The 144,179-nt window shown below is 41.1% G+C and overlaps 1 protein-coding gene and 1 non-coding gene across 2 annotated transcripts; one reads left to right on the top strand and one right to left on the bottom strand.

Annotated features, from left to right (window-relative positions):
* Positions 1 to 37,975: 37,975 nt before the first annotated feature.
* On the top strand, positions 37,976 to 114,950 carry GIMAP5 (GTPase, IMAP family member 5). The gene is given in 8 exon segments (XM_053609231.1): positions 37,976 to 38,191; positions 40,688 to 40,736; positions 42,535 to 42,893; positions 74,061 to 74,065; positions 101,600 to 101,755; positions 101,757 to 101,781; positions 112,428 to 112,476; positions 113,776 to 114,950. Coding segments are annotated over 7 exon segments (1,518 nt in total). The 5' UTR covers positions 37,976 to 38,191; positions 40,688 to 40,693; the 3' UTR covers positions 114,657 to 114,950.
* On the bottom strand, positions 101,075 to 101,181 carry LOC128560477 (U6 spliceosomal RNA). Its single transcript, XR_008372975.1, has one exon. It is a non-coding gene; the product is annotated as a U6 spliceosomal RNA (small nuclear RNA).
* Positions 114,951 to 144,179: the final 29,229 nt, after the last annotated feature.

Here is a 144,179-nt window from a genome sequence, read left to right as displayed (position 1 = left end):
CAACATAGTGTTTATCACTCGCTTCCTGCAATCCAAATAAAATAGTCTGTTGTTTTGTGGAGGGAGGGTCTCTCTGTGCTAATGTCTTAAACATAGTGTATCTACCACAACTGTAATTTACAGTCCCTGTTATTGCCTTGTGTCTTAAACCTCATCTCTTGACCAGAACCCAGAACCTGGTCCCAAAGTAGCTTCAAGAGAGTCTAGGATATGGGAGTCTAGCACATGGAATAATGGTCTTAGACACGTTACTCAATTCTGAGGTTTGGGAAGAAAAATTAGTCATAGTTAAAATTAAATGCCCTCAAAAACGCCAACAGGATCAATAAAAAAACATGATGATTATAAAAATAATAAGTAAAATTTTAAGTAGCACATACTGTATACTGGGCACTGTTTTAAGAGCTTTACATATTTTAAGTCATTCAGTCCTCACAGTAGTCCTATGAGGAGGAAACTAAAGTAGTAGCATAAGTTTTATGATCCCACTGGAGGTAGCATAGACAGATAGGGTAAAATAGGAAGAAATAGCACTTTCCCCATAAAGAATATTGCCATACTCCAAAGTATCTGAAACCACTCATGCAGTCCCTCCTTCAACCCCACATACTTTTAATCCAAAACAATAGTAAAGGATGAATAAGGTAAGGTTTTGATTTTGAGATGCTGTAAAAATTCTCAACTCCTAAATATTCAATCACACATGGACTAGCACTTATTGTATAAAGTTCATTATTTCCTTTTCACATATTTATTACTCAGATGGGAACATGCCCTGACTAGTCTGCTGATGCCTGAAGGAGAATGGTTGATATGGAATAGAACTACCATAGCTGATTCACAGTGTGTGATGTGTTGGTCAATTTTACATGTCAACTTAGCTAGGCTATGGTACCCAGTTCTTTAATCAAATGTCTAGATGTTTCTGTGAAGGTATTTTTTTTTTTATCTTCAACTAATCTTTAAATTAGTAGACTTTGAGTAAAGTAGCAGGTGGGCTTCATTCAATCAGTTGAAGGAGTTAAAAGTAAAGACCAAAGTTTCCCAAAGAAGGAATTCTTCCTCAAGACTTAAACATAGATAACCTGTCTACCTTTCCAGCCTGCCTGGCTTGACCAGTGAATTTGAATTGAATACTGCAATATCATCTCTCACCTGAATTTCCAGACTGCCAACTGGTCCTGTGGAGTTTGGACTTGTCACATTTCTCAGTCGTTTAAGCCAATTCCTGAAAATAAATCTCTCTCTTCTCTCCTTCCCTCACCCCTCCCCACCCTTCTACTCTCTCTTCCCCTTTCCTTGTCTCTCTCTTTCTCTCTCTCCCTTCTCTCCCCCATCTTCTTCTCTCTCTTCCGTTTCCATTTTTCCTTTCCCTGTCTCCTCTGTCTTTCTCTCTGTGCCTCTGTTTCTCTCTCTTGATGGATACAAATACAGATGTGAATACAGACACAAATATAATTATAGATACAGTTTAGATAAATACATGCCACTGGATCTTTTTCTCTGGAGAACTCTGATCAATACACCACAGAACAGCAGAAAGGACTGTAGCTGCTAATCTGAACACAGCCTAGGTCTGCTGAAACCCAACCAGGCCACAAATATAAGAGATAAATGTACGAGTGAGCCACTGGATTTGAAGTAGCATTATTGTGCTAAACGGTAAAGAATATACTTTCAATCCCTTTTTAAAATTTTCGGATTAATATGAGGGCACAAATGATTAGGTTATATTCTTTGCATTGCTAAGGTAAAGTTCAAGTTGTAGTTGTGCTGTACACTCTTACGCTGTCCACAGTAGATGACAGCTTACCAATCCCCCTCCTTCCTCTCCTTTCTCCTTTCTCTCCTCCTCTCCTCCCACTTGAATATACTTGTTTTTTTTTCTCATGTGGTTGTGTAGTTGCTCTTCTATTGGTTTCATATTAGTATTGAGTACTTTGGATACTTGCTTTTCCATTCTTGTTATACTTTACTAAAGAATGTGCTTCAGCTCCATCCAGGTTAATACCAAAGATGTAAAATCTCCATCTTTTCTTACAGCTGAATAATGTTCCATGGTGTACATATAACATGGTTTATTAAGCCTTTCTTTAGTTTGTGGGTACATGGGTTGTTTCCACATCTTAGCAATTATGAATTTAGCTACAGTAAACATTCTAGTGCAAATGTCCTAGTGATAAAATGATTTTTTATTCTTCTTGGTAGTTCTCTAGTAATGTGATTGTGGGATCACATGGAAAGTGTACTTTTAGCTCTTTGAGGATTCTCCATACTTCTTTCCATAGAGGCTGCTTTAGTTTGCACCAGTGGTGTAAAAATGTTCCCTTCTCTCCACATCCACACTAGCATTTGCAGGTTTGGCATTTTGTGATGTGGGTTATCCTCCTCCCTGGGGTTAGTGAGTGGTTTTGATTTGCATTTCTCTGATGACTAGGGACAATGAACATTTTTTTCATGTGTTTGTTGGCCATTTGTCTGTCTTCTCCACAGAAGTTTCTGTTCAAGTCTCTTGTCCACTTGGAAATAGGATTGTTTCCTTTTTTCTTGTTGATTCATTTGAGTTCTCTATAGATTCTAGTTGTCAGCCCTTTGTCAGATTAGTAGCATGCAAATTCTTTCTCCCATTCTGAAAGTTGTCTGTTTGCTTTAGTTCGTTGTACCCTTTGTTGTGCAACCTTTTAGTTTGATCATGTCCCATTCATTTATTTTTGATGTTCCTGTAATTGCCAAGCAGGTCTTCTTTATGAATTCTCAAACCCACAGCCAATATCATATTGAATGGAGTAAAACTAAAAGCATTTCCACCTAGAATTGGAACCATACAAGGATGTCCACTGCTACCCCTGCTATTTAACATAGTGCTAGCAGTTCTAGCAAATGCAATCAGGCAAGAGAAAGCTGTCAAGGGTATTCAAGTGGGAACAAAGGAGATCAAACTCTTGTTCTGTGCTGATGATATTTTTATATTTGGAAAATCCCAGTGGCTCAACCACAAGGCTCCTGTGTGTGATCAAGGAATACAGTAATGTCTTGGGCTACAAAACCAATGTCCACAAACCAGCAGCTTCCATATATGCCAATAACAGTCAAGCTGAGAAGCAAATCAAAGACACAATACCCTTCAAAAATGAAACACCTGAGAATATACCTTTAAAAGGACATGAAGGATCTCAAAGAAGAGAACTATGAAACCCTGAGAAAAGAAATAGCAGAAAATGTTAACAAATCAAACAACGTAACCATGCACATGGCTGGAAAGAATCAACATTGTTAAAATGTCCATGCTACCCAAAGCCATCTACAGATTTAATGCAATCCACATCAAAGCAACAATGTCATACTTTGAGGAACTTGAAAAAAAATTGTACTTCATTTCCTATGGAACCAGAAAAAAACCCAAATAGCCAATGCAATTTTAAGAAATAAAAACAAATCTGGAGGTATCATGTTACCAGACTTCAGGCTATACGATGTCTATAGTGACCAAAACAGCATGCTACTAGCACAAAAATAGAGATATAGATCTACAGAATAGAACAGCTAAGAGATTAATCCAGCCACATATTGTGATCTGATCTTTGATAAAGAAAACAAAAGCATGCATTGGAGAAAAGAATCCCTATTTAATAAATGGTACTGGGAGAACTGATCAGACACATGTAGAAATCTGAAACAGGACCTGCACATCTCAGCAATGACAAAAATTGACTCTTGCTGAATAAAAGATTTAAATTTAAGACATGAAACAATAAAAATCCTAGAAGAAAGTGTTGGAAGTCCTCTTGACACTATAAGCCTGGAAAAAGGATTTATGAAGACGACCATCAATTCCCTTTTAATTGAGTAATTTTATGTGTATGATACCTTATCAGCATCTGTGAAGTTGATCAAATGATTTTGCTCCTTACTTTGTTATATGATTATATATATAATCATATAACATTATCTCCATTACCAGAATGAACTTTTTGGTCATGATATGTTTTTTCTTAATGTCTTGTTGAATGTTATTTCTGATATGATAATTTTTTCATTGATACTTGTAAGTATGATTGGCTGCATTTTCTCATTTTCTGCAGTATTCATCTGGATGACATATCAAAGCTATGGTCAGCTGTATCTGAAAATGAGAAGTAGCATGCACACAGATGAGTAGATAGCTATACATTCAATTACATAGCTTTCTTCTACCAATCACATTCCAAATAGACTCAAACACGTGAGTCAAAAAATGTAGGTTTTAATCTCTCACATGCTTCTCCTGCCTATAAGGCCTTGCCAGTATTACTATTTTGGGACCTTACAGGGTCTTTGATCCACTGGCAAGAGATCCTATGTAAGATTGCATCAGTCCAAGGGACTGTCAGGAACTGTGAAAGGTTTGTGATTTTATACTACATGCCACATGTAACCTAACAAGTTAGCCTACTGACAGTTTCAAGGGTACTTGGAAGAAGATATGAGACTTCTGGGTCAGAGAAAAAAGATAGTTTACTACTTTTATGAATGCCAAAGTGGATTTAAACAGAAGTATGTTTCCTCAACAGCTTCAGAATTCATCAGAAATTCTGAGTTATTCATGTCCACCTAAGCACATTTGTGTAAGTTAATAAATATCCAGGTTGTAGTAGACCCTATTTAAACATGGAGCCTTTGTAAACTACACAAACTAACATCATTTTATTTTGGCCCTACTAAAGTGTATTCAAGGTGAAGTCTTTATCCCTAATTCTTCCCCTGACAGCTCATGATCCAGCAGTGTTCTGCTTCACTGTCCAGATTTGTACTCTGGGCTCATTCAGTTCCTTCTGGCGAGGTTTGTCCCTGAAGGATTTATTGCACAGTTCCTTGAGCAGCTTCTGAATCTAACCACATCTGTAAGGTATGCTGAAAGCCGGTGCAGAGCCCTGGACCTTCCTCCAGGGACACTTTCATGCTCCCATCATCTCTCTCTGCTCCCAAAAATGGTTCACATTGCTGTGAAGCAGTTTTGTTACACACAGTTTTCTGAGTCTAGTGAGATAGAGTACCCACATACAAGTTATACAGTATAGATTTATTAGTAACAGAAACCTAGGAAGTGGCTGTGAGCTGGTCTCACAAGGCTCAGGGAAGCAGTTTGTGGTAGATGGAGTCTTGACTGCATGTGCCCCATTTACACTGCAGCTGAAGGATCCCCCAAAGCAGCTCACCCTGGATTTATACTCTGAGGTAACCAGAATTGCTGCAGTAAAGCATTGGAGGACATCTTGACTTGAGCGGGGTCAGGAGCAGTTGTCCTAGCTGGATCCACCTTATCTTAAAATGTTGCATTCCCTGCCCATCCATCAGTTATTCTTGAGAACCACAAGTGAGAAAGCATGGAATCTGGGTTGATCCAAGGACACCCAGAGAACTGTCCCATACACGACTCTATGTGTGTATCTTCTCTGCACCTCAGGGATGTGACAGACACCTGCCTATGGACCCTGCCACTGTACCCTTTTCTAGAGGCAGCAGAGGACCTGTGGTCACACATTAGGAAGGAGCCTAGAAAGGTCATGTGAGGAACCTCATAGTGCAGGCAATGGCTGTTTGGATTGACGGAAGTGAAGATGGAGGTTTCAAATGAGAACTTCTTTGTAGAAGAGGAAGGAGGGCATATAGGCCATTCCATGGTGCCGAAGGCTTTCAATTTCCACCTTTTTTATTTCCAGCCTGCTGTGCCAATAGGAGCTTATCAAGTATATATTATAAGCTCCTGATATTGAACCTGACCCACAGGACCTTCCTCTTGGAATATGCATTGGGAGCAGACAGTGGTAGCAGCAGGATGAGGGTTGGAAAGTGAAAGCCATGCTGGTTGGCTTTGTACATGTAAGAGGGCCAGACATTGTACCCTGCATTGGCTAGTCATTGGGCATGAGCCGCTCTGGGAATGGGGGATGACATTGGCTGGAGTGACACTGTTTAGCTGAGAACAGTCATGAGGCTTCACAGTGGGTGCAGTGCTCACTCCCATCAGTGTGGTGCCTGAGGGCTTCGGTTCTGGAATGTCAGGGGAAGAGGTTGGATCTCCGTGGCAGACCATAGAGCATACTACACTAAGAAAAATTTTGGCCATTTCACTGGGTCACTGGAGCCACACTATCATCCAAAGTAATGGCTGTGACTTAGGGTATCTCAGGCATACAACAAGTGCATGAAGAAAGGATTTCCCTCAGGCAAAACTGAAGCATCAACTAAATTGCAAAAATTTTTCTTTAAAATGTAAAACATTGTTTACTGTGGTTAGAAGCTGGGAACTCAGGTTGCCAGGGAAGCTTTTCTTCAAACAAAGCAAAAGTATCAAGTCAGATGGCCTCCTTGGAGAGAACTTGAGAGTTCATTAATTCTGCAAGGTCAAGTGGAAAGGTCATGTGAGGAACCCCATAGTACAGGCAATGACTGGACTGGTGGAAGTGAAGATGGAGGTTGCAAGTGGGGATGTCTTTGCAGAAGAGGAAGGAGGGCATACAGGCCATCCCAGGGTGCCAAAGGTTTCAATTTCCTCCTTTTCATGGCCTTTTCTATTTCCAGCCTGCTGTGCCAATAGGGGCTTGTCAAATATATAGTGTAAGCTCCTGAAATTGACATGAACTGATTTATTTTCTCCCCCAAGGCTGGCTGAAAAGGAGGGCAGGGAACTGAGGGTAAGTGGGGACCATGGAGCAGCAATCTCAGAGAGCCTGCCTAGGGCGGGGAGACTCTGGGAGGAGAAGCTGGGAGACTCTTAGTAGAGTGTCCCTCCAGCTCATATTGAACAGGACAGTTTAAGCCGTTCACCTTAATGGAGAATATTGATAAGGGTGGTAAAATTTTGGGTATCAAGTTTTTCGAAAGTCCAGTTGACATTTTTAATTCTTTCACCACTGTGGAAGTTGGAGTTTGAACAAAAGTTTCTGAGTGTGTTTACTTTTGTGGTAGAGGATTGGGCTGGTCATTATGGAGGATAGATCTGAGAATATCCTGAGGAGCTGGTTTGGTTATGGCAAATTTCTTCAACATATGAATGTCATTAAAGTATTTAATTTCTCCATCATAAATGAAATTCAGTTTAGCTGGATACAGGATCTGGGGTTGAAAGTTATTTTGCTTTAGGAGATTAAAAGTCGATGACCACCCTCTTCTGGCTTGAAAACTTTCAGCAGAGAGATCTGCAGTCATTCTAATATTCTTCCCTTTGTAGGTAATGGATTTCTTATGTCTGGCTGCTTTCAGAATCTTCTCCTTCATATTAACTTTAGTGAAGTTAATTATGATATGCCTGGGGGATGTCTTATTGGGATTGAGTCGTGCTGGGGTTCGGAAACTGTCTGCTATGTGAATTTCAGAATCTCTTGGCATGTATGGAAAATTCTCTTTCATAATTTCATGGAGAAGGGCCTCTGTGCCTTGAGAGGCCACTTCATCACTTTCAGGGATTCCAATGAGGTGGATATTAGCCTTCTTTGAATTATCTCAGAGCTCTCTGAGAGAATGATCTGTTTTTGCTCTCCATTTTTCTTCCTCTTTGAGAGTTTGGGAGCTTTCAAAAGCTTTGTCTTCAATGTCAGAAATCCTTTCTTCTGCTTGCTCTACTCTGTTACTGAGGGATTCTACTGTATTTTTCAGATCTTTGAGGGCTGCAAATTCTTGCTTCAGTGCGTCAAAATCTTTAGTGGTTTTGTCTTTAAATTCATTAAATTCTTGAGACAAATTTTGACTTTCTCCTCGAATTTCTAATTCCAACTTTTGAATTGCTCCTCAAATTTTTAATTCCAAATTTTCCTCCATTCTATTAATCTTGTTTGCAATCCAAATTCTGAATTCAATTTCAGACATCTCGGCATTCTGAATCCAATTTCTGACATCTCGGCCAGCTGTTTATGAATGGAATCTTCAGTTACATCTGCCATATCTTTCCTTGGGGGAGGTTGACCTATTCTGGTTATTCATGTTACCAGAGTTTTTCTACTGATTCTGCCCCATGATTATTTTACACCATTTGACTTTTCCCCTGGAGCTTTGTTGAGGACCCATACAGTGCTACGGCCTGAGAAACTGGGGACCTGCTTGATGTGGTGGGGCTAAGTGGCTCTGTCTTGTTTTCAGCTGGTCTCTGACTGACCGTAGTGAAACAGTTACTCTGGGTTGAAGTCTCAGCTGTGGAAAAATACCAGCAATTAAGTCATCCCGCCCCCCACAGGCAGCAATTGGAAAAGGAAAATCAAACCTTCCTACAACCACACACCCAGGGCACCACTTGGATAGTCCTCAGGCAATTGGCTCAGGTCAAAAGGTCCAATTCAATTCTCTCAGTCAGCACCTGTCTCAGGTGGGAGAGTTTAAACTGTCTCTGGCAACTGGATTGCAGGGGTCTACTGACAACTCAGATATGACTTGCTCAGGTGCTCCATGAAGTCAGGAGGACCCACTCAGCAAATAGATTAGTCTGGGAAGGTTGATGCCTCCTTCCCCACCCTGCATCTCAGTCACACCCAGTCACTGATAGCCCTGCAGGGCTGTGACCCAGTTGCCGCCAATGAGCAGATACTCCAGGGGTTTGCACCTGCCTGAATCACAAGGAAATCTATATCTGTTCAGCCATGCTGCTGCTCTCTGCCTCTATCCAGCAGGGGGAGGTGAGGCGTGACCACCTTGGGTGCTTGAAGGAGGCTGGGGGTGTTCACTCAGTTCCAGCCTCACCCCTGATTGATGTTTCTGACAGAACAACTTTGCGAAAATTTGTTTCTGTTCCTGCTAAATTCCCCTGCAGAAGAGAAGCTGTTTTGAGTTCCAAAAACCTGCACCTCAGGCCCTGTCTTTGCTCCTGCAGGTTTGTATTCACAGCACAGTTAGCTGTCAGTTCTAGCCTCCTGCCTTCCTTTGTCTATAGGCTGACAATCCCCTGAGGCCGGGTGCGTCGTATGCTCAGTAATGCGGTCCTCTGGGTCAGCCCCGCCCTGGGAATTTCCCGGCTCTGCATGTGTGTTTTCTAGTCCCCGAACTCCACCCAGGCCGGTACTGACTCAGGCAAACTGTTTACTCATGGGGCCTGCGTTTCAGTCCCAGATCTGTTCCACGGTGGTTGCCACCTGAGAAGATGCCCGGCCTCCTCTGGTTGCCCAGGGAGACAGGGGACATGGCTTCAGAATATCCAGGGGTGAGCACTATTGTTGCCAAAAACGGCTGCTGCTCTGCGCTCGGGGCACCGCTGCTCTGGCATGGTTCCTTCTCAGTCAACCATCCTCTCCTCACTCCCGTGCCACAGAATTAGCACTGTCCAGCTGCAGTCCAGGCCCTGTCCTCACCCCTCGAGAAATCACCCAAGAATCTGGACTCCTGGGGGACAGGCCTCCAGACCTCAGAGTGAGAGTGGAGGAGAGTGCTGGGAGCTCAGAGTTGCAGGTAGAGAATATATACAGTTTTATACCTGGCAGGAGAACAGCATGGCACCCTAGTAGGAGAGGTAGGTCCAATTTTTGGAGGGTCTCTCCCGTGAAGTGTAGTGGGAGGACCTTTGAACTCTGCTCATTTGTTTGTGGGGCACTCCGAGCCATTCTCAGTGGGGAGGGGACTCCCATCTGCTTGGTGATGGATTCTGTACCTTTTGTTTGTATCCTTGGGGTCGCAGCTTCCCTCAGTGGAGTTGATGCGCGTTCTTCAACCTTCTCTCTTGGTGCAGCTCTAATCCACCAGGTTACTTGCTGAATTTCTGTCCTTTAACTCTACTTCTGGGTGGGAGCCTCTGTGGAAAGCTGGCTTCAGTCAGCCATCTTGTCCCAGTCCTCAACATAAAGGACTTAGATGTAATTCCAACAACTGAATCGTGACAATTCCTATGTCAATTTAAAATAATCAATGACATAGCAGCTGCCGGGCGTGCACACACTGCAGCCCAGGCCTACCACCAGAGCTCCTTGCCACCCAGAGCTGCCTCCTTCAGCCCCATAATTGCCACATTCTTTGAAACATATTTTTCTTTCACTATTTTAATTTCCTTTTCTAATTGGTCAGTATAAATTTTCTTCAAGACCTCTGCCCCTTGTCTCAACCTTTTCTCTGTGTTCCTGTATATGGTGTCAGAAAGGTAAGTCCCCCCATTATCCTACACCCTTCTCTCCATCAGCTCCACCAGCTCCTGTACTTGATGCTCCCTGTCTGCCCTGTTGTTAAAGGCACAACAGCACTTCCTGCACTCTTTGATGATGCTTTGTAGGTTCACATTTGCTTCTGCTATAAATTCATCCAGGGTCTGATTCTCCAAGTTGTCTCTGTGAGTGAACATGATGATGGTATGTAGTTCATGGCTGGCTTCCCAAAGACAGCCTTGATCAATTCAACAGTTTTCTACTCTTCATCCATGTAGTGGCCCAGCTACAAACTATGATTATGGCATGAGACCCTGGACAGGAGGAAAGGGCACACCACCTGATACCCCTAGAGGTGGTGTCCAGTCTTTGATTGGTGACAAAGAGCCCTGGAGTGTCAATGACAAGAAGATTTCTCCCGGTGCATCTTACAAGGGTGTTGAAACTTACTAAATAGAATATAAATGTCTTAACACAATAACTAAGAAAATGCCAAGAAGGCTATGTTAACCAGTGTGATGGAAATATGTCAAATGGTATATAAAACCAGGGTATGGTGCCCCATGATTGCATTAATGTACACAGCTATGATTTAATAATAAATTTTTTTAAAAAAGTTGGTTTCTCCCCTTCCATTCCTGGGATGCTGTCAGACACTTCTTGGTAACAGCTTGAGCAGCAACTCTAGAATCAAAGATTTCTTTCCCAAGGATGGTACTGCTGTGGCACTCTTCCCACTTCCAGTCTTCTCTACCACAAAAATCCTCAGTGAGTGGTCCTCACTCTCAGCCATGCTGACACCAAGAAGCTCTAGAATTTAAGCACCTAAACTGTGGTTCAAAGAAGGAAGACAGAAATCAATTTAGATAAACTGGATCCCACTCTTCTGTTCTTTATTTCTTAACCTACTGAAGATACAAATCATCTCAAATCTTTTGAGACAGCTGAAGTTTTTCCTAGTAAGGATATTCTGCCTGATAGCAATGAAAGCAGTTAGCACTCTACCCTATGAAACAGCATTCATCAAAAGGTGCTATCATTAGCTCCGTTTGGCTCAGCGGCTCAGTCTGGGGCCCTAGACAATGCCCAAAGTTCTCTGCACTCCTGCTCAAGCTATCCCCAAAGCAGTTCAACTGAATACCAAGTCCAAAAACACCGAAACAGTTCACAGAAGCTCCTGGTGCTCCTCGCCCCAGTCTGTTTTCTCTGCTTGTAGCACCATTTCCTCTCCAACCACTCCCTGTGAAAGATCTTTTTATTTTTTTCATTTTGTGTCTTTCCTGAGGTTTATCTCTCTGGGTCTTGAAAGGAAATTAGTTGCTGGGTGTTTTTGCGAAGTGTGAAAAATAACTGCTCCTGGTTGAGTATGAGAAAGGAAACCATAAGACCAGAGGCAGCTGCAGGGGCAAGTTCTGTCCTCAGTGAGGGCAGAGAATTGATGCAAAGGGATAGACTTCTCCTCTGTCAAAACAAACACCTGCAGCTTACTCTTCTGTTATTGTTTTTTGGTTTTTTGTTTTTGTTTGTTTTTGAGACAGAGTCACAAGCTGTTGCCCCCAGTAGAGGGCCGTAGCATCACAGCTCACAGCAACCTCAAACTCTTGGGCTTAAGCGATTCTCTTGCCTCAGCTTCCCAAGTAGCTGGGCTACAGGTGCCTGCCACAATGCCCACCTATTTTTTGTTGTTGTTGCAGTTGTCATTGTTGTTTAGCTGGCCCAGGCCAGGTTCATAACCGCCAGCCTTCCTGTATGCGTTTGGCACCCCACCCACTGAGCTGTAGGCACCACCATACTCTTCTCTTATGAGTAAAGGTTTTCTACCAGGACAGTGGTTAGACCAGGAGAAAATAACACATAGACTAAGGATGTCAAATGAGGTCAAGCAAAGAGTTAAAGATTCAAGGCCTTAAATGTGGGTGTCCACTGGGAGGTCCATGGCCCATTACTTTCAGGTAGACCGCATCTTGTAAAAGTGATGACCTCTTTGTCTAACTGGCTGAGATCATGGGCACAAATATCATCCATTAAAATATTTGCCTAAATCTAACTTTCCCCCTTCCTTCTTCCTTAAAGTTCTCCCACAAACATTTCTACCCACTCAGTCCTTTAGTGACCACATATGGCCAAAATGCATCCTCTATATTTTCAGTGGGGATTTGGAACCAGACAGAACTGAGTTCCACTCCTTCAAGGGCCACTGATCAGCTAAGTGACCTTATGCATATGTAAGCAGGACTTCCCACATCTTAAAATGTGAACAAACTACTCAGTAGATTTGTCAAAATTGAGTGGAACAAGAATTAAACTGAAAAGGCATTCATTCCCCTGGCTAAGCACAGGGGTTTTCAAGCCTAGCTTGATCAGAATCACCTTGAGAGCTGGTTAAAACACAAGTGGCTGGACAATGTCACTGAAGCTGCAGAACCAGTAGGGTTTAGATGGAGCCTGAAAAATGGCTAACAGTTCTCATGAAGCTTTTGGTCCAGAGACCCCACTTTGAGAACTACTGTCCCCAGGCATTGTCATCTCTTACATTATTGAAGTCAGGTCACTTCTGTGACTAGTGCAATTGGGCTTCTGCCCAACTAGAGTTGGAAGTTGGGAGTTAATTTCTGAGGCACCTGAACTTTCAGAGACGTTTAAACTGCTTCCTGATTTCCCAGAGCACCTCTACATTTTGTTTTTTCCAAATCGTTCTTGGATGAGAGTGTCCTGTGTTAATTTTTCTCCTCTAAAACTTTTAAATTTGAGATGTGCTTTTTCTATTCCTCTTAGAATCCCTATTTTAGCTGATTTAATCATAGGTGAAAGGCCTTTTGCAGACAGCCTTCACCCAGTGGTTCTCTAACTTCAGAGTGCATCAGATGAACTTGGAGGGTTTATTGAAACATAGATTGCTAGACTCCACTGCCAGAGTTTCTGATTCTATCTGTGAAGGATGGAGCCCAGTTTTTTAACAAGTTCCCAGTTCATGCTGATCCTGCTGAGCTCAAACCACTATAAACCTGCAAAGTAGCTAATATTTCTAGTTTCCATGCCTCTAGGGAACTTCAGAGTGAATGGGGCATTTATGTGAGCTCCAAGTAGAGTCCAAAGTGTCTGTTGTGCCTGCCATGTAGCAAAGGACACTGTAAGAAGGAAAAAGAAGAAATCAATCTGGCTTCCTCTCTACAGATGTCTTCCCACATTGCTGAGAAGACAAAACCAACACACGTGGAGAAAGGGAGTCAAACAGGCACCGTCTGACTGACAGGCAGAGATGGGTCAATCAACGATCTCACGTTATGGAGATTTTCATGGGGGAGTTTTCCACTAAAGGAAGGAAGGGAGGACAATGATCTCTGGAGAACTTGGGGACAGACAAATAGACAGGCAGAGGGAAATGATATGGATGACTTGACATTAAAAATAAGCATTGCACAGGCAGGAAAAGTAGACCAGTTCCCTTCATGGAGCAGACACATCTGCCACTTATTTATTTCCAGTTAAACCCTGTGCCCTGTATCTTCCTTTTATTTAATACAGCAACAGAAGAAAGCAGAGATTATTATCTCTGTTTCTAAATAAGTAAAAACAAGGATCAAGATAGATGAGTAACCTGACCAATGTTACTCAGAGATTTGAGCATGGGGTCAAAGAGGGGAATCTCACAGTCAGGGCCCCAAGCCCGTTGCTGTGTCTCTCATGAAGTAGCAGAATAGAGGAAGATGGGGCTGGTAAGGAGGCTGGCAGCCTGCTGAGCCGTCAATTCCAGGTGGACCGCAGCCTACAGCAATGAAGGCTCCCTAGTCGTAGATGAAGAATAACTCTGAGCTACATAATCTTGGTCTGCATGCCATAAACAAAGAATAAAATACGGCAGTGATGCATTTCAGGGCCCACAATGAATGAGACAGAACTCAGGGAACTTAGTGGAAGGAAACCAGGTAGCTGGTCCCATATTAGGAGGCCAGGAGGTGAATAAGTAGTTGGCAGCCATTCAGAGGTGGGGCCTTTTGGTGGCCAAGGAAATCTCAGATTGCAGCACCTCTCCCTTTTCTGCATACCATCCTGCCCTGGCCCTTACCAAGAAAGCCTGAAGGTAAAATGCTGCAGGTCAAAGATACCAGTTAATGGATCAGCTACACATTAGCCCAACTAGATACAGCTTATCAATATGACCTCAGTAAAGACATAAAACTGAAATAGACCATTGCAACTTCCATGAGGTGAGTCAGTGACATTTATTCACAGCCCAATCCTGCCTTCATTCTGCACTTCACCAACCCCTTCACAACCTTCATCTTCCTGAGATAGTTATGGTCATAAATTACCTCTATTTCTTCTGCTACTTTCTAAACTTTCCACTGAGTTTTGAAATGAAGTAAATGCTGACATCTGGGGGCAGTGTCTGTGCCTCAAAGGAGTAGGGCGCCAGCCCCATATGCTGGAGGTGGTGGGTTCAAGCCCAGCCCTGGCCAAAAACTGCAAAAAAAAAAATCTGACATTTGGAGATTGTTTATTCACTTCCAAGGCCTGCTGTCATAGATAAGTTGGAGAACTGGACTCCCTGATACTGCTCAAGGACCCAGAGCACTCTTTGTAGCCAGCAAAATGTTGATTAACTATAAATATAGTTTGAAGATATAACCACTTTAAGATAGGAAGATATGGTGTAACCTTGTAACCATGAGGAGGAATCTGTTTAATATATACTGTGATGACTAATAACATTGCTGATGCTTAGCATGAGAGTATAAAGGTAACACTAAGAAACAGGAGAACAGAACATCCTTGCTGGCTTTCTCCAGAAATTCTGGCTTTTCTACAAATAAAAGTGAAACTGTTGATCTCTCATCTGCTTCTCCATTAACTGGCTTGGATGACAGGTGGACAGACTCCTTGGTCCAGCAACACAGGGGCCGGGTTGGCTCTATATGGTGGTGTGTGGGCACAGGTGGGGGCAGGAAAGAGAGGAGGGGATCTGCACAACTTTAGGAGACAGTGTTTTGTGTATAGAACTATGGAAAAAAAATACTGTACACCCATATTGTGCTCTATGTAGCAAATTTGTTTCTCACAGGTATACGGGTCAGAAATACGTATAACAGCATTGAACAAAGTAGTATACAGATTGCAAATAATGTTGGAAAAACAAGTTGAAAATAATAAAGGGAGGAGGAAGGCTGCAATAAATCCTGAGTGCTGGATCAGTAGAGATATCAGTGGGATTTATTGGGTTTTATAAAAGAATGTAGATAGAGAGATACAGAAATCAATATAGGGGCACCTGTTCCCATGTGTAAATTAGCACACATATGTCTCCTAGCTCTATCTGCTTAGGGGAACTTTTAAAAATGTGATAGTCTTAGCAATGACCACATCCAGTGCCTGAATCTTGGTTTCTAAATGCCACTACCCAATAAAATGAACCAGAGTCCTTGGGTAAGCAGTAGAGAACATTTCCCATATATATATGGTTAAAATTCAAATGTTCAGCAGCATAGTCTGTTGGCAAAGCTATGGAGAAAACAGAAACTCTCAGACAGCACTGATGGGAAAGCAAAATGCTCCTCCCTATGGAGGTAAATATATAAGATTTACCCTCTTACACTATAATATTAAATCTAAAAATGTGCCCCAAAATACACTGACAAAAATATTTAAAAAGGAAGCAAAGACTCTTTGGAAGAGTACTATTAAAAAAACAAAGGACAGAAAAGTACTGAAGTTCCCACATGTAGGAGAGTGGTAGAATAAACTCAGATACGTCCACACAACAAAGCCCCACTCAGCTGTGAAAAGTTATGAGGAATATCTCTAGGTAGTTGTGAAATTATCTCCAGGATACACTATTAAGTAAAAACTGTGAAGTGAATAACACAATGTGTAGGATGCTACCACTTATCTAATAAGGGACACAAGACACACTTTTGCATGTACATTTATTATAATTATGTGTAATATATTTTTATATAGACATATAAATGTCAGATGAAAGCAGAAAGATAAATAATTTGAAACCAAGCAAACAAGGGGAGAAAGGAGGGAGGAAAATAAAGGAGAAAAGGAAGGAGAAAAAAGAAATGAAGACATTATCTTCGTTCGTTCTTTACGAGGTTTCTGTTTCTAGTCCATATTTTAAACATTGTTATTGTTATTAAATTTTAAGCCTTTTTAATTTTGTGAAGGCAAAAAGTGGAAACCAAATAAACACATGTATATGTATAGAGAAAATTAAAAAAAAAAAGAAATGAAGACAAACGAAAGAAGAAAGAGTAGAAAGAAAGAAGGAAGGAAAATGGTTGCTTATGTATGGAGGAAAGGAATAACGTGGCAGGTGCAAGGATAAAAGCTAGAATTTTGGGCAGTGCCTGTGGCTCAGTGGGTAGGGCATTGGCCCCATATACCAAGGGTGGCAGGTTCAAACCCAGCCCCAGCTAAACTGCAACAAAAAAAATAGCCAGCAGGTGCCTGTAGTCCCAGCTACTTGGGAGGCTGAGGCAAGAGACTCACCTTAGTCCAGGAGTTGGAGGTTGCTGTGAGCTGTGACACCATAGCACACTACCAAGGGTGATAAACACTCACTCTTAACCCTGTACACCATGGCCTCTTGTTGGTTTTTCTCAGGCCATGAATATAAATGTCAGCTTACATCTCATCAGAGATAGACGGTGAGAAGGGGAGGTGGTCCACACGCTGCAGAAAGGTGAGCAGGGAGTGAACCCAGAAAGTTTCACATTTCTCTGTGGACTTTTCTCTCTCTCCCATACTGACAAGCCAAAGGTGAGGGAGGCAGGAGAAGAAATCATTTTAAAACATTCTCAAGTGGTTCTTGGAAGTCCCAGAGGACTTTTGGCTAAGAGACAGGCTAAGAAGTGAAAAAAAAAAACAAATGCTTCAAACGTGGGCAGATGTAAACTGTGGTTAGGCTCCTCACATAAGCTCCTTGAGAGTCATTTCCCTCTGCTATGAAAAGGAACAATAAAAACAACCTTGTAAAAGTTCATAGGGTAAATATTTTTATAAACAATAAAAACAACCTTTTAAAGGTTCGTAGGGTAAAGGTTTTTATAAACAATAAAAACAATCTTGTAAAGGTTCGTAGGGTAAAGGTTTTTATAAAGGCCTCATGCATCGGCTAGTACCGAACAGCCACTCAATATAAAGGTAGTTGCTACAAAATGCTGATGAGACATAAGAGAACTATGAACTGAAAAACGACTTACTTAGAGCCACACTGCAATTCAAAGGTTCAGCTGGACTGCAGATTAATTGGTTCTGCTCTGGTTCTTCAGAGCAGCTAATCCTTCTGAGAAGCGGCTCTACCCTGCAAAATCTCTTACACTGTTAGGGATGCTGCCTCCTTCCGGGAAGTGTTCAGATGGAATCAGTAGATCAGGTTCTAGTCTTTTCTTTTTTTATTTTTATTTTTTATTAGTATTAGATCATAGCTGTGTACAGTAGTACGATCTTGGGGCACCATACACTGGTTTTATAAACAGTTCGACACATTTTCATCACACTGGTTAACATAGCATTCCTGGCATTTTCTTAGTTATTGTGTTAAGACAATCATATTCTGCATTCACTAAGTTTCACATGTACCCTTGTAAGATGCACCGCAGGTGTAATCCCACTTATCACCATCCCTCTGACCAACCTCCCCCCTCCCTCACCTCCCTCTCCTCCTTCTCCATATTCTTAGGTTATAATTGGGTTTTAGCTTTCTAGTCTTTTCTTGTCAACAGGGATGACACTTAGAATGTCACCACTTCACTGGGTCTTCATTATTTTTCAATGCCTGAAAGGAGTTAGAGTACAGTTAGAACTGGGGATTTCTAAATTGCCTCTGAAGTCTAAAGACCTGCCTTAAGGAACACTAATTTCCTGTTAAAGGAAAACAACGGGTTTTGGGCAACAGCATTATCAACAGATACCAGTTAGAAGGTGCCTGTTAAGCACAAGATCATCCCGTTCAATATAAGCTTGAGGGACATTCTGCTAGGAGTCTCCCAGCTTCTCCTCCCATAGTCTCCCTCCCTCCAGGCAGGCTCACTGGGATTGCTCCTCCATGGCCTCCACTTACTCCCAGTTCCCTGCCCTCCTTCTCAGCCAGCTTTACTTGCTCTTGCAAAATTGATGAACTCTCAAGTTCTCTCCAAGGAAGCTGCTGACCGGGTACTTTTGCATTTGTTTGAAGAAAAGCTTTCTCTGTAACCTCTGGACTTTGCCCAGTTTCTACCCATAGTAAACAATGTTTTATATTTTAAAGAGAAAAAGAAAATATTTTGCAATTTGGTTGATGCTTCAGTTTTAGCTGAGGCAAATCTTTCCTCACGCATCTGCTGTACTCCTAAGTCATAGAGATATGCTAAGTCATAGCTATTACTTTGGATAATAGTGTGACTTCAATGACCCAGTGAAATGGCCGAAATTTTTCTTAGTGTAGTATGCTCTGTGGTCTGCCACTGAGATCCAACCTCTTCCCCTGACATTCTAGAATTGAAGCCCCCATGCACCACACTGATGGGAGTGAGCACTGCACCCACTGTGAAGTCTCATGACTGCTCTCAGCTGAACAGAGTCACTCCAGCCAGTGTCATCCCCCATTCCCAGGGCAGCTCATGCCCAATGACTGGCCAACGTAGAGGTACAATGCCTGGCCCAATGGCATGGCTTTCATTTACCAACCTTCATCCAGCTGCTACCACTGTATTCCCCCAATGCAAATCATAAGAGAAGAGTCCTGTGGATCAGGGTCAATTTCAGGAGCTTACAATAAATACTTAATAAGCCCCTACTGACACAACAGGCTGAAAGGAGAGAAGGCCACGAAAAGGAGGAAATTGAAAGCCCATGGCACCCTAAGATGGCCTGCAGGTCCTCCTTCCTCTTCTGCAAAGACAACCTCACTTGCAACTTCTGTCTTCACTTACGCTAATCCAAACAGTCATCACCTGCACTATGAGGTTCCTCTCATGACTTTTCTAGGTTCATTCCTGATGTGTGAACACAGTAGTTCCTCTGCTGCCTCTAAAATGGGTCCAGTGAGTCTCTGTCACATCTCTGAGATGCAGAGAAGATACTCACATAGAGTCGTGCATGGGACAGTTCTCTGGGTGTCCTTGGATCAACCCAGATTCCATGCTTTCTCACTTGTGGTTCTCAAGAAAAACTGATGTTTGAGCAGGGACTGCAACATTTCAAGATAACGGGGAGCCACCTAGGACAACTATTCCGACGTCCCTCAAGTCAAAATGTCCTCCAATGCTTTATTGTAGCAATTCTGATTACCTCATGTATTAATCCAGGGTGGACTGCTTTTGGGGGATCCTTCAGCTGCAGTGTAAGTGGGGCACATGCAGTCAAGACTTGATCCACCACAGACAGCTTCCCTGAGCTTTGGGAGACCAGCTCACAGCCACTCCTAGGCTTCTACCTGTTACTAATAAATCTATACTGTATAACTTGTATGTGGGTACTCTACCTCACTAGACTCAGAAGAATTGGCAGTCTGTGCATCAGAAAACTGCTTCAGAGCAACATGAGCCATTGTGAGGAGCAGAGAGAGATGATGGGAGCATGAAAGTGTCCCTGGAGGAAGGTCCAGTGCTCTGCAAGGCTTTCAGCATAACTTACAGATGTGGTTAGATCCAGAAGCTGCTCAAGGCACTGTGCACTAAATCCTTCAGTGACAAACCTTGCCAGAAGCAACTGAACAAGCCCAGAGTACATTATCTGGAGAGTGAAGCAGAACACTGCTGGATTGTGAGCAGTGTTCACAAGGGAAGATTCGGGATAAAGACTTCAGCTTGAATACATTTAAGTAGGGCCAACATAAAATGATGTTAGTTTGCATAGTTTACAAAGACTCCATGTTTAAATAGAGTCTATCTACATCATGGATATTTATTAACTTACATGAGTGTGCTTGGGTGGACATGAATAACATAATAATTTCTGATGAATTCTGAAACTATTGGGGAGATATACTCCTGTTTAAATCTATTTTGGCATATGTAAAAGTAGTAAACGATCCTTTTTCTCTGATTCAGAAGTCTCATATCTTCTTCCACGTACCCATGAAACTGTCAGTAGGCTTGCTAACTTGTTAGGTTTCATGTAGCATGTAGTGTAAAATTGCAGACCCTTCACAGTTCCTGACAGTTCCTTGGTCTGATGTAATCTTACATAGGACCTATTGCTAATGGATCAAAGGCCCTATAAGCTCCCAAGATGGTAGTACTGGCTGCCTTACAGGCAGGAGAAGCATGTGAGAGATTTAAACCTGTATTTTTTTGACTCATTATGTTTGTGTCTATTTGGGACATGATTGGAAGAAAAAAGCTGAATACTTGAATGTATAGATATCTACTCTATGTACATGCTACTTCTCATTTTCAGATACAGATGACTATCTTTGATATATCATTCAGAAGAATACTGAACAAAATAAGAAATACAGCCAATATCACTTATAAGTATCAATAAAAAAGGCCAAGCACAGTGGCTCACATCTGGTAATCCTAGTGCTCTGGGAGTACAAGGCAGGCAAATTGCCTGAGCTCACAGGTTCAAGACCAGCCTAAGCTGGAGTGAAGCCTCATCGCTAAAAATAGCTGGGCATTGTGGAAGGTGCCTGTAGTCCCAACTACTTGGGAGGCTGAGGAAAAAGAATCGCTTGAGCCCAAGAGTTTGAGGTTGCTGTGAGCTATGACACCATGGCACTCTACTGAGGGCAACAAAGTGAGACTCTGTCTAAAAAAAAAAAAATACAAAATATTGAGAAATAATACATTATGTGGGAGGAGCAAGATGGTGGCCGAATAACAGCTTCCTTGCAACTGGGCATGGTGAGTCTAGGGAGACAAGACTCCAGGCATCTCTGGATGGTGGGACCTGCCCATAAACATCCCTTTGAGAATACAGGGAGTCAGCGAGAGACCCAGGAGAAGGACAAAAGCAAGGAATAACTGGCAAGCAGTTGCATGTGTTCATTCAGTCTAATCCCAGCAGCAGCTATAAGTACAGTAGAAGTGAGATCGCAAACTAGAAAGGCCTTACCTGTGAGCTGCTTTGGCTTTTTTGGACTTGTCACTCATTTGAACCACGTTGGGAGAACTTGGACAAGAGTGCAGAAGACTTTAAGCATTGTCTAGGGCCCCAGATTCAGCCTCTGAGGCAGACGGAGCTAATAGTGTTCAGCTATGGGCCGCATGGAGCCATTGTGGGACAAGTGCCCTGGACTCATCGAAACCCTGGTCCAGAAGCACAGCAACGTAAAGAGCAAGAGAAAATGAAAGAAAAATTAGGGCAAGAAAACAGATAAAAGGAATCACTCATGAGAAAGAATCAGCAGAAAAATCCTGACACCATGAATAACCAGTCCAGAGTAAACACACACAAACACACCCAAGGGACTGTCAGGTAGCTATTGGAGACAATTACACCTATAAAGAAATGACAGAAATGGAATTTAGAAGATAGATGATGAAAACAATGAAGGAAATGGTGGAAACAATGAAGGGAACTGCTGATAAAGTGTAAAATAACCAAAAGGAAATCCAAAATCAGAATCAAATAAGAGATGAATGATATGAAGAATATAGAAAGGATATAGGAGACCTGAAGGAACTGAATCAATTAGGGAACTTAAAGATGCAATAGAAAGTATCAACAACAGATTAGACCATGCAGAAGAAAGAATCTCAGAGGTAGAGGACAAAGCTCTTCAGATAAGTCAAATAGTTAATCAGGCAGAAAAGAAGAGACAGAAAGCAAAACGTTCACTGACAGAATTATGGAACTTTAAGAAGCGTTCAAACATACAAGTGATAGGTATCCCAGAAGGGGAAGAAGAATGCCCCAGGGAAATGGAAGCCATATTAGAGAATATTATAAATGAAAATTTCCGAAATATCACCAAAGATTCTGACACACTCCATTCAGAGGGATATAAGACCCCAGGTTGCCTCAGCTCTAACTGAGCTTCTCCAAGACACATTGTGATGAACCTGTCCAAAGTCAAGACAAAAGAAAAGGTTCTTCAAGCTTCCAGGAGTAAGCACCACTTGACCTATAGGGGCAAATCCATCAGGGTGACTGCAGATTTCTCTAATGAAACTTTCCAAGCAAGAAGACAATTGTCATCTACCTTTAATTTACTTAAACAGAACAATTTCCAGCCTAGAATTCTATATCCTGCTAAGTTAAGCTTTAAAATTGACAGAGAAATCAAATCATTTACTGATATACAAACATTGAGGAAATTCACCACAACAAGACCAGCTCTACAGGAAATACTTCAACCTATTCTACACACTGACCATCACAATGGATCAACAGCAAAGTAAGAATTCAGCAATTAAAGGACAGAACCTAGCTTCCACTCTGATGCAAAAGATAAAACTAAGCAATGGACTCTCACAAAATAAGATGACTAGAACACTACCATAGTTATCAATTATCTTGATAAATGTTAATGGCTTGAATTCCCCATGTAAGAGGCATAGATTGGCTGACTGGATTAAAAAACACAAGCTGGAGCAAGATGGCGGCCGAGTAACAGCTTCCTTGCATCTGGGCACCATGAGTCTGGGGAGATAGGACTCCAGGCATCTCTGGCTGGTGGGATCTGCCTATCATCACCCCTGAGAGGATACAGGGAGTCAGCGAGAGACTTCTGGACCCCAAGAGGAGGACTAAAACAGTGGAAAACTGGCAAGTGGTCGCGTGTGTTCAATCCGTCTAAACCCGCCTGCAAATGTAAGTTCAGTAGCAGCGAGACTGCAAACCAGAAAGGCCTTACCTGTGAACTGTTTTGGTGTCTTTGGACTTGGCACTCAGTTGAACTGCCTTGGGGAGAGCCTGAGTGGGAGTGTGGAGAATTTTGGCCATTGTCTAGGGCCCCAGTCTGAGCCGCTGAGCCAGACGGAGCTAATAGTGTGTGGCTGCGGGTCACAGGGAGCCATTGTGAGTGATCTGCCCCATCAAGCTCCGCCCTCAGGGTCGCAGAGCTAGAATTGAGTGGGAGCTGGTAACCCAGCAACCAAGTAGCCTAAGGGTGGGGTCTGAGCCGCCTTGCAGCCCTAACCCTCAGGGGCAGAGTGAGACCAGTTTTGGCACACAGGGTAAGTGGATAGCCACTTCAGCAGTGATTCCAGCAACAAGCACTTTTCTGGGAAAGCTGTTCAGCAAGTGAACAAGTTCAAAGTGCCTTTAAAGTGGGCTGAAGAGAGATTTAGGGTGTCTACCTGCTGGGGTTTGAGAAATCAGCAGCCTCCAGTCATAGCAGAACTGTGATTAACATCTCATCCCCCAGAAGACCACGTGTTGCCCAGGCAATATTCAATAACATATACATTCTGCTTTCTTTTTGGTTGTGTTTTTTTCCCCCTTTGGTTTGGTTGGTTTTTTTTGTTGTTGTTGTTTATTTTGATGTTGTTGATGTTATTTTTTTTTTAAGTTCAACCTTTTCCATACAGATCTTTTTTTTCTCAATTTTTCTAGTTTAATTATAATTGCCCATTGCTGTCTTTTTCAATAATTAGAACTTCATTTTTGCTAGTGTTTCTACCACTATTATTTGATTTTTCACCCAATTTTATCCAGTAAAGTTTTCTGTTTGCTTGTTTTGGTTTGATTTATAGCATTTTTGTCTTTCCTCTCTGCTTGGTGGAGGTGGGGTACTGTGTCTGATCAGGTTAGCAAAGAGCTGCTGACCTCAAGGGAACCACCCAACTGGGCACCCCCAGAAGGTGGGTTTTTTAAAGATTGTGTCAAAGTACCCTACTGTACACCTATATTGCTCTGTCTCCCTCTTTCTGTGCCTCTCTTCTTTTTGTCAATATTCCTTTTACCCACCCCCTCTCCTTTCTCTATTTTTCTTTTTTTTAATTATCACTTGGTCCTCCTTTCTTTCATCTCTTTTTTGCTCTTCAACCTTCTTACCCTTCTGTTCCTGTAACCCTTAGTCCACAGGCACGAGAACTTAAAGAGCAAGAGGAAGTGAAAGAAAAATTAGGGCAAGGAAACAGATTAAAGAAATCACTCATGAGGAAGAATCAGCAGAAAACTCCAGGCAACATGAAGAACCAGTCCAGAGCAAACCCGCCAAGGGACCATGTGGTAGCTACTGCAAATGATTCCACCTATAAAGAAATGTTAGGAATGACAGAAAGGGAATTTAGAATACACATGTTGAAAACAATGAAAGAAATGATGGAAACAATGAAGGAAACTGCTAATAAAGTGGAAAATAACCAAAAGGAAATCCAAAAACAGCATCAAATAAGAGATGAACAATATGAAGAATATAAAAAGGATATAGCAGAGCTGAAGGAACTGAAACAGTCAATTAGGGAACTTAAAGATGCAATGGGAAGTATCAGCAACAGGTTAGACCATGCAGAAGAAAGAATTTCAGAGGTAGAAGACAAAGTTGTTGAGATAACTCAGATAGTAAAAGAGGCAGAAAAGAAGAGAGAGAAAGCAGAACATACACTGTCAGAATTATGGGACTTTATGAAGCATTCCAACATACGAGTTATAGGAATCTCAGAAGGGGAAGAAGAATGCCCCAGAGGAATGGAAGCCATACTAGAGAATATTATAAAAGAAAATTTCCCAAATATCACCAAAGATTCTGACACACTGCTTTCAGAGGGCTATCGGACCCCAGGTCACCTCAACTCTAACCGAGCTTCTCCAAGACACATTGTGATGAACCTGTCCAAAGTCCAAGACAAAAGAAAAGATTCTGCAAGCTGCCGGGAGTAAGCACCAGTTGACCTACAGGGGCAAATCCATTAGAGTGATCACAGACTTCTCTAATGAAACTTTCCAAGCAAGAAGACAATGGTCAGCTACCTTTAATCTACTTAAACAGAACAATTTCCAGCCCCGAATTCTGTACCCTGCTAAGCTAAGCTTAAAAATTGATGGAGAAATCAAATCATTTACGGATATACAAACATTGAGGAAATTCGCCACAACAAGACCAGCTCTACAGGAAATACTTCAACCTGTTCTGCACACTGACACCACAATGGATCAGCAGCAAAGTAAGAACTCAGAAATTAAAGGACAGAACCTAACCTCCACACTGATGCAAAAGATAAAACTAAGCAATGGACTCTCACCAAATAAGATGAATAGAATACTACCACACTTATCAATTATCTCAATAAATGTTAATGGCTTGAATTCCCCACTGAAGAGACATAGATTGGTTGACTGGATTAAAAAACACAAGCCATCCATTTGCTGTCTGCAAGAAACACACCTGGCTTCAAAAGACAAATTAAAGCTCCGAGTGAAGGGTTGGAAGACAATTTTTCAGGCAAATGGAATTCAGAAGAAAAGAGGAGTTACAATATAATTTTCAGATACATGTGGATTTAAAGCAACTAAAGTCAAAAAAGACAAAGATGGTCACTTTATATTGGTCAAAGGAAAAATACAACAAGAAGACATTTCAATTCTAAATATTTATGTACCCAATTTAAATGCTCCCAGATTCTTGAAACAGACCTTACTCAGTCTGAGCAATATGATATCTGATAATACCATAATAACAGGGGACTTTAACACTCCTCTCTCAGAGCTGGACAGATCCTCTAAACAGAAATGAAACAAAGATATAAGAGATTTAAACGAGACCCTAGAAAAACTGTGCTTGATAGACGCATATAGAACACTCCATCCCAAAGATAAAGAATATACATTCTTCTCATCACCCCATGGAACATTCTCCAAAATTGATCATATCCTGGGACACAAAACAAATATCAATAGAATCAAAAGAATTGAAATTTTACCTTGTATCTTCTCAGACCATAAGGCACTAAAGCTGGAACTCAACTCTAACAAAAATGCTCGACCCCACCCAAAGGCATGGAAATTAAACAACCTTCTGTTGAATAACAGATGGGTGCAGGAAGAAATAAAACAGGAAATCATTAACTTCCTTGAGCATAACAACAATGAAGACACAAGCTACCAAAACTTGTGGGATACTGCAAAAGCAGTTTTGAGAGGAAAATTCATTGCTTTAGATGCCTACATTTGAAAAACAGAAAGAGAGCACATCAACAATCTCACAAGAGATCTTATGGAATTGGAAAAAAAAGAACAATCTAAGCCTAAACTCAGTAGAAGAAAAGAAATCTCCAAAATCAAATCAGAGATCAATGAAATTGAAAACAAAAGAATCATTCAGAAAATGAATGAAACAAGGAGTTGGTTTTTTGAAAAAATAAATAAAATAGATAAACCATTGGCCAGACTAACGAGGAATAGAAAAGTAAAATCTCTAGTAACCTCAATCAGAAATGGTAAAGGGGAAATAACAACTGATCCCACGAAGATACAAGATTCATCTCTGAATACTACCAGAAACTCTATGCCCAGAAATTTGACAATGTGAAAGAAATGGATCAATACTTGGAATGACACCCTCTCCCTAGAGTCAGCCAGGAAGAAATAGAGCTCCTGAACAGACCAATTTCAAGCACTGAGATCAAAGAACAATAAAAAATCTTCCAACCAAAAAATGCCCTGGTCCAGATGGCTTCACTCCAGAATTCTATCAAACCTTCAAGGAAAAGCTTATTCCTGTACTGCAGAAATTATTCCAAAAAATTGAGGAAGAAGGAATCTTCCCCAACACATTCTATGAAGCAAACATCACCCTGATACCAAAACCAGGAAAAGACCCAAACAAAAAGGAGAATTTCAGACCAATCTCACTCATGAATATAGATGCAAAAATTCTCAACAAAATCCTAGCCAATAGATTACAGCTTATCATCAAAAAATCAGTCATCATGATCAAGTAGGCTTCATCCCAGGGATGCAAGGCTGGTTTAACATACGCAAGTACATAAACATTAGCCACCATTTTAACAGAGGCAAAAATAAAGATCACATGATCCTCTCAATAGATGCAGAAAAAGCACTTGATAAAATCCAGCATCCTTTTCTAATTAGAACACTGAAGAGTATAGGCATAGGGGACACATTTCTAAAACTGATTGAAGCTATCTATGACAAACCCACAGCCAATATTTTACTGAATGGAGTAAAACTGAAAGCTTTTCCTCTTAGAACTGGAACCAGACAAGGTTGTCCTCTGTCACCTTTACTATTCAACGTAGTGCTGGAAGTTCTAGCCAATACAATTAGGCAAGAGAAGGAAATAAAGGGAATCCAAATGGGAGCAGAGGAGGTCAAACTCTCCCTCTTTGCTGACGACATGATCTTATACTTAGAGAACCCCAAAGACTCAACCACAAGACTCCTAGAAGTCATCAAAAAATACAGTAATGTTTCAGGATATAAAATCAATGTCCACAAGTCAGTAGCCTTTGTATACACCAATAACAGTCAAGATGAGAAGCTAATGAAGGACACAACTGCCTTCACCATAGTCTAAAAGAAAATGAAATACCTAGGAATATACCTAACGAAGGAGGTGAAGGACCTCTATAAAGAAAACTATGAAATCCTCAGAAAGGAACTAGCAGAGGATATTAACAAATGGAAGAACATACCATGCTCATGGACGGGAAGAATCAACATTGTTAAAATGTCTATACTTCGCAAAGCAATCTACCTATTCAATGCCATTCCTATGAAAATACCAACATCGTACTTTGAAGATTTGGAAAAAATGATTCTGTGTTTTGTATGGAACCGGAAAAAACCCTGTATAGCTAAGGCACTTCTTAGTAACAAAAATAAAGCTGGGGGCATCAGCATACCAGATCTTAGTCTGTAATACAAAGCCATAGTGCCCAAGACCGCATGGTACTGGCACAAAAACAGAGACATAGACATTTGGAATCGAATTGAAAACCAAGAAATGAAACTAACATCTTACAACCACCTAATCTTCGATAAACCAAACAAGAACATGCCTGGGGGGAAAGACTCCCTATTCAATAAATGGTGTTGGGAGAACTGGATGTCTACATGTAAAAGACTGAAACTGGACCCACACCTTTCCCCACTCGCAAAAATTGATTCAAGATGGATAAAGGACTTAAATTTAAGGCATGAAACAATAAAAATCCTCAAAGAAAGCATAGGAAAAACACTGGAAGATATTGGCCTAGGGAAAGACTTCATGAAGAAGACTGCCATGGCAATTGCAGCAACAACAAAAATAAACAAATGGGACTTCATTAAACTGAAAAGCTTCTGTACAGCTAAGGAGACAATACCAAAGCAAAGAGACAACCTACACAATGGGAAAGGATATTTGCATATTTTCAATCAGACAAAAGCTTGATAGCTAGTATCTATAGAGAACTCAAATTAATCCACATGAAAAAAGCCAACAATCCCATATATCAATGGGCAAGAGACATGAATAGAACTTTCTCTAAAGATGACAGACGAATGGCTAACAAACACATGAAAAAATATTCATCATCTCTATATATTAGAGAAATGCAAATCAAAATAACCCTGAGATATCATCTAACCCCAGTGAGAATGGCCCGCATCAGAAAATCTCAAAACTGCAGATGCTGGCGTGGATGTGGAGAGAAGGGAACACTTTTACACTGCTGGTGGGACTGCAAACTAGTACAACCTTTCTGGAAGGAAGTATGGAAAAACCTCAAAGCACTCAAGCTAGACCTCCCATTTGATCCTGCAATCCCATTATTGGGCTTCTACCCAGAAGGAAAAAGATCCTTTTATCATAAGGACACTTCACTAGACTGTTTATTGCAGGTCAATTTACAATCGCCAAAATGTGGAAACAGCCTAAATGCCCACCAACCCAGGAATAGATTAACAAGCTGTGGTATATGTATACCATGGAATACTATTCAGCCATTAAAAAAATGGAGACTTTACATCCTTCGTATTAACCTGGATGGAAGTGGAAGACATTATTCCTAGTAAAGCATCACAAGAATGGAGAAGCATGAATCCTATGTACTCAATTTTGATATGAGGACAATTAATGACAATTAAAGTTATGGGGGGAAGCAGAAAGAGGGACAGAGGGAGGGCGGTGGGGCCTTGGTGTGTGTCACACTTTATGGGGGCAAGACATGATTGCAAGAGGGATTTTACCTAACAATTGCAATCAGTGTAACCTGGCTTATTGTACCCTCAATGAATCCTCAACAATTAAAAAAAAGAAAAAGAGAGATTTCGAAATGGGAGGAAAAAAAAAGAAAACACAAGCCATCCACTTGCTGTCTACAGGAAACACACCTAGCTTCAGAAGACAAATTAAAACTCCGAGTTAAGGGTTGGAAGACAGTTTTTTAGGCAAATGGAATTCAGAATAAAAGAGGAGTTGCAATCTTATTTACAGATACATGTGGATTTAAAGCAACTAAAGTCAAAAAGTACATAGATGGTCACTTTATATTGGTCAAGGGAAAAATACAACAAGAAGACATTTCAATTCTAAAGATTTATTCACCCAATTTAAATGCTTCCAGATTTTTGAAACAGACCTTACTCAATCTGAGCAATATGATATCCTACAGTGCCGTAATAACAGGGGACTTTAACACTCCTTTTAGAGCTGGACAGATCCTCTAAACAGAAATTAAACAAAGATAGAAGGGACTTAAATGAGACCCTAGAACAACTGTGCTTGATAGATGTGTAAAGAACACTCCATCCCAGAGATAAAAAATACACATTCTTCTCATCGCCCAGTGGAACATTCTCCAAAATTGCTCCCATCCTAGGACACAAAACAAACCTCAACAGAATCAAAAGAATTGAAATGTTACCTTGTATCTTCTCACACCAGAAGGCACTAAAGGTGGAACTCATCTAAAACAAAAACATTCAACCCCACACAAAGGCATGGAAATTAAACAACCTTCTGTTGAATGACAGATGGGCACAGGAAGAACTAAAACAGGACATTACTAACTTCCTTGAGCATAAGAACAATGACAACAGAAGCTACCAAAACCAATGGGATACTGCAAAAGCAGTTTTGAGAGGAAAATTTATCACTTCAGATGTCTACATTCAAAAAACAGAAAGAGAACACATAAATAATCTCACAAGCCATGTAATGGAAGCGGAAAAAGAAGAACAATCTAAGCCCATACCAAGTAGAAGAAAAGAAATATCCAAAATTAAACCAGAGGTCTTAATCAAGGGGCAGGGATAAGATGGCTGACTGAAGCCAGCTTTCCACAGAGGCTCCCATCCAGAAGGAGAGTTAAAGGACAGAAATTTAGCAAGTAACCTGGTGGATTAGAGCAGCACCAAGAGAGAAGTTTGACACATCAAACCCGCTGAGGTGAGCTGCGACCACAAGGATACAAACAAAATGTACAAAATCCATCACCAAGCGGACAGAAGTCCCCTCCCCCATGAGAACGGCTCAGAGTGCCCTACAAACAAATGAGCAGAGTTCAAAGGTCCTCCCTCTACACTCCACAGGAGAGACCCTCTAAAAACTGGACCTACCTCCCCTACTAGGTTGCCATGGCATTCTCCTGTCAGGCATAAAACTGTATAAAACTGTATATATTCTCTACCTGCCAGTCTGAGCTCCCAGCACTCCCCTGCACTCTCACTCTGAGGTCTGGAGGCCTTTCTCCCAGGAGTCCAGATTCTTGGGTGATTTCTCGAGGGGTGTGGAGAGGGCCTAAACTGCAGCTGGTCAGTGCTGACTCTACGGCACGGGAGTGAAGACAGGATGGTCGGCTGAGAGAGAACCACACCAGATTGGTGGTGCCCCAAGGCACAGAGCAGCAGCCATCTTTTGGCAACAATAGGGCTCACTCCCAGATATTCCAAAGCCACACCCCCTGTCTCCCTGGGCAACCAGAGGAGGACAGGCATCTACTCAGGTGGCAACCACCATGAAACAGATCTGGGACAGAAATGCAGGTCCCGTGAGTAAAGGATTTGCCTGCAGTGGAACCAGACTGGGTGGAGCACGGGGACTAGAAATGCACGCACAGAGCCGGCAAGTTCCCAGGGTGGGGCTGACCCAGAGGACCACTTTACTGAGCCTAAAACACACCCAGCTCTCAGGGTATTGTCAGCCTATACACAAAGGAAGACAGGTGGCTAGAACCGACAGGTAACTGAATACAGTCCTGCAAGAGCAAAGACTGGGCCTGAAGCGCAAGCTCTGGGAACTCAAAACAGCTTCTCTTCTGCAGGGGAATTTAGCAGTGACAGAAACAAATTCCCACAAAGTTGTTCTCTTCTGTTCTGTCAGTAACATCAATCAGGGGCGGGGCTGGAACTGAGTGAACACCCCCCAGCCTCCATCAAGAGCCCAAGGTTGCCAGGCCTCACCTCACCCTGCTAGATAGAGGCAGAGGGCAGAGGCCTGGCTGAGCAGAAATAAATTTCCTTGTGATTTAGGCAGGTGCAAACCCCTAGAGTATCTGTTCACTAAAGACAACTGAGTCACAGATCTGTGGGGCTATCAGTGACTGGGTGTGACAGAGGTGCAAGGTGGGGAAGGAGGCATCAACCTTCCCATACTGATCTATTTTCTGGGTGGGTCCTTCTGACTACACGGAGCACCAGAGCAAGCCACATCTGAGTTGTCACCAGACCCCTGTGATCCAGTTGCCAGAGACCTTTTAAACTCTCCCACCTGAGACAGGTGCTGACTGAGACAATTGATTTGGATTTTTTGAACTGAGCCAATCTCCCGAGGACTATTCAGGTGGTGCCCTGGGTGTGTAGCTGTAGGAAGGTTTGATTTTCCTTTTCCAATTGTTGCCTGTGGGGGGTGGGGAGGTTTGATTTTCCTTTTCCAATTGTTGCCTGTGGGGGGTGGGGTGTCTTAATTGCTAGTATTTCTCCACAGCTGAGACTTCAACCAAGAGTAACTGTTTCACTAGGGTCGAACAGAGACCAGCTCAAAACAAGACAGAACCACTTAGCCCCACCACACCAAATGGGTCTCCAGTTTGTCAGGCCATAGCACTGTACAGGTCCTCGACAAAGGTCCAGGGGAAAAATCAAATGGTGCAAAACAATCATGAGGCGGAATCAGTGGAAAAACTCTGGTAACATGAATGACCAGAATAGATCAACCCCCCCAAGGAGAGATATGGCAGATGTAACTGAAGATCTCATTCATAAACACCTGGCTGAGATGTCAGAAATAATAATAGGCTTTAAACCAATCAAAGTAAGAAAAGAAAATGATGGTCACTTCTTATTTGTTAAGGGCAACACTCAACATGATGAGATTTCAATTATCATGATGAGATTTCAATTATCAACCCAACCAGAATGCACCTGAATTTATAAGAGAAACTCTAACTGACACGAGCAACTTGATTTCCCCCAGCACCATAATTTTTGGAGACTTTAACACTCCTCTGGAAGTGCTGGATAGATTCTCAAAAAAGAAGCTAAGCAAAGAAATTTTAGAATTAAACATAACCTCTCAACATTTGCATCTAATAGACATCTATAGAACATTTCATCATAACAAAATCAAATACACAATCTTCTCATCAGCCCATGGATCGTCCTCCAAAATTGATCACATCTTAGGTCACAAGTCTAACCTCAGCAAATTTAAAAGAATAGAAATCATTCCTTGTACTTTCTCAGACCACCACGGAATAAAAGTTGAACTCAGTAACAACAGGAATTTCCACACGCATACAAAAACATGGAAAATAAATAACCTCATGCTGAATAATAGCTGGGTTATAGACGAGATTAAGAAGGAAATTACCAAATTTTTGGAACAAAACAATAATGAAGAAATAAACTATCAGAACCTCTGGGATACAGCAAAGGCAGTCCTAAGAGAAAATTTTACAGCATTGCAAGCCTTCCTCAAGAGAATGGAAAGAGAGGAAGTCAATAACTTAATGGGACATCTGAAGCAACTGGAAAAGGAAGAACCTTCCAAACCTGAACCCAGCAGAAGAAAAGAAATAACTAAAATTAGAGCAGAATTAAATGAAATTAAAAACAAAAGAATCATACAGCAGATCAACCAATCAAAGAGTTGGTTTTTTTGAAAAGGTCAATAAAATAGATAAATCTTTGGCTAACCTAACCAGAAGTAGAAGAGTAAAATCCCTAATTTCATCAATCAGAAATGATAAAGACCAAATAACAACAGACTTCTCAGAAATTCAAAAAATCCTTAATGAATACTACATAAAACTCTACTCTCAGAAGTATGAAAATCTGAAGGAAATAGATCATTACTTGGAAATATGCCACCCTCCTAGACTTAGCCAGAAAGAAGTGGAAATGTTGAACAAGCCTATAACAAGCTCTGAAATAGCATCAACTATAAGAAATCGCCCCCAAAGGAAAAGCCCGGGACCAGATGGCTTCACATCAGAATTATACCAAACCTTTAAAAAGGAACTAGTAGCTATATTACTTAATCTTTTCTAAAACATAGAAAAAGAAGGAATACTTCCCAACACATTCTATGAAGCAAATATTACCCTGATACCCAAACCAGGAAAAGACCCAACAGGAAAAGAAAATTATAGACCAATATCTCTATGAATATTGCAAAAATATTCAATAAGATCCTAGCAAACAGAATCCAACAACACATCAAACAAATTATACACCACGACCAGGTGGGTTTCATCCCAGGGTCCCAAGGATGGTTCACTATATGTGAATCCATAAATATAATACATCACATAAACAAATTAAAAAGCAAAGACCATATGATTCTCTCAATTGATGCAGAAAAAGCTTTTGACAATATCCAGCATCCTTTCTTGATCAGAACGCTTACAAAAATAGGTGTAGAAGGAACATTTCTTAAACTGATAGAGGCCATCTACAGCAAACCTACAGCCAATATCATAGTGAATGGAGTAAAATTGAAATCATTTCCACTCAGATCAGGAACCACACAAGGATGCCAACTGTCTCCACTGCTTTTTAACATGGTAATGGAAGTCTTAGCCACTGCAATCAGGCAAGAGAAGGCAATCAAGGGGATCCAAATAGGACCAGAGGAGATCAAACTAGCACTCTTTGCAGACGATATGATTATATATCTGGAAAACCCCAGGGAATCAACTACCAAACTCCTTGAAGTGATCAAGGAATATAGTAACGTCTTAGGATACAAAATTAACACTCATAAATCTGTAGCCTTTATATACACCAACAACAGTCAAGGGGAAAAAGCAATCAAGGATTCTATTCCCTTTACAATAGTGCTGAAGAAGATGAAATATCTGTGAGTGTATGTAACTAAGGACGTGAAAGATCTCTATAAAGAGAACTATAAAACTCTAAGAAAAGAAATAGCTGAAGATGTTAACAAATGGAAAAATATACCATGCTCATGGCTGGGAAGAATCAACATTGTTAAAATGTCTATACTACCTAAAGCAATTTACACATTTAACATGATCCCTACTAAAGCACCTCTCTCATATTTTAAAGACCTGGAAAAATTAGTACTTCATTTTATATGGAATCAGAAAAAACCTCAAATAGCCAAGACATTATTCAGAAATAAAAACAAATCAGGAGGAATTACGCTTCCAGACTTCAGACTATATTATAAATCAATAGTGATCAAAACAGCATGGTACTGGCACAAAAATAGAGAGGTAGATGTATGGAACAGAATTGAAGACCAAGAGGTAAACCCAGACACTTATCGTCATTTGATTTTTGATAAGCCTATTAAAAATATAAATTGGGGGAAAGATTCCCTATTCAATAAATGGCGTTGGACGAATTGGCTGGCAACTTGTAGAAGACTGAAACTGGACCCACACCTTTCTCCTCTAACAAAAATTGACTTTCACCGGTTAAAGGAATTAAACTTAAGACATGAAACTATAAATATTCTTAGAGAGAGTGCAAGGGAAACGCTTGAAAAAAATGGGCTGGGAGAATACTTCTTGAGGAAGACACCCTGGGCAATTGAAGCAACATCAAAAATACATTACTGGGATCTGATCAAATAAAAAAGCTTCTGCACTGCCAAGAACATACTAAGTAAAGCAAATAGACAGAATGGGAGAGGATTTTTGCAAGTTATACTACCCACAAAGATCCACAGAGAACTCAAACTTATTACTAAGCAAAAAACAAGCAATCCCATTTCATTGTGGGCAAGAGACATGAACAGAAGCTTCTCTGAAGAAGACAGGCCCATGGCCTACAGACACATGAAAAAATGCTCATCTATAATGATCAAAGAAATGCAAACCAAAATGTCTCTGAGATACCATCTAACTTCAGTAAGAGTAGCCCACATCACAAAATCCCAAAACTACAGATGTTGGCATGGATGTGGAGAAAAGGAACACTTCTGCACTGCTGGTGGGAATGCAAGCTGGTACGTTCCTTTTGGAAGGAATTTTGGAGAACTCTCAGGGATCTAAATGTAGACCTGCTGTTTGATCCTGGAATTCCTCTTCTAGGTGTATATCCAAAGGACCAAAAATCATTTGGCAATAAAGATATTTGCACCAGATTATTAATTGCAGCTCAATTCATAATAGCCAACCCATGGAAGAAGCCCAAGTGCCCATCGACCCATGAATAGATTAATAAATAGACCCATGGAATACTATGCAGCAGTAAAAAAAATGGAGACTTTACCTCTTTTATGTTTACATGGATGGAACTGGAAAATATTCTTCTTAGTAAAGTATCTCAGGAATGGAAAAAATATATCCAATGTACTCAGTACTACTGTGAAACCAATTTATAATCACTCACTTGCATATGAAAAATGAAACACAATTTTAGCCTAAGATGAAGGAGGGAAGGGGAGGGACAGGGATGGGGAGTGGGTGGGAGGGATAGTAGGGGATAGTAGGGGGACCACAACTATGGAGCACATTGCAAGTACAAGTTGGATCTATCATGTGTAGAGCACAAATGTCCTTATGTTATAATTGGGTAAAAGAGGGGAAAGCTATATTGATTAGTATGATGTAAACACTCCATTTTGTACAAATAATCAACACACTGAAATTAGCATAAATGTATTTATGATCTATGTGAAAAATACTTAATAAAAAAGAGAAAGAAAATAATTACAAATTTGTTTAAATGCTCCCAGTGAAAGGACAGAGATTTCAGAGTGGATTTTAAAAACAAAGTTTATCTATATTTTGCCCACATGCAACTCACCCTCAATGTAAAGACACAGGCTAAGCAGAAAAGAATGGGAAAAAATTTCTATCATGATATTAATTAAAAGATGATCTGAGTGAAAATATTAATATTAGACAAACATTTCCAATCCTTCTGTATAGGAAACCTTCACACGACATCTTCTTTCTGCATTGGTTGACACATTAGTCCTTACCCTGCTAGTCAATTCCTCTGCTGTCTTCCTTCAGAGGAAATGGGAAATACAATGAACACAGGAAAAAATCCACTTCATTCCATAACACAAGACCTTTGGGGCCAGAATACAACTTGTATGTAATTTTCCCATTTTGTAATAACCTCATCAGATTTTTACTGTCAGAAATAGTAGAATGTTATTAAGCTTTGCCTTAAGCCCATCAGAGTTCTGTTGCCTCTAATAAGATGGAAAGTTCCTCCTCTCTGTTTTATGAAAGAGTTGTATAAACTGATGTCATTTCTCCCTCAAATGTTTGACGGAATTTACCAATAAAGCTATCTGTTGGAATTTACTTTGTGGAAAGATCTTTAATTACTTTGCTCTGACAACTTCAGCCTAATCCATGCACTACCCAAACATTCTCTTGTAGCCAGATAAACCCTCAGGACATAGAGTTTTAAGTAGCTGAACTAAGACACCATATGCATGTGTGGAAACAGCAAATGGCAACAAGTTATTGAAGAGGCACTGAAAGCATCTTTGTGAAAGGTACATGTCATGTTTCATAGACTTCCTCAAAGCTGATCTACATGGCTTGGAGTAGGGTGAGGCCAGCCAGGAGGTCTAGGTGTCTCACTCTTGAAAGCACTTTCTGTCAGGGCCATGCTCCTGCAGGATCCCCATTTGAGTGGCACTGAGAATGAGGTTCTCCTTAAGCCACAACCAACCACCCACCAACCCACCCTGAAAACCAACCCACCTTCCCTAGAAACCCACCCTGCCTTTGGACAGCCCAGCTCTGCTGATCTTCTGGGAGAATGAGAGCTTCTACTTCAGCAATGCTGAGTAGAGATGTTCGTCATCCAAGAGACTGTCCCCCCAAAAGATGGGAAACAGTGAAAGTTGAGTCTCTCCATTACCAGAAAAGAAGATGAGATAGCATGAAAGAGGTAACAAAGCAGATCCCAGCCAGCAGAAGACTCAAGTTATCTCCCTTCCTGTACAGAAAGACAGTCAACTCAAGAAAGTCTGAGTTAGGAGAGGTCCCATAGGTAGTTAGTGGCCTAACCATGTATGTAGCCAATACCTCTGCAGTCTCCTCATTGCCCAATGATTGCCTGTTTTGCTGATCTCATGATGCTCTTGAGGGAAGACAGAACAACTAGAATTGGTGACATCAAGGTAGATGACTAGACGAAGCCTCCTAATAAGGCTAATTGAAAGTCAGAGCAAAGATGTTCATCTTCCACGCACCAGCTAGCCTCAAGTCCTTCAATAGCCAAGAAAGCCTCCTTTCTCAGAGAATCATGGACTTTACTTCCATGCTTTTATGGCAAACTAGATTGATGGCACTGGCCTCATGGAAATCAATCAATGGACTGACAATGAGAATAGCTATAGTGTTCTTTATTCTATGGCAAGAGACTCTCTGGGCCTATTTAATAAAGGGTAAAAGTCCCTAAAGAGCAAAAGGCAACTAAAGATTAGCTCAATAACCAAATCTAAAGTCAGACCTCAGGGCTCACTTGCTCGTCCTTTCTTAGGGTGTGGCAAGATTCTTGATATCACTGGGCCCTGCTGGCAGGCACACAGCTTAGTCATAGCTGGAGGTAGATTCTGTAGGAGAAAGGTTACCAACTCTCATAATGTAATGGGAAATGTTTCTGTCTCTTTAAAGTTTTCACCAATGGACCGGCCCTGGGCTTCCTGAGTTGTGAATTCTGAGTGACTTCCTCTGAGTGCTGACAGGAAAGAACCTACTTCACTCACAGCAAAGGGAAAACAATAGGTCCAGGTTTCTTGCAGCCAGCTTCAGAGCCGGACACCAGGAAAGGTGAGCCTGAGTCTGGGAGCTGGCAGGGGTGGGGGCTGCTCTGAGAAGGAGAAGGAAGGTGGTTCCTAGACAGTGTTTACTCCCTGAACTCCTGCTATCTGCAAGGCACCATGCAGGTGAGCCAGGTCTGGATCAGTCAAGATTGTGCTGCTTCCAGATTTTTAAGGATGGTCTGAATTTCAAATAGATTAGGTTCAAAGGAAGCAGCATCTTCTCCAGCTCTGGAGTGTGTCCATTCTTGTAGGGGAATAAAACCTATCTCATTCTACACTCCCTTAACATGGCAAGAGAAGAGTATGCTGGAGCCATTTCCAGAAACAAATACAGTTCCCCAAGCTGCATATTCACCCCATGTAAAATATATCTCTGTGGCTCTATAAGCAATCTAACCTTGGGGTCAATTACAGTCTGACAGGCTGGATACATCTGAACTCTCCCTTCTCCTCTCTGTCTGCAGCAGGGGGCCCTCAGGAGACATCTGATGTTAGAAACTTCATCTTCAACTCCTTTTCTTCCATGGTCCTTTGAGCATCCCTGATTCAAGCTTCTCCCGCCACAGGTGCAGGGACCTCCTCTTCTGTACAATTTACAAACTCTGGGTTGTGGGCTGATGACATCAGAAACATCTGATTCATTAATCAGAATCACTGAGGATGGATATGAGAAATGTAAATTTTTTTTTTTTTTTTTTTTTTTTGTGGTTTTTGGCCGGGACTAGGTTTGAACCCACCACCTCCGGCATATGGTACCGGCGCGCTAGTCCTTGAGCCACAGGCGCCGCCCAAGAAATGTAAACTTTTAAAGACCACTTAAGGAATTCCAGAAAACAGAAAGTTAGGGAGGCAAAGACCTAAATAAATTTTGAGGTCTCTAAGTATTAAGAATATAGGATTCTACATGTTTACCTTCCTCAATAATTAAGAGTCATTCTTTACCTCTGGAGCTTATTTCCCTCTAAAAAATTTTTTTAAATCACTTCAACCCCCATTCCAACTTTCCACAGGAAAGTTCCAGTGGCCTGCCCAGAGTTCTATGGATTCCCCAGCACATTCTCACTTTCATCTTTGACAAGGACTTCTTAATTTGGTTAAATTCTTGTTCTTTGCTCTGAATCTTACAGCTCTCTGTTCATTTCTGCTCTGGCATGTGTTATGGAATCTGCTGATTTCTACATCCAAAATAATTAATCTCGTAAGTCCTGTGGGGTAAACTTTACTGAAGGTTTTGGGGAAGGGCAGGCGTAATTTCTACAGAATCAGAAGCAGACTTGGATTGAGTACAAGGCAAGCCTGTCTCAGGGTCCCTCACCAGAGATAGTTACTTAGCCAGCCTCCCTCTCTGCTCTTCCCCTGGGTATGGTGTCGCAGGGAGAGAACAGAGGTATCTGGAGTGGCCAGAGTGGGAGACACTTACATGCACAGGGTGGGTTGAAAGGCCCTGAAAACTGCTCTTTGTGGAGTAGCTGACTAGGTAGAGAATTAGCTCGATATGAGGCTGGAGACATAGATGAGGGAAGGTGGACAGTTGCACTCAGGTGCTTCTGTGGTCAGGCAAACTGGATCATGGTGTGTTTGATTATATTGAATAATGTAAGTGTTCAGCATAATCACTGTAGTTAGAAAAGCCTCAACTGGGAAGGGGCAGGATTGAAGGGGAGTGTTCCAGCCTCTCCAACACTGAGGTCACATTTAGATGAGCAAATAGACATTTGGCTTTGTGAGAGCAGAGTCAGAGACCTTCCAGCTCTGCTTGGGAGATATGTCTGTTTTCCAATTTCCAAAATAAAAATTCCAGTTTTCTTCTTAATTGTTTCCCAGGACAACCACCCTAAGGCAGGTAGGTCCCTAACTCATTGAGTAAGTTTTCTTGATCTCAGAGTTCACCTAAATCTTCCCTAAGAATCCCCTAGAAAAACTTAGTATCTATAGCTTATGCCACTGACATAAAATTATATTGGGAAAAATAATATCTAAAGATTACCCATTGGCATAGAGTAAATTTTATTTATTTTTTTTTGTGGTTTTTGGCCGGGGCTGGGTTTGAACCCGCCACCTGTGGCATATGGGACCGGCGCCCTACTCCTTGAGCCACAGGCGCTGCCCTGCATAGAGTAAATTTTATAATCCTCCCTCTACCATTTGAATCTGGGGGTCTCTAAAAAGACAAATCCAAATTCCTCAAATGTTCTCACATTATTCCCCATTCCAGGGTCAAGATGCTGACCCTTCCAATGTTATTCTCTAAAATTCTGATACTATCCCTAAAGAAGAATTAACACAATTTATTATAATTGACAAAATTTGCTTGTTTTCTCTCTAGCCACCTACACCTCCCCCAAGACACACATCTAGATTTTTAGATCTTCTCAGACATAAACCAGGTCTTTTCACTGTGCTATACTCAGCTTTTTGGACTTTGCCTGACACACTGTAAGTGGTTGTATCAATTTCAGGAATAAATATATGAATGAAAAAATTATGTTCGGGACTCTTGCAGGTAAGCATGAAAGGATGGAAGATGGCGAGAGATGAAGAAAGTGTTTATGGTAAGACCATATCTCTGCATGGCATACTTGCCACCCAGGGCTTGAGCTTAGGACAATGGGAGAATGGGGCTTACTCAAGCCTGATTAATGGTAAGTCCCAGAGGTGTCTCAACCTTGGAGTAAAACAGTAAGAACCCAGAGATTTGCATTTTAGCTGGATCTCTGCTGTGAGATGTTAAGTTCTTCCACTAGCTTGCTCCCCAGTTCCCACAGTATAAAATGAGGGTAAAAAACCTACTCTGATCTTACTGGAAGAAGATACAGAGGATATGAAATTGTGGGTAACGGTGAACATTATTTACCAGGTAGAATGTTTAGAAAATAAGGATGAAGGGTTTAAAAATGGGTATTCTTTTTAGGCAGCAAGTTTAAGAGATAGAGAGAGGGAAAAGGAAAGGAGGGAGGGAAGAAAGAAAAGAGATATGACTGCCAACAATCCTATGAGGAATGACTTATTTTATTTTATTATTTTATTTTATTTTAGAGATAGGGTCTTGCTCTATCACCCAGGCTGCAGCACAGTGGCACATCATAACTCATTGAAATGTTAAACTCCTGGGCTCAAGTGATCCACCCCCACCTGGCAAAGTGCTGGGATTAGAGGAATGAGCCACTATGCCTCACCCAAACACTCTCCCATATTTCCAGGAGAGGTTTTTTTTTTGTAGAGACAGAGTCTCACTTTATGGCCCTCGGTAGAGTGCCGTGGCCTCACACAGCTCATAGCAACCTCCAACTCCTGGGCTTAAGCGATTCTCTTGCCTCAGCCTCCCGAGTAACTGGGACTACAGGCACCCGCCACAACGCCCGGCTATTTTTTGGTTGCAGTTCAACCCGGGCCGGATTTGAACCCGCCACCCTCGGTATATGGGGCCGGCGCCTTACCGACTGAGCCACAGGCGCCGCCCTCCAGGAGAGGTTTAATGCACAGATTAAGCAACTTCCCCAAGGTTACATGACTAGCACATGGCAGGGCTGTGATTCAAACCAGGGTGTCTGGGATTCCAGAAAGCTCTTCACCACCATAGTACCTCCTCTCCCCTTCCTTCCCCTTCCCATCCCCACTCCCACTGCCCTCGCCCACCCTCCACTCAACCACCCCACACCCTCCCTCCCCTCCACTGCCTTTCTTCCTGGTATCTTGGAGAATATTACAGAGTCCATTTAAGTGGTGAGGTATGAAAAGGGTCTGGCCGTCTGTAGATGACCAGAGATGATGTAGGATGAGGTAATGGCCTGAAATTCTAAGGGGACATTTTCTGAAATGTTCAGCCAAGGTTGGAGAACCTGCGGGTGCACACAGACAATCTACGTACAGAGGGAAATGACGGCCATGGAGCTCAAAGCTCTATTCTTCCCTTTTTTTCTTTTTTCTTTCTTTCTTTCATTTTTTTTTTAAATTAAATCATAGCTGTGTATATTAATGCAATCATGGGGCACCATACACTCGTTTTATATACAATTTGACGTATTTTCATCACACTGATTAACATAGCCTTCCTGGCATTTTCTTAGTTATTGTGTTAAGACATTTATATTCTACATTTAGTAAGTTTCACATATACCCTTGTAAGACGCACTGTAGGTGTAATTCCACCAATTACCCTCCCTTCACCCATCCCCGCCTCCCTTTCCCCATACCCCATATTCTTAGGTAATAACTGGATTATAGCTTTCGCTATAAATTAGTTTCATAGTAGGGCTGAGTAACTTCCCTTTTTTCCTAAAAGGTAAGAAGAAGCTGGTTTATCGGAGAAGCTGGTTTATCTCCTGTAAAGTTATACATATTTTGTCACAGGTTCAAGAGAGGACAGCCGGGCCCTGCAGGAGCCCACGCTGAGGCTCATCCTGGTGGGGAAGACTGGAGCCGGCAAGAGCGCCACCGGGAACAGCATCCTGGGCCAGCGGCGCTTCCTCTCCAGGCTCGGAGCCACGTCTGTCACCAAAGCCTGTGCCGTCGGGGTCCGGTGGTGGGAAAACTGGCGGGTGGAAATCATAGACACTCCGGACATTTTCAGTTGTGAAATCCCCGAGGCAGAGCCCGAGTGCGAGGAGAGAGGTCGCTGCTACCTGCTCTCCGCCCCGGGTCCCCACGCGCTGCTGCTGGTGACCCAGCTGGGCAGGTTCACCGCCCAGGACCAGCAGGCGGTGAGGACTGTGAGGGTGATGTTTGGGGAGGGCGTCCTGGAGCGCATGGTCATCGTCTTCACCAGGAAGGAGGACCTGGCCGGCGGCTCCCTGCAGGATTATGTGCGTAGCACGGAGAACCGCGCCCTGCGGGAGTTGGTGGCCAAGTGTCGGGGCCGAGTCTGGGCCTTTGACAACCGAGCCAGTGGCCAGGAGCAGGAGGCCCAGGTAGAGGAGCTGCTGGGGCTGGTGGGGACCCTGGTCAGGGAGAACGGGGACACGCACTACACCAACGATGTGTACCGCCTGGCTCAGGCCCTGCACTGGGCCTACCCGGAGGAGCGGCTCCGGAGGGTGGCGGAGAGGGTGGCAGCCCGCATACGCGGGGCCCAGGGGTCCTGGCTGCTGGCCCGGCTGTGGGAGTGGCAGAAGTGGCTCAAGTCCCACGGGAGCGGCTGGTGGATGCGCGTGCTCCTCCTTCTGGGGGGCGCGCTCCTGCTCTACCAGCTGTTCTGGAGGGGCCGGCGTGAGGGCTTTCCTGAGGTCACACCTAGCTGACCTTGTAAGTGTGACCCTGACCCATCAATGCACTATTGATGTGACTGTGGCTCCTAGAGTTCTGCGTCTGAGGTTAGAGACTGCCATCCCTGTTCTGGTCCTAACCTGAACACTTGAGCGTATGCCAGCACCCCCCCCCCCCCCACCAAACCTTCCTTGCTCTCCACCCCTGGGCCCAGGGACCAAAAACCCAGGTGGAGGCTCTCCCCTTGCAGGAGCCAAATGACCACTGTGGCTTTTGCTCATTTCCCACAGACCTCAGGCTGCCTTTCAACTTGTACCTTACCTAACAAATGCACACGATGTAATATAATCATGCTTAAACTTATATTAAATAAAAGTTTTAAAAACCAGATGAGGAGCATTTGACTTCCCAATCCCCACATTCCCTATGGGACCAAAAGGGAGCAGAGCCTCAGTACTGTGCACCTGGGCTTAATGGATGACCATGTGGTGTGCAATGAAGTCGGTATTTGTAGATGCTTGTTCCTCTGTCTAATATGCCCAACAAACACAGATGTTACTCTTTGTCATCCCTGCCCGCAAAACTCTGCAGAGTAACACCCATTCTGGTGGGTGATCATAGGAGAGAACATAGCAGTGTGGAACCTTCCATCTGCACTGGCAGGGGGCGTCTCCTCATGCATCCCCAGTCAGACCTCTCAGAAGCTAGAATGCAGATGACTCTGCAAGTCCAAGGAGAGTGTAACTAGAGGCTCAGTTCCCAGGCTCTTGAGGGGCTACGGTAAGTCTACTTCCAGGGAGGCTTATACACTCACAGGTGAATGTGTAAATAAGATGAGTAAGTTCTGGAGATCTTCTCAAGGATAAATCAAACAAATTGAAGAGGTTTGGAAGTTTTTCTTTATTTCCATCTTCAAGAAATAGGGCAAACAGGTCTTGGCAGATGGAGAGTTGGTAATAACCACGGTGGGATATACAGTCATATCTGGGAGAGTCAGCTCTCCATTCCAGATAAAATGAGGCAGGTTAGCCTGTATTGTCTGCCCTACTGTTCCTTCTTATGCTTTCACCCACACTTGCTGTGTCTTCAACACCACCCCCCTCACCCACAAATTCCAGCTCATCTCTGCTATCACCATGTAAGTCCACACCTCTGCCCTACACCATCCTCTACTGCTGCCCTCACAGCCAGAGACTTTCAGGTTACTGATGACCTTGATTACTAAAGAAACAAGTAAAAAGGAAAATAATATGCAACCACTGAGCCCATATTAGTGAGGGAGGCCAACAAGTCCCTTGTAGAAGCCATTGCAAACACAATAGGAACACCAGTGTCAACTTCTAAGACTTGAGATTTCCTCAGCAGCAGAGGCCATTTGGTGTAAGGAGTTATGAGCAAATCCCAGCAGATACCTTGATAGGAAATCTTGGTATGGTCTTGTTCACTTTTCTTTGTACTTTGTCAGTGAACAAATAGAAAAACTCTGCCACTGGCACTCTGCTGAGAAAGAAGATGACCACTGGTGAAATTAAACATGAAAAAAGAATAGCAAAGGGCTCAGTATGAGCAATGGAAGGTTCCAACCCTCAACACAAATCAAGTGAGAAACATTGGATTCTTGCTCTTGGTCTGCACAGACCCAGGGAATTCCCAAGTGGCAGTGACTAAACTGATGGGAACATGGGCAGGAGCTCTCCAGGGATCTCATAGCAGAAGGTGATTGATCAAACCCCGTTTGGATGAAAATCTCAAATGATAGAATCTGGAATGCATAATCCCTAATGCTGAAATCCTGAAAAGTCAAAATCCCTGAAGTTTAAATCCCTAAGGTCCAAAATCCCTAGCACCTAAAATCTCAATCACAAGATAGTTGTATCATCTTAGGCAGCACTACTACCCTGTTCTTGTCTTTATTTGGAAATTAAGTTGGTTTAGGGAGGTGCGTGTGGATGCCCAACTGACAAGGAGTGGCTTTGTGGGCTTAATTTTCAATACCAACTTGTCTGGATTAAGAAACTTCTAGAAAGCTGGGAAAGCATAATGTTTCTGTGAGGGTGTTTCCAGAGGAGATGTGTGGATTAGGTGAGGAAATCTCTCTGAAACTATACTCATTTTAGGGTTGACTGTTCTTTTCTCTCAGCACATTTAAAATATGCTTCCACTGCTTTCTAACTTTGTTACTGCTAAGAAATCAGCATAATTATAAACATCTCTCCCTTGAAGGTCATCTGCTTGTTCTTCCAGGAAACTTTTAAGGTCTTTTCTTTGTTATGACGTTTCATAGTTTGCCTATTATGTCTTAAGTTCTTAATTTTCTTCTTTGGGATTTGTTAGATTTTTTGTTTGTGGGTTGGTGAATCTCATCAATTCAGAAAAAATTCAAACATTGTCACCTTAATATTTCCTCTACCTTTTTCTCTTGTGTTCTTTTTTGAGCATCTATCATTTAGCTCCTTAAACTCTGGACTTTTCTTTTTATTAGATCTTAACTGTGTACATTAACGCACTTATGGGGTATAATGTGCTACTTTGATATACAATGTGGAAAGCTTACATCAAACTTGTTACCATAACCACTTATTTGTTGTGGTAAGACAATTATACTCTACTCTTAATAGTTTTGAAATGTATCATTGCATTATGCACATCAGGTGAAGTCCCACCCAATACCCTCCCACCTCCTTGCCTCCCCCCTCCCCTCACTGCTCCCCTTTCCTCTCTCTCCTCTTCCCTCCTTCTTTCTGGACTATAGTTTTGTTTTATCATTCTTATGAATGTGTAGGTGATTATATCACATATGAATGTGTAGGTTTGCTATTCTTTTTTCATTATATCACCTATGAATGATAACATTTCATAGTAGCTAAACTCTGGACTTTTAAAAATAAATATTTGTATTTCACTAACTAAAAGTCACTAACTTCTAGATTACCCTTCATCGAGGGAGCAGCCTTTCTGGTCTTTTGGTAGGAATATGCCTACTACATTCTCCCTTGAATGAGCCCTCCCATTTTCATGTCAGTATGGCTTTAAAAAGCAAAGCTGACATTCTCTGTGTTTGGCAAGACATCCTGAGAGTGATATCCAACGGCTGTCCACCTGAGTTTCTACCTTTACTCAGCTCCATGCCATGCAAGAAGGATTACTTTCTTAACCCACTCACCAAGAATACCTATATAACATTTTCCATATTTTTAGATAATTTCAGTGGAAAGGTTAATAATCTGAGTACCTAAATGAGAGGTTTAATTTTGTTTGTTTGTTTGGTTTTTCCTGTTTTTGTTTCCTGAATTAACAGTTCCCTTCAGGGTTTGGGCTTTTTTTAAATTGTATTTTCATCTCTTCTTTCTCTCCATGTTGAAGTCTTTTCTCAAATGTCAGTTCTTCTTGGTTGTATTTCCATATTTAAGAGTAAATTCTTAGGAAAGATGGCTGGAAGCTCTGCAATGGTTGATGATATAGACAACAGGCTTCACCAGAGGTGCTAGAGCAGGCAAAGGTTGTTATGCTGAGGCAACTCTAAATACCAGAATGTGCAGGGTTTTCTCTAGGACATTCTAGTATTTATTAAATATAAGAATCCTCTAATGGCCTATCTAGGAAGAAATACCATGAAATGTGTAGTCCTGAATTAGAGGGAAGTGATTATGGGGTCAATTATTTCATGATCAGATTGTCACCAATCCACACTTTCAGCCCCACAGCTGCATTATAGTTATGTTTCTGAGCCTAAACCTCCCCAAGACATTACAGTCAACCCCTGTGGCCACCTCAGTTTCTACCTTTAAATTGTATTTTCATCTCTTCTTTCTCTCCATGTTGAAGTCTTTTCTCAAATGTCAGTTCTTCTTGGTTGTCTGGGCTCACATTGATTTGGGATGCATCCTCATCTCTCTCTGATGTCCAAAGTATGGTTAAATCTCTTATCACTGGTGTTCATAATCCCAAGTTCTCTGAGACATGGTGGTTTTGTACCCTATTTAACGTCATTACCCTTAATTTAATAAGGCTTGCAGAAAGAAAGGATGTGTATGGTCTACCATACATGTTAGTTCACTTTACAGAATGGTTAGCATATGGCTAAATGGTATTTTAACTCTGAAATCTCTGAACTCTTATTAAATGTAAGTAAAATATGCTAAAAAATGCAAAATAATTTTACATATTTGTATTTGCACAGAACTTATTATGCCCATTCACAACATAGAAATAGAGAAATTCTAATATAAACTTAAAGTTGCTGTTGGTTCAAAATAAGCAATAATCAAAAATCATTTTGATAACTAACCTGCTAAGTTTCTTTTATAAGCTGTTTAGGCTTTTAAAACTCCATTGTCAGGATTCTAAAAGGCAGAGACAGGCAAAGCAACAAGTATTCACCTACTGGTTACATCACCCAGCTCAAGAAGGAGCTGTAACATCCTTAATTTGGCCTCTTCTCCAGGTAAACACTCAGAGGAATATTCTCATGCTGCACCTTTGACACAACACCTCTCTGAAGAGATGCCCAAAGAAGGCCCTGACCACAGTCCAGGATTTTGAGGTCTGCATGGGATATTTATTCTATTCCCAAACTCTCCCTCAGTCCGTCCATTTAGAGCACTGTCCCATGTACAAGATAGCAGATATGGCCCCTGCAACATGACCTTTCTATCTTGTGAAGTGACCACAACTATATGTGGTGGTCAAGTCAAAAGGTGGAAGAGGTGAGAGAGGAAGTGGCTATGGCTGAAGCAGGGAGGCAGGCTGTACCCAGATAAATTTATAACCAACTATCTCATTCTCACAATATGAGAAGTTTCTGGGAAATAGGCTAACATTATTTGCAGATCACAGACTTCCTGTAGATTTGCTCTGAAAAGTCATCTTATGATCTTTTAAACATAATTTCTAATAAATTGGTGCAAACATTTATATATGAATAAGAATGAAGTTCAAGGGCTGTAAAAAACGATGCCAAGAAGTAAAGCAGAAAGAAGATATGAACAAAAGAATAGAAATTGTTGAAAACAAAAATTCAAAGCCATTGAGGGCTGGTGGTGTTACTGAAAAGTAGTCTTTTTATAACTCTCCAGATTCTGAATCTGCTTGGAAGATTCTGTTCTCACTATTGCAATCACTGAATGGCTAAACATTTATGGCATCCTTTATGTATACTCTGGTATGCAGCAGGGTGAGCGGGGGATTTGGAAGACCTAGAATGAAGGGCTGTGTGTTTTGCCAGGACGAGCATCACCTGTGTCTCATAGTGCCACCCTTGATTAGTCTGTGTCAAGTGGTGAATAAGGTTGCCAAATTTATTCTCAAGTGTCTCTAACTTACATTTCACTGGTGAACCTAGAAAGTCAAAATCACTCCAGAAATAGGCTTGCACTCCTATTGCTCCCTGTGTCAGAGCTCCTGAAACCAAGTTCTCCTGCTTGTCTCTGGCAGTGTCACTTCCTGGTACTGATCACTTGGGGTTTTTTTTTCTTTTTTTTGGCCGGGGCCCAGTTTGAACCTGCCACCTCTGGAGTATGGGGCCGGCGCCTTACTCGTTGAGCCACAGGCACCATCTGGTACTGATCACTTGTGATTGTTATGGGATTATTATGTGCAGATGTCAACTGTGTGACAAGGATAACTCAAAATTCTGGAGGGGAAATTGAACATACATTATTATAAGGTTCTTCTCCTGTGTGTGCAGTAGTTTAATAGTACTTTACTAGACTATGATAAGTTAAAGAGGTATAGGACACACTCCAAAGCAGCTACTAAAAATAGAACAAAAAAAGGAGTTGTAGTGTGTAGGGGTCCAGCCCCAACACAGCTCACAGGTAACCCCAATGCTTGTTGGTGACAAAAGGATGAAAGAAATAAAGACACAAGAGACAAAGTAAGATTTAAAGAGTTGGTCCAGGGGAATAAGGCCATCAATATGAGGAATAGTGAAGGCCCCTACTCTGGGTTTGTTCCATATTTATTGTACATATTATCATTTAACTCTGCACATGAATTATCATAAAGGGAACAAAAACCCCACACTCTATGCTGTCATTCTTTCGGCATTTTGCAATTTCAACTAAGCTACTCTTTAGCTAACTTTTATAATCTTTACTCTTTCATTCTGTTCTAATTACAAACTAAGGAAGTGGAGTGGAGTTTAACGAACAAGGAACTGGACTTTGAAGTAAGATATGAAAGTAGTGACAGGTTTGACTACACATGCGGTTTCCATAGGAGGCAGTTGAGTCTACGGGTCCCTGCATGGCAGACAGGCTGTCACGGTACCCATATCAGAACAAGGGAGAAAGGGACTTTTCCCCTTATCAATCCCACTAGGCTTTCCTCTTATCTGAGAGTCAGCTGCTCGCTCTATTCTCAGTGCATGTTGCAACAGCTCATTTAGCCTTCAGAGACCTTTGTACAGGCTTTCTGTGGAGAAAGGTCAGGCCTTAGTTAGACATTCCCTGTTTCTCCAAGGCCTTTGCTGCCATTTTCCACAAACTTTTGGGGCCCATGATATAGGCATTGTGGTCTTCCTACAGACATACTTTCCCCAAATTCACCTTCCCCATTAGTCCTTTATCCTTTGCCTTGCAATCCACATCCTGTAATCAGAAAATCATTACATCAAATCAAATCAAACAAATACTTCAAAAAAAACAATTCTTTCAACTTATAGTCCTCATCCTCAGCCTCACAAATTTCCACCCATAGTAGCTAATAGACCAACAAAAAAGATAAAAATGAAATCGTAAAAATGTTGATTCCAAAATCAGGCAGAAAAATAAGAAAAGGGGAATAAAAAACAGATGGGACTAATAGCAAGATGATAGATTTAAACCCAGCTACATCACTAATTACATGAAATGCAAAGTATCTAAACAGCCCCAATTAAAAGAAGATTGTCAGACTGGGTTTTAAAAGGAAGATACTACTGTATGCAAGAAAGCCACTATAAATATAAAGACACAAATATCTTAAAAGAAAAGGGATGGAAAGACATATGCCACCATAACACTAATAAAAGATAGCCAAAGTGGCTGTCCTAATGCCAAAGTAGATTTAAGAGCAAACAATATTTCCAGGAAAAAAAAATGTAATTCATAATGAGAAAAGGGTCAATTAATCAAGAGGACATAACGATCCTAAACTGCCTCTAATGACAGAGTTGCAAAATATATGAAGCAAAATTTGATGCTACAAGAAGTAAATGAATCCAAAATTACAGTTGGAGATTTCAATACTCCTCTTTCAAACACATAGACAGAAATCAGTAAGTATACAGGAGTCTTGTCACACTATCAACCCAAGGAATCTAATTAATATTGGTAGAAGATTCCACTCAACAATGGCAGATTACCCCTCATTTTAAAGTATACATGGTATATTTACTATACTGCAGCCACAAAAATTCTCAATAAAGTAAAAGCATTAAAGTAACACCATGTCTATCCTCTGACAGTAATGAAACCAAGTTAGAAATCAATAATAAATATATATCTGGAAAAATTCCCAAATATTTGAAATCAAAATTACATGCTTTAAAGCAAGCTGTGGGCCAAAAGAGAAAAATTAGGAAGTGTCTTAAATGAGTAAAAAACATAGCAAATCAAAGTTTTTGAGGTCCAGCTAACACTATATTAGAGGTCTATTTATAGCACTATATGTTTGCAGCAGAAAAAAAGAAAAATTTTATATCAGTGACATCTGTTTTCACATTAACAAACTACAAAAATGAGCAATTTAACTCAAAGTAAGCACACAAAAGGAAATAAAGATTAAGATGAAAGTCAATAAAACAGAAAACAGAAGAACAGTAAAATTGATAAAACCCAAAGGTGCTTCTATGAAAAGATCACTAAAATTGATAAACTTCTAGCTAGAAAGATGAGAAAAACCATGGGGTAGATACAAACTACCAATGATCAGGAGTAAGAGGTGATATCACTACAGAATCTATATAAATTAAGATAATAATAAGAGAATATCATGAACAACTATAGGCCAATAAATTCAACAACTTTGATAAAATAGAGACATTTCTTGATTCTATCAAAGCTCACTCGAGAAAAATACATAACCTGAACATTCCTATATTATTAAGAAAACATTGTGTTCACTGAGAGAAGCTTTCCTTTTTTGGGAACCAAGGACTCTAAACCAGCAGAACCCAAAACTGTGGGAAAGAGAAGACACAATTCCATGTAGCTCATTAGGATCGATAGTGAGAAGATCCACTCCCATTAACACATGTTGGCTTCCAGACCTGAATCCTGAATTTCCAGACAAGAATTCCAGCTATGTGAGAAATCAGATTTGGACTGATCTCCAGAATGTAGCATATGGCACCTCTCAAAGAACCTTGCTCCAGCACTACAAAGTGTTGACACTCAGCTTGAGCTGGACGTGATTCTCTTTAAAAAGTAAAAAGCCATTCCACTCTTATATCAGGCCAGATTTTACAGTTTTATAGAAAGTAACAGGGTGAGACCAGTGAATTCCATAAAAGTGAGCCCAGGTTGCTGTAAACTGAGTTTCCTGTTCAGAACAGGAATGGGCTCAGTGAGTGGGAGCCCTTATTGTCGAGTTTATGCAAAACCTCCATCCCTTCCACCATGCAGTGAGCCTACTGGGCAAGGAGAAGTGTAGTGGGACAAAGAGACTGCACAGAATGGGTTGTCTTGTCCACTTAATTAAGATCCTTCTGTACTGACTTCCCTTTGCTGAGCATTAATGTGATGATACACATGTCCTTATACTCTGCTTCCCTGTCTTCAAAACCCCATAAAGCTGTGGTTATCCTTTAGCATTTGTAAAATCTGTAGTGATATTTTTACTTCCATTTGTGATATTGAGAATTTGTAAAGTGTATTTTTGCCCATTTTATTGATTTATGTAGGTAGCGGCTTATCAATTTTATTTATCATTTTCTTTCTTTTCTTTTTTTTTTTTTTGAGACAGAATCTCAAGCTGCCGCCCTGGGTAGAGTGCCGTGGCGTCACAGATTACAACAACCTCAAACTCTTGGGCTTAAGCAGTTCTCTTGCCCAAGTAGCTGGGACTATAGGCGCCTGCCACAATGCCTGGCTATTATTTATCATTTTCAGTGAACGTATTTTTAGTTTTATTTGTTTTCACTCTTGTGTGTTTTTTTTTTTCTTGGCTTTCTGTTTTCAATGATTTCTTTTCTTTAGTACGTCCTTCATCTTCCTTACTTTAGGTTCAGCGTGCTGTTTCTTTCCCCAATTTTTAAAAAGGTATCCCAGATGATTTTTTAGATTGTTTTCATTTCTAATACTTCTTTAATGTGAAATTTTCATCTACACATTGCTTCATTGTGAAAGCATTCAGCCTAAATATAGTGGTTGTTACAAATGTAGACCATAACAGAGAACTTTCCTATTTGCAGTGATCTCTATAACCCAATAAAGAACACTTCTTAAAGGTGTGGTAGTTTAAAAGTATTTGAAATAAATACTGTATTTCTTTTTTATCAGTTTCTTCTCCCACCCCAACAGTTAACAGAATAATATATACCTTTTAGCCAAGCTTTAGCCACAGAAACAAATGTAATCCTCGCCTTTCTTTAAGTGACTCACTTTAAAATTAAAGACATGCTGTACATTCCTGTGGTTCTTTTGGACTTGCCTTTGTTTGTCTATCTTAGGGAGGAACTGAGAGGTCTTTGTTTGTTTAGGTTATATTGTTCTGGAATGGTAATTATCCTTACTGTTGCATAATTGATTCCATTGTCTTGTTCCCCTTTTAAGGATAGCTCTCCTGTGCTTGTATACACAAGGCCAATCACATTCTCCCCTGAGAAATATATTTCTTTTGTCTTCTATCTCTTTAGAGTTGTTAGAATTTGTCTTTTTAAAATGTGTATAACTTCATGAAATAGTTTTGTTAGATGTGTAGATTGTATAGTGGTAAAGTTAGGGCTTTTAGGGAACCAATCACCTGAATAAGGACATTGTACCGTTACATAATTTCTCATTGTCCACTCCCTTGCATTCCCTCATACTTTTGGTCTCCATTGTCTGCCATTCCACATGCCATGTCCAAGTGTACACATTATTTAGCTCCCACTTATGAACAAGAACATGTGATATTTCTCTTTTTGTGTCTGACTTGTTTCACTTAAGATAACAGTCTCCAGTTCCATCCATGTTGCTGCAGAAGACACGGTTTTATTGTTTTTATGGCCGAATAGTACTCTATTGTCTATACCACATTGTCTTTATGCAATTATCTGTTGGTGAATGCTTAGGTAGATGCCATGTCTTTGCTATTTCAAACACTGCTATGAGAAACATAATAGTGCAGCTATCTTTTAGTTATAATGATTTCCTTCCCTTTGACTAGATACACTGTAATGGGATTACTGGATCAAACAGTAGTTCTATTTGTAATTATTTGAGAAATTTCCATAGTGTTTTCTGTAGATGTTGTATTAACACACATTCCCACCGGCAGTGTATAAGTGTTCCCTTTTCTCCATATTCCCACCAACATCTGCTATTTTGGCTTTTCTAATAACAACCATTCTGACTTATGTAAGATGGTATCTCATTGTGACTTTATTTTGTATTTCTTGGATGATTAGTGATTTTGAGCACTTTTTCAAAATACATGCTGGCCATGTGTACATCTTCTTTTGAAAAATGTCTATTCATGTCCTTTGACCACTTTTTAAAGAGATTATTGGGAATTCTTGTTATAGAGTTGCTTGAACTCCCTATAAATTCTGGCTAACAGTCGTCTATTGAATGCATAGTTTGAAAATATTTTCTCCCATTCTCCAGGTTTTCTACTCATTTTGTTGATTATTTCTTTTTTATGCAGAAACTTTTTGGTTTAATTAAGTGCCAGTTGTCTATTTTTATTGTGTAGGTTATGAATTCTTTGCTCAGACCAATAGCTGATGGAGTTTTCTCCATATTTTTTGTAGTTTTTTAAATATTTTTAGGTATTAAGTCTAAATCTTTAATTCACATTTAGTTGATTTTTATGTATGATGAAATACTGGTCACATTTCATTTTTCTGTACACAGCAATCAAACTTTCCCAGCCCCATTTAATGACAAAGGTGTCCTTTCCTCAATGTGTTCTTGTCAGCTTTGTCAAAAGTCATTTGGCTGTAAATATTTGCCTTTATATCTAGGTTTTCTATTCTGTTCCATTGATCCAGGTGTCTGTTTTTAAAACAGTACCATGCTGGTTTGGTTACGATAGCTTTGTAGTATAATTTGAAGTCAGGTAATGTGATGCCTTCAGCTTTGTCCTTTTCACTCAGCATTGCTTTGGCTGTTTGGGCTCCTTTTTGATTCCAAATGAACTTTAAGATTGTTTATTCTAATTCTGTGAAAAGTGACATTACTATTTGGATAGTAATTGTATCAAATCTGTAGATTGTTTTAGGAAGTATGGTTATTTTGATGTTATTAATTCTTTTGATCCATGAGCATGACATGTTTTTCGTTTGTTTGTATCATCTACAATTTAATTAATTAGTATTCTGTAGCTGTCCTTCTGGAGGTCTTCCCCTTCCTTGGTTAAATATTCCTAGGAGAGTTTTTTCCTTTCCTTTTTTTGTAGCTATTGTAAATGAGATTGCCTTTTTTAGTTGGTTCTCAGCTAGATCATTATTGGTGTATAGAAATGGTAATGATTTTTTAAATGTTGATTTTGTGCCCTGAAAAGTTACTGAACTCATTAACCAAACGTGAGAATGTTTTTGTAGACTCTTGAGGTTTTTCTCAATAAAACATCATGTCATCAGTGGATAGGGATAATTTGATTTCTTCTTTTCCAATTTGGATGGCTTTTCTTTATTTTTTTATTCTTGGGGATTTATTGAGGGTACAAAGAACCAGGTTACATTGCTTGCATTCATTAGGTAAATTCCCTCTAGTAATTGTGTCCCACCCCCAAAAGGTGTATCACACACTGTGACCCCCTCCAGCCACCTTGGGGGTTTTGGACAGGATGTCCCCTCCTTCCTGAAGGCTGATAAGAAAATACATCAACACATGTATAACTGATTTATGGCTCATGGACCAAGAATTTCTGATGTAATGACACAAAGTGACATCAGCCTGGTCAGAATATACCTCAGTGAGATCAGAAACATTATTCATGACAGGAAGTTCTAAGCTTGTGGATCTTTGGTTGCAGATGGTAATGTTGGTGTATCACACACTGTGACCCCCCCCACTCCCTTCCCTCCTATGTTTTCCCCTTGCCCCACCCCCCACCGTGTACTAGGTCATTAATTGTCCTCATATCAGAATTGAATACATAGGATTCTTGCTTCTCCATTTTTGTGATGCTTTGCTAAGGATAATATGTTCCCCTTCCATCCAGGTTAATACAAAGATGTAAAGTCTCCATCTTTTTTTAATGGCTGACTAGTATTCCATGGTATACATATACCACAGCTTGTTAATCCATTCCTGGTGGGTTGGTGGGCATTTAAGCTGTTTCCACATTTTAGCAATTGTAAATTGAGCCATGATAAATAGTCTAGGCAGTGGTTCTCAACCTTTCTAATGCTGTGACCCTTTAATACAGTTCCTCATGTTGTGGTGACCCCCAACCATAAAATTATTTTTGTTGCTACTTCATAACCGTAACTTTGCTACTGTTATGAATCATAATGTAAATATCTGATACGCAGGATGGGGCAGGGGTTCTCAAACTATGGCCCGTGGGCCACATGATGCGGTGTGATTGTATTTGTTTGCATTTTGTTTTACTTCAAAATAAGATATGTGCAGTGTGCATAGGAATTTGTTCATAGTTTTTTTTTTTTTAACTATAGTCCAGCCCTCCAGTGGTCTGAGGGACAGTGAACTGCCCCCTGTTTAAAAAGTTTGAGGACCTCTGGACTCTTAGGCAACCCTTGTGAAAGGGTTGTTCGACCTCCAAAGTGGTCACGACCCACAGGTTGAGAACTGCTGGTCTAGTGCAAGTGTTCTTTTGGTAAAAGGATTTTTTTTTTCTTCTGGGTAGATGGCCAGTAATGGCACTTCAGAATCAAATGGGAGGTCTAGTTTGAGTTCTTTGAGGGTTCTCCATATTTCCTTCCAAAAAGGTTGCATTAGTTTCTAGTCCCGCCAGCCATGTAAGTGTTCCCTTCTCTCCACATCCACACCAGAACCTGCAGTTTTGATATTTTGTGATATGGGCCATTCTCACTGGGGTTAGATGATATCTCAGGGTGGTTTTGATTTGCATTTCTCTAATAATTAGGGACGATGAGCATTTTTTTCATATTTTTGCTAGCCATTCATCTGTCTTCTCGAGAGAAGGTTCTATTCATGTCTCTTGCCAATTGATATATGGGATTGTTGGCTTTTTTCATGTGGATTAATTTGAGTTCTCTATAGATCCCAGTTATCAAGCTTTTGCCTGATTCAAAATGTGCGAATATCCTTTCTCATTGTGTAGGTTGTCCATTTGCATTGGTTGTTGTCTCCTTAGCTGTACAGAAGTGTTTCAGTTTAATTAAGTCCCATTTGTTTATTTTTGTTGTTGTTACAATTGCCACAGCAGTCTTCTTCATGAAGTCTTTCCCCAGACCAATATATTCCAGTGTTTTTCCTATGTTTTCTTTGAGGATTTTTATTGTTTCATACATTAAATGTAAGTTCTTTATCCATCTTGAATCAATTTTTATGAGTTGAAAAAGGTGCGGGTCCAGTTTCAGTCTTTTACATGTGGATATCCAGTTCTCTCTACACCATGTATTGAATAGGGATTCTTTCCCGCAGTGTATGTTCTTTTTTGTTTTATCAAAGATTAAGTGGCTGTAAGATTTTAGTTTCATCTGCTTGTTTTCTATTGGGTTCTCCATGTCTATGTCTCTATTTTTGTGCCAATACCATGCTGTTTTGGTCAATATGGCTGTATAGCATAGGCTAAAGTCTGGTAGGCTGATGCCCTAGCTTTGTTTTTATTACTAAGAATTACCTTATCTATATGGATTTTTTTCTGGTTCCATACAAAACAAAGAATTGTTTTTTCCAAGTCTTGAAGTATGATGTTGGTATTTTAATGGGGATGGCTTTGAATCTGTACATTGCTTTGGGAGTATAGAAATTTTAACAATATTGATTCTTCCTAGCCATGAGCATGGTATGTTCTTCTATTTGTTAATATCTTCTGCTATGGCTTTTCTTAGGGTTTCATAATTTTCTTTATAGAGTTCCTTCACCTCTTTTATTATGTATATCCCCAGGTATTTCATTTTCTTTGAAGCTACTGTGACAGGGATTGTGTCCTTAATTAGATCCTCATCTTGGCTGCTATTGGCATATACAAAAGCTACTGATTTGTGGACCTTTATTTTATCTCCTGAGACATTACTGTATCTTTTGATGACTTCCAGGAGTCTTGTGGTTGAGTCTCTGAGGTTCTCTAGGTATAAGATCATATCAATCATATCATTAGCAAAGAGGGAGAGTTTGACCCCCTCTTTCCCCATTTCAATGCCCTTAATTTCCTTCTGTTGCCTGATTGTTTTGGCTAGAACTTCCAGAACTATGTTGAATAGTAGTGGCAATAGAACACAACCTTGTCTGGCTCCAATGCTGAGTAGAAAAGCTTTCAGTTTTACTCCACTCAGTAAAATATTAGCTGTGGGTTTGTCTTAGATGGCCTTGATCAGTTTAAGAAATGTACCCTTTATGCCTATACTGTTCAGTGTTCTAATTAGACAAGGATGCTGGATTTTATCAAATGCTTTTTCTGCATCTATTGAGAGGATCATATGGTCTTTGTTTTTGCTTCTGTTGATACAGTGAATAACGTTCATGGACTTGCATATGTTTAACCAGCCTTGCATCCCTGGGATGAAATCTACTTGAACATGATGTATGACTTTTTGATGAGAAGCTGTAATCTATTGGCTAGGATTTTTTTTTTATTAAATCATAGCTTTGTACATCAATATGATCATGGGGCACCATACACTTGTTTCATAGAATATTTGACACATTTTCATCTCATTAGTTGACATAGCCCTCCTGGCATTTTCCTAGTTACTTTGCCAAGACATTTACATTCCACATTTGCCAAGGCTCACATGTACCCTTGTAAGATGAACCACAGGTGTGATCCTTTCAATCCCCCTCCCTCTCCCCACCAGCCACCTCCCTCCCCACGCTTTCCCCCTTCACCCTGTTCTTAGGTTGTAACTTGGTTATAGCTTGCATGTGAAGGTCCCCCAAGTTAGTTTCATAGTAGGGGTGAATACATTGGATATTTTTTCTTCCGTTCTTGAGACTCTTTACTGAGAAGAATATGTTCCAGTTCCATCCATGTAAACATGAAAGAGGTAAAGTCTCCATCTTTCTTCAAGCCTGCATAGTATTCCATGGTGTACATATACCACAGTTTGTTAATCCATTCGTGGATCGATGGGCACTTGGGTTTCTTCCATGACTTAGCAATTATGAATAGGGCTGCAATACAGATTCTGGTACAAATATCTTTGTTATGATGTGGTTTTTGGTCTTCTGGGTATATACCCAGCAGAGGAATTACAGGACTGAATGGCAGATCTATTTTTAGATCTCCAAGTGTTCTCCATATATCTTTCCAAAAGGAATGTATCAGTTTGCATTCCCACCGGCAATGCAAAAGTGTTCCCCTTTCTCCACATCCACGCCAACATCTCTGGTCTTGAGATTTTGTGATATAGGCTAGTCTCACTGGAGTTAGATGATATCTCAAAGTAGTTTTGATTTGCATTTCTCTGATGATTAAAGATGATGAGCATTTTTTCATATGTCTGAAGGCTGCTCGCCTCTCTTCTTTGGAGAAGTTTCTTCTCAATTCTCTTGCCCAGGCTGTGATGGTATCCCTTGTTCTTTTCTTGCTAATGCGTTTGAGTTCTCTGTGGATTCTGGTTATTAAACCTTTGTCAGAGACATAACCAGAAAGATCTATATAAAGAGAACTATGAAACTCTAAGAAAAGAGATAGCCGAGAATGTTAATAAATGGAAAAACATACCATGCTCACGTCTGGGAAGAATCAACATTGTTAAAATGTCCATACTGGAGGCGGAGCAAGATGGCAGCCGAGTAACAGCTTCCTTGCATCTGGGAACCGTGAGTCTGGGGATATAGGACTCCAGGCTTCTCTGGCTGGTGGGATCTGCCTATCATCACCCCTGAGAGGATACAGGGAGTCAGCGAGAGACTTCTGGACCCCAAGAGGAGGACTAAAACAGTGGAAAACTGGCAAATGGTCACATGTGTTCAATCCGTCTAAACCTGCCCGCAACTGTAAGTTCAGTAGCAGCGAGACTGCAAACCAGAAAGGCCTTACCTGTGATCTGTTTTGGTGTCTTTGGACTTGGCACTCAGCTGAACTGCCTTGGGGAGAGCCTGAGTGGGAGTGCGGAGAACTTTGGCCTTTGTCTAGGGCCCGAGTCTGAGCCGCTGAGCCAGACGGAGCTAATAGTGTTTGGCTCTGAGTCACAGGCAGACATTGTGAGCAATCTGCCCCGGCAAGCTCCGCCCTCAGGGTCGCAGAGCTGGAATTGGGTGGGAGCTGGTAACCCAGCGACCGAGTAGCCTAAGGGCGGGGTCTGAGCCGCCTTGCAGCCCTAACCCTTGGGGCAGAGGGAGACCAGTTTTGACACACAGGGTAAGTGGATAGCCACTTCAGCAGTGATTCCAGCGACAAGCACTTCCCTGAGAAAGCTTCTGCTCAGTAAGTGAACAACTTCAAAGTGCCTTTTAAGTGGGCTGAAGAGAGAATTAGGGTGTCTACCTGCTGGGGTTTGAGAAACTAGCAGCCTCCAGTCATATCAGAACTGTGATTAACATCTCATACCCCAGAAGACCACGTGTTGCCCAGACAATATTCAATAACATATACATACTGCTTTGGTTTTGGTTGTGTTTTCTTTTTTTTTTTTTTTTTGGTTTGGTTGTTTTTTTTGTTTATTTTGATGTTGTGGATTGTTGTTTTGTGTTTTAAGTTCAACCTTTTCCATACAGATCCTTTTTCTTTCTCAATTTCTCTAGTTTAATTATAATTTCCCATTGCTGCCTATTTCAATAATTAGAACTTCATTTTTGTTAGTGTTTCTACCGCTATTATTTGGTTTTTCCACCCAATTTTATCCAGTAAAGTTTTCTGTTTGCTTGTTTTGGTTTGATTTACAGCATTTTTGTCTTTCCTCTCTACTTGGTGGAGGTGGGGTACTGTGTCTGATCAGGTTAGCAAAGAGCTGCTGACCTCAAGGGAACCACCCAACTGGGCACCCCCAGAAGGTGGGTTTTCTTTAAGGTTGTGTCAAAGTACCCTACTGTACACCTATATTGCTCTGTCTCCATTTTTCTGTGCCTCTCTTCTTTTTGTCAATATTCCTTTTACCCACCCCCTCTCCTTTCTCTATTTTTCTTTTTTTGTTTTTCTTATCACTCGGTCCTCCTTTCTTTCATCCCTTTTTTGCTCTTAAACCTTCTCACCATTCTGGTCCTGTAACCCTTAGTCCACAGGCACGAGAATTTAAAGAGCAAGAGGAAGAGAAAGGAAAATTAGGGCAAGGAAACAGATAAAAGAAATCACTCATGAGGAAGAATCAGCAGAGAACTCCAGGCAACATGAAGAACCAGTCCAGAACAACTCCGCCAAGGGACCATGAGGTAGCTACTGCAGAGGATTCCACCTATACAGAAATGTTAGGAATGACAGAAAGGGAATTTAGAATACACATGTTGAAAACAATGAAAGAAATGATGGAAACAATGAAGGAAACTGCTAATAAAGTGGAAAATAACCAAAAGGAAATCCAAAAACAGAATCAAATAAGAGATGAACGATATGAAGAATATAAAAAGGATATAGCAGAGCTGAAGGAAATGAAACAGTCAATCAGGGAACTTAAAGATGCAATGGAAAGTATCAGCAACAGGTTAGACCATGCAGAAGAAAGAATTTCAGAGGTAGAAGACAAAGTTTTTGAGCTAACTCAGATAGTAAAAGAGGCAGAAAAGAAGAGAGAGAAAGCAGAACGTTCACTGTCAGAATTATGGGACTTTATGAAGCGTTCCAACATACGAGTTATAGGAATTCCAGAAGGGGAAGAAGAGTGCCCCAGAGGAATGGAAGCCATACTAGAGAATATTATAAAAGAAAATTTCCCAAATATCACCAAAGATTCTGACACACTGCTTTCAGAGGGCTGTCGGACCCCAGGTCGCCTCAACTCTAACCGAGCTTCTCCAAGACACATTGTGATGAACCTGTCCAAAGTCAAGACAAAAGAAAAGATTCTGCCAGCTGCCAGGGGTAAGCACCAGTTGACCTACAGGGGCAAATCCATCAGATTGACCGCAGACTTCTCTAATGAAACTTTCCAAGCAAGAAGACAATGGTCATCTACCTTTAATCTACTTAAGCAGAACAATTTCCAGCCCAGAATTCTGTACCCTGCTAAGCCAAGCTTCAAAATTGACGGAGAAATCAAATCATTTATGGATATACAAACATTGAGGAAATTCGCCACAACAAGACCAGCTCTACAGGAAATACTTCAACCTGTTCTGCACACTGACCACCACAATGGATCAGCAACAAAGTAAGAACTCAGAAATTAAAGGACAGAACCAAACCTCCACACTGATGCAAAAGTTAAAACTAAGCAATGGACTTTCACAAAATAAGATGAATAGAATACTACCACATTTATCAATTATCTCAATAAATGTTAATGGCTTGAATTCCCCACTGAAGAGACATAGATTGGTTGACTGGATTAAAAAACACAAGCCATCCATTTGCTGTCTGCAAGAAACACACCTGGCTTCAAAAGACAAATTAAAGCTCCGAGTGAAGGGTTGGAAGACAATTTTTCAGGCAAATGGAATGCAGAAGAAAAGAGGAGTTGCAATCTTATTTTCAGATACATGTGGATTTAAAGCAACTAAAGTCAAAAAAGACAAAGATGGTCACTTTATATTGGTCAAGGGAAAACTACAACAAGAAGACATTTCAATTCTAAATATCTATGCACCCAATTTAAATGCTCCCAGATTCTTGAAACAGACCTTACTCATTCTGAGCAATATGATATCAGATAATACCATCATAACAGGGGACCTTAACACTCCTCTTACAGAGCTGGACAGATCCTCTAAACAGAAATAAAACAAGGATATAAGATACTTAAATGAGACCCTAGAACAACTGTGCTTGATAGACGCATATAGAACACTCCATCCCAAAGATAAAGAATATACATTCTTCTCATCACCCCATGGAACATTCTCCAAAATTGATCATATACTAGGACACAAAACAAATATCAACAGAATCAAAAGAATTGAAATTTTACCTTGTATCTTCTCAGACCATAAGGCACTAAAGGTGGAACTCAACTCTAACAAAAATGCTCGACCCCACCCAAAGGCATGGAAACTAAACAATCTTCTGTTGAATAACAGATGGGTGAAGGAAGAAATAAAACAGGAAATCATTAACTTCCTTGAGCATAACAACAATGAAGACACAAGCCACCAAAACCTGTGGGATACTGCAAAAGCAGTTTTGAGAGGAAAATTCATCGCTTTAGATGCCTACATTCGAAAAACTGAAAGAGAGCACATCAACAATCTCACAAGAGATCTTATGGAATTGGAAAAAGAAGAACAATCTAAGCCTAAACTCAGTAGAAGACAAGAAATATCCAAAATCAAATCAGAGATCAATGAAATTGAAAACAAAAGAATCATTCAGAAAATGAATGAAACAAGGAGTTGGTTTTTTGAAAAAATAAATAAAATAGATAAACCATTGGCCAGACTAACGAGGAATAGAAAAGTAAAATCTCTAGTAACCTCAATCAGAAATGATAAAGGGGAAATAACAACTGATCCCACAGAGATACAAGAGATCATCTCTGAATACTACCAGAAACTCTATGCCCAGAAATTTGACAATGTGAAAGAAATGAATCAATATTTGGAATCACACCCTCTCCCTAGACTCAGCCAGGAAGAAATAGAGCCCCTGAACAGACCAATTTCAAGCACTGAGATCAAAGAAACAAGAAATGCCAACCAAAAAATGCCCTGGTCCAGATGGCTTCACTCCAGAATTCTATCAAACCTTCAAGGAAGAGCTTATTCCTGTACTGCAGAAATTATTCCAAAAAATTGAGGAAGAAGGCATCTTCCCCAACACATTCTATGAAGCAAACATCACCCTGATACCAAAACCAGGAAAAGACCCAAACAAAAAGGAGAATTTCAGACCAATCTCACTCATGAATATAGACGCAAAAATTCTCAACAAAATCCTAGCCAATAGATTGCAGCTTATCATCAAAAAAGTCATTCATCATGATCAAGTAGGCTTCATCCCAGGGATGCAAGGCTGGTTCAACATACGCAAGCCCATAAACGTTATCCACCATATTAACAGAGGCAAAAATAAAGATCACATGATCCTCTCAATAGATGCAGAAAAAGCATTTGATAAAATCCAGCATCCTTTTCTAATTAGAACACTGAAGAGTATAGGCATAGGTGGCACATTTCTAAAACTGATTGAAGCTATCTATGACAAACCCACAGCCAATATTTTACTGAATGGAGTAAAACTGAAAGCTTTTCCTCTTAGAACTGGAACTAGACAAGGTTGTCCTCTGTCACCTTTACTATTCAACGTAGTGCTGGAAGTTCTAGCCAATACAATTAGGCAAGAGAAGGAAATAAAGAGAATTCAAATGGGAGCAGAGGAGGTCAAAATCTCCCTCTTTGCTGACGACATGATCTTACACTTAGAGAACCCCAAAGACTCAACCACAAGACTCCTAGAAGTCATCAAAAAATACAGTAATGTTTCAGGATATAAAATCAATGTCCACAAGTCAGTAGCCTTTGTGTACACCAATAACAGTCAAGATGAGAAGCTAATTAAGGACACAACTCCCTTCACCATAGTCTCAAAGAAAATGAAATACCTAGGAATATACCTAACGAAGGAGGTGAAGGACCTCTATGAAGAAAACTATGAAATCCTCAGAAAGGAAATAGCAGAGGATATTAACAAATGGAAGAACATACCATGCTCATGGATGGGAAGAATCAACATTGTTAAAATGTCTGTACTTCCCAAAGCAATCTACCTATTCAATGCCATTCCTATCAAAATACCAACATCGTACTTTCAAGATTTGGAAAACATGATTCTGCGTTTTGTATGGAACCGGAAAAAACCCTGTATAGCTAAGGCAGTTCTCTGTAACAAAAATAAAGCTGGGGGCATCAGCATACCAGATTTTAGTCTGTACTACAAAGCCATAGTGCTCAAGACCGCATGGTACTGGCACAAAAACAGAGATATAGACACTTGGAATCGAATTGAAAACCAAGAATGAAACTAACATTTTACAACCACTTAATCTTTGATAAACCAAACAAGAACATACCTTGGGGGAAAGACTCCCTATTCAATAAATGGTGTTGGGAGAACTGGATGTCTACATGTAAAAGACTGAAACTGGATCCACACCTTTCCCCACTCACAAAAATTGATTCAAGATGGATAAGGACTTAAACTTAAGGCATGAAACAATAAAAATCCTCCAAGAAAGCATAGGAAAAACACTGGAAGATATTGGCCTGGGAAAGACTTCATGAAGAAGACTGCCATGGCAATTGCAACAACAACAAAAATAAACAAATGGGACTTCATTAAACTGAAAAGCTTCTGTACAGCTAAGGAGACAATAACCAAAGCAAAGAGACAACCTACACAATGGGAAAGGATATTTGCATATTTTCAATCAGACAAAAGCTTGATAGCTAGGATCTATGGAGAACTCAAATTAATCCACATGAAAAAAGCCAACAATCCCTTATATCAATGGGCAAGAGACATGAATAGAACTTTCTCTAAAGACGACAGACGAATGGCTAACAAACACATGAAAAAATGTTCATCATCTCTATATATTAGAGAAATGCAAATCAAAACAACCCTGAGATACCATCTAACCCCAGTGAGAATGGCCCACATCACAAAATGTCAAAATTACAGATGCTGGCATGGATGTGGAGAGAAGGGAACACTTTTACACTGCTGGTGGGACTGCAAACTAGTACAACCTTTCTGGAAGGAAGTATGGAGAAACCTCAAAGCACTCAACCTAGACCTCCCATTTGATCCTGCAATCCCATTACCGGGCATCTGCCCAGAAGGAAAGAAATCCTTTTATCATAAGGACACTTGTACTAGACTGTTTCTTGCAGCTCAATTTACAATCGCCAAAATGTGGAAACAGCCTAAATGCCCACCAACCCAGGAATGGATTAACAAGCTGTGGTATATGTATACCATGGAATACTATTCAGCCATTAAAAAAAATGGAGACTTTACATCCTTCTTATTAACCTGGACGGATGTGGAAGACATTATTCTTAGTAAAGCATCACAAGAATGGAGAAGCATGAATCCTATGTACTTAATTTTGATATGAGGACAATTAATGACAATTATGGTTTTGGTGGGGAACAGAAAGAGGGAAGGAGGGAGGTGGGTGGGGCCTTGGTGTGTGTCACACTTTATGGGGGCAAGACATGATTGCAAGAGGGACTTTACCTAACAATTGCAATCAGTGTAACCTGGCTTATTGTACCCTCAATGAATCCCCAACAATGAAAAAAAAAAAATAGCTAAAATGTCCATACTACCCAAAGCAATATATACCTTCAATGCAATTCCTATTAAAGTTCCACTGTCATACTTTAAACATCTTGAAAGAACAATACTTCATTTTATATGGAATCAGAAAAAACCTCGAATACCCAAGACATTACTCAAAAATAAAAACAAAGCAGGAGGAATTACGCTACCAGACCTCAGACTATACTACAAATCGATAGTGATCAAAACAGCATGATATTGGCACAAAAACAGAGAAGTAGATGTCTGGAACAGAATAGAGAACCAAGAGATGAACCCAGCTACTTACCATTATTTAATCTTTGACAAGCCGACTAAAAACATCCAGTGGGGAAAAGATTCCCTATTTAACAAATGGTGCTGGGTGAACTGGCTGGCAACCTGTAGAAGACTGAAACTGGATCCACACCTTTCACCACTAACCAAGATAGACTCTTATTGGATTAAAGACCTAAACTTAAGACATGAAACTATAAAAATACTAGAAGAGAGTGCAGGGAAAACCCTTAAAGAAATTGGGTTGGGTAAGTTTTTTATGAGAAGGACCCCCGGGCGATTGAAGCAGCTTCAAAAATACACTTTTGGGACTTGATCAAACTAAAAAGCTTCTGTACAGCCAAGAACACAGTAAGTAAAGCAAGCAAACAGCCCACAGAATGGGAGAAGATATTTGTTGGCTAGGATTTTGTTGAGAAATTTTGCATCTATATTCATTAGTAAAATTGGTCCAAAGTTCTCCTTTTTAGTTGGGTCTTTTCCTGGTTTTGGTATCAGGGTGATGCTTGCTTCATAGAATGTGTTCCTGAAGATTTCTTCCTCTTCAGTTTTTTGGAATAATTTTTGCAGTATGGGAATAAGGTCTTCTTTGAAGGTTTGATAGAATTCTAATGTGAAGCCATCAAGACCAGGGCATTTTTTTGTTTGGAGATTTTTAAAATTGTTTCTTTGATCTCAGCACTTGAAATTGGTCTGTTCAGGAGCTCTATTTCTTCCTGGCTAAGTGTAGGGAGAGGGTGTGATTCCAAATATTTATCCATTTCCTTCACATTGTCAAATTTCTGGGCAGAGAGTTTCTTGTAGTATTCAGAGATAATAATCTCTTGTATCACTGTGGCATCTCTTGTTATTTCCCCTTTATCATTTCTGATTGAGGTTACTAGAGATTTTACTTTTCTATTTCTATTTAGTCTGGCTGAATGTTTATCTATTTCATTTATTTTTTCAAAAAACCAACTCCTTTTTTCATTAATTTTCTGAATAATTCTTTTGTTTTCGATTTCATTAATCTCTGATTTACTTTTGGATATTTCTTTTGTTCTGGTGGGTTAGGCTTAGACTGTTCTTCTTTTTCCAATTCCATAAGATGACTTGTGAGTTTGTTGATGTGTTCTCTTTCTGTTTTTCAAATGTAGGCATCTAAAGCGATAAAATTTCCTCACAGGACTGCTTTTCCTGTAGCCCAGAGGTTTTGGTAGCTTGTATCTTCATCGTTGTTATGCTCAAGGAAGTTAATGATTTCCTCTTTTATTTCTTCCTGCACCCAATTGTCATTCAGCATAAGGTTGTTTAATTTCAATGGCTTTGTGTGGTGTTGAATGTTTTTGTTGGAGTTGAGTTTAACTTTTACTGCCTTGGTTTGAGAAGATACAAGGTAAAATTTCAATTCTTTTGATTCTGTTGAGGTTTGATTTGCGTCCTAGGATATGATCTATATGATTTTTATAAAATGCTCCATAGGCTAAGCCCGGCATTGTGGTGGGCGCCTGTAGTCCCAGCTACTTGGGAGGCTGAGGCAAGAGAATCGCTTAAGCCCAGGAGTTGGAGGTTGCTGTGAGCTGTGTGAGGCCATGGCACTCTACCAAGGGCCATAAAGTGAGACTCTGTCTCTACAAAAAAAAAAAAAAAAAAAATGCTCCATAGGCTGATAAGAGGAATGTATATTCTTGAACTTTGGGATGGCATGTTCTATATATGACTATCAAGCACAGTTGTTCTAGGGTCACATTTAAGTCCCTGTATCTTTGTTTAATTTCTGTTTAGAGGATCTTTGCAGTTCTGTAAGATAAGTATTAAAGTCCACTGACGTGATGGTGTTATGGAAATCACATTGCTCAGACTAATTAAGGTTTGTTTCAAGAATCTGGGGGCATTTAACTTGGGTGAGTAAATACTTGGAATTGAAATTTTTTTTTTCTTATATTGTTCCCTTGACCAATATGAAGTGTCCATGTTTGCCTTTTTTGACTTTAGTTGATTTAAATCCACTTGTATCTGAGAATAAGATTGTAACCCCTCTTTTCTTCTGAATTCCATTTAGTTGAAAAATTGTCTTCCTTCTCTTAACCCTTTTAATTTGTCCTTTAAGGCTAAGTGTGTCTCCTGCAGACAGCAAATAAATTGCTTGCATTTATTTATCCAATCAATTGGGCTATGTCTCTTTTGGGGAATTTAAGCCATTAACATTTATTGAGATAATTGATAAGTTCTATTCATCTTATTTTGTGACAGTCAATTGCTTAATTTTATCTTTTGCATCATTATGGAAACCACATTTTGACTTTCAGTTTCTAGGTGTTTAGTTAGCTGATGGTCCATTGTGATGGTCATTGTGTAGAATAGGTCTAAGTATTTCCCATAAATTTGGTCTTATTGTGGAAAACTTCCTTAATGTTTGTATATCAGTAAAAGATTTGATTTCTCTACCAATTTTAAAGCTTAGCTTAGCAGGATATACAATTCTGGGCTGAAAATTTTACCAGACTTATTAATATTCTCCATTAATGTGAACGGCTTAAACTGTCCTCTAAAGAGGCACAAGTTAGCTGACTGGATACAAAAACTCAGGCCAGATATCTGCTGCATACAAGAGTCACATCTTACCTTAAAAGATAAATATAGACTCAGGGTGAAAGGATGGTCATCCATATTTCAGGCAAATGGTAATCAGAAAGAAGCAGGTGTTGCAATTCTATTTGCAGACACAATAGGCCTTAAACCAACAAAAGTAAGGAAGGATAAGAATGGTCACTTTATATTTGTTAAGGGTAATATTCAATATGATGAGATTTCAATTATTAATATTTATGCACCCAACCCGAATGCACCTCAATTTATAAGAGAAACTCTAACAGGCATGAGCAACTTGATTTCCTCCAGCTCCATAATAGTCAGAGATTTCAACACTCCTTTGGCAGTGCTGGATAGATCCTCCAATAAGAAGCTGAGCAAAGAAATTTTAGATTTAAACCTAACCATCCAACATTTGGATTTAGCAGACATCTACAGAACATTTCATCCCAACGAAACTGAATACACATACTTATCATCAGCCCACGGAACTTACTCCAAAATCGATCACATCTTAGGTCACAAGTCTAACCTCAGTAAATTTAAAGGAATAGAAATCATTCCTCGCATCTTCTCAGACCACCATGAAATAAAAGTTGAACTCAGTAACAACAGGAATCTGCATACTCATACAAAAACATGGAAGTCAAATAACCTTATGCTGAATGATAGCTGGGTCAGAGATGAGATTAAGAAGAAAATTGCCAAATTTTTGGAAGAAAACAACAATGAAGACACGAATTATCAGAACCTCTGGGATATAGCAAAGGCAGTTTTAAGAGGGAAAATTATAGCACTGCAAACCTTCCTCAAGAGAAAGGAAAGAGAGGAAGTTAACTTAATGGGACATCTCAAGCAACTGGAAAAGGAAGAACATTCCAACCCCAAATTCAGTAGAAGAAAAGAAATAATGAAAATTAGAGCAGAATTAAATGAAATTGAAAACAAAAGAATTATACAACAGATCAATAAATCAAAAAGTTGGTTTTTTGAAAAGGTCAATAAAATAGATAAACCTTTGGCTAACCAAACCAGGAAATTTAGGGTAAAATCTCTAATCTCATCAATCAGAAATGACAAATACGAAATAACAACAGACTCCTGGAAATTCAAAAAATCCTCAATGAATATTACAAGAAACTTTATTCTCAGAAATATGAAAATCTGAAAGAAATTGACCAATACCTGGAAGTACACCACCTTCCAAGACTTAGCCAGAATCAAGTGGAAATGTTGAACAGACCCATATCAAGTTCTGAAATAGCATCAACCATATGAAATCTCCCTAAAAAGAAAAGCCTGGGACCAGATGGCTTCACGTCAGAATTTTACCAAACTTTTAAAGAGGAACTAGTACCTATATTACTCAACCTGTTCCAAAAGGTAGAAAAAGAAGGAAGACTACCCAACACGTTCTATGAAGCAAACATCACCCTGATCCCCAAACCAGGAAAAGACCCAACAAGAAAAGAAAATTGTAGACCAATATCACTAATGAATATAGATGCAAAAATATTCAACAAGATCCTAACAAACAGAATCCAGCAACACATCAAACAAATTATACATCATGACCAAGTTAGTTTTATGCCAAGGTCAAGGGTGATTGAATATCCATAAATCTACAAGTATAATTCAGCACATGAACAAATTAAAAAACAAAGACCATATGATTCTCTCAATTGATGCAGAAAAAGCTTTTGATAATATCCAGCATCCCTTCACGATCAGAACACTTAAGAAAATTGGTATAGAAGGGACATTTCTTAAACTGATAGAGGCCATCCACAGCAAACCCACAGCCAATGTGTATGGAATGGAGTTAAATTGAAATTATTTCCACTCAGATTGGGAAACAGACAAGGCTGCCCATTGTCTCCACTGCTCTTTAACATTGTAATGGAAGTTTTAGCCACTGCAATTAGGGAAGAAAAGGTGATCAAGTGTATCCATATAGGGTCAGAAGAGATCAAACTTTCGCTCTTCACAGATGATATGATTGTATACCTGGAAAACACACAAAACTCTTAGAGGTGATCAAGGAATACAGCAGTGTCTCAGGTTACAAAATCAACATTCATAAATCAGTAGCCTTTATATATGCCAACAATAGTCAAGCTGAAAAAACAGTTAAGGACTCTATTACATTCACAGTAGTGCCAAAGAAGATGAAATATTTGGGAGGTTATCTAACAAAGGACGTGAATGATCTCTATAAAGAGAACTATAAAACTCTAAGAAAAGAAATAGCTGAAAATGTTAACAAATGGAAAAACATACCATGCTCATGGCTGGGATGAATCAACATTGTTAAAATGTCCATACTACCCAAAGCAATATACAATTTTAGTGCAATCCCTATTAAAGCTCCACTGTCATACTTTAAAGATCTTGAAAAAATAATACTTTGTTTTATATGGAATCGGAAAAAAACTCGAATAGCCAAGACATTACTCAGAAATAAAAACAAAGCAGGAAGAATCACAGTACCAGACCTCAGACTATACTATAAATCGATAGTGATCAAAGCAGCATGGTACTGGCACAAAAACAGAGAAGTAGATGTCTGGAACAGAATAGAGAACCAAAAGATGACTCCAGCTACTTACTGTTATTTGGTCTTTGACAAGCCAATTAAAAACATTCAGTGGGGAAAAGATTCCCTATTTAACAAATGGTGCTGGGTGAACTGTATGGCAACCTGTAGAAAACTGAAACTGTACCCACACCTTTCACTATTAACTGAGATAGACTCTCACTGGATTAAAGATTTAAACTTAAGACATGAAACTATAAAAATAGTAGAAAAGAGTGCAGGGAAAAGCCTTGAAGAAATCAGTCTGGGAGAATATTTTATGAGGAGGACCTCCCGGGCAATTGAAGCAGCTTCAAAATACACTACTGGGGCCTGATCAAACTAAAAAGCTTTTGCACAGCCAAGAACACAGTAAGTAAAGCTAGCAAATAGCCCTCAGAATATGAGAAGATATTTGCAGGTTATGTCTCTGACAAAGCTTTAATAACCAGAATCCACAGAGAACTCAAACATATAAGCAAGAAAAGAACAAGGGATCCCATTGCAGGCTGGGCAAGGGACTTGAAGAGAAACTTCTCTGAAGAAGACAGGCGCACAGCCTACAGACATATGAAAAAATGCTCATCATCTTTAATCATCAGAGAAATGCTAATCAAAACTTCTTTGAGATATCATCTAACTCCAGTAAGATTAGCCCATATCACGAGATCCCAAGACCAGAGATGTTGGTGTGGATGTGGAGAAAAGGGAACACTTCTACACTACTGATGGGAATGCAAATTAATACATTCCTTTTGGAAAGATGTTTGGAGAACACCTAGGGATCTAAAAATAGATCTGCCATTCAATCCTATAATTCCTCTACTAGGTATATACCCAGAAGACCAAAAATAACATTATAACAGAGATATTTGTACCAGAATGTTTATTACAGCCCAATTCATAATTGCTAAGTCATGGAAAAAGCCCAAGTGCCCATCGATCCATGAATGGATTAATAAATGGTGGTATATGTATACCATGAAATATTATGCAGCCTTAAATAAAGATGGAGACTTTACCTCTTTCATGTTTACATGGATAGAGCATAGAACATATTCTTTTTAGTAAAGTATCTCAAGAATGGAAGAAAATGTATCCAATATACTCAGCCCAACTATGAAACGAATTTATGGTTTTCACACGAAAGATATAACCCAGTTATAACCTAAGAATATGGGGAAAGGGGAGAGGGAGGGCAGCAAGGGGGGAGGATGGGCAGAGGGAGGGTGATTGGTGGGATTACATCTGTCGTGCATGTTACAAGGGTACTTGTGAAACTTAGTAAATGTAGAATATAAATGTCTTAACACAATAACTAAGAAAATGCCAGGAAGGCTGTGTTAACCAGTGTGATGAAAATGTGTCAAACGGTCTATAAAACCAATGTATGGTGCCCCATGATCGCATTAATGTACACAATTATGATTTAATAATAAGAAAAATCATCAAAAAAATTACTATTTTGAATTCTTTATCTGATATTTTAAGGATTTCCTTTTCATTAGGATCTATTGCTGGAGAATTTTTGTGTTCCTCTGAGTCTGTCTTAGTACCTTGCTTGTTAATGCTTCTTGAATCTTAACATTGATTTCTGTACATCTAGAACAACAGTCACATTCTCATTGTGACTTTCATTGTGAGGGTAGTGTTTTCTTGACAAGGTCACTATGATGTTGGTTGAGTGGAGCTTCTTGTCTTTACTTTGGCGTGCATGCAATGCGAAAGAGTCTGTATAATTTCTTTGGCTATAAATAACATTAGATTTATATGATGAGGTCTGACAATTAAGTTTGAGAACTTATCCTAGAAAAAGTGCTACATACCTCACAGGTGATTATCACTAGTCACTTTTGATGTACTCCCCTTTGGCAGCTATGCACTGATGTCAGGACCTAGTCCACTCTTCAAAACAATTTTGGAACTCTTTTTCTAGGAATAGCCATCAGAGCTGTCACTGTGTGAGTTCTGGCAATTAAGTTCACAAAGTTGCCACTGTGTGCTTATATTGACAACATCACACAAACAACCCAGTAAAGGTTCATAACCTTGGTGTATTAGTGTCTCACAACAGTGTTCTTGTGGACAGTGTCTTACTGAGTGGCATTTGCTATTGCTGTTTCATGTTATATGACAACAGCTCTGATGGCCGTCCAGAAAAAGAGTTCCAAAATTGCTTTGAAGGGTGGCCAGGTGCTGGTGTCAGTGCATAGTTTTCCAAGGAGAGTACTTTAAAGGTGACCATAGTGATACTCAATAATGAGATATGTAGCACTTTATCTAGGATGAGTTTGTGAGCTTAATTGTTAGGCCTTATAATGTGAATTCTCTGTATGTTAGGATGAGGTTATTGGTGGTAGCTGTGATGAAGATGTTCTTGGGATTGGAATGCCTGATGGGTCCTTCTTCAGATTTCAGTGGTAGTGGTGGTATATGATTGTGATCTAGAGCTATGTATGCTGGCGCCTGTGTTGGCAACTCCAAACAGGCCAACTCTTAGATGTCAGGAATGGCTTTCTCAAATGCCAGTTCTAGTAGCAGTATACCACATGGCCAGCTGAGGTGGTAGGGGTTATGGGGCTAGCAGTGGTTGTGAGAAGACATAGTGTTGTTGAGTACTGTGCTCTTGTGTTTGGAGTTACTGCAACAGGCTGTGTGGGCTGCCTTGAGGTGGGGCTTGCATGTTGGAGCAAGCTATGGAGGTAGCAGTAGGATTTAGGCCCAGACTCTCTTCCTCCAGAGAAGCATTCAGGTGGCCCAAGAGGTGGATTGGTTCATGAAACCCCTGAGAGCCTGGATTCTGTGCTCTATCATAGAGGTGGTGTGAATCTGGGCTTAGCTTACACTGAGGCACCACTAGTGCTTATAGGGAGACTAGGGAAGTCTTAAGGCCCTTGGCTAAATGCTTGAGTGAGGGGTGGCCAAAGCTATACTGAAGTTTTTGCATAAGGAGGGAGAGGTGGTCTCAGCAGCCACAGCTTTAGCCAGTAGCAATGGGACTTTCTTCTCTCTCTCACTCCAGTCCCTGCAAAGCTCTGTTTCCTGTCCTGAATGGCAGCAGATCAAGCTAAACAGTCAGACAGGGCAGACAGCATTTAGTCTATACACAGTGCCAGGCCATGGAAGATGTCGCCTTGCTTAATACGAAGCCTGCACAGCAGCTGTCTTCCTGTTCAGGTCATGGGATGGTGGCCAGATCCCAGCACCACTGACTAGGGCTCACACCACATTAGTTTCTCAGTCCTGGCTGTGGGAACCCCTCCTTCACTTAAGCCTCTGTTCCCCACACCCTAGCCCAAGTTTCTCTAATACCACAGACTGGAGCTATTGCTAGATCTGAGGACCAGGCACAGCTTGTTAAGATCTAAGGTCAGAAATGTCATCTAGCTGTAGCGGGATAGGTTGGGTGCATGGGTGGTACACTTATAGGAGCAGGTCCTTCTCACGGTCCCCCAGCTGCTCCCTAAGTTAGAGTGAGGGATTGGGAAAATAAAGCTGATCTCCCATGGCCTGGATAGTGTGATTCCCCAGTGGGAAAGTGAACCACAGAAAGATACTCATTTACCCTCTCCTGTAACAGGGACTCATTTTTGTTGATCCTGCCTGGAAGACTTCCTGTATACCTCCTCCTTCACAGGATTTAGACTTTCCTTTTTTGAACACGTGTTCCCTCTTGGATGATACAGTCAATGTGTAATTGTCCATGCACTGTTTCGATTTCTCTAAGTGGATGAGGAATGCTTCTAGTCAGCCATATTAGCAAAAACACCTCAGCAATTTCTATAATTACTAAAGTACTGTGCAATTTTAAATGAAGTCTCCATTGTGGGATATAATGATAAACTGTGCCACCTTTTATAATGGAAGAATAACAGGTATAAAGGAAACCAGGACCCCATTACAAGATCTCACAGTTTCCATTCTAATGGCAGGTAGTGTCAAATATCAGTGGTTGGACTATTTCAGTGGTTGCAGGACCAACTCACAGGGTGACTTTGGGCCCATCCCAGTCATTCAAATAAATGCCCTTTACTCTCTTTTGCTTCTAGCAGATGACTCAGGGGACACACCCCAGAAATTGCAGCTCTCTGTCTCCCACTTCTACTGGGAAAAAGGAGAGAAGTTAGCAACCTGCACTGACACAGGCCTGAAACACCAGGAGCAAACAGCTGGGACTCTCATGGTGCTGAGCAGGGTTCCAGGGCCCATTAATAATTCAGAATAGCTGGAATCTCTCTGGTTTTGACCTGGAAGGTCCTTCTCTAATATCGTAGCATGACCCATGTTTCTTTTCTCACTGCAGAGTTTTTCTGAGGTTTGGTGTGGTAGCCACTAGGCACAGGTAGCTATTTAACTTCAAATAAATTAAAATGTAATAAAATTAAAATTTCAGTGCTATAGTCAAACCTGCCACATGTCAGGTGCTTAGTAGCCACAGGTGGCTGCTAGTCTCCATATTGGGCAGCCCTGAGCAATCCCAGCTCTGCAGGAAGTAGTTAGTGCCACTGAAGGACAAGGAGGGCAGGTCCTGCAGAAGCCAGTTTGTCCAGCTCCTCCCCTCACTTCCTCTCTGCTCCTTTCTCAGTATCCTGCTGCATTGCCAGCAAAATCAGAGAAGGGTGCAGGACACAGATCTTTCAGGTAAGGGAAAAGGGGTTATGTGTGTTTGGGGGTGGGTGGGAGGTGATTTGGACCGAAGTGGCTTCTCCCTGGGTGTGTACCCTAAACTTCCTGGAAAATTGCTCTCAGAATAGATTTCTTGCTATTTTCTGTTTCCTGTTCCTATTGATTTTTAGCTGAAATATGTTTTGAAGATTGAAGCCTACAAATTAATGCCTCTTCCAGGGACTGCTGCCCAGAGGATACTTGTTTTTACAAATAAACGAGTCTTTTCATTGATTATAAAATGTCTAAGTATACTTTCATTCTTTCAGGAATAAATTTGGGTGAAGAAACAGAATTAGTGCTGGTGAGCTGGCGAGGAGAAGAATATTGGGCTATTTAGGGGTCTCAGATCAGCATGCCATTCCCCAAAGCCAGCAAGTTGGTCAGGACTGGAGAGTATGTAGTCTGAGGTTTTGTCACTAAGGAATCCATGTCCTCAGGGACAGTCCTTTCCTGGATTACTAGAACTTGAACTCTCCTGAGGGGGCAGGAGGCGGAAGATGCCACCTGTATGACTCCCTGCAGTTCAGAAGAATCTGGGGACCATTGGATGGTTGTTCTTTAGGCAGAGGGAGCTGAACTGAGCCACCTGAGGTCATGGAATCAACAAAAATATTTGAAAATTAAATAATGAGGTTGACTCTCTTGCATTCCCCTTCATACTAGGTACCTAATGACCAGATCTTTGGCCATTTTATGAATTCTGTACTATGGGTAACAGAAACTTCTTTCATGCAAGCATGACATTATGTTAGTGATAATTTCCTGCTCTAAAGAAATTTACTTCCCTTCAAGCAAAAAGTGCCCTTCCCCAAATTACTATGTTTCCAGCCCTTTCATCTCATTCTATCCTTTTCTCCTACTATAGAGCAGATGGCATCCACCATTCCATTCAGTGTAGGTTTTGGCTTGAAAGACTCTCCCCACAAACACACTCTCACCCCCTATAGCTCAAGGTAGGCCCTGTGACTTCTCTTATGTAATTTGGGTGATTTGAATCAATTTTACATTTAAATAGTAGCATAAATCAGCACTATCTCCTATAGGAAAATTTTCCTTTCTACCTTTAACCAGACACAGAGTCAAAATCTCAATATCTCAAAAACTATACATTTGTGTGAATTATATTCATCTCAACAATGGCTCCTTCCCCCCTTCTCTTTTTATCCCATAAAGGATAAAATGTTTGCATCATGTGCTGATGAAGTTTCTGTTCATATTTCCACACCCTGATACTTAGCGTGGGTCAGCTTCATTTTACCCAAAAGAGTTCATATTTGGCTTACTTCTGAGAGCCAGTGTTGGCTATGATGAGCTTTTGGAGCAGAGTATTTCAGGCAATGTGCGCACTCTTACATAGTCTCGGGCAGTATTCAGTACCTAGCCCAATCATAGCCCTGCAAGATACCAGTGCTCCTCTCACCTATGGATTGAACACCTTTGAACACCTCAAAAGAGAATTCTAGTAAATTCTTGGTGAAGGTAGACCTAAACTACAAGTCCAGATTATTTTTTTGTTCTGGGAGTCTTTATCTAATTGTGGTTTGGGGGCCTTTTCTCATGCAACTAGGTTTGTTCTTACTTACTCTACTCTATCAATAAAATATTTGACTGATATTTTTCTTTTCTTTTCTTTTTGAGACAGAGTCTTACTCTGTTGCCCTGGGTAGAATGCAGTAGCTCACAGCAACCTAAATCTCTTAGGATCATGTTATCTTCTTGCCTCAGCCTTCTCAGTATCTGGAACTACAGGCAATCACCACAACATTCAGGTAGTTGTTTTATTTTTTTTTTCTATTTTTAGTAGAGATGGGGTCTCACTCTTGCTAAGGCTGGTCTCCAACTCCTGAGCTCCACCAGTCCACCCTCAGCCTCCCAGAGGGATAGGATTAGAGACATCAGCCACTGTGCCCAAAGATTTTTCTAATTTTGTCCTCTACTTCTTTATTTCTTTAGATAATTATCTCCCCAGATGTGGAGATAATTAATGTGGATGTTTTTAATGTAATTATTGGTTTGGGTCTTAATTCTTTTTATACTTTATTTTCAATCGTATTATTTGCCTAATTCTTCTTATTTATTTCATAATTTCTTTCTCTCCTCATAATTCTCTTTATATACCATCAAGTTGAGGCACTTAGACTCCTTTTTGCCTCTTAGACTGCCTAATTCTTCTTATTTATTTCCTAATTTCTTTCTCTCCTCATAATTCTCTTTATATACCATCAAGTTGAGGCACTTAGACTCCTTTTTGCCTCTTAGACTGCCTAATTCTTCTTATTTATTTCCTAATTTCTTTCTCTCCTCATAATTCTCTTTATATACCATCAAGTTGAGGCACTTAGACTCCTTTTTGCCTCTTAGACTGCCTAATTCTTCTTATTTATTTCTTAATTTCTTTCTCTCCTCATAATTCTCTTTATATACCATCAAGTTGAGGCACTTAGACTCCTTTTTGCCTCTTAGACTGCCTAATTCTTCTTATTTATTTCCTAATTTCTTTCTCTCCTCATAATTCTCTTTATATACCATCAAGTTGAGGCACTTAGAGTCTAAGTGCCTCAACTTGATGGTATATAAATTGTTCATAATCTCTAGATTTACTACATCTGGTATATAAATTATTCATAATCTCTAGATTTACTACATCTGAAAACTCCTAGAGTATCTTTTCTTCTATAATACATGCTGGCAGAATGTATTATGGGAAAGGTTGAAGAGAATTGCTTACCACTCTTCAAAATTACACACACACGTACACACACACACTGAGGATACATATCTCAACCCCAAGAAACCAAAAGCAAGGAAGATCACTTTGTTTGTTTTTTTTTTCTTTCTTTTTTGAGACAGAGCCTCACTCCGATTGATGCCCTTGGTAGTGCCATGGCATCAGAGCTCACAGAAACCTCAAATTCTTGGCCTCAAGCTATCCTCTTGCCTCAGCCTTCCAGGTAGCTGGGACTACAGGTGCCCTCCACAATGTCCACCTGATTTTTCTATCTTTAGTAGAGGCAGGGTCTCACTCTTGCATAGGTTGGCCTTGAACTTCTGAGCTCAAGCACTCCACCCATCTCAGACTCCCAGAGTGCTAGGATTATAAATGCAAGCCACTGCTCCCAGCCAAGGTCACTTTCTGACTTCCAGCTCAGCAGAATTTCTTAGAAGGATCTACTCCAGGTTGTAAGCCTGAATTCTAACCTGTCCCATTGTCTCCAGTAGGGCAGAGAAAGGCTTCTTCACAAAAACACACTGATTCTTTTTAGTGCTCAAAAAGATAGCTAACTTTCTCTGCAGGTCCCTCTGCTGCCCACAAAGACCCAGATCAGGATGGCCTCTGATGCCCAAAGAATTAGGATTACTCAGAATCAGTAAGTTCAATAGATCTTATGGTAACAGTGGCTAGACAGTACAATACTGTTAAAACTCTAGATGAATAAATACAAAGCTTCCAAAACCTCATAGGAGAGTGAGGAGTTTCTAAAACAAAACCTAGGAAAAATAAAAACCCAGAGAGTTAAGCTTAGTATACAAAAGCCTCTTTTGCCCTCAGAGTATTTTCAGATCAAGTAGAAACAGCTTAAAAATGGAGCCACAATTTGGGATTTGGTGGTCATATAGGGCAATCAAGGTAAAAGTGAAAGGCCATAAGTGATCTAAGATAGAGTCTCTCATTCTCACCTTACTTTTAGGAAGAACCCCAAAGTGTTAATTCTCAGATGTAGATAGTTTTGTATTGCTGCATAACAATTTACCATAAACTTGGCAACTTGAAACAACATACATTTATTATCCCACAATTTCTGTGGATCAGGAGTCCAGGCATGGCTTAGGTGGATCCTGTGCTCAAGTTTTACAAAACTGTAGTTAAGGCGTCAGCCATGCTGCCATTCTCAACTGAAGCTCAGTGTCCTTTTCCAAGTCCATTCAGATTATTGGCAGAGTTCAGTTCCTTGTCGTGTAGGATGGAGGCCCTGAGCTCCTAGAGGAAAGGCAATTCAAAACATGGATATTGCTTTCTTCAAAGCCAAAACAATTACCCCTTGCTTTTATGGGTTTATTTTAATTTTTTTAAATTAAATCATAGCTGTGTACATTAATGCAATTATGGGATACAATGTGCTAGTTTTTTTTTTTTTTGTGGTTTTTGGCTGGGTCTGGGTTTGAACCTGCCACCTACTCCTTGAGCTACAGGTGCCGCCCCATCAATGTGCTAGTTTTATATACAATTTGAAATACTTTCATCAAACTAGTTAGCAAAGCCTTCACACATTTTCTTAGTTATTGTGTTAAGACATTTATATTCTACACTTAGTAGATTTAACATGTACCCTTGTAAAATGCACCATGGGTTTGGTCCCACCAATTACCCTCCCTCCATATTTCCCCCTCCCTTTCCCCTCTTTCCCCCCCTTTATCTTGGGGGGGAATGCTATAGTTGAGTTATAGCATTCTTATGGAAGTGTGGGTGCTTATAAATTGGTATCACAGTAGGGCTGAGTACATTGGATACTTTTTCTTCCATTCTTGAGATACTTTACTAAGAAGAATATGTTCCAGCTTCATCCATGTAAACATAAAAGAGGCAAAGTCTCCATCTTTTCTTAAGGCTGCATAATTTTGGCTTCTTCCATGACTTAGCAATTATGGATTGGGCTGTAATAAACATTCTGGTGCAAATATATTTGTTATAAAGTGGTTTTTGGTTTTCTGGATATATACCTAGTAGACGATTGCAAGATCAAATGGCAGGTCTATTTTTAGATCCCTAAGTGATTTCCGAACATCTTTCCAAAAGGAAACATATTATTTTGCATTTCCACCAGCAGTGCAGAAGTGTTCCCTTTTCTCCACATCCATGCCAACACCTATGGTTTGGGGATTTTGTGATGTGGGCTAATCTTACTGGAGTTAGATAATATCTCAAAGTAGTTTTGATTTACATTTCACTGATGATTAAGGATGATGAGCATTTTTTCATATTTCTGTAGGCTGTGCGCCTGTCTTCTTCAGAGAAGTTTCTATTAAAGTCGCTTGCCCACTCTGAGATGGGATCACTTGTTCTTTTCTTGCTATTATCTTTGAGTTCTCTGTGGATTCTCGTTATTAAACCCTTGTCAGAGACATAACCAGCAAATATCTTCTCCCATTCTGAAGGCTGTCTGCTTGCTTTATGTAATGTGTTCTTGGCTGTGCAGATTTTTGGTTTGATCAGATCCCAGTAATGTATTTTTGGTGTCTTTCAATTGCCCGGGAGGTCCTCCTCATAAAAGATTCTCCCAGTCCAATTTCTTCAAGTGTTTTCCCTGCACTTTCTTCTAGTATTTCTATAGTTTCATGTCTTAAGTTTAAATCTTTTATCCAGTGAGAGTCTATCTTCGTTAATGGTGAAAGGTATGGGTCCAGTTTCAGTCTTCTACAGGTTGCCAGCCAGTTCACCCAGAACCATTTGTTAAATAGGGAGTCTTTTCCCCACTGAATGCTCTTGATTGGCTTATCAAAAATCAAATGATGGTAAGTAGCTGGGTTCATCTCTTGGTTCTCTATTCTGGTCCATACATCTACCTGTGCATTTTTGTGCTAGTACCATGCTATTTTGATCACTATCAATTTATAGTATAGTCTGAGGTCTGGTAGGATGATTCCTCTTGCTTTGTTTTTATTTCTGAGTAATGTCTTGGCTAATCGAGGTTTTTTCTCATTCCATATGAAACAAAGTATTGTTTTTTTGAGATCTTTAAAGTATGATACTGGTCCTTTAATGGGGATTGCATTAAAATTGTATATTGCTACCAAAAAATAGCCGGGTGTTGTGGCGGGTGCCTGTAGTCCCAGCTACTTGGGAGGCTGAGGCAAGAGAATCGCTTAAGCCCAGGAGTTGGAGGTTGCTGTGAGCTGTGTGAGGCCACGGCACTCTACCGAGGGCCATAAAGTGAGACTCTGTCTCTACAAAAAAAAAAAAAGAAAAGAAAAAAATTGTATATTGCTTTGGGTAGTATGGACATTTTAACAATGTTGATTCCTCCCAGCCATGAGCATGGTATGTTTTTCCATTTGTTAACATCTTCAGCTATTTCTTTTCTAAGAGTTTCATAGTTCTCTTTATAGAGCTCTTTCACATCCTTTGTTAGGTTAAAATCCCAAATATTTCATCTTCTTCAGTACTACTGTAAAAGGAATAGAGTCCTTGACTATTTTTTTGGCTTGACTATTGTTGGTATATATAAAGGCTACAGATTTGTGAGTATTGATTTTGTAACCTGAGACGCTGCTGTATTCCTTGATCACTTCTAAGAGTTTTGTAGTAGAATCCCTGGTGTTTTCCAGATATACAATCATATCATCTGTGAAGAGTGAAGGTTTGATCTCTTCTGACCCTATATGGATACCCTTGATCACCTTTTCTTGCCTGATTGCGATTGCTAAAACTTCCATTACAATGTTAAAAAACAGTGGAGACAATGGGCAACCTTACCTGGTTCCTAATCTGAGTGTAAATTGATTTCAATCTAACTCCATTCAATACAATATTAGCTGTGGGTTTGCTGTAGATGGCTGCTATCAGTTTAAGAAATGTCCCTTCTATACCAATTTTCTTAAGTGTTCTGATCATAAAAGATGCTGGATATTATCAAAAGCTTTTTCTACATTGATTGAGAGAATCATATTCTCTTTCTTTTTTATTTTGTTTATGTGATGTATTATATTTATAGATTTATGTATATTGAACTGTACTTGAGACCCTGGGATAAAACTAACTTGATCACGGTGTATAATTTGTTTGATGTGTTGCTGGATTCTGTTTGCTAGGATCTTATTGAATATTTTTGTATCCATATTCATTAGAGATATTGGTCTATAATTTTCTTTTCTTGTTGGGTCTTTTCCTGGTTTGGGGATCAGGATGATATTTGCTTCATAGAATGTATTGGGAAGTATTCCTTCTTTTTCTATGCTTTGGAAAAGGTTATGTAATATATGCACTAGTTCCTCTTTAAAGGTTTGGTAGAATTCTGATGTGAAGCCATCTAGTCCCAGACTGTTCTTTTTTGGGAGATTTCGTATAGTTGATGCTGTTTCAATACTTGATATAGGTCCATTCAACATTTCTAATTCTTTCCGGGTAAGTCTAGGAAGGTGGCATGCTTCCAAGTATTGGTCAATTTCTTTCAGATTTTTGTATTTCTAAGAATAGAATTTTTTGTAGTATTCATTAAGAATTTTTTTAACTTCTGAGGTGTCTGTTGTTATTTCGCTTTTGTCATTTCTGATTGATGAAATTAGGGCTTTTAATTTTTTATTTCTGGTTAGGCTAGCCAAGGGTTTATCAATTTTGTTAAACTTTTCAAAAACCCAACTTTTGATTCATTGATCTTTTGAATAATTCTTTTGTTTTTAATTTTGGTTATTTCTTTTCTTTTGCTGGGTTTGGTGTTAGAGTGTTCTTCCTTTTTCTCTTTCTTGAGATGTCCCATTAAGTTATTGACTTCCTCTCTTTCTGTTCTCTTAAGCAAGGCTTGGAGAGCTATAAATTTCCTTCTTATGACAGCCTTTGCAGTATCCCAGAGGTTCTGATAATTCATGTGTTCATTATCATTGTATTCCAAAAACGTGGTAATTTTCTTTTTAACCTCATCTTTGACCCAGCTATCTTTCAGCATAAGGTTATAGTTTCCATGTCTTTGTATGAGTATGCAGATTCCTTTTATTGGTGAGTTCAACTTTTATTCCATCATGATCTGAGAGAATGCAAGGAATCATTTTTATTCTTTTAAATTTGCTGAGGTTAGCCTTTTGATCTAAGATGTGATCAATTTTGGAGGATGTTTCATGGGCCAATGAGAAGAATGTGTATTCAATTTTGTTAGAACGAAATGTTCTGTAGATGTCTATTACATTCAATTGTTGTATGGTGAAGTTTAAGTCCAGAATTTAATTGCTTATTTTCTTCTTGGAGGATCTATCCAACACTGCCAAAGGGGTATTAAAATCTCTGACAATTGAAGATATCAAATTGTTCATGTCTGTTAGGGTCTTGGTTATAAATTGGGGAGTATTTTATATGGAGGGGCAGAGTGAGACCCGTTTTGGCACACTGGGTAAGTGGATAACCACTTCAGCAGTGATCCCAGCAACAAGCACTTTCCTGGGAAAGCATCTCTTAGCCAAGTTTAGAAGTTTAAAGTGCCTTTTAAGAGGGCTGAAGAGAGATTTAGGGTCTCCACCCTGTGGGGTTTGAGAAATCAGCAGAGGCCTCCAGTCGTATCAGTATTGTGATTAACATCTCATACCCCAGAAGACCACCTGTTGCCCAGACAATATTCAACAAGATATATATACTGCTTTGTTTTTGGTTATTTTCGTTTATTTTGTAGTTTTGTTTTGTTTTTTAATTTCAAACTTTTCTGTACATATTTTTTCTTTTCTTTTCTTTTTTGTTTCTTTCTCCACTTTTCTAGTTTAACTACAATTTCCTGCCTTCTTCAATAATTAGAAATTCATTTTTGCTAGTGTTTCTACCCCTATTATTTGGTTTTTCACCCAATCTTATCCCGTAAAGTTTTCTGTTTGCTTGTTTTGGTTGATTTATAGCATTTTTGTCTTTCCTGTCTACTTAGTGGAGGTGGGGTACTGTGTCCGATGAGGTTAGCAAAGAGCCGCTGACCTCAAGGGAACCACCCTCTGGCACACCCAGAGGTTGGGGTTTTTTAAAGGTTCTGTCAAAGTACCCTACTGTACACCTATATTGCTCTGTCTCCCCCTTTCTGTGCCTCTTTTCTTTTTGTTAATATTCCCTTTTACCCACCCCCTCTTCTTTCTCTATTTTCTTTTCTTTTTTTCCTTTCCTTTCTTTCCTTCTTGCTCTTCAACTTTCTCATCCTTCTGGTCCTGTACCAAAAGGACTCATTGAAATCTTAGTCCACAGGCATGGGAACTTAAAGAGCAAGAGGAAGTGGAAGGAAAATTAGGGCAAGGAAACAGATAAAAGAAATCACTCATGAGGAATAATCAGCAGAAAACTCCAGGCAACCTTAAAAATCAGTCCAGAGAAACCCCTCCAAGGGACCAGAAGGTAGCTACTGCTGAGGATTCCACCTATAAATAAATGCTAGGAATGACAGAAAGGGAATTTAGAATACACATGATGAAAACAATGAAGTAAATGATGGAAACAATGAAGGAAACTGCTGATAAAGTGGAAAATAACCAAAAGGAAATCCAAAAACAGAATCAAAGAAGAGATGAAAGATATGAAGAATATAGAAAGGATATAGTGGAGTTGAAGGAACTGAAGCAGTCAATTAGGGAACTTAAAGATGCAATGGAAAGTATCAGCAACAGGTTAGACCATGCAGAAGAAAGAATTTCGGAGATAGAGGACAAAGTTCTTGAGATAACTCAGATAGTTAAAGAGGCAGAAAAGAAGAGAGAGAAAGCAGAATGTTCACTGTCAGAATTATGGGACTTTATGAAGCGGTCCAACATATGAGTTATAGGAATCCCAGAAGGGGAAGAAGAATGACCCAGAGAAATGGAAGCCATACTACAGAACACTATAAATGAAAATTTCCCAAATATCACCAAAGATTCTGACACACTGCTTTCAGAGGGATATTGGACCCCAGGTCGCCTCAACTCTAACTGAGCTTCTCCAAGACACATCGTGATGAATGTGTCCAAAGTCAAGACAAAAGAAAAGATTCTTCAAGCTGTCAGGAGTAAGCACCAGTTGACCTACAGGGGCAAATCCATAAGAGTGACTGCAAATTTCTCTAATGAAACTTTCCAAGCAAGAAGACAATGGTCATCTACCTTTAATCAACTTAAACAATTTCCAGCCCAGAATTCTATACCCTGCTAAGTTAATCTTTAAAATTGATGGAGAAATAAAATCATTTAAAGATATACAAATATTGAGGAAATTCGCCACACCAAGACCAGCTCTACAGGACATACTTCAAATTGTTCTACACACTGACCATCACAATGGATCAGGAACAAAGTAAGAACTCAGCAATTAAAGGACAGAAGCTAGCTTCCACACTGATGCAAAAGATAAAACTAAGCAATGGACTCTCACAAAATAAGATGAATAGAATATTACCATACTTACCAATTATCTCAATAAATGTTAATGGCTTGAATTCACCACTGAAGAGACATAGATTGGCTGACTGGATTAAAAAACACAAGCCATCCATTTGCTGTCTTCAAGAAACACACCTGGCTTCAATAGACAAATTAAAACTCCGAGTCAAGGGTTGAAAGACAATTTTTCAGGCAAAGGGAATTCAGAAGAAAAGAGGAGTTGCAATCTTATTTTCAGATACATGTGGATTTAAAGCAACTAAAGTCAAAAAAGACAAAGATGGTCACTACGTATTGGTCAAGGGAAAAATACAACAAGAAGACGTTTCACTTCTAAATATTTATGTACCCAATGTAAATGCTTCCAGATTCTTTTTTTCATTTTATATATATATACATATTCTTTTTGATTATTAAGTCATAGCTGTGCACATTACTGTGATCACGAGGCACCATACACTGGTTTTGTAAACAGTTTGTCACATTTTCATCAAACTGGTTAACATAGCCTTCCTGGCATTTTCTTAGTGACTGCGTTAAGACATTTATATTCTACATTTACTAAGTTTCACATGTACCCTTGTAAGATGCACCACAGTTGTAATTCCACCAATCACCCTCCCTCTGCCGATCCTCCCCCTCTCTCCCCTTCCTCTCCCCTTCCCCATATTCTTAGGTTATAACTGGGTTATAGCTTTCATATGAAAGCCATAAATGAGTTTCATAGTAGGGCTGAATACTTTTTGGATACTTTTTCTACCATTCTTGAGATATTTTACTAAGAAGAATGTGTTCCAGCTCCATCCATGTAAACGTGAAAGAGGTAAAGTCTCCATCTTTCTTTAAGGCTGCATAATATTCCATGGTGTACATATACCACAATTTATTAATCCATTCGCGGATCGATGGGCCCTTAGGCTTTTCCCTTGACTTAGCAATTGTGAATTGGGCTGCAATAAACATTTGACTTAGCAATTGTGAATTGGGCTGCAATAAACAATCTGATGCAAATATCTTTGTTATAACATGATTTTGGGTCTTCTGGGTATATACCTAGTAGAGGAATTATAGAATTGAATGGTAGATGTACTTTTAGATCTCTAAGTGTTCTCCAAACGTCTTTCCAAAAGGAATGTTTTAATTTGCATTCCCATCAGCAGTGTAGAAGTGTTCCCTTTTCTCCACATTCATGCCAACATCTCTGGTCTTGGGATTTTGTGATATGGGATCATCTTACTGGAGTTAGATGGTATCTCAAAGTAGTTTTGATTTGCATTTCTCTGATGATTAAAGATGATGAGCATTTTTTCATATGTCTGTAGGCTGTGCGCCTGCCTTCTTCAGAGAAGTTTCTCTTCAAGTCCCTTGCCCAGCCTGCGATGGGATCCCTTGTTCTTTTCTTGCTTATACGTTTGAGTTCTCTGTGGATTCTGGTTATTAAACTTTTGTCAGAGACATAACCTGCAAATATCTTCTCCTATTCTGAGGACTGTTTGCTTGCTTTACTTACTGTGTTCTTGGCTGTGCAGAAGATTTTTAGTTTGATCAGGTCCCAGTAGTGTATTTTTGAAGCTGCTTCAATTGCCCAGGGGGTTCTCCTCATAAAATACTCACCCAGACTGATTTCTTCAAGGATTTTCCCTGCACTCTCTTCTAGTATTTTTATACTTGTATGTCTTAAGTTTAAATCTTTAATCCAGCGAGAGTATATCTTAGTTAATGGTGAAAGGTGTGGGTCCAGTTTGAGTCTTCTGCAGGTTGCCAGCCAGTTCACCCAGCACCATTTGTTAAATAGAGAATCTTTTCCCCACTGAATGTTTTTAATTGGCTTGTCAAAGATCAAATAATGGTAAGTAGCTGGACTCATTTCTTGGTTCTCTATTCTGTTCCAGACATCTACTTCTCTTGTTTTGTGCCAGTACCATGCTGTTTTGATCACTATAGATTTACAGTATAGTCTGAAGTCAGATAGCATGATTCCTCCTGCTTTGTTTTTATTTCTCAGTAATGTCTTGAATATTCGAGGTTTTTTCTGATTCCATATAAAACGAAGTATTATTTTTTCAAGATCCTGAAAGTATGACAGTGGAGCTTTAATAGGGTTAGATTAAAATTGTATATTGCTTTGGGTAGTATAGACATTTTAACAATGTTGATTCGTCCCAGCCATGAGCCTGATATGTTTTCCCATTTGTTAACATTTTCAGCTATTTCTTTTCTTAGAGTTTCATAGTTCTCTTTATAGAGATCTTTCAAGCCCTTTGTTAGATAAACTCCCAAATATTTCATCTTCTTTGGCACTACTGTGAAAGGAATAGTGTCCTTACCTTTTTTTTCAGCTTGACTATTGTTATATATATAAAGGCTACCAATTTATGAATGTTGATTTTGTAACCTGAGATGCTGCTGATTTCCTTGATCACTTCTAAGAGTTTTGTACTAGAATCCCTGGTGTTTTCCAGATATACAATCATATCATCTGGAAAGAGCGAAAGTTTGATCTCTTCTGACCCTATATGGATACCCTTAATTGCCTTTTCTTTCCTAATTGCAATGGCTAAATCTTCCATTACAATATTAAAGAGCAATGAGGACCATGGGAGCCTTGTCTGGTTCCTGATCTGAGTTAAAATGATTTCAATTTAACTCCATTCAATGTGATATTGGCTGTGGGTTTGCTGTGGATGGCCTCTATCAGTTTCAGAAATGTCCCTTCTATACCAATTTTCTTAAGTGTTCTGATCATGAAGGGATGCTGGATATTATCAAAAGCTTTTTTTGCATCAATTGACAGACTCATATGGTCTTTGTTTTTTAATTTGTTTATGTGCTGAATTATACTTATAGATTTATGGATGTTGAACCAGCCTTGAGACCTTGGGATAAAACAGACTTGGTCATGATGTATAATTTGTTTGATGTGTTGCTGGATTCTGTTTGTTAGGATCTTGTTGAATATTTTTGCATCTATATTCATTAGTGATATTAGTCTATAATTTTCTTTTCTTGTTGGGTCTTTTCCTGGTTTGGGGATCAGGGTGATGTTTGCTTCATAGAACGTGTTGGGTAGTCTTTCTTCTTTTTCTACCTTTTGGAACAGATTGAGTAATATAGGTAGTAGTTCCTCTTTAAAGGTGTGGTAGAATTCTGACGTGAAACTATCTGGTCCCAGGCTTTTCTTGTTAGGGAGGTTTCATATGGTTGATGCTATTTCAGAACTTGATATAGGCCTATTCAACATTTCCACTTGATTCTGGCTAAGTCTTGGAAGGCGACATGCTTCAAAGTATTGATCTCTGAACTCTGCCCATTTGTTTGTGGGGCACTCTGAGCTGTTCTCATGGGGCAGGGGACTCCCGTCCACTTGGTGATGGATTTTGTACCTTTTGTTTGTATCCTTGTGGTCGCAGCTCACCTTAGAGGGGTTGATGTGCATTTCTTCAACCTTCTCTCTTGGTGAAGCTCAAATCCACCAGGTTACTTGCTAAATTTTTGTCCTTTAACTTCCCTTCTGAATGGGAGCCTCTGTGGAAAGCTGGCTTCAGTCAGCCATCTTGTCTCCTCCCCCAGTGGACATTTTTAATCCTTTCACCACTGTGGAAGTTGGAGTTTGATCAAAAGTTTTTTGAGTAAGTTAATTTTTGTGGTAGAGGATTGGGGTGGTCATTATGGAGGATAGGTCTGAAAATATCCTGAAGAGCTGGTTTTGTTATTGCAAATTTCTTCAATATATGAATGTCGTTAAAGTATCTAATTTCTCCATCACAAATGAAACTCAGTTTAGCTGGATACAGGATCTGGGGTTAAAAGTTATTTTGTTTTGGAGATTAAAAGTCAATGACCACCCTCTTCTGGCTTGAAAAGTTTCAGCAGAGAGATTTGCAGTCATTCTAATATTCTTCCCTTTGTAGGTAATGGATTTCTTACATCTGGCTGCTTTCAGATTTTTCTCCTTCATATTAACTTTAGTGAAGTTAATTATGATATGCCTAGGGGTGTCTTATTCGGATTGAGTCATTGCTGGGGTTCTGACCTCTATAAAGAAAATTATTAAATCCTCAGAAAGGAAATAGCAGAGGATATTAACAAATGGAAGAACATACAATGCTCATGGATGGGAAGAATCAGCATTGTTAAAATGTGTATACTTCCCAAAGCAATCTACCTATTCAATGCCATTCCTGTTAAAATACCAACATCATACTTTCAAGATTTAAAAAAAAAAATGATTCTGTGTTTTGTGTGGAACAAGAAAAAACCCCATATATCTAAGGCAGTTCTTAGTAATAAAAATAAAGCTGGGGGCATCACCATACCAGATTTTAGGCTGTACTACAAAGCCATAGTGATCAAGACAACATGGTATTGGCACAAAAAGACACTTGGAATTCAATAGAAAACCAGGATATGAAACTAACATCTTCCAACCACCTAATCTTTGATAAACCAAACAAGAACATACCTTGGGGGAAAGACTAACTATTCAATAAATGATGTTGGGAGAACTGGATATCCACATGTAAAAGACTGAAACTGGAGCCACACCTTTCCCCACTCACAAAAATTGATTCAAGATGAATAAAGGACTTAAATTTAAGGCATGAAACAATAAAAATCCTCAAAGAAAGCATAGGAAAAACACTGGAAGATATTGGCCTAGGGAAAGACTTCATGAAGAAGACCGCCATGGCAATTGCAACAGCAACAAAAATAAACAAATGGAACTTAATTAAAGTGAAAAGCTTCTGTACAGCTAAGGAGACAACAACCAATGCCAAATCAAGAGACAACCTACACAATGGGAAAGGATATTTGCATATTTTGAATCAGACAAAAGCTTGATGAACTAGGATCTATAGAGAACTCAAATTAATCCACATGAAAAAAGCCAACAATCCCTTATATCAATGGGCAAGAGACATGAATAGAACCTTCTCTAAAGAAGACAGACAAATGACTAAAAATCATATGAAAAAATGTTCATGATCCCTATCTATTAGAGAAATGCAAATCAAAACCATCCTGAGATACCATTTAAACCCAGCAAGAATGGCCCACATCACAAAATCTCAAAACTGCAGATGCTGGTGTGGATGTGGAGAGAAGGGAACACTTTTACACTGCTGGTGGGACTGCAAACTAGTGCAACCTTTTTCGAAGGAAGTATGGACTCAAAGCACTCAAGCTAGACCTCCCATTTGATCCTGCAATCCCATTACTGGGCATCTACCCAGAAGGAAAAAAATCCTTTTATCATAAGGACACTGTACTAGACTGTTAATTGTGGCTCAATTTACCATCTCCAAAATGTGGAAATAGCCTAAATGCCCACCAACCCAGGAATGGATTAACAAGCTGTGGTATATGTATACCATGGAATACTATTCAGCCGTTAAAAAAATGGAGACTTTACATCCTTTGTATTAACCTGGATGGAAGTGGAAGACATTATTCTTAGTAAAGCATCACAAGAATGGAGAAGCATGAATCCTATGTACTCAATTTTGATATGAGGACAATTAATGACAATTAAAGACATGGTGGGGTGGGGGAAGGGGAGAGCAGAGAAAGAAAGAAGGAGGGAGGGGTGAGGAAAGGAAGAGCAGAGAGAGGGAAGGAGGGAGATGGGTGGGGCCTTGGTGTGTGCCACACCTTTTGGGGGCAAGACAGGATTGCAAGAGGGACTTTACCTAACAAATGCAATCAGTGTAACCTGGCTTATTGTACCCTCAGTGAATCCCAAACAATAAAAAAAAAAAGAATCTTGATTCATATCTCATATCATATACTAAAATTAACGAAAGTGATGATCTTAAAACCATTTCTCTACTGTGGAACTCAGTCTTTTTATCTGTAATATGTGGGGAAAAGAACTGGACTAGATAAAAAAAAAAAAACTGGTCTAGATGACTCATGATATCCTTCAGGCTCTCCCCTCTTATGGCTTTACCTTTTTTTGCCTTTCACTTCCACAAAACTCAGTTACTCATTGGGTTAAACTCAAATGGCAGATGTGTGCGTGCAAGATTCTGTGAGGCTGATGGCAGCACAGACTTTGGGTTTCACAGACAAGTCACAGAAGGTCATGGACCAATATATGGTCCATATATTGTTGTATGTGACTTCTTATGTTGTCACCGAGCACCTTGTGTACAAATCAACCCCCTTCATCTTCTCAGCAGGGGAATCAGATTTGCCTTAACGTTTTATTGTTTCCCATGCTATGTTTTCCATTCTCTGAAGAAGCAAGTAAGCAGCCACTGTGGTCCTGCCTCTGGAATGGTCTGGGACTATGAGAGCCTGGTCTAGACAGAGACCAGGGGCAGGTGGGGAGTGTCCCCTGGGGAAGAGTCTAATTCTCTGACTATGTGTTACTAATAGGTTCCAAAAGAGAGAAACAAGCTCTTCTGGAGTGGAATGTGGTAAGAGGCGATGTGTATCCCAAGAAGGTTGGTCAAGGCCAACAAATATGCCTGTTGGAACTTCTGAGATCCCATAATGTTAAATGTTAATTGTTGCTTCAGACAGAAGGAAAACATGATCTTATATATTAGTCTTTTTCATCAAAAGTAGAGCTTCCCAACTTTTTCACATCAAACTCTACATGGTAGCATTTGTCACTGTATAGTGTGTAAACAGATGAGGCTCCCCTCTGTTAGAGGGAACTGATTCAGGCCTCCAGCCACCTTGGGGGTTTTGGACAGGATGTCCCCTCCTTCCTGAAGGCTGATAAGAAAATACATCAACACATGTATGACTGATTTATGGCTCATGGACCAAGAATTTCTGATGTAATGACACAAAGTGACATCAGCCTGGTCAGAATATACCTCAGTGAGATCAGAAACATTATTCATGACAGGAAGTTCTAAGCTTGTGGATCTTTGGTTGCAGATGGTAATGTTGGGGTAAGGGAGGGTCTCAGTAGACTCTCAGTAAGGTCTACACCCCACTCCAGAGCCTACAAGTTCAGTCTTCCAAGATACCAGCCTGGAATGCTCCACCTCATCTGTGTCTGACCTCTTCTAACCCACAGGGTGAACAATTAGATGAGAGAACATCAAGGTGTAAATTCAGTCCTAGCTGCTCTTTCTTGGCCTTTTGGAGTAACTGAACTGGTGCGGGTGCTACTGATTCTAAACTCATTGCTATTGAATTAGACAGGTAGACATCAGCTACCCAGATAACTCTAGAGGTCATGATAACAAGCTCCTACACCTACTCCAAGGGCCATCCAGCCCTGCTGTGTCATCTACATACTCTCTGCTTCCTTAAAAGTAACCACTTGGAAAGGCCCTCCTCCCACCTCCTCTCAGCCCTGCTCACTTGTCCAAGACCAACTCCACACTCGGGGACTTTCCTTTAGGGCTGGCACATTTTGATCTCTTTTCTCCCCCAAACCCTGCTTGACATGCAGTCTACCACTGGGCCTTCCGTAATTTTTGACCATTACCCTTAGGAAACAATACATTGTATTCTGCTTCCTAACACTCACATACGTGTTTCATGTGATTAATTTTGATAGTTTCTATTCTATTCTATTTCATTTTTTAAAGCTTCTGATGAGGTGTATGGAATATGCTGGCTGGAAACATTCATTTGGGGCCCTTACTCATTGTCTTTCATTTCCATAAGTCTTGCCTCTCTAGACAGACTGTAGGTTCCTTTGAGGACAGCTTTTTGTCTGCTGCACACAAGTTCTGTCTGGACTTACCACTTAATGGGCCTGGTGTGCTGCCTCAGCTCAGAAGAATAAGGTAAACCAGACATTTAAGGGGTGCATCATGACATCTTGAATCCTCCCTCTGTGCTGTGTGTGTCAATCATGAGCTCAATCCCTACACTTCCTTGTCACCTGTATCTTTGTGAACCCTCTGCTGAGCAGCTGGATTCACCCCCAGATGATCTGCACCCCCAACCTGAAGCCTCTTGAGTATGTGTGGTGTCTGCAGCACATCCTGATCCAGGAGTTCCCTTGGCCCACCTCCAACTAGAGGCCTCCCTGACCTGGTCCCTCTCAGCCCTAAAAGGAGTGGCAATGACCTTGTCCAGACACAAAGGATGTAATAATTCTGATTAAGGTAGAAATGCCTGTATTTTTATACTTTTCCAGGATCTTTTACTTGCTCTTTTGGATTCTCGTAGGTGTGTGATGATGGCAGGGAGAACAAATATTTCCTTCCCATTATCAAATTAGCAAACTAAAGCACAGGGCATGAAAATGTGCTTTGTAAGTTAAGAGCAACAGTGATACTGGAATTATTGCCTAACTTTGCGGGATGATTTCACTTGATGTTGTTTAATCTGTACACCTAAAAAACCAGCTGTCTGGCCTGCAAGATGTCTAAGGTACTTTTATCCTTTTGAAAGAATCATTCTATACGTTTCCACACTGCACTTACTCTATCTCCTCCATGCATTTCCACATTTTAGCAATGGGTGGGGTTTTAGTGCACACTATTACTGAATTTCTCCAAAGAACTTTGTTTAGAGGGAGTATAGACGTGAATGAGAAACCACACTTCAGCATTTGGCTTCAGCCTTTCCCAGTTCTTCTTGGGGTTGCATTTCCACATCCCTCACCAGCCTTATTCACATCATGTGTTGAGAAGAAGGAATAAGAGGCAGGGGCCAGAGCATGGAGACAAGAGTGAACCAAGTTTGGAAGACCATGTGGTGACCAAAAGCCTCACTTTGACTGGGACTAAAGGATTTCCCAAGATGTGGGACTTTCAGTGCTTAATACAGTCAAGTACTGGGCAATTTGGAATAATTGGTCCCCTAGCAGCCCAAAAAGAGACTGGGAGAAAGGGGTAAGTGGCCTCCTCTCTTCCTGGCTCCTCTTCTCCTCTGTCAGAAGCAGATAATTTTCTACCTCCTAAGTTGGTTAGAAAGGTATCTCCCCTAAATGTACCAGAGATGTGGCCATGGCATCCACCTGTCTTGATAAAGCTGATCCCTGAGACAGCCTGCAGATATCTACCATGAGGTGGCTGGTACCCAGGACTCCAGAGCCCCCATCGTGTAACTAGAGCACACTGATTGCAACTGAGCCTGCTCAGTTCTATACACCAGAGAGAGTCGCTGTGTGAGCACATGGAGAACAGAGGTGGCCAGGAATAGATAAGGACCTACTTTCAGACATGATTGATTATATTTTGTACTATTTGAGGAAGTCTGGTAGAGAAGGAAACTCAAAATGAGGAGGCAGGCAGGTGGGAAGGGAATTACTAGTCACCTCTTTGTCCAGGCTGAAAGGGGACTGACTTTGGTGTTAAACCAAAGGATAGGGAAACTGATCATGTTCTAGGAGCTCTTGGTTTCTTGTGAACCTCATAGTTCTTTGCAAATCTGAACAGAGGATTAGAGAGGGTATGGAAAAGAGAGAAAGAATCTTGGAACTACTATATATCTGGATGTGCAAACTTCTACAACTCTACTTTGTGAAACTAGCTACCTAACTAAGATCGCTCCTACAGTGTGAAATGTAACTACAAAAGGCAAGATAAGGGAGTAGTTAGACCATTTAGGTTGTAGGCTTTATTCATTTATTCAATAAGTGTTTTTCAACACTTTCTAGGGGTAGGTTATAGCAAGGTAGCCCCTAACTGCTAAGAAACCCATGGTCTCATCCAGAAGATGATAGGGACCAGCAAATATATTTCTTTTTCTTTTTTCTTTTGTTGAGATAGAGTCTCACTGTGTCACCCTCAGTAGAATGCTATGGGATCACAGCTCATAGCAACCTCAAACTCAGGGGGTTAAGCAATTCTCTTGCCTATGCCTCCCAAGTAGCTGGGACTACAGGTGCCCACCAAAACACCCCAACTATTTTTTTGTTGTAGTTGTCATTGTTTGGCAGGCACGGGCTGGGTTTGAACCCACCAGCTCCAGTGTATATGGCTAGTGCCCTAGCTGCTGAGCTACAGGCACCAAGCCCAGTTAATATATTTCATCATTGACTCTCTAGTGGTATCTGTAGACCACAAGAGCAGCCCAGCAACTACTTGCAGAAAACAGATAAAACTTTTAGAGAAGAGGAGGACTCAAAGCAGAAAATCAGTCTTTAGCTGGCGTATCAGGATCACATGAATTGAATGTTTGTGAACTGGTCAAGCCTGTTTTAGGATGTTGCTAGCATGAAGTGAATTTAGGTTGGCTATACTGATAAGCATAGTTAGCAATAGTGTCCCCTCACTGTTTATAAGATTTTGATGTAAACTCTGCTGGTCAGGTTTTGGAGAGATTTCTTCCAGTTGCTGGTAGAATGCCTGGTCCCTTCTAGTAAGAGTTAAATCCTGATCACGTCATAGCCCTTTGGTTTTCTTACCCGCTTTCCCCCCTGCCCTGCTTTGCCCAATTCACTCAGAGTATTTACTGAGTTAAAAGTCCTTGAAAAGCTTAAAAGATTTTTAAAAATCTTTTTTAGGGTGAATAAAAATGAAAAATTAGGAAAAACCACTAATTCTCCCTTGGAAGAAAAAAAACAAAAAGAATTACCTTTTCCCTTCTTAGAGCATTTTCTGTAGAAAACATGAAAGTGCCAGTTCTTTCTCTGAATGCAAATCTATTTAAAAGCTATTTGCCTAGCTTTACAGACCATTTACCAAGTTTCACATAGTAAAGCTAGGGAATGATGCCCCATGATCATATCAATGCACACAGCTATGATTTAATTAAAAAGAATAAAATAAAATAAAATAAAATAAAAGCTATTTGCCAGTTTGATCACCCAGGATGATCTTTGCAAGCACCTGCCAGGAAGCACTTTGAAATGTGAATATCAGGAAGACAGACCCCTCCCTTCCAGTCTGAAAGTAGGAGCATAACTTAGGACCTCTAACTTTCACCAAGCACCTCTCTTCGCATCGCAAACCTTCCACTCATCATAAAAATATGGAAGTTTCTTTTCCTCTGGAAAAAAGGCAATTAGCTAACACAGATGGCTATTGTGTGAATTTAGGATAAATTATATGTGAAAAATGGCGCTGTTGAGTCTGTTTACTTGAAGACTAGTTATGGTTTATCTTGAGATGCATGTGCATTGGGCTGTGTCTGCCTGGCTACATAACAAGGTGTGATCTCTGAGCTGATTCTTTGTGATACAGACCGCATTCTGGTTTGGTGCATATTCAATAATTTTTTTCATATGTATATAATTATTTATTATATATGCCCATATATAGTCCATATATAAATGCACAAACATCTTAAAAGATTCAGACATGTTATATGGATCATTTCTAGGGGATAGGGTGCTAAATAATTTTGTTCCTTTCTTCTTTCTCATCTATAATCTTCTATAATCTTATTTCTCTATGGTGAGCATGTTTTGTTCAAGTAATTCTTTTAAAATAAGAAAAGGATCCAGATCACACCCCTAAACCCAGTTAGGCAAGCACTTTGATAACTTGCTCCTTCTAGTGTTCAGCTGGTGCCAAGTTCTATTTCCCAGGTCTCAGAGTTTTGTAAGACCACTCCAAGGAAGAGTGAGAGGTCAAGGCCAGGCAAGGAGCAGGCCTTAGAGAAGGGTGATGGGAGTCGGGGGACAGAGCATAGGTGGTGCCTTCCTGACAGTGTCCACTTCCTGGACACCCAGCTGCCCCATGGCTCAGCACAGGGAAGGGGTTTGGCTCCTTGGCTGTGTGATTGGGGTAAGTCAGGTTCTTGGGGCCTCAGTTTCCTACCACTGGGATCCAGGAGTTCTGCTGACAGGCAGGGAGCAGCCACCTTCTTCAGCCAATTGTTGCTGCCCATCGGGTCCCCTCCTGTGCACCATCACCACACCAGTGATGGCAGCAGCAAAGAAAAACAATGCCTGTTTGGCACACAAGCCATAGAATCAGGGACTTTCGCATAGGAAGGGAGCTCAGAAGTATCCCTGAACTTTCTCAGGACAATGGATGCTTATTTAGCACCCACCTGCCCTGGGGAAGCTTAAAATCAAGTAGGGGAGACAGATATGTAAGCAGACCATTTCAACAGGTCATGGGAGAGGCAATAGCAGACTCTGTAGGGACTGGCACCGGCACAGCACAGAGCTAGGACACAGGAGGAGGTCAGTGAAGCCTCCCTGGAGGTGGTGACTCTTGAATTAAGTCTTTAATGAAGAGTAGGAGTTAGTCAAGGGGAAGGAGAGGGCAATTGAAGCAAAGGGACAGGGACAGTGTGCAATTTATATACCAGAAATACCATTCCAAGGGGAGAGAGAACACTCTACCTGCTTCTGTAGGATGGACTGAAGGGGAGAAGAGAGGAGACTGAGAGCCAGAGTGGAGACACAGGGATGGGGGGAAGCAAATACAATTAAGGAAATGTAAGGAGCTAACCGTGGCAGGACTCAGCGGACAATCGGGGTGAGCCCAGACTTCCAGTTTCAGCAGCAGGGTGGAAGCTGCTCCCAACTTGGCTGGAGAGAATGAGAAGTGTTTCCAGGGTCCAATCTCGGGATGGGCAGGAAGAAGGGCTCAGAGAAGGGTGGAGGCAAGATGCTGGGGATGCCAGGGGCAGGGCAAGAAGGAAACTCTAGGCTCGGCGCCTGTGGCTCAAGTGGCTAAGGCGCCAGCCACTGGGTTCAAATCCAGCCTGGGCCCGCCAAACAACTATGATGGCTGCAACCAAAAACTAGTTGGGTGTTGTGGCAGGTGCCTGTAATCCCAGCTACTTGAGAGGCGGAGGCAGAAGAATTGCTTGAGCTCCGGAGTTGGAGGTTGGTGTGAGCTGTGATGCCGTGGCACTCTATCCAGGGCAACAGCTTGAGGCTCTGTCTCAAAAAAAAAAAAAAGAAACTCTATGAGAGAAAGAGACAGGACTCAAGGCAAGGCTGGTGACCAGCACCCCAGAACATCAACTGGCCCACTTTCCTCCTCTGAATGCTTCTCTGTACCACTAGTGAATTCCAGAAGGGAAAGGATGGTGTCTTGCCTCTGAGGGGCCAGGACTGCAGCTGCAGACCACAAAGGTCACAGGGATTCCGGGAATCCTGGAAGATGCCAGGTTAGCAGGTGCCTTGGGGCCAGACCCAGGCTTCTCCCTGGCATTTCAAGGCTGTGCAGCCTTGGGCAAGTTAATTCACCTCTCCGAGCCTCAGTGATAGCAGAGAACTGCTTTAATGGCCAGCCTTGAGGCCAGCACTGCATGAGCTGATAATGATGTATGTGAACTGCTGAGTGCTTTTACCTGGCAAACGGTAGGTGCTCAGGAAGTGACTGCAATTGTTATAATGCTCATAAGCCAGAATCATCTTTCTCTGGCTTTGAAACCAGCAGGAGACACCAAGCCCAAGAGGCAAGATGACACAAGGAGCTTTTAGGAATTAGCTGTCTTCAGAATTCGTGGTATACATCACTCTAGTTAATGCTCTCGTAGAGGAGTTGGCAGAATTTATAGGAATTGGAAGAATCATTGCAGCAACAACTGCCCTTGGCTTCCGGAAAATAAAGCCTTGGTAGGAAACACCATTCATTCTCTGAAGGGTAGAGGGAAGCAGTTACAGGACTGAGATGCAAGCAGAGCCCACCTACCACCCCAGCCCTTTGCGAAAATCCCAGGCAAGCTGGAAGCCCCTGGGCTGGAATCCCTCCCAGTGTGGCTGGATAAAGCCCTAGCCCCTAGCTCTGCACTCGCTACCCAAGACCCCTCTCAGGCCTGTCACTGGCTGCTCCTCTTGGCACATGTCTTGCTTCAGCAAGACTACTATTCCCCACCAAGCCATGCAGTGGCCCACTGTTGAGACCCTCTGCCTGCAATGCCCTTCCCTGCCACCACCTGTTGGGGAACTCCTACATTACTTTCAAGACCAAGCTGTCTGCAGCCCAGAGAGCACAGTTTTCCTCAGCACTCAGGACCTTGGATGGCAGGGGCTTGTACCAGCTCTGACCAAACCCACCTTAGGCTGAGGGCCTTGAGGGGAGGGCTAGGCCCATGCTGGACTCATCTCCCTCTTCCCAGGTGCAAACCTGGTGGGCGTGTGAGGAAGAAAAGAGGAAAAATGAGGGGAAGGGAAGGAAGAGAAAGGCAAGAAGGGAGAAAGGGAGGAAAGAAAGAAGGAAGAAAGAGAGGAAGGATTGACCAATCCCCAGATAATATAAAGGGTCTAAAATACCAAGTTTTAATGTCCTTATCTGTATAAATGGGGAAACAGAACTAACTTCTCTAAGCTGTGAAAAATTAAATGGAACAGGCTGGATTCAGTAGCTCATGGATATAATCCTCGCACTCTGGGAAGTCAAGGCAGGAAGATCCACTGAGCTCAGGAGTTTGAGACCAGCCTGAGGAAGAGTGAGACCCCATCTCCACTAAAAATAGAAAAATTAGACAGGCGTTGTGGCAGGTGCCAATAGTCTCAGCTACTCAATACACATTCAATAACTAACTGTTTTCTTTCTCTTCTACCTTTGTGAAGAGGTTTTTCTGGGCTGGCAAGAGAATGTTTTAAATTATTTTACCCATAAGATCTTAGACATTTGTTATGATATGATGCTAACCAACCACCCCTACCCACTTCAAATGTCAAAAGAGAGGAATGTGAGGACTCCTGGGATAGGACTGGCCTCAGCCTAAGCCCATGTGTGTTTCTGATCTCACAGCTGCTTTCCCTCACTGCTTTAGCCTTAACTGCAATCAGTTAAAAATAGAGGTGTTGTTGCCACACTCCCAACACTAAACTGGATAAACTGACACATGGGTGTCCCCACAGAGAGGCTCTGTCACATGGAGGAGAAAGGAGCAGCACACCAGCCTGGAGACACATCCTGAGAGGGGCTAGTCCAGGCCCTCTGTGGACCAGCAGTGCCTTTCTTTTTTTTTTTTTTTTTTTTAAATATGGAACGCTTCACGAATTTGCGTGTCATCCTTGCGCAGGGGCCATGCTAATCTTCTCTGTATCGTTCCAATTTTAGTATATGTGCTGCCGAAGCCAGCACAGCAGTGCCTTTCTAAGCCTGGTTAGCAGGAACATTCTAGAAGCAGAGCCTGTGTGAAGGGGTCTGGGGTTGTCTGGAGGAGCAGGTGATCCAGAGACGGGTGCAGAGGGCTTGTGCCTGAACTTTCCAGTCACAAAGGGGTTTTCTGAGCCTGAGTATGGGGGACTTGTCATTCATTGATATGCCCGTCCTCCAAACACTGCTTGCTTTACACAGTCATAAAAAGGAAATAGGAGGCGGCACGATGGCGCAGGGCAGGCTGCTGAGAGGAAGTGACTGCTGAGGCTCCAGTTCAGACAGTGCACCCAGCTGACTTTCAGGGTCTTGTTTTCATCAGTTTCCAGCTGCCCCAAGAGGACGCTGCAGGAAGTGAGCCACTGTCCCTAATCCTCGTGTTCCTTCTTTTCCCGTGGCCAAGCCATCACACTTTCCACCCCAGCTAGCGGCTGCTCTTTAATTCCATGTGCTCAGCGTCACCGGAACCCGTGAGCTGCCTTCCCCCAGACCAGGGTGCTCTGTCTGCTGCTACTTGCCTTCCAGAAAGAGGACCAGCCTACCAAGCATCGCTGACCAGGAGGACGGGCCCGACAGCCGTTCCTGGTAAGGAGAAGCGGTTTATGCTCACAGAAGCTGTGGGAGCTAGAGGGACCACTGTTTGGCCCCAGCTGCTGATTCCTGATGTGACCTCACACAGTTGCCAATCTCTGGGGCTCTGGTTCCCCCAGGTCTTTTCTAGGCATCATCAGCCCCCTTACTATCTTGCCTATGACCCATTTTAGCATCCCCATTAGTATCTTTTCTGACCCACCGGCGGAGACTTTCTTATTAGTTAGTATCTGCCAGAAATCTATCCCCCAATGCAGCCTGAATTACTGAGAACTATTGCTCTGCCCATGGAACGTGGCTGAGTCTGACTGGCTGTTCTGACAGCTGTATTGCTGCATCTGGGTCACATTGAGAACCAAGTCAAGTAAAACCACTAGGATGTTTTAAATTGAAATGGTTCAATTCAGAACCATTCCTTCCCTCTGCTATTTTATTTTATTTTTATTGTTGGGGATTCATTGTGACTTGGTATAAGAAACCAAGTTACACTCATTGCATTTCTTAGGTAAAGTCCCTCTTAAATTGTGTCTTGCCCCTGAAAGGTGTGTCACACACTGAGATCCCACCCCCCTTCTCTCCTTCCCTGTCTCTCCTCTTCCTCTCCCCCATCCCATCCCTCCTTCTTTCTCTTTCTGCTCTCCCCTTCCCCCACCCCCCACTATGTACTAGGTCATTAATTGTCCTCACACCAAAATTGAATACATAGAATTTATGCCTCTCCATTCTTGTGAATCTTTATTTATTTATTTTTTCCAGGTCTAGATGACTTTATTAGTGTCTCACAAGGTGAAAGTCAACATGCTGGCAGGGGCCACATTCATTTCAGGAGATTCTGAAAAAAATTCTCAATCCATATCACTCGGATTATTGCAAAAATCATTTACTTCTTAATAATGTGTTCCACTTCCATCCAGGTTAATACAAAGAATGTAAAGTCTCCATGTTTTTAACGGCTGACTAGTATTCCATGGTATACATATACCACAGCTTGCTAATCCATTCCTGGGTTGGTGGGCATTTAGGCTGTTTCCACATTTTGATGACTGTAAATTGAGTTGAAATAAATAGTCTAGTGCAAGTGTCCTTATGCTAAAAGGATTTTTTTCCTTCTGGGTAGATGCCCAGTAATGGGATTGCAGGATCAAATGGGAAGTCTACCTTGAGTTCTTTGAGGGTTCTCCATACTTCCTTCCAAAAAGATTGTATTAGTTTACAGTCCCACTAGCAGTGTAAAAGTGTTTCTTTCTCTCCACATCCACGCCAGCACCTGCAGTTTTGAGATTTTGTGATGAGCCATTCTTACTGGGGTTAGGTGATATCTCAGTGTGGTTTTGATTTGCATTTCTCTAATAATTAGGGATGAAGAGCTTTTTTTCATATGTTTGCTAACCATTTGTCTGTCTTCTTGAGAGAAGGTTCTATTCATGTCTCTTACCCATTTGATATATGGGATTGTTGGCTTTTTCGTGTGGATTAATTTGAGTTCTCTATAGATCCTAGTTATCAAATTTTTGTCTGATTCAAAATATGCAAATATCCTTTCCCATTGTGTAGGTTGTCTATTTGCTTTGGTTGTTGTCTCCTTAGCTGTACAGAAGCTTTTCAGTTTAATTAAGTACCATTTCTTTATTTTTTTTTTGTTGTTGCAATTGCCATGGCAGTGTTCTTCATGAAGTCTTTCCCAAGGCCAATGTCTTCCAGTGCTTTTCGTATGCTTTCTTTGAGGATTTTTATCATTTTGTGCCTTAAATTTAAGTTTTTTATTCATCTCGAATCAATTTTTGTGAGTGGAGAAAGGTGCAGGTCCAGTTTAGGTCTTTGACACGTGGATATCCAGCTGTCCCAGCACCATTTATTGAACAGGGTGTCTTTCCTGCAGTGTATGTTCTTGTTTGGTTTATCAAAGATTAGGTGGCTATATGATGTTAGTTTCATTTCCTGACATTCTATTCGGTTCCAAATGTCTCTCTATTTTTGTGCCAGTACCATGCTGTTTTGACCACTATGTTTTTGTAGTACAACCTAAAATCTGGTATGCTGATACCCCTGCCTTTTTTTTTTTCATTAATATTAAAACATAGCTCTGTACATTAATGCAATCATGGGGCACCATACACTGTTTTTATAAACAGTTTGACACATTTTCATCACAATGGTTCACATAGCCTTCCTGGCATTTTCTTAGTTACTGCGTTAAGACACTAATATTCTACATTTACTAAAGTTCACATGTACCCTTGTAAGAGGCACTGCAGATGTAATCCCACCAATTACCCTCCCTCTGCCCATCCTCCCCCGTCCCACCCTCCCTTTCCTCTTTCCCCATATTCTTAGGTTATAACTGGGTTATAGCTTTCATATGAAAGCCATAAATTAGTTTCATAGTAGGGCTGAGTACATTGGATACTTTTTCTTCCATTCTTGAGATACTTTACTAAGAAGAATATGTTCCAGCTCCATCCATGTAAACATGAAAGAGGTAAAGTCTCCATCTTTCTTTAAGGCTGCATAATATTCCATGGTGTACATATACCACAATTTATTAATCCATTCGTGGATCGATGGGCCCTTGGGCTTTTCCCATGACTTAGCAATTGTGAATTGGGCTGCAATAAACAATCTGATGCAAATATCTTTGTTATAACGTGATTTTGGGTCTTCTGGGTATATACCTAGTAGAGGAATTATAGGATTGAATGGCAGATCTGGTTTTAGATCTCTAAGTGTTCTCCAAACATCTTTCCAAAAGGAATGTATTAATTTGCATTCCCACCAGCAGTGTAGAAGAGTTCCCTTTTTTCTACATCCATGCCAACATCTCTGGTCTTGGGATTTTGTGATATGGGCTAATCTTACTGGAGTTAGATGGTATCTCAATGCAGGTTTGCTTTGCATTTCTCCGATGTTAAAGATGATGAGCATTTTTTCATATGCCTATAGGCCGTGCACCTATCTTCTTCAGGGAAGTTTCTTTTCAAGTTCCTTGCCCAGTCTGCGATGGGATCACTTGTTTTTTTTCTTGCTTATATGTTTGAGTTCTCTGTGGATTCTGGTTATTAAACCTTTGTCGGAGACATAACCTGCAAATATATTCTCCCATTCTGAGGGCTGTTTGCTTGCTTTACTTAGTATGTTCTTGGCTGTGCAGAAGCTTTTTAGTTTGATCAGGTCCCAGTAGTGTATTTCTGAAGCTGTTTCAATTGCCCGGGGGGTCCTCCTCATAAAATACTCGCCCTGCCGATTTCTTTAAGGGTTTCCCCTACACTCTCTTCTAGTATTTTTATAGTTTCTTGTATTAAGTTTAAATCTTTAATCCAGTGAGAGTCTATCTTAGTTAATGGTGAAAGGTGTGGGTCCAGTTTCAGTCTTCTGCAGGTTGCCAGCAAGTTCACACAGCACCATTTATTAAATAGGGAATCTTTTCCCCACTGAATGTTTTTAATTGGCTTGTCCAAGATCAAATAATGGTAAGTAGCTGGATTCATCTCTTGGTTCTCTGTTCTGTTCCAGACATCTACTTGTCTGTTTTTGTGCCAGTACCATGCTGTTTTGATCACTGTCGATTTGTAGTATAGTCTGAGGTCTGGTAGCGTGATTCCTCCTGCTTTGTTTTTATTTCTGAGTAATGTCTTGGGTATTCGAGGGTTTTTTCTGATTCCATATAAAATGAAGTATTGTTTTTTTCAAGATCTTTAAAGTATGACAGTGGAGCTTTAATAGGGATACATTAAAATTGTATATTGCTTTGGGCAGTATGGATTTTAACAATGTTGATTCTTCCCAGCCATAAGCATGGTTTGTTTTTCCATTTGTTAATGTTCTCACCTATTTCTTTTCTTAGAGTTTCATAGTTCTCTTCATAGAAATCTTTCATGTCCTTTGTTAGAAAAACTCCCAAATATTTCATCTTCTTTGGCACTACTGTGAATGGAATAGAGTGCTTAACTGTTTTTTCAGCTTGACTATTGTTGGTATATATAAAGGCTACTGATTTATAAATGTTGATTTTGTAACCTAAGATGCTGCTGTATTCCTTGATCACTTCTAAGAGTTTTGTAGTAGAATCCCTGGGGTTTTCCAGATATACAATCATAACATCAGCAAAGAGTGAAAGTTTGATCTCTTATGACCATATATGGATACCCTTGATCGCCTTTTCTTCCCTAATTGTGATGGCTAAAACTTCTATTACAATGTTAAAGAGCAGTGGAGACAATGGGCAGCCTTGTCTGGTTCCTGATCTGAGTGGAAATGATTTCAATTTAACTCCATTCAATGTGATATTGGCTGTGGATTTGCTGTAAATGGCCTGTATCAGTTTAAGAAATGTCCCTTCTATACCAATTTTCTTAAGTGTTCTGATCATGAAGCGATGCTGGATATTATCAAAACCTTTTTCTGTATCAATTGAGAGAATCATATGGTCTTTGTTTTTTAATTTGTTTATGTGCTGAATTATACTTATAGATTTACGTATATTGAACCAGCCATGAGACACTGGGATAAAACCAACTTGGTCATGATGTATAATTTGTTTGATGTGTTGCTGGATTCTGTTTGTTAGGATCTTGTTGAATATTTTTGCATCTATATTTATTAGTGATATTGGTCTATAATTTTCTTTTCTCGTTGGGTCTTTTCCTGGTTTAGGGATCAGGGTGATGTTTGCTTCATAGAACGTGTTGGGTAGTCTTCCTTCTTTTTCTACATTTTGGAACAGGCTGAATAATATAGGTACTAGTTCCTCTTTAAAGGTTTGGTAGAATTCTGACATGAACCCATCTGGTTTTCTTTATAGGGAGATTTTGTATGGTTGATGCTATTTCAGAACTTGATATTGGTCTGTTCAACATTTCCACTTGATTCTGGCTAAGTCTTGGAAGGTGACGTGCTTCCAAGTATTGGTCAATTTCCTTCAGATTTACTTATTTCTGAGCATAAAGTTTCTTGTAATATTCATTAAGGATTTTTTGAATTTCTGAGGAGTCTGTTGTTATTTCGTCTTTGTCGTTTCTGATTGATGAAATTAGAGATTATACTCTTTTTTTCCTGGTTAGGTTAGCCAAAGGTTTATCTATTTTATTGACCTTTTCAAAAGCCAACTTTTTGATGTATTGATCTGTTGTATAATTCTTTTGTTTTCAATTTCATTTAATTCTACTCTAATTTTGGTTATTTCTTTTCTTCTACTGGGTTTGGGGTTGGAATGTTCTTCCTTTTCCAGTTGCGTGAGATGTCCCAATAAGTTGTTAACTTCCTCTCTTTCCGTTCTCTTGAGGAAGGCTTGCAGTGCTATAAATTTCCCTCTCAGGACTGCCTTTGTGGTATTCCAGAAGTTCTGATAATTCGTGTCTTCATTGTCATTTTGTTACAAAAATTTGGCAATTTCCTTCTTGATCTCATCTCTGACCCAGCTATCATTCAGAATATGGTTATTTAACTTCCATGTTTTTGTATGAGTATACAGATTCCTATTGTTACTGAGTTCAACTTTTATTCCATGGTGGTCCAAGAGGATGCAAAGAATAATTTCGATTCCTTTAAATTTACTGAGGTTAGACTTGTGACCTAAGATGTGATCGATTTTGGAGTATGTTCTGTGGGCTGCTGAGAAGTATGTGTAGTCAGTTTTGTTGGGATGAAATGTTCTGTAGATGTCTGCTAAATCTAAATGTTGGATGGTTAGGTTTAAATCTAAAATTTCTTTGCTCAGCTTCTTATTGGAGGATCTATCCAACACTGCCAGAGGAGTGTTGAAATCTCCAACTATTATGGAGCTGGAAGAATCAAGTTGCTCATGACTGTTAGTGTTTCTCTTATAAATTGAGGTGCATTCTGGTTGGGAGCATAAATATTCATAATTGAAATCTCATCATATTGAGTATTACCCTTAACTGATATGAAGTGACTATTCTTATCCTTCCTTACTTTTGTTGGTTTAAAGCCTATTGTGTCTGCAAATAGAAGTGCAATGCCTGCTTCTTTCTGGCTACCATTTGCCTGAAATATGGACGACCATCCTTTCACCCTGAGTTTATATTTATCTTTTAAGTTAAGATGTGACTCTTATATGCAGCAAATATCTGACCTAAGTTTTTGTATCCAGTCAGCTAACCTGTGCCTCTTTAGAGGACAGTTTAAGCCATTCACACTAATGGAGAATATTGATAAATCTGGTAAAATTTTGGGTATCGGGTTTTTTGAATGTCCAGTGGACATTTTTAATCCATTCACCACTTTTGGAAGTTGGAGTTTGATCAAAAGTTTCTGAGTGAGTTTATTTTTGTGGTAGAGGGTTGGGCTGGTCATTATGGAGTATAGGTCTGAGAATAGCGTGAAGAGCTGGTTTGGTTATGGCAAATTTCTTCAACATATGAATGTCATTAATGTATTTAATTTCTCCATCATAAATGAATCTCAGTTTAGCTGGATACACGATCTGGGGTTGAAAGTTATTTTGTTTTAGGAGATTAAAAGTTGATGACTTTCAAGCCTCTTCTGGCTTGAAAAGTTTCAGCAGAGAGATCTGCAGTCATTCTAATATTCTTCCCTTTGTACGTAATGAATTTCTTACGTCTGGCTGCTTTCAGAATTTTCTCTTTCATATTAACACTAGTGAAGTTAATTATGATATGCCTGGGGGATGTCTTATTCGCATTAAGTCATGCTGGGTTTCTGAAACTGTCTGCTATCTGAATTTCAGAATCTCTTGGCATGTCTGGAAAATTCTCTTTTATAATTTCATGGAGAAGGGCCTCTTTGCCTTGCAAGGCCATTTCATCACTTTCATGGATTCCAATGAGGCAGATATTAGCCTTCTTCCAATTATCCCAGTGCTCTCTGAGAGAATGATCCATTTTTGCTCTCCATTTCTCTTCCTCTTTGAGAGTTTGGGAGCGTTCAAAGCTTTGTCTTCAATGTCAGATATCCTTTCTTCTGCTTGCTCCACTGTGTTACTGAGGGATTCTGCTGTATTTTTCAGATCTTTGTGGGCTGCAAATTCTTGCTTCAGTGCATCAAAATCTTTGGTGGTTTTGTCTTTAAATTCATTAAATTCTTGAGCCAACTTTTGAAAATCAAACCTTCCTATAACCACACACCCAGGGCTCCACTTGAATAGTCCTCAGGTGATTTGCTCAGTTCAAAAGGTCCAAATCAATTGTCTCAGTCAGCACCTGTCTCAGGTGTGAGAGTTTCAAAGGTCTCTGGGAACTGGATCGCAGGAGTTGGTGACAACTCAAATATCACTTGCTCAGGTGCTCCGTCAAGTCAGGAGGACCCGCCCAGCAAATAGAATAGTCTGGGAAAGTTGATGCCTCCTTCTTCACCTTGCGCCTCTGTCACACCTAGTCACTGATAGCCCCGCAGGGCTGTGACTCAGGTGCCTCCCGTTAGCAGATACTCCAGGACTTTGCACCTACCTGAATCACAAGGACATCTGTATCTTCTCAGACAGGCCACTGCTCTCTGCCTCTATCCAGCAGGATGTGGTGGGGCCTGACAACCTCAGGTGCTTGATGGATGCTGGAGGGTGTTTATTCAGTTCCAGCCCCACCCCTGATTGATGTTTCTGGCAGAACAGAATAACTTTGCAGGAATTTGTTTCTGTCCCTGCTAAATTCCTCTGCAGAAGAGAAGCTGTTTTGAGTTCCCAGAAACTGTGCCTCAGGCCCTGTCTTTACTCCTGTAGGTTTGTATTTGTAGCATTGTCAGCTCTAGCCTCTTGCTTTCCTTTGTCTATAGGCTGATGATTCCCTGAGGGCCGGGTGCATCTTAGGCTCAGTAAAGCAGTCCTCTGGGTCAGCCCTGCCCTGGGAATTTTCTGGCTTTGCGCATGCGTTTTCTAGTCCCTGCGCTCCACCCAGGCTGGTACCACCACAGGCAGACCCTTTACTCACGAGGCCTGTGTTTCAGTCCCAGATCTGTTCCATGGTGGTTGCCTTCTGAGAAGATGCCCAGCCTCCTCTGGTTGCCCAGGGAGACAGGGCTTGTGGCTTTGGAATATCCGGGGGTGGACCGTTTCGTTGCCAAAAACGGCTGCTGCTTTGCACCTCAGGGCACTGCCACTCCGGTGTGGTTCCCTCTCAGCTGGCTGTTGTCTTCTCACTCCCGTGCTGCAGAATTAGCACTGACCAGCTGCAGTCCAGGCCCTGTCCACACCTCTTGAGAAATCACCCAAGAATCTGGACTCCTGGGAGACAGGCCTCCAGACCTCAGAGTGAGAGTGGATGGGAGTGCTGGGAGCTCAGAATTGCAGGTCAAAACACCAAACTCATTGAGACCAAATGAGCAAATAAACAGATAAAAAGGCTGATGACTTGGGAGAGGTGGGCTACATGTCTGTCCCGTCTGCCATCATGCTCCGCCTCCAGCTTTGTTTTTATTACTAAGAACTGCCTTAGCTATATGGTTTTTTTCCTGGTTCCATTCAAAATGAAGAATTATTTTTTCCAAGTCTTGAAAGTACAATGTTGATATTTTGATAGGGATGGCATTGAATCTGTAGATTGCTTTGGGAAGTATAGACATTTTATCAATGTTGATTCTTCCCAGCCATGAGCATTGTATGTTCTTCCATTTGTTAATATCCTTTGCTATTTCTTTTCTTTGCTAGTTCATTTTTGAATACTGTTTTTTTAAATGCACTCAGGGTTTTGCAATACAATTCTCTGTGTTGGTTTCAGGGCAGGCTTCCAGGCTGTCTGCATCAATTTGAGTACTGACTGTGGGGTGGCAGCATTGGATGATGTTCCCAGAGAATTTTTAACTTATCTGAAATAGTCTCTCCCTACCACCCTGTGGAATCAAGGAAAATACACAGGCAAAAGGAGCTATTTTATGATATTGGCTCTGTGACAAATATATGACCTAGGGCAGATCATCCAATGCTGTTTTTAATATTTTAATGGAAATTTTATCCCCAGCCCTTGGCAAACACTGATACATTTTCTATCAACTTTCAAGTAAATGGAATAATACAAAGAAAGGTAAGAATAATTTTTTAAAAAGAGAAAATGTAATACTAATCTTGATCACATTACAAAGAATTTGGAGAGCAATGAAAACAATGAACATGAAAAAACTTTGAAAACTATAAATGGCTGCTTGGAGGGTTGTCCAGCTGGTGAAGGTCATCAGGCAGCACAGCACCATGTCAGTGGGTTGATTCTAGGCCTCAGAAAACGTCATCTGGAGTAGAAAAGAGATTTGGGTACTTTTAGCAAAAACCAGGGTATAGTTTATCAGAGACAAGAACAGTGCATGGGTGGTGGTTGTGGTGCCAATGCCCTTCTCTGGGCTGAGAGAAAACAGAAAAGGGAGGGAAGGGGAAGAGGAGAAGAGGAGATAGGTGGGAACAGGGGAGGGAAGGGGGTGAGGAAGCTGTCATAATGTGTTTTGATAATGTGAAAATGGATGGTTTTCCAAAAGAGGGACAGGAAAATCCACTGAAAAAATAGAAAAATGTACAAAAGACTGAAATAGCAGAACCAACTTAAATAGCAAATAAAGTATGAGAACTATTTTAATTCAATGGTAATCAGTAAAATGCAAGTTTAAACCAATTAAGATATCCTTACTTATGCACATAAAGGTGATGAGAAATTAAAAGTGTGGTTTCAGGGCGGCACCTGTGGCTCAAAGGACTAGGGCGCTGGCCACATATGCTGGAGGTGGCGGGTTCAAACCCAGCCCTGGCCAAAAACTGCAAAAGACAAAAAAAAAAAAAAAAAAAGAAGTGTAGTTTCACCAAGTGCCTGTGAAGATTTTAGAAATTTCTTCTCCTTCTCCTCCTCCTTCTCTTCTTCTTCTTCTTCACCCTATTATTAGTTAGATTTTATTCCTTATAGATTTTGGAAATTTGTACATGTAGGTTAGCACAACCCCCTTGGAGTCATATGTGGTAATGTCTAGGTCAGGTGGGAGATGTATATCCCAGATAAGCTACTGTGAAATACTGGATTTTGTTGCACTGAGCAGGGGATGAGTTTATCTTAAATTTGTCCTAAACATGATGCTTTCTCTTCAACTGCTGCTTCACCTTCTCTCCACCAGGTCTGGGGGTGAAGGCAGTCATGCTTCATCCCGTCCCCCTGCATGACTTCCTCTCATGCCAGTAACTGGAGCTCCCAACCCCCCTTGGGAAGCACATTGTACCTTCCTCTTTGTCACTTTGTCCTCTGAGTGCATCTGACACAAAGAGTCTCTGGGACTGGAAATGCCCAGTACTTCAAACAAAATATTATTGACTGCAAGGCAATTGTTTTTTCTGCATTCTGGCAAGTTCACCTAGTTTGTTTCCAATTTTTTTTTTTTTAATCTCCCACTCTTGTTCCATAGAAGAATGCTTTCTTCATTTCCAGCCTTTCAAGTTGGGGAGAGATAGTCCAAACATTTTCTCCTTTTCTGCAAGCTGAGAAGAAGAAAGGCAGCAGGGCATTGTGTTAGCATAACCTGGCATTGCCTGGTTTGCTTAAAATTATTTGTAGATGTTTAAAAATAAAAATATGTTAGAAAATTAGCAATGGAAGTGGATCATGTAAGGGTAATAATTCCTAGGTACCTGAATTGAGCTGCTCTCAGGCCCTACCAGCTCCCACATGGACACTTGATTTTTATCTTTTTTCTGATTTTTCTTCCAGAAGAGAATGGAAGGGCCTCAGAACAGCAATTACGGAACGCTGGCTGAAGGTAAGAACCTGTGATGTTCTCAAGAGCTCAAACCACTTGGAGAGAGTCATGATTCTCTCCCTTCCTATCCCCCTCACCCAAACACAGTGGCAGGAACCCAATTACTTTCAAACAAAGAAGAAAATGGCAACTATCACTGGGCTTTACCTTCCTAATCCTCTTGTGCCCCACCACACCATTGTCATCACACACACACCTGCACACACACGTCCCCTCTCTCCCTGCACAGGGTGCAAGGGAAACAGAAATTAAACTTGAAGTCAAGGGTCAGAGGGTCCAGAGCCAAGTCACGAATGGGATTTCTCTGTCCTTGTGCACTCTCAGCTGAAAGTAGGGGAAAGTCCTCCATCTGAGGTTCAGCCATGGTGTTTGCTACAAAGTGACACAGAATACTTAGGTAAAGGAAGAACCAACTCAGAGGAGGAGGAATAAAATAATCAGTTCTTAGAGCCCAAAAGGCACTTAGAATGCACGTGAGTGTCTAGAAATGCACGTAGCAACTCTAGAAATCCTCAGATTCTCCCGGTCTCCATACCTTGAAGATTCTAACTCTTGGCTCAGTGTGGCCCCCTCCATCACCACTTTTGTTACAATTTTCTGCACTTCAATCAACAAAATAGATAATCTTTCAGATACATGAGCTTCTAATGGTCTAATCTTATGCCCTCTTCAGCCATCCACCCTAGGGTCATGTCCTAAATGTGGTCCTAACATTAACTGAGACTCCATCATCTCAACTCTAGCATGGCACTTCCCATCCAAAGAGCACAGGTCCAAGAACACACAGCTGGCCATTGATGGGGGACCGGGGGGGAGTATTGTCACTGTAGCTTTGTGACTCCCTTACCTTCATACCAGGATAAATGTGCTGGGCACATCATACAAGTATGCCAGGGAATTTGTGGGTGGAAGAAAGTTAATCCTATATTCCCACTTGAGACTTAGCCTCTGCCTCCTTCCAGTCTCAGAACATTTACTTAGTAACCAGTTCTCTATGGAGCTGGCCTGAACACACACAGGGAAAAGCACCCTGAACACTTTCCTTCCAGAAGAACTCTGTCACGATGCAGATGAAGTGCTCACACACCTGCCTAGTGTGACTCCTGTCTATGGATCAAAGCATGGGCTGCCATGGGGGCTTCCTATATATCCAAGAACCATTTTTCTGTGCAACTAAATATGCCTGCCATTCTGGGAAAGAGGGTCATGGCTTTCACCAGATACCCAGAGGATCCATGACCTCACAGTGTTCAGAATCACTAACTTAGTAAGACACAAAATCTTCTTGTTTTTTAATAGGTAGATTAGAAGATAGCTGGTATTCAACGTCACCCTCATTAAGGATGATCCTGGTGGGCAAAACAGGCTGTGGGAAGAGCGCCACAGGGAACAGCATCCTCTGCCAGACAGTGTTTGAGTCCAAGTTGGGGACCCAGGCAGTGACCAGGACATGCCAGAGGGAGACAGGCTCATGGAACGGGAGGAACATCCTGGTGGTCGATACACCCTCCATTTTCGAAGTCAAGGCCCAGGCCCAAGAGATGTACAAGGACATCGGGGACTGCTACCTGCTCTCTGCCCCGGGGCCCCACGTGCTGCTCCTGGTGACCCAGCTGGGGCGCTTCACGGCCCAGGATGTGGTGGCCGTCAGGAGGGTGAAGGAGGTCTTTGGGGTAGGGGCCATGAGGCACGTGATCATCCTCTTCACCCACAGGGAAGACTTAGGGGGCGAGGCCTTGAGCGATTATGTGGCGAACACGGACAACCACAGCCTGAAGGGCCTGGTGCGGGAGTGCGGGTGGAGGTACTGCGCCTTCAACAACAGGGCCACAGGCGAGGAGCAGCGGCGGCAGCTGGCGGAGCTCATGGCTGTGGTGGAGAGGCTGGAGCGGGAGCGGGAGGGCTCCTTCTACCGCAACGGCCTCTTCGTCGATGCCGAGATGCTCCAGGGAGGCAGGGACAGCCCCTGCCAGGAAGACTACAGGCAGTACCTGGGCAGGGTGAGACAGCAGGTGGAAAAGCAGAAGCGAGAGCTGGGAGAGGAGGAGAGTAACTGGGCGGCCAAGGCGCTGCTCAGGGCCTGGCGCTGGATGGCTTCACACATGTTAATATCTGTCTTTGCCATAGGTGTTCTGATTTTTATTGTCATTTTAATCATCTTGTCTACTGCTCATGGATAGTGAGCATTTTCAGGTGATTTCTACAATCTATCTCCCCTTTTTCTTTTTCAGAGGACATACAGCACTTTGCTTTTTGTATAATTTCATTCTCAATTTCTCTTCCTTGGGTCACTTCAAGTGCTTTAAGTAAATAAAATACAGAAGAAAAAGTTTTTTCTCCAGCGGTGCATCTTACAAGGGTATATGTGAAACTTGGTAAACGGCCTGTGAAGCTAGTGAATGATGCCCCATGATCATATCAATGTACACAGCTATGATTTAATAAATAAAATAAAATAAATTAAAAAAAAGAAAAAGTTTTTTCTCTTTTCTTTTGTTAAAAATTGTGAAGGTGATAATGAACTAGCTGGATGCTGCTGTGGGATACTGGGGGTGCAGAAGAAGGAAGGTATGTGGGCTGTAACGCTTTGAGAATATCTCACTCCTGGGCCCTGCTTTCTATAGTTGAGATGTCAAGGAAGAAAGCGTGTTATTTGAAAAGCTAATTGCAGAATGCTTTTCTTTTTTTTCTATATCGTCTTGCTGTGTCACTCAGGCTGTCTTCAGACCTCACTGCAGCCTTAAATTCTTGGGCTCAAGTGATCCTCCCATCTCAGCCTCCTAATTACCTAGGACTATAGGCATACACTACTATGCCAGAGTCACTGTTAAATTTTTCTTTTGTTAAATGATAGTTGTGTATATTAATGCATTTGTGGGATACAACGTGTTGGTTTTATATACAGTTTGAAATACTTACAAAAAATAGCCTCCATTGCACTTTTTTAATTATCATGTTAAGATGTTTACACTCTACACTTAGTAGATTTGACATACACCCTTGTAAAATGCACCATAGGTGTGGTGTGACCAATTACTCTCTCTCCACCCATCTTCCCCCTGCCTCCTCTTTCTCTCCTTTTTCCCCTTCCTCTTGGGCTATAGTTGAGTTATAACGTTCATATGGAAGTGTGGGTGATTATATATTGGTTTCATAGTACAGTTGAGTACATTGGATACTTTTTATTCCATTCTTGAGATGCTTTACTAAGAAGAATATGTTCCAGCTCCATCCATGTTAAATTTTTTTTATAGAAATGGGTATCTTGTTATGTTGCCCAGGATGGTCTCAAACTCCTGAATTCAAGCAATCCTCCTGCCCTCAGCCTCCCAAAATGCTGCGATTATAGGCATTAGCCACTAAGCCCAGTCTGAATGCCTTATTTTAATCATAAACATATACTGATTCCATTAAGACCTGGATGGATAAGAGGATGCCCCATCATCACCCCCACTTCCCAGAGCACAGATGTTTAGTACTGTCCACTGAACCAGCCAGGGGTATGGAGGTGTGGAAGAGGTCAGGATATATAGTCCCTGGATACAGGGGAAGAGGAGCAGGTGGCAGCAGCAGAGTGAGGCTCTTCCTCCAGGAATGCAGGATCAGTGGCTGGGAAATGGGGGAACTGGGATGTGATGTGCTGGTGCAGGAGCTGCTGCTTAGGCTCAGCAGAATGGCAGACTCTCCTCTACTTGACTCTGCCTTTTGCAAAAAAAAGTTCTCTGAAAAGGAACTGGAAGGAAGAGACTTTATTTGCCAACCAGGTAGAGGCAGCCTCTGATGTGAGGGTGGACAAAGAGGAAGCCAGGGTTTTGTAGGGAGAAGTCCTGCCCAGATTCCGGATCAGGTCCATTTGTGCAAATGAAAAATAGAAATTTACTTCATTCTGATTGGTTTTTGGAGCTGAGTTCTGACTGGTCTATATGGTTGAGCCCTGAAAATCCCAGAGTTAAGCAGCCATGTGAGTTATTTGGCAAACTGAGAGTATCTGTGTGACTCTAGTCAGCAAATGGTTGCTTGGCTCTATTTAAAATTGAGGCCCATGTGGGGGTGAATTAGACTGTCTACTGGCTTCATATTAGTATTCAGTACATTGGATATTTCCTTTCTCATTCTTATAATGCTTTACTGAGAAGAATGTGTTTCAGCTTCATCCAGGTTAATCCAACAGATGTAGTCACCATCTTCTTATGGCTGAATGGTATTCCATGGTGTACATAGACCACAGTTTGTTAATCCATTCCTGAGTTAATGGGCATTTAGGTTGTTTCCACATCTTGGTGATTGTAAACTGATCTGCGATAAGCAATTTAGTGCAAATGTCTTTATAATAAAAGGATTTTTTTTTCTTCTAGGTAGATGCCTAGTAGTGGGATTGTGAGGTCAAACGGGAGATCTAATTTGAGTTCTTTGAGGATTTGCCATACTTCTTCTCAAAGAAGTTGTATTAGTTTCCAGTCGCACCATCAGTGTGAAAATGTTCCCTTCCCTCTGCATCCATGCCAGCATCCGGTGTTTTGGGACTTTGTGATGTGCGCTAATCTTGCTGGGGTTAGGTGATATCTTGGGGTGGTTTTGATTTGCATTTCTCTGATGACTGGGGATAAGGAGCACTTTTTCATAAATGCTCTCATTTTTCGTAGGGAAACAAGTAAGGGGGGGGAATAGGGTTTTGGGGATTCTCCCACTTAATGGGCACAATGTAGGGATATATGCCTCACCTCTTAGGTGTGGGACACAACTACAAGAAGGACTCTACCTAACAAATTCAAATAGTGTGACCTGGTTGTTTGTACCCTCATATTAACCTGAAATAAAAAAATAATGAAATGAAATAAAATAAAACACAAATTTAGGCCCAGTTAGCCAGCAGGAACCCATCTTGAAGGATTAGCTCTTCCAGGTTCACATTTGTCCCACACCTTATAAGCAAAAGCCATGAAGAAGATAAAGAAGATACAGTTGACAGGCGAGGCTGTGTTCCCATAGAACATTATGAACAGTGAATTTTGAATTTCATGGAACTTTCATGTGTGCAGATGAAAGAGTGTTCTTCTGATTCTTCAGCCACTGACAAACATGAAAACCCCTCTTAGCTCACAGCCTCACAAGGCCCAGAGCCAGATTTGGATCAGATGTTCTCGTCTGTTTCAGAGCAAATTTTGCTCTGCTGGCTGTGCTACATTGTAAAGTGATGTCCTTAACCCCAAACTCAATGAAATCCAGTTCAATCTCCTGTGATGTCTGCAGGAATTTGGGGAAAGGGTAGCATTTCACATTATTTTTTTAGAGACAAGCTGGAGTGCAGAGTGCAGTGGCCATTTGTAGGTGCAATTATGACATTCTACAGCCTCGAACTCCTGAGCTCAAGTGAGCCTCACTGTTCAGCCTTCTGAGTAGCTGGGACTACAGGCATACACCATCTCACTTGGCCCCGGAGTTCCACACCTTATGATAGCAAGGAGAAGAAGGCAAACACCAGAGGCTGAGCATCAGGGGAAATGAAACCAAATAAGGGGTCCTTGGGATCCCTTCACCACTCCTTCCCCTTGCAGGCAGCTGTTCACTTCTGTGCTCCTTGGTAAAAGAGACCTGCAGTCATCCTAGCCAGCCTGTGACCAGGTGGGTGGCAGGTGCCTTAGTACAGGGTGAGTCTTAGGAACTCGACTGTGATCTCTCTTGGCGTCACTCTCTAGCACCACTGTTGGCAATAAAGCTCCAACTTGTTATCTACAGCTCTGACTCCTGCATCCAGCGCAGAACTGATTCCAAACGCATGCAGGGCAGGCTCTGCATCAGCTCCACACTTTGGTTATGTTTCAGTTCTCAGACAAAGGACCACCTACCTCCTCAAGGCAGTGTTCCCACACTGCTCTGGCATAACCTGGCTCAGTGGCAATTCACACGAGTACTGTGTGTCAGGGTTGGTTGGTGCCCGGCACCAGGAATGTAAGGTAAAGAATGCCAGGTTTCTGCTCCATAAGCATTACCATGGGGTGGGTGGACAAAGGAATATAAACATGGAGTTTATAGGAGAAGTTTTCTTTTGGAAATGATGTCAGCTAAAAGGAGACCACAGCAGGCTTTGCAAACACTTCAGCTGACCAGGACTGTGCTTGCCTCTCGAGGGAAGTCACAAGAGGTTGAGGGGCCCATGAGGATGGATAGGGAGTGAGGATCAGCACACGGGAGGAGGGTGCAGGGAGGGATGTGGCCAGGCAGGGCCCTAAACCTCACCCTCAGGATTCCAGGGTGACCTCCTAAGTAACAGGAAGTCACTGGAGGCTATTGAGCAAGTGGGCCTACCTTGGGAATGTCAGGCTGGATTATCCAAGTGTCAGCCTGGAGACAGAGGTAACATTAGGGCAGTGGTTCTCAACCTTCCTAATGCCGCAACCCTTTAATACAGTTCCTCATAATTTTCGTTGTATAGTAGCATAGGTGCAATGAAAATAATTTTATGGTTTGGGGGGTCACCACAACATGAGGAACTGTATTAAAGGGTCACGACATTAGGAAGGTTGAGAACCACTGATTTAGAGGGAAAGAATTCCATGTCAGCCATCAGGACCTGCACTGTGACAGCAATGGGGACGAAGGAGATAGATATAGGGACACTGTGGAGGGGGTCAGGCAGCATGGTCACCAAGCATAACCCCTCGGAGTGAACTGGATTCTGTCCTGCTGACCTTCTGAAACATGACTCCCTTCTGCAGTGGCCCTTCAGAAGGAGAGTGTGTTGAGCAGAGGAACGCAAAGACTGGATCAGGATGTGCTGGCCTTGAAGCCTTCCGGGGCATCATGGTTTCAGCAGACAATGGCTGGGCTCATTCTCCCTCCAGGGAAGGCATTCTGACTAGGTATACACAGGGGAAAAAATTCTGTTTTTGGAATTAATGGATTTTCCAAATTCTCCTTACAATCAAACTCTATAAGATGCTACCTGGCTCACTCACAGTGAAAATGCCCAGTGACCACCTTGGCAGGGAAAAAAATAAATAGTTTTGGAATCGTTTCAGCATAAATATTAAATGTCAAAATCCAGCTTCTACCAAGCATTCCCTCATAATTTCTTTGTAACTCATTCCAAGGGTACTAACTTCCTGCCTGTCAGAATCTCTCTATTCTTGCCCAGGTCTCATGGAGACTGATCTAATCTGGTTTGTGAAGTCTGTCCCAGAGTTGGCACAATTCATACAAGAGTTACCCACAGTACTGATTCTGTGACTCAGGTCCTGCTTTTACAGTCACCAAGTGCTGGCCTTTTGGATGAAAACCAATCCCTGGGTATTTTCTCTCATCCTGACATCTGTGAAGGGGCCTTTCAAACTGTCTCCTGCATCATTGGGCCATTGTACCCAGTAATCTAACCAAACACTAGCCTAGATGTTGCCCTGAGGGTATTTTGTGGATGTGGCTCACTTTGAGTCAGGCTTACCCTCCCTATAGCAGAGGGGAATTGTCCAATCTGCTGAAGGCCTTGAGGGCAAAAACCGTGTTTTCCCAGAGCCTGCCATCCAGCCCTGCAGATTTTGGACTTGCCATCCCTCACAATCACATGAACTATGTCCTTGAAATAAATCTATTAATGTGATAGATACACCCTGTTCTTTCTCTTTCTTTGCAGAAAGCTGGCCAGTAATCACAGGCAATTCTGTTGAAACTCAGAAAAGGAGCAAACCTGCCCTTAAGTCTCATCTTTGCCTGGTTCCTCTTAAGGATGGTGTAGGGAGGAGTGTTGTTTTTTCAAAGATGTGATTGCTTGGGGAGATGGCAAAGGCGGAAAGCAGCCCTTTTTAAGGTATCAGTTTGTTTGAAAACTGGCGATTTTGACATCCAGACACTGTTTCTAACTCTACCCCTCCACGTCCTCCACAGAGGGCCAGAGGGCAGGGGCTGCGGACATCGGAGGGACACGAAGGTGTCAGGCGAGTGGTGGGAGAGGGGCGGGTGAGGGGCACAGAGAGTGATCCCGGAAGAGCTGGGGAAGCGGGGGCTGTGGGGCTGACTGTCCTGCCTCAGAGAGATGGGTGGGACCTGGGAGATGTTGGGATACCACCCACTCCTCTCGAGTAGGAGGAACTACGACTTCATGACGCGAAACCAGGTCTGCGCCCAAGAACCACAGAGACAGGCTGCGGGGCGACGCGGTTCTCCCGGCTCAGGGCTCCCTGTGCTCTGCGGGATCCCCGCCCAACGTGCGGGCCACCCAGGCGCGCATCTGCACAGGCGGCAGGAGCGGGCCATCCCCTCCAAGAACGAGAACCTGAAACTGCTGCTCTCTCAGAATCCAGCCTGGGCAGACAGAGAAGTGAAAACGGGAGCAGCTGCTTAGAAACACCGAGCTTGTTCTCATTTTTCTCAATTATCGTTTTGAAATTTTTTCTCCTCTCCAGCCTCAGCGCTGCCTCTCTAGCCCACACCACCACACCTCCCGCCATGGCTTCATGGTTTTTCAGGGACATCGCCACCCCTGCTCGGTCTTCTGCAGGTAACCTGACCCAAGTCGCCTCCCCAGCCCCAGAACACCGCTTTCACGGTCCTCCTCCACAGCCCTTCGTGGCTGGCCATCAACACCTCCCTCAATGTATACCCGTCAATCTTTCCATTAATTCACTTTAAATGTTATTAAATAATCTCCATTTGCTAGGCATTCCTCACCCTTGGAAGATGGTTGGACCAGTTTAAAGATCATCTCCTGCCCCAGAATGGGAAAACATCACCTCTGAGCCAAGGACAGTGAAGAAGGCCTTCCACCCTCCAGGAAGCCCCGCTGTCCGCCTCCTTCCCACCAGCTGTGAAATGCTCTGAAGACGCTGCCTCACCTTCAGCAGACCGTCTTACTCTCATTTGCCAAAAGTACTAATGACGACGTTCTCCTACTTTCCTCACGAGTTTCCATGTTGATTAAGAACACATAACCTGAGGTTGTAAGAATCTGCCACTGTTAAATGGTTCTGAGTCAGAATATTTCTCAGTAATAAAGCCCTTGTCTTTATTTATTTATAACTTCATTCTGGCTAACTAGGTTTTAACTAAATCTTTAAAAAACTTACTGTTATCATTAACAGAAAAAGAGAAGCAAATGTTTTAAGTGAACAGATCAATTTCCGTCCTATTCCTGAAATTTTTCTCCCCTCTTTAAAATGGAAACTACTACCGTTGGGTTGAGTGGCGTAGTCACTGACACAAAAAGCTAGAGGAATGAAATAAGATGGAAATTCAAACATAACTTTTCAACCTGTTCTTCAAAGAGCATCCCAGGACCTCTGGAGGTGGGGAAGGAGGAGAAGAGGTTCAGGGCATCTTCCCTTGCCCTATATTGCGTGAGGAACTCCGTATGTGCCCCCACATAGGGGTGCAGCCACTATGTGTGTATAAGAAAATGCTTTTGCACAAACACAAGAAATAAGCTCCTGTATCACTGAAAGGATACTGTTTGAGCTCATTCTGTTCAAAACTCTGGGTTCTGAAAAATATAATATCAGTAATGCTTTCAGTTTGCACTTATTTGGGACTACAGGGTATAAAAGTCTTGATCCTAATTTAGGAAAAAAAGGAACTGAGGTTTAGAAAGATCAAGTGCCTTATTCAGGTTAGCACAAATTTACTGGGATAAAAAGAATCAGGGAGAGAGAGAAAGAGAGAAGGGAAGGGAAGGCGAATGAAAAAAAGGAAAACAAGCCCTGTTACCTGGTAAGTCCCAGAATATCTTGTAAGGTCTGCAGACTGTCTTGGAGCAATCCTCCCTTCTCTCATAGGCAGCCTGTCTCACTAGTTTCTAGTCTCCATAAAAACACAAGAGCATTTTTTTTTACATTATTCTTAGTAAAGCATCACAAGAATGGAGAAGCAGGAATCCTATGTACTCAATTTTGATATGAGGACAATTAATGACAATTAAGGTTATGGGGGGGAAGCAGAAAGAGGGACGGAGGGCGGGGGGTGGGGCCTTAGTGTGCGTCACACTTTATGGGGGCAAGACATGATTGCAAGAGGGACCTTACCTAACAATTGCAATCAGTGTAACCTGGCTTATTGTACCCTCAATGAATCCCCAACAATAAAAAAAAAAAAACAAAAAAAAAAACACAAGAGCAGTGAGAGATGAAAAAACTGTCCACAAATTCTGTCCACCAGATAGAAAGATGGTGTTCCCTAGGACTAGAAAAAAAAAGTGTGTGTAAGTTGCTTCGAAAAGCTGTCCTCAGAGGGCAACCTCAAAGCCTCAAAAACATCCTGAGGAACAGGTTGTTTCTAAAATAACAGCTCTATTTTCTTTTCCCCACAACACCTCTGCAACACTTTTGTGCAAAGCAAATTCCCTCCCAGAATTAGCAAAATAATGGTAACCCAAAGAAGCCTGCTCACATCTGCATCATGGCTGTATCCCATGCCAAGCCACCAGCTGTCTGTCACTAGCCCCAAACAGGACCAACATGCTTCTCTACCTCTCCCCTCACCATTATCATTTACACCCCCACCCTACCCCATAGTTTCTTATGTGGCGTTCTAGATGACAGTAAGGGCCGCACCCATGGGGCTGTCCTGGTTCTACTACACAAGGGACAGGTATCTTGTGGCTCCCTCTTATTTCACTGCCACATGCCCTGCCCTGAGGTAACCCACCTCTGACCTAAGGGGGAAATAAGGCTTAGTAGATTTCCCCATCCAAGAGGATCTCATTTCCTCAGGAACCAGGGAGACATCCTACCCACCCATGGTGAGATTTAGGAGAAATGATAAATGCTTAAGGGGGGGGAGGAGGAGGAGGGGTGCACTGGGCCCCTTACACTGCCCTGGCTAATACCTACCCTCATCTTCACATCCTTCCCTCCCACCTTCCCCCCAGCCCCCACAGTTGTTGCCTAACCAAAGAGTCTATCCACCCGAGCCAATCAACTGAGAAGCAGATGAGAGATGAATAGTTTCACTTTCATGTACCAGAAAAGCCAATAATTCCGGGAAGCTGTGGGCGTATCTCCCCCAAAGAACTGCTCTGCCCTCCTCTTTCCCTTTGTTATTTTTTATTGTCACAGTAAAAGTGAATACCAGCAATATTACCACTTATCAAGATACATGTTAAATAAACTCACCTTCATAGGTTACAGGGTTACACAATATCTTCCTATCTGAAAGTGGTTATACCTTCAAAGCATTTTTATTGTAAACTAAATTTATAGTTAGTCAACATTTTACTGTGTGCAGAGTGCCCTGGGACCTTGACCGGTACATGGAGTCCAGTTCCCCAACTTACCTATGACAGTAGCCCACTGGCAACGCCCTGCATGAAATGGCCATTCAGGTTAACAGTGGCCACTACCACAGCCTCTGTGGGGTGGGGGTCAGGGCCTGGACCTTCTCTCTGGATACCTTCTCAGGTGAATGGGGCAGAGCTCGATCAGTTACTTGCATGTTTGAGTTCAGATTAATTTTTTCAAAGATACTATAAGCAGGAGAGTGAGATGCAGGTAACTCTTGGTGCTTTGCTTAGTCTGGAGAGGTGGGCAGTTATAATGCTGACAACACACAATTCTGCAATGATAGCCAGGTTGACTTCCAAATTATTCTCCCATTCTAAGCTTATAGTTAACTTTTCAGATAATAATAGCTCTCACCCTTAGATGGATATGGATGCATCCCCTTCTGCTGGAGAGGAGGAAAGGGTAGGTTTTTAACATAGTATATAGATATTGTTTTTGCTACTTAAAAATAGCAAATATCTCTGATATCTCCTTTTTGGTAGGGGAAAAAACAGTGGCTTAAAGACCGACTCCCCTAAAGCAAAAATATGTATTTTTTGGCAAATATTTATCAGCTCTAAACTGGCTTATCATGAATGGTTTTCTAACTGAAATCAATTTGTAAAGCTATTTTTGCATATATTTTGTAAATACTTGATATACAAAAAGGGGACATTGCTCGAAGGTAACCAGATCTACACATCCTTATTGAACTTTCATGATTGAGGTAAACATGGTGTTTTACCTGCTGTAAGATATTCAGGCTAGGCCAGGTGCCATGGCTCAGACCTGTAATCCCAGCACTTTGGGAGTCTGAAGCAGGCAGATTGCTTGAGGCCCGAAGTTTGAGGCTGCAGTGAGCTATGATTGTATCACTGCACTCTAGCCTGGGTGACAGAGACTCTGTCTCAAAAAAACAAACAAACCAAAAAATAACCCATGTGTCCAAAGCATAGAGAGACAACTGTGGATCTTGATCAGCTACCTTCTGTGCATTAAAGAAAATACAAATGGACCACTGAAAGAAGAATCTTGATTTTGCCTTCAGGAATTACCTCAGCTGCTCTCTAGGCTGAGAGGGGTGGCTTTCTACTTGAGTCCATTGAATGCCTTTTCCTCTAACCTGCTTGTTCATCCCTTTAATTTATCTCCTGGTTGTTTTTTTCTGTTTAGTCACCTGTATTTTTCTTGTTGATCTGAGAAAGCACTTTGTGTTACAGGTAATACGACCTCCTCTGTATCATTCCTGGGGCAGTGGGTAGAGTCAGGGAGTGGGAGAAGGGTCTGTAAAAAGGAGAGGAGACCAGTCCAGGGATTAGAAAGGCTTTCTTAGAAGAAAGAAAGTACAAAATAGGGTCTAACCAGGAGTCAGCTCAACTTTCACACTGATTCAAAAGACTTTTATTATTATCAGTAGAATTAAATGTGAGAGGGAGGGTTCCCAGAGAAAGTCAGCCCTTTTGCAGAAGGACTAATTTTTACACTTAGGGCAAATCTAAGAATTACTCCCTTAATTGGCTGCCAGCCCTGCCAGAGTAAAAGTTGCTGTTCTGTTGTTTTCCAAGAACACCGGCCTTGACGTATTCCAGGAGGTAGGAAGGAGGTTTGCTGTGACCATACAGTTTAGTTCTTGGCCTGCTCCTTCCCACCAACTGTCTCCCAAAATGGCTGCACTCTTGTCAGGGCCGTGAGGATTTCTTTCCCACAATCCTCATTTACAACCCTTTTCTGTGCCTTTCCTTTCCACATTCGGAGTTTTATGACTCCTGGGCCTTCTCTTTTTCTTTCAATGTTAACTGCTGGAATTCTAGCCCTGGCCCTCAAATGGAAGGTGCTTCTAATTGCTGGTGAAAGAATGATCTGCAGTAAAGAAGGGGGAAAAGTATTCTTTCCTCAGACACCTACAGAGAAAAACAGCATATCTCTACAAAAAGTGTGCAAGATAACCAATGTTCAAAACTTGAAGCTCTGTCCTGTGAAAATAACATTTCCTCTCTAAAAGTCTATAGAAGTATGGTGGTTTTGTTTCACAATGTGTCTTCCTAATAGTGAGATGTAAGTCGAAATCAGGTCATTCCTAACAGGTCTAAATACTTGTAAGATTTCTTGGACAGATCCAAAGGGAATTGTTGGTACATCCCTCTTTTACCACAGACATTCAAGTAATAAAATAAAATAAAAGAAAATAGTCAAAGAGTTTGAGACTGTTACCTCATTTATGCTGGTGGTCTGCTAAGTAAAGCACACCTATTAACTGTGGTCAAATGCCTTGCAAATACCAGCCCCTGCTGTTTGTCTCTTATATTTCTTATGGTTACAATTTTTTGCTCAGTCTTCTGTTTTCTTTATGGCTTCTACCTTTCTTAGAAAAGTCCTTTTTCATTGCAATGGTTAAAAATACATTGTTTAGGGCAGTGCCTGTGGCTCAAAGGAATAGGGCACCAGCCCCATATACCGGAGGTAGCGGGTTCAAACCCGGCCCCAGCTAAAAACTGCAAAAAAACCCCCCAAAAAACAAAAAAACATTGTTTATGGCCACACAAAAATCTGCAGCTTCGTCATAATTGTCAACATTAGAAACAACCAAGATTATCTTTCAATAAGTGAATGGATAAATAAGCTGTGGTACATTCTAATAACTGAATCTTATTCAACACTAAAAAGAAATGAATTAACAAGCCATGAAAAGAAAAGGAAACTACAGTGCATATTGCTAAGTGAAAAGCCAATCTGAAAAGGCTACATCCTATATGATTCTAACTAGAGAACATTCTGGAGAAGACAAAATGATAAAGACCAGTGGATCCAAGGGCTGGGGAGAGAAAGGGAGAGATGAATAGGTGGAGCACAGGGATTTCTAGGTCAGTGAAACTACTCTGTATAATACTGCAGTGGTAGACACACGTCACTGTACATTTGCCAAAACCCATACAGTGTACAACACTACAATTGAACCCTAATGTAAACCATGAACTTTAATTAATAATACTGGATCAATGTTGGCATATTAGATGCAACAATTACCCACACTAATGCAGGATGTTACTAATATGGGGAAACCACAGGTGCAGAAGGGTGATGAGTGTATGCAACCTCCCCATACTCCCCACTTAATTTTTCTGTAAATCTAAAACTTCCCTTAAAAACAATTAATTTCTAACCCTAACAATAATTAATTGCCTATTAATTATATATAAAAAAGGGGGATGAAAGGAGGAGAGACAGAGAAAGAGAGTGTGAAAAGAAGTGGGATAGGGAGAGAAGAGGTGAGTAGGGAGGCAAAAAGAATGGGGAAGGGGAAATCAGGGAGGAGCAGGGAAGTTAGAATAGGAGTCACTTTCACATGGTAAACTTTGGTGCCCTGTAAGAACTTAAAGTACTGTGGAGAGGCAGCCAAGGTAAAATCAGAGAAGTCAGATGATGATATTTTAAGGCCTTAAACTATATGGGAACACATACAACATTATTTAACAATATGCTTTGATTAATTTAAAATGTATATTATAGGGCAGGGTGCAGTGGCACAAGCTTATAATCCTAGCATGCTGGGAGGCCGAGGCAGGTGGATTGCTTGAGCTCACAAGTTTGAGACCAGCCTATGCAAAAGCAAGACCCTGTCTATGCAAGAGCAAGACCACAATAGCAAGGCATTGTGGCAGGCACCTGCAGTCCTAGATACTTGGGAGGCTGAGGCAAGAGAATCGCTTGAGCTCAAGAGTTTGAGATTGCTGTGAGCTGTGATGCCATAGCACTCTACAAAGGTCACAAAATGAGACTCTGCCTCAACAAACAAACAAACAAAAAACAAAAAAACAAAAACAAAGGTATATTATAACTCCTAAACTCATGACTTCAAACAAAAATTTTTAAGAGATGGGGTTTTGCTCTGTCACCCAAGCTGGAGTGCAGTGGTGGGAATCATATCTCAATGCAACCTTGAACTCCTAGGCTCAAGAGATACTCCCACATCAACCTCCCAAGCAGCTGTGACTACCGGTGTACACCACCACACCCAGCTAATTTCCTGATATGGTGGAAACTTACCCACCAGGCCTCCACATATCTACTTACTCTCCATAACATTCCATCCCTTGTAAAACACCAACACTTATCATCTTTAATCTCTGCACCTTGTTTACTCTAGCTCTTAATCCTCTTTATAGAAAACCCAGACCTTCAGTTTCTCCCTGATCAGGCATATAACCCCTTGGCTCCATTAGCTGCCCTCCATTCACATGACCCTCTCGCTTCCCAGAACTTATTTCATGATTGTTAGCCTTTAATCGTGGTAACATTACACCCTTTTCCCAACAGCTCTCTCTTTCCCTTACCTAGCCCCGAAAACACGTGGTTTATTGACAGCAGTTTTTCTAAGACCATTGCTCACTCCATTGCCAAGGCAGACTTTGCTCTTGTATCTTCTTCCTGCATTATCGCCTCCATTACTCTGCCCCTGGCACCTCCTCAACAGGCAGAACTCTTAGCCCTCACTAAAGCCTTACAACTCACATGAGGCCGCTCCATCAACACATGCACAGATTCTAAGATTATCCACATAATCATCACCATGCAGCCATATGGCAAGAAAGAAAATTCATTACAACCCAAGGCTCAGGATGGGCCTAATGTCTTTCCCATGACAAAAGAAAAAACCCAGGAAAATGTCTCCACCCTCTTTCAACACATTATTCCTAGATTCAGCCTCCCCAGCTCTATTTGGACCAACAATGGCCGATCTGTCATTAGTCAGATCACCTCCCCAACCTCACAAACCCTACGATTTAGTGGTATTTACATGTGCCTTACAGGCCTCAATCATCAGGGAAAGTAGAACAAATGAACAATATCCTTAAACAACATCTCACCAAATTAATACTCCAAAACAAACAAGATTGGATGATAGGACTCCTCCCTATCGCTTTACTCTGCATTTGCTCTACTCCTCGCAAACCTCTCTTTTACAGCCCTTTTGAAATAATGTATGGCAAAACTATTATTCTGGGCTCTGGACCCCCTCCTGACTCTATTATAGGAAACTATTTTCCCATCCTCCAGGAAACCAGGGATGAACTTAGAAAAACAATAAACCAGCACTTACACCTACCCCAACCTTCAGCAGAGAAAGCCAGAGACCAATTGGCAGTGCAACAAGTTTTCAACTCTCCCTTGCCCCACAGGACTCTATCCCCTCACTGGACAGGATATCACACTGTTCTTTATAGCACCCCCATGGCCATTTGCCTCATTGACCCCCAAATCTGGATCCACTGATGTCAAAAAAGCACTGTTCTACAGAAAAACTTCCAACACTGGAAGACCCTAACTGGAAATTGCAATTACTATCACCCACCACCTTAAAACTCATCAGGATCCCCAAAGAGTCCACTTCCCTGTAAATGTGTAATATTCCTCCCTGATTCTTCCCTTTTCTCCATGATTTTTCTCAGGATGCCTGGCTACTCTCAGATGTTCAAAACTGGGATGACCTCTTTGAAGCCTTTAAAGATCAGTGGCTACAAGGCACATTCCAAGACTTTCTTCCTGAGAAAACCCAATTTTTCCTCTTCCTACTTCTTTTCTTTCTGGCTGTTCTGTCCCTTCTCCCTTCCCCATCAACCTCGACTAAATGTGTGAGTTGTCTTTCTACCCAATGCTTGTATATCTGTAAATACCTTACTAACCCCATTCTCACATCAATTATGCCCAATTCTTATCCAAGACTCCCTTTTTTGCTAGCTATACTTACATGCCAGTACACTGTTATGATGTTATCAAAGCCTCTGAATGTTCTTACAGAGGAAAGAAATACTGGATTGATAGAAATAAAGATTGCTAGATGACCAGAGGTACAGTCAGGGCTTCTGTCTCCTGGACATACCTCACACATGTAGGATCATCAGGTGAAAGAGGAGTCCAGGACATTGCATATCAGCAAGAAATAAAACAAATCATGAAAAAAACTCTCTTCCAGTCTAACCCCTCCACTCTATAAAAGATTAGATCCCACTGGCCTGCAAGACATACAATAACACTCCCTTATTCCTCTTTCTCAGCTGCCCCAAAATTTTCCTCTCTCCTCTCCCCCTCAGGATACTGGATGTGCCTTTCTTTATACCCAAATCTTTTCAATCTCATACTGGTACATGACACATAGAACTTTCCCATTCTGGAAGAAAATAACACAACTCTATTTGGCCCCATAACTAGAGACCTCCCACCCCTAGACTCCCCCAATTTAACCTGCTTCAATCTCACTGGTATAGGAAACTCTATAGGCTTTATAAAGCCTAATCTCTTTTCCCTCAACTCAACTTTTCCCTTATCTGCTTTCTACTGTACCCTTGCAGGAATACTTTTCCTCTGTGGCTGCTCCATCTATGGGTGCCTGCACTAACCATTCTGGTCTTTGCATGGGAGATTTCCTCACCCCCAAGTCTCCTTTGTGAATGACTCCTCCCTAACTCAGACACTGACATATCCCCTTACTTCCAGGAAAAAAAGAGACATTATCCTCCCCGTACTCCTCAAAGCAGTCATAGTGGCTGGAATTGGTACAGACACTGCAGACATTAACACATCCACCGATTTTTACTACCAACTCTCCTTAGAACTTTACAAAGATGTGGGAAGAGTAGCAGCATCTTTAGTCACCCTATAATTCCAAATTAATTCTTTAGCTGCAGTCGTACTCCAAAATTGCTGAGTCTTACATTTAATTACAGCAGAAAAAAGGGACATGTGTGTTTTTTGGGGAGAGGAATATTGCTTCTTTGTTAACCAGTTAGGAAAATGACAAGCAAAATCAAAGAACTCTGAGAATGAATCAAACAGAGACAGACAGGTCTTAAATCAACCAATCTCTGGTCCTTATTTGAATCATGGCCTCTTTGGTTATTGTCTATGACAGGGCCACTAATTATGATCTTTCTCATTCTCAGTTGTGGACCAGTAATCCTTTGTCTGATCTCCCAATTTATTGACTAGGCAGTCACCCAAAAAACAACTGCTCATGTCCTCGCCCTACGTGGGTATCAACCAGTTCAGACAGAAGACTCAAAAATGTTTCTGTAAAAACTCCCTTGCCCCTCTCATTTTCCTTACAGGCAGCCCATGCAGCCCCTCATCCCATAGGAAGCAAAGAGACACCATGCTCATCACCCCCACCCCACTAAAAAGACCGGGATAATAGGGTTCAATGTACCAACTTGTACCAATAGTCAGTAACAAATAGAACTGACCTGCCCAGGAAGGAATGAACTCACCAATCCCTACCCCTCCAAACCTTTAAATTCTCATCCACTTTAACCCATGTGCGGGACTCCATTCATGGACCCAGCCCACTCACACCTGCGTGGAATAAAGGCCATGTTGCCACAGAGAACCTGGACTCCGATTTCCTTTTGTCTCATGTCTCAGAATAATCTCTCATTTGAGGTCTTTAACTTCTCACCCACCCTTCCCTCCCCACCCCACCCCCCCAGTCTCAAAAAGCCAGTACTTTAGTTACCTCCTGGGATGTTTACATTTCAAAGACGTGGTAAGAGGTATATTTCCAAGGAACTGGGAAAGGATGTAGGTTTTTTCTAAGCTGGAGTTTTAGGGCAAATTTGCTTATAATTAGAGATCCAGGGTAATTTTTAGGATTTTTCTTTTCCCCAAGGACAATTCGATGAATTATATTTTTGTTGGGGGGACCCTAATATGGGAAGACTTGGGGCTGATGAAGTTTGATTTAGAACCCAAGAAGTAGGAGGAGGCCAGAGGCACAGTAAAGTGGGCCTGGTTAAACATCTGTCTTGGGTGTCAACATTTACATAACTAATCTGAATACCCCAGGCCTGCAGATCAGGTCAGAGTGTTTTTTGTAAATCTTTCCTTGAAAGAGAAGCAAAAGCAGGTAGCTGGGCTTTTAAAGTATTTTTCTGGTTAAGTCAGAGGAGTTTTAGGAGTTAAAGGAATTTACTGAGGAGATTGGACAAGATTTGGGGGAGGAAGCTCTTATGCCAGGGGCCCAGAGATCCAGAAAATCTGGGAGGGCAAAGAACAAAGAGTTGGGGGTAAAGAAAAGAAAAATTTATAGCAGGTACTGGTTTTCGCTTTTGTTCTGATTTCTGTTCTTTAATCTTGTTGAGGGTGTCCCTAAGGCTAGCTGCCATATTCCTTTCTGTCTCTTAATTTGTTTTTCCCATGGGCACCAATAAGATGGTTGTGTAAAATGAGAGCTCTCTTAAAAAAATTCCTTTTAGATATAAATTCCAAATCATTATAGGTGTGGGGGGTCAGAGGTCCCAGTTCCCCGAACCCAATTGACTTGGCTTGATTACTTGGTTGAGCTAGAAAGTTCAATGGAGGCACAGCAGGGGTCGAAAGCAAAACTGAGTGGAAACTGAAAATAAAACTGGAGCAGCACGGCCAGTGTGAATAGAATGTAAATGTAACCTGCACAAGTTTTGGTGTAACAAAGAGAGAAATTTTATTTAAGAACAAAGGGAAAGCTTAGAGCATTTCCAAAGAGAGTCCGAAGTGGGTCCCTCTCATGGGGAGCAGAGGTGAGAGAAACTGAAAGGTGTAAATTATGGAGCCCAGAGATAGGCCAGGCCCAGAGATGTTCAGGCCAGGTTTATTGAAAGGGAAAGGCAAACCGCCTGGGCAGTGCAAGGATGCATTTGCACCTGGTGTCAGTTGGAGACCACTTTTATATGGGGCCTCAGGGGGCGGGTAAATTGGTCAGCTTGCTTGGAAAGTTAGGGTCCTTTGGCGGCACCTTCTGTGGGGTGGGGAGTGGGAGGCAGTGGTGGCTAGCCAGATCCTTTGCATCTTTGTCTTAGGAGGAGCAGAGGAACAGGAAGCTGGGAAAGGGTTTAAATGTGGCTGTGTTAGATCTCCAACACAGATGGAGACACAAAGTCCATGTAGAGATATACCCTCTTTCTCTCCATTTGAAATTGGTTGCAAATCTTTCATTGGCCTTTCTGCTCTTCTGGGCATTATTGCCTTTTTCTATTGGTCATTAATTATTGTCTCTTTCTATTGGTCATTGTTTACGTAGGTTACCTCACATCCACATTCTCATGGACCCTTCAGACTTTCTGGTTCAGAAGACCAGGCTTCCCTCCCACTCTCCCTGAAGCCCCTTTCGTAGTGTCCCTTCTCAAAAGGTGTATGTATTTTAATGTAATTCTAAACCAATGAACCTTTTTATGCCTTAATCTAGAAAGGATGCAAAATATGCAGTCCTCCTCAAGATCTTGTTTCTCCCAAAGACAACTAAGAAGCAAAGACTTGGGCGGTGCCTGTGGCTCAAAGGAATAGGGCCCCAGCCCCATATGCTGGAGGTGGTGGATTCAAACCCAGCCCTGGCCAAAAATGGCAAAAAAAAAAAAAAGAAGCAGCAGCAGCAGCAAAGACTCTCATGGTTACAGGCAGTAAAGAAACTCTAGTTTCTTATGATATAAAATGACTTAGCTCACAGACCTACTGATCTGTTTTGCATGCCAGAGGAGATGGAAATTTTCCCAGCATAAGCAATACATACAACAGAGAGAGAGATCACAAAGGCTCCTTATGTCCTCTTTATGACCTCCTTATGACAAATGACACAAAAGACAGAGAAAAGCAAAACCATGACTATTCTTGGGAGGCTTAGGATCAATAACTGATGGGTACCCAAAAACCAAGAGTCACATTTCAAACTAATTCTCACAAATGTCATTCTCTTGTCAATCTGAATTTGGAAAGGAAGAGACAAGGGGAAATTTTTACCTTCCTCTGGACTGTACAGAGAAAGGACTGAAAAGTCTAAGAAAGAATTCTTTTGGCAAGAATTCTTCTCTTTGTCACCTTCCATCAGTTCTCCCAGACTCCATCGTCAGGCTCCAGAGTGAGTGAGGAGGCTCAGCTTTTTACTAGCTTCTCCCAGAAACAACAAGGTAGGGACAAAATGTTACCTCTGTCTCTTAGGGACATTTCTTAGTTAACCCTGGTACTTAAATTGACATAAGACAGAACAAGACAGGAGAGAAGCACACAAATTTATTTGGTACAAGTTTATGTGGTGGGGAAGCCTTATAAGGAATGAAGACCCAAAGAAGCATTAGAATCAAATACTTATACACTGAATTGCACAAAGAGCAGTAAGTTGTGAAAATGTGGTAAGGCAAAGTTCCTGGGCTGGGGTAGGTAACTGGATGGAGAAGTGATTAGGAAGATAAGGGATGTGTGTACACATTTCCACTGGCCTCTACCTCCTGTCCTTGGTGATGAGAATGTTACCTTCCTTTTGGTATAGGGAGGGAACTTTTTACAGGGGAATTTCAGCTTCAGCTGTTAAGAGACAGCAAAGGTCAAAGTGGTCTTCTTGCACCTCCTGTTTTGTAAGTGCCTTTACCTCAAATAATTCTGATGCCAAATTAGCATATTTTGGGATGACGTGTTCTGAACTCCTTGAGACACAAGAGGCAACCTGAAAGCATTCCCGATGGCCAAAGATTTCTTATCATAGATGCATTTCAGCTAGGAAATAGAAGGAATAATGAAATTAGGGTATCGTCATCTTATAGACCCTCATAAATTAAAGGGTCTTGGCACTGATCATCCGTGATTACTGGGTATCACTAAAAGAAACATCCAGACATGTGCTTCCAGAAGGAAGTACACACCCTTCTTATAAGGTGCAATGTATGGAACTTTAACCTTAAAAACAAAGTATAAAAAAATCTATAAGACAATTGGGGAACTATGAACACTGAAATATTTAATGATTTTAAATATTTACTGCTTTTTTCGATTTGATAATAATGAAGGAAAAATTCTACTGTTTTACAGCTGTGTGCTGAAATGTTTGCAAGATGAAATGATATGCTATCTAGCATTCTCTTTCAAAAATCAGAAGAAGGGATATGGGATTATATAAAATTTGGAAGCCCATGTATTAATTTTTGATGCCTTGTGATGGATGCGTTGAGTTCAGCACAATCTTTTCTACTTCTACATATCTAGATTTCCACTTAAAAAGTTCTTTAAGTATATTGACAAAGGTGCATCAAAGCTCGCAATATTTTCATTTTTTCCTAAACATTTTATCTATATTGGATTAAATGGGATAGTCTACCTCTTAGTGAAAGTGTAAGGGATATAATTTACAATGATTTGAAAGATCTTGGTAAAGCCATTTTGTGTACTTCCCAGATATTGAGAAGTTGAGTGACTTTAATGACTGCCCATAACATCTTTTTGCAAGTCAATTAGTTTCCACTACTTTTTTTCCAGCAAAAAGGAAGCCTGATGTATCCATTAACAGATAATTAAAAATTAATGCTAGGCCATGATGTGGTATTTGGCATTTATATCGGAAGGAGTACAAAGAATTGAGTGGCAGTGCCATAACAAATTTTTTTTTCATTGTCATTGAGTCATTTATGTGAACAAGGTTTCTCAATGTTCACACTGTTTAAAACAAAAAATAGGAATAAAATTAATGTTGGACATTGTCCCATTCAAACAAAGAATGGCATCATCCATGAATATATAAAGTAAATGAAGAAAGTCTCATCCATCCCACTGAGAGATACAGTTCCCAAATTAAAACACTACCGATAAATTATTTTACAAATGTTGTGATATATGCAGGTAGCTTTGATCAATTATATACTAATAACACATGGTATTAATTCTTTGATAAAAACTAAATACAGAAGAAAATTTTCACACTTTAATCTTTGTGGTCAGAAATGTTTTAAATTTTCATATATATTTTTGTGGTAGAAATGTGTGTTAGGGTGAGCAAGTATTATTTACTTTTTTTTTGTTTTTTAGAGACAAACAAATTGTACCCAGGGTGGAGTACAATGGTGGGATCTTAACTCAATACAGCCTCAAACTCCAGGACTCGAACAATCCTCCATCCTCAGCCTCCTGAGTAGCTGGGATTACAGGCATGCCATCACACCTGGTTAATTTTTCTATTTTTGTAGAGATGGGGGTCTCATTATGTTGCTGAAGCTAGTCTTGAGCTTCTGGCCTCAAGTGATCCTTCCTCCTCAGCCTCCCAAAGTGCTGGGATTATAACATAATTCACTACACCCAAGATTTTGAAATGCAAAAATCCATCGAAAGATTCAATTCTGTGGGGAGGTAAATGGACAGAAAAGGAGACAAAGGAGCAGCATAAAATTTTTGACTATTAGAAACAAGTTTGCTGGGGTGGTGCTTGTGGCTCAGTGGGTAGGGTGCTGGCCCCATATACCGAGGGTGGCGGGTTCAAACCTGGCCCCAGCCAAACTACAGCAGAAATTAGCCAGGCATTGTGTCAGGTGCCTGTAGTCCCAGCTACTCAGGAGGCTGAGGCAACAGAATCACCTAAGCTCAGAAGTTGGAAGTTGCTGTGAGGTGTGACGCTACGGCACTCTAGTGAAGATGACAAAGTGAAACTCTGTCTCAAAAAAAAAAAAAAAAAAAAGAAAGAAAGAAACAGGCTTGCTCATGTATTTTTTAAATAGCTGAAGATTATATCCAATTCCTGTGTTTTTGTATTATATTGGAAATATTTTTTAAAAGATGTAGTAGTTTTATTTTTAAATGTTAGTATCTACAATGAGCTAGATATTATATCCTTTTCAAATATTCATGAGGAAAACATTTTAGTTCAGTTTAAAATGCTCAAGAGGACCTAGAGTTTTAAAATTATTTTAGTAAATACTCAAGCAAAACAGTTTGAAGACCATTATCCTTGAGAAACATTCACACAAATGCATTAGGATATTTTTATAAGAAGGATCATGGCAGTAAAATCCTAGAAACAATCCAAATATTCACCAACAGTAGATTAAATAAGCAAATGGTAGAATGCCCAATGGAATGATGTACAGCAGTAAAAATTAAAAAAAATACAATTGCCTGCACTAGGAGGGATAAATCTCACGTACGCAATGATGAGACATTCTCTTCCCAGGAGACTATGGAGTCTGATTTCATTTTTGTCAAGATTAATCTTGGGAAAAACTAAAAATAAATATTATTCATAACAACAGACATAGGTGATGAAATTATACAGAAAATCAAGGAAATGATTATCACAGAGTACAGGATAATAATTATACCCTGGTGAGTGGGAAGCTTTGAAGGGTAATGTTCTATTTCATTTAATGTTATTATTATTTTTATGTATGTATGTATGTAGGTGATAGAGGCTTGCTCTGTCGCCTAGGCTGGAGTTCAGTGGCACTCCAAACTCCTAGGTTCAAGTGATGCACTGCCTCAGTCTCCCAAGGAGCTGGGATTACAAGCACTAGATGGTGTGCCAGGCTTTAATGTTCTATTTCTTAAACTGGGCATTTGCTTTATCAATCTTCTTTATATTACATATATACTCATATATATGATATACTTAACTATAAAAAATTCAACCATATTGACAACATGAAATAGACCTGAACTAGTGGGAAAACACCATGTTTTTATACTAACCACTATAAAAATATGCATTCTTCCAAATATATATATATATATATATACACATATACCCCATTCCAATTGAAATATGTACTTTTTGTGTATAGAATTAGATGATACTTCCTTTTTTTATTGTTTGGGAGTCATTGAGGGTTCAAAGTATTAGGTTACACTGATTGCACTTGTTAGATAAAGTCCCTCTTATAATTGTCCTGTTCCCAAGAGGTGTGCCATACACTTTGACTCCCCCATCCTCCTCCCTCCTCCTTTCTCCGCACTCCCTCTCTCTCTACCCCACCCCTTGTATTAGCTCATCTGCTACCTTCATATTAGAATTGAGTACATTGGATTCTTGCTTCTCCATTGTTGTGATGCTTTACTAAGAAGAATGTGTTCTCCCTCCATCCAAGTTCATACAAAAGGTATAAAGTCTCCATCTTTTCTAATGGCTGAATAGTATTCCATGGTATACATACACCACAGCTTGTTAATCCATTCCTGGGTTGGTGGGCATTTAGGTTGTTTCCACATTTTGGCGATTGTAAATTGAGCTGAGGTAAACAGTCTAGTGCAAATGTCCTTATGATAACAGAGGATACTTTCTTATGGCTCCCATGAAACAAACAAAAAAATGCCTTACCATAATCAAATAAGTCTTGTATTAACATAAGAACAGACAAATAAATCAGTAGGACAAGGTGTTTAAGAAAGATTAATCAAGACTGAAGTTTCTGTTCATGTATTGTTACTCTCAGTGCACACTAAAATGATGTGATTTAGGACTTATTTATGTATAATTTAAGTAATTATATCCAATTCCTAAGTTATTTTGGATTTTCTTTATAATTTTTAAATTTTTAACTTTTTTCTGCCCCTTCATACAACCAAACAGCTGGAGTGAATGAATTTTATAATCCCAGTTCACAATCATTTTCTCTCACAATTCTGAAGACGTGATTCCTTCCTGTTTACATTAAGTCTGATGCCAATCTGATATAGTAAGTAACCTTGTTGTTACTGGTTTTGCTGTGGTTTAAACTTTAGAGTTTTCTTCTTCTTGGTGCTCTGAAGAAATTTTATAAATTGCACCTGAGTGTATTTTTTTCCTACTTATTGTGCTTGATGTGATCCCAACCAAAGTCTTCCTTAACTCTGTGCTTTCCTCCCTACTCTGTTTTCTCTTTCAGAGACTCCTATTTGTGGACATTCAACCTCTTGGTTGGATTGTCCTTTTTGGTTTTTAACTTTTCCCTCATATTTTAAGACTCTCTCTCTGTCTTTTTTTTTTTTTTTTTTTTTTTTTTGTGAAACAGAGTCTCACTATGTCACCGTCCATAGAATGCCATGGCATCACAGCTCATAGCAACGTCAAACTCTTTGGGCTTAAGTGATTCTCTTGCCTCAGCCTCCCAGGTAGCTGGGACTACAGGTGCCTGCCACAGTGCCGGGCTATTTTTTGTTGCAGATCACTGATGCTTAGCTGGCCTGGGCCAGGTTCGAACCCACCACCCTCAGTGCATGTGGCCAAAGCTGTAACCATTGTGTGACGGGTGCCACCTCCACACCCCTTAAACTCTTTAATTGCCTAGTTTTCTTTGGGATTTCTTTTAACTTGAGCAATTATGTTTTTAATCTCTAAGAAACTTTCATCTAATTGTGTCTGTATATAGAATGTTCCTGTCATTTGTAGATGTAATACTACATATAGCCATGAATATGCTATTTGGATTTTCTTTACTTCTTCTTCTTCTTTTTTTTTTTCTGAGACAGAGTATCACTTTGTCACCCTCGGTAGAGTGCTGTGCTATCATTGCTCACAGCAACCTCCAACTCTTGGGCTTAAGTGATTCTCTTGCCTCAGCCTCCCCAGTAGCTGGGACTACAGGCTCCAGCCACAGTACTTGGCTATTTTTAGAGACTGGTTCTTGGTCTTCCTCAGGCTTGTTTGACCCTGTGAGCGCAATCCACCAGCCTCTGTCTCCCAGAGTGGTAGGATTACAGGTGGGAGCAACTGCAGCTGGCCACTTCTGCTTCTCTTAGTGTCTGTTTTCCCATCAGCTCGTTTAGTCTGCTGTGAGTGTATCTGGAGACCCCTGGCTGTCTGTTCATGCTGAGAAATGAAGGAGGCCAGATATGCGGTGCCTCTACCTTGTGTGGACTCCTCCAGCACGGACTCTGCACTGGGACTGGCTGATGGAGGGGTCTGAGTCTATCGGGCGGGGGCTGCAACCCTCAAAATATTCAAAAAAGGGGACTTTGTTCAGCATTGTTACAGCCTCATTTGAAATCTTCACTCTCCCTGCAGTTGTCCAGTTCTTTTAGAACAGGGCCCTTTGCTCTGGCCCAGAGGTACTCTGGTTTCTGCTGCATATCACATTGCTCTGTGGATCCTAAGCTGTCATGTAGTTGTTTCCTTTTAAAGAAGTAAAACGACCAAAGCAGATACATTTAGTGATAAAGCCAGAATGGTGCTGGTTAGAGATGCCCTGCTAGGAAGGATCTAGGGGAAGTCTTCAATTTTTTTTAATATTAATGATTTAATTTAAATTACTTTCTTGTTTGGGGAATATTCAAAACATACATGGGTACCCAATGAAAAGTGCCCCCCCCACCTCACCTCCTAGATGCTCACTTCCCCTCCATAGAGGCAGGCAATGTTACTAGTTTGAGCATTTCTTTCCAAAATTATCCTATGCACACACAAACAAAAAATATGTATGTTTACATATATGGGTATTTACATACACTGCAATGAGTATGTACAGTCTGTTATGTTACGCATTTGTTTTTGCAACCCAGAGTCACTCATTAGGGAGTGGTGGTTAGGGAAGTGATGGCAATGTAAAATCCCACTGGTGCATATGCAATTTCTCCCCCAGTACCAAGTTTTGTCCCAAGAAACTGCAATCGATCACCAAGCTCACTGTTCAGCTCTCACCAGTAGGTGACGCGTCTAACTACACGTGATGGCCATCCCCCACTCCCCTTTCTTGGGTCTGAACTCTGTCTTGTAAGGGTTTTTCCATGGTTCTTGCTGATCTTTGTGAATTTTGCGCTTATCTCCAGAAAGCAATAGACTTCACATTTTCCGTCAAGCTAACTCCATCTTATTTTCAAAGTAAGGATGGTCTTTTATAAAACTATTGTGTTTCATACTTATGAGAAATTTAACTTGTCTTTTTTAGTGTACTAATAATTGTCTTGCTTGGGAGACAGTTGTGTTTGTTTAGTGTTCTTCAGAAAGTTGTATGGATTTTCAACAATGTGATCCAACCTTAACTTTTTCATAAGCTTGTTATTTTTAACGTGAGATTTCCAGGGATGCAAGATTTTTCAGTAAGGCATATATGTGATAGCAGAACCCCATTTTAAAACAAATCTTAGTAGGCTATACACACTGTTCTGTGTTTGCTTTCTTTTTTTTAAGAAGATGAGTACATAAAGAGCCTCTTCATTCAATTTTTTTTCTTTTTTTTTGCGGCTGCAAAATGTGAGCAGAGAGAAATAAATGGAATCTGGACTTCTAACTTGATTCTGTTCCTCCAGCATCAACAGGGCTCCGGGGCACTGGTTGTTCCACTTGGATTTTGTCTGCAGAGTAGATTCTCTAAGACATATAAACAATCATTTTATACATACATTTGCAAAATGAGTTTACACACAGCTTTTTAAGGCACAGGTCTTCTGCTTAATGTGAATTGTTCCCAAAGTGTCTGAATCCCTGACCTCTCAGCTTTCCCCTGGATAATTATTTCCTCATAGTCCAGGTTGGCAAATGCACCCCAGAGTCACCCCAGAAAAAGCACCCAACTCAGGAGGCTTTGAGCACAGCACCATAGGATCTGGGATTTAGAGATTACAGGACAATCAACTTAAATGCCAGTTTGTATCTAGTCTCTCGGCCTGTTCATTAGGACTCTTTTAACTGCAAGGGGCTTACACAAAAGATTATGTAATGATCACATACTAAGACAGTCAAGGCTCAATCAGGTACCACTGAATTCAGGGCTCATGCAGTATTACCAGGAGGGTTTTTTAGTTTTTATCTACCTCTCAACTCTGGCTTCCAGGTTGTCTTCACTCTTAAGCTCCTAGGGTGGTCTTTGGCAGCTTCCTCATGGGAGGAAGCAATTGCTAATAGGTGTGGAAAAGCTCAGTTGCTCATTAGGTACAGCTTGTGGGACAAAAGGGATAGAAAGAAGAGATTTATTTTATAGTAGAGAGAGAGGAAAATGGGGGAAGAGATGTGAGAGAGCGAGAAGAGAGCACAGAAGAGGGAGTAAGAGAGGGGAAGATGAGGGGAGAGAGAGAAAAGGAGCAAGAGAACAGCAGTAACCCAAAGAAAGAAAAGGAGAATGCTGCCCTGGGTGGGTAGATGAATTTAAAGGCAGGGGCCAAGCTGAAATTTACAAGGGGTGGTGACTGTGCCTGTTGTGCCCATTGTTCCTCAGGCAAGGTTGCAGACATTTTTTTTCAGGTGTTCCCAATCCCATCACTTGAGGCTTAAAGGAACAAATTCTGAAATACAAAGGAGCTTGGAAAATATAAAGAGAATTTACATTTCTTTTTAATCTGTTAGGTTCCTCCATGGACAGAAATCCACAAGGGTAGGAGGGCAAGAGAAAGAAAGCAGAGAGATTTTATGCCTTATTGGAAAAACTATGAGTTAATAATTTTTCTATTATTTCACTCTCAACACCGACCATCCTTACAATTATGTCTATTACAGCTAACGGCTTGACATCCTTCTGTTTCAGGACAAATAAGGTCTGGCAGCCTGTCACTGTCCAGCCAATATGCAGAGACAGGGATAGGTCCAATGAGCTTTATTATTAGAAGGCCAGCTATTCTGGAGAACAATGAGAGTAGCCTCTCTAAGACAGTTCTGTCCTTCCATTTCCCAAACCACAGTTTTATACATAAAAGTTCAAAGCAAAAACCATATTAACCCTTACCTTAAACAACAATTATTAACTCGTATATTAAACAATAATAATCGGCATAAGCCATGACTCGAAACATTTCAATTCAGAAGTTAATCTCCTAAATCAATTGCCCTAAACTACTCAAGATATACACTTTGGAGTTAAAGCTGAATTTACGAAACAATAAGGATGGAAGACAGTAGGTAAAGGTCAGTAGGACTTTAACCCACCAGACCAGCTGTGTTATTTCTGCCCTAGCCTGACTGACTCCATCTTATTCCCACTACATGGGCTCTCATTTCTAGGTTTCAGTTCAGTAGAAGATCCAAGAGATTGCTCTGGTAGTGTAATCCAGAAGCCTTTACTTTGGTAAGATAGACTCAGGTCATAGGCTCACATCTGAAATAGTCACCCCATGGCCAAGGGGAAATGGTACATGGTTTAATATAAACTTAGGTTGCATGCTTTATCACTGGAAATAGGGACAGAGCCTACCATAAACACATAGCCTGACAATAAGTAAAAGGTGGTTCCCTTAAATGGAAATCTGGGACTGTTACTAGAAAAAAAGAAAACGTGAGATTCTATACTAACACTAACCTAGGGTTCTTAAAAAAAAAAAAAAAATTCCCCACCACAATGAATTTCAACCAAAAATGGTGGGAAAACTTGAGAAATTACCTATATTATTCTGTTACATCTACTGGTGAGAATGTTCTCCCATCCCAAACTGAGAATCACTGCCCTACTCAATTACCACCCAAATACGTCCCACTGATCATAATACAGACTGTTAAGTATGAATGGCTCAAACACACTCCACTTGCAGCTGGAAAAAATAATTCATGACATTTATTTATTTACCAAAAAAAAAAATGGTGCAGGCCTCTTCCTCCAGATCCCCACTCCCAGCCTGCAGGAGTGCTTAGTCTCCCAATATGCTTAGTCTGTGCCCAGAGTCACTGGTCCCACCCAGATTCCCTGAGTCCTGCTTCTGACACACAGGCTGATGCTGCAATACCCATGACCACATTGAGGACCTTGGCCAAGTGCTCTCTCTGAACCAGGCAAGGGGTTAGTGCTTTGCAGACATTGTATTCTCTAGTCCCCCAATAACTCAATGAGCTAGAAACTGTTCTCCATCATACAGATAAGAAAACTGAGATGCACAATGGGTTAGGAGCTTGCTGAGGTTCACACAGGTGGTGAGTGAGGAGCTGGGGATCAGATTCAGGGAACATGGTGCCTTTGAGCTGTCGGCCCCAATATGCCATTTGAGATTAGGGAGCCCTCTTGAATGTCTCTGTTGACAGCACTCAATTACCCTGCATGAACAAGGACTATGGTGACAGTTTACCTCTCCCAGGTGCTGATTGGAGAGCCCCCAGTCTATTGCATTAAGGGCCAGATACTTGAGGACCTGAGGAGGCCAGGGCTGCAGGCTGGGTGAGAGCCTGGACTGGCCACCAAGTCCCCTGAGCACAGGTGCAGCTCCCTGCAGACAGGGACTTGCCAGCCTAGGTTTCTGGCCTCCACCTAGATCTCTCCCAGGAAGCCCCCTGTGTGAGCACCCCCTCCAGACTCATGCTCAGTCTCTCCTGCCTTGTGCTGTTTCCCACTGAAAGACCCAGGAGCCAGCCAACCAAAAGGCCTATGAAGAGGTGTTATAAGCTCAGGAAGAGATGGAAAGCTGGACATCTATTACCACATGTGCTGAACAAGCCCGGAGGGAGCGTAGCTGCCACAGTAAGATGACGAGGGCCCAGCACAGGTATGGGAAGGCCACACAGAAACAGGCATGGGTGTCTGGCTGGAGCCCAGTCAGCTGTGGCTCTTTGGGACAGCCTGTGGGCCCAGAGGCTCTGTGAGCAGCTCTGGGTGGGGCCTGCCAGGCCTGGAGCTCTGGAGGCTGGTCTAGTGCCAGGGCTCCCAGGAAAGGCAGAGGCAGAGATTGGGGACTTTTCTGTGGCTGGTCGTATCTCAGGACTGGGTGAGCAATCAATGTCAGAGAGGTCCTTAATGCCCTAAACAGCTGGGTCTCCCATCCAGGCCTGAGTGCGGGAGGGATGGTGGTGTGCAGGTGGTG

This window comes from Nycticebus coucang, chromosome 11, assembly GCF_027406575.1.
Source record: "Nycticebus coucang isolate mNycCou1 chromosome 11, mNycCou1.pri, whole genome shotgun sequence".
NCBI classification, from domain to species: domain Eukaryota; kingdom Metazoa; phylum Chordata; class Mammalia; order Primates; family Lorisidae; genus Nycticebus; species Nycticebus coucang.
This window is presented reverse-complemented; position numbering and strand designations above follow the sequence as displayed.